Here is a 144179-nt window from a genome sequence, read left to right on the forward strand (position 1 = left end):
GTTCAAAATGCTTTGTTTTTTTTTCTTTCCAAACAATAAAGGGATGGGTGAAATAATAATAATAATAATAATAATAATAATAATAATATAATAAAAATAATAATTGATAATAATTGATCAGCTCCCCACACATATAACAAAAATCAATGCGTCTTCAATTTTCAGTTGGCACGTCGTCATGCATTACAATAAATGCCTTTTAAGTCTATTGTCAAAACGCAAGCAATTTGATCATTCAATGCAAAAAGAAGATAAACACACGTTATCAAGAAGTTAAATATCAAATATATATACAGAAAATTGGATTCATTATAAAAGCGTAAGCAAAGATTATAAAATTGATTGCTAGTACAGCTTATTCTTTGGCTTGATAAACCTAGTGCCTTTGAAAGTATTGGTGAAAAGAGGACGATGACTATATAGATGTCCATTGTGTTGATAATTATTGTTTTGAAAGGCGATGAGGAAGTTGATATGATGTATATAGATAATAATAATAATAAAGTGTATAGTAATAACGGCAAACAATACCTCATCGACAATAATTGTGATGACCCTTTTGTTAATGGTGATGATTGCCAAATAAATGCAAATAATACCATTGTTAACAAAACGATTAAAAAATTCATTTTAAAGAAGTTTCTTTTTTTGTATTAGCATAATACTTTTTTCTCTACAAATGCAATATGATTAAATTTAAAATGATTTTTCTTAATTTCTGAAGCATAACGACATCTGTATGCGAGACTCTACTTTTCAAACTAACCAATCGTGTCAAGTGAAAAGTTATGGTTTTAATCGCAGGGTAAAAAAAAACAAATCATAAGGCACGAATATTTACCTTTCGTTCAAAGTGCTCGAATAAGAAAATCTTATACAATAAATGCTGCCCTTTTGTTCTTTGATTCAGTACAGACAAGGAAATACTGTGATTAATTGAAGACAATACCCTGGTGATTTACGGTACGCAGTATAAATACCAATAATATATACATTGTAAAACAGAAAGCTCTACATACGAGACAGCATTTAGATTTTTACATTGTAAGTATGCTAGATATGTCATGGGGATTACGAGAAACTTAACAGTCAGCGTAAAAAATGTAGACATATAAATTACGGAACATCGTATTGGGCTCTTTGGAAGCATGATTAAAAGATAGTTTTCTAATTATAAAAATGTAAAAAATAATTGAAGGAAGTAATGGGTACCGATTAAAATCAATGCTTAAACGCTGAAAATGTTATCCGCGGTAATGCTTGCACCATCCTATTAGTAACAGACTGGCTTGGCATCCATAGTGCTTATACTTAATTAACTTATGAAGTGTGTGTAACTTAATTCAAGATTTAAAAATGTTGCCGTTTTCAAATGCGAAGGTTGATAAGTCTTATAATTATAAAGAGTTCGTATCTTGTTATAATAGTAAGTTCCACATGCTATGTATTTCAAGACTTTGTCGTAAATGTCGTTATGTTTCCTAAGTTGTTGGTGAACTTAAACACTTTCAAAACTAAATTATAATTCAAGAACATGTTTGAATCACATACTATACTGCTGGTCATATAAACGGTTTAACACTACAGGAAAGAGTTTAAAGGAGAGAAATACATTAAATGCTGTTCATGTAGACTACGTGTTTTATTTGGCTTTTTTGTTTGTTTGTTGTTTTTTGTTGTTGTTGTTGTTTTTAAAATAATTAAGCGTTGTTGGCTATAAAAATATATAATTTAATCAAAATAGACTGAAAACGTATACGTCCTTTGTGGACCAATTCAGACGGTTGAAAGATAAGATGATACAAGCATGTCGTCAGATAAGATTATACAGGCATGTACATCTTTTACGTGGACCTGTTTTAAATTTATATTTTGGTGTAACTAGCTATCATGGTTAACAAAAAATAATATGATCATATTACTGTCCAGTATCTAGTACTAAGACATGCACTCATCACATAATAAAAACATAATTATGAATAATTTGTATATTTACAACAATAAATTGACATTAAAAAATCTGTCCGATTCGTTTTCTTTGAATTTGATGTGAACAAAGACAGTTGGTCAATCCTTTATCGGCATTATTTCTTAAATGCATTGTACATTACTCCCCCGTCACCGAAGAAAAACCAAACAACACGAAACGCCAAGAGCTATGCAGTAAATAAGTGTTCGTGAAACATACTTGCGATAATCACAAACATATACTAAACTAAATACATAAGATATTCACTGTTTTTAACACTTTGCTTTTAGAAGTAATGTCGTTATAGGAAACACGAAAAAAATCAACAACATGTCTCAAGAGATCACATTAAATGTATTAAATTACTTTTAAATGAGTTTCTACACGCAAATTTGCCGTGATAGGAAACCCTAGACTTATCGGTTACGCAATACATGTTCAAGAAATGAAATGAAAATAAATAACAAGGTCATGCTGATATTTTGCAAAGGCATTAATCATATGGCAACGGACTGCATACAGCGTTGACACGTTCGTGACGTTAAAATTCAACTTTACAACCTCTGACAAGAAGCCCTAATCAAGCAACTTCCATTTTATAACAGCAGTGTTGTGACTAGCCTAAATACAGCTTTTATAGTTCGTCATGTCAGTTTATTTCAACGTTATAATCTAAATTTTGCAATCTATTTCAAGCTAATTGTGATTCGCGGGGAAATTTGCTCCAAACTTGTTCAATGAATGCCGAATTGTTTCATATCTAAATAAAGTTTAATTTAGAAGTCTCATTTCTATTTTCATGAAATATTTTCAGTAAAAGTCAATCAATTTTGGATTAAGGATGCTGTTTGTTTTTCGCTTGTTTCTCTGTTTTTATCTCTTTAGACATTGATCTCGTGCGTATGTTTTATCTTAAATAATTTGCCACATTGATTTCACTCTTAGGATTAGACTGCACATGTACGTCTTTTCTAAAAACAATTTTAGAATCCTTTTAACATATTTGTTCATATACCAGTAAATATCCAAAAAGGAGAGATTATTGTATGTAATAACGTGTTTACATTTCACGTAAGGATAATGATTTTTTATGTATAAGTAAGTTCCCAATTATATGATTTTATTTAAAGTAAGATAAATCAAAGAATCCTATCAAATCGATAAGTAGTACTTTTTCATAATACACGAATGTTCGAAATTCAAAACATGTTCAATGTAAACTATTTCTAATAGTTTCATCTTTAAAAAATGAAATCTCATTTCGCTCTGTTTTCATATTAAATTATTCCAGTAAAAGTCAATTTTGGATTAAGAATTTAGTCTCTTATTTGCTTGTTGTACCGTTTTATCTCTTAAGACATTGTTCCCGTGCGTATATTTTATCTTAAGTAATTTGTAACATTAATTCCAACCTTATCAGCGTCTTATTTTCTTCTTTAAGACACCAATATTGTTTTATACAACAATAGAAACAGAAGCGGACACATCAATAATGATCAAGATACAAAACTATTCTAAGCCAGGATGGCAATTTTAAGTAGTTTCGTGATTTGTTTTATGACGTTTACCAATTCAGATAATCCGACGAAATTTGAATCTGAGAATTAGATATTCAATTCTCCTTTTCCGCAGACTTTTAAATGTTTCGCAGCAAAGTATTTTTTATTTCATTTTTACTGCTTTTTAAGTTATCGCAATGTTTACTGTAACCCATTTAAAAGTCCGTATTTGTATTTACAAACTAGTTTTGGTCATTACATGGGCCATAGTTGTCTTGTATTATGCTATCATCATGTCATCAAGGGTTTATAAGCCTTATATGATTGAAATAAAACTTATGTCTATGTCTAAAATAAATTTGAAATAAAATAAAACCTGATCCCTTTCGGAAAGCCAAAAGTAGTTGCATATGATGTGTTAGTCTGCATCCGTTACCTAATTAAAATCGGTGTCTGTTATTCTGTACCGCATGTCTATTATCTATATCTACGAAGTGAAACAAATAGCAGTCTAATGGGTCGCCGGCAGAAACAGCATCCTTCATTTGGTCTGAGAATTGGTAAAACGAGCAAACATTTTCGATGTTACAGAAATTTACACTACAATATGCATCGGGCGTTTCCAATGGATAGCTTTGCCATTTCACACCATTCCATATTATGTAAGCGCATCGTTTAGTTTTTCATATGTTTAAGATCTAAAATAATTTTAACCTGTTTTAAGACAATACCTCGGCTTTTATATCGGGGAAAAGTTTCAATATGAATGTTTATTTAAACATGAAGGCACTTTTCCCATACCAAAACATATTTAAACAGGCATATAGTATTCACTGTTTTCAATTTGAGAAATTTATGGACGATTTCAAGTTTTTTCTATAAATAATACAGATTTTTTTTTCATCGAGTGGTATGAAAATAATATTTCAGTTGGTGGTAAGCACAGGAATATGTTAAATTTTCTTGCAAAGATGAAAATAACTTATATATAAATTTATAAATAACGTGTTTTATGAAAAATTGAAAAAAAACTTGAATTTTCTGTTTATTATAATTATACATTTTTCTCTTTTATGACATTACAATTTGAAAGACTTTCCCCTAAATATTGTGTGGCAGATTTAAAAGAAAGAAGTCTTGCTAGACACCAATGAAAATACGGAAAATATGTTTCACTGCAGGGAAAAATAAATTTTTGCAGCGAAAATACGGAAAATGAAAATACGCATTTTATTTCATAAATATTTCTCAATATTTCATATATAATAAATGTCGTCATTGGAAACTTGACTGAAAAAATATAATAAAAAACAAGTCCCGAGAGATCACATTAAATGTATTAAATTACGTTCAAATGAGTTTCTACATGCAAGGTTGTCGTGATAGATAGCCCCAGACTTATTGGTTACGCAACATATATTCAAAATGATAATATCATAAGAAAACATTGGCACGGTGATCTTTTGTAAACGAAACATATCGTAAAGGACTACATATAGAGTTTACACGTTCATAACAATTTAAAGGTGCAACCTCTGTTGAACGACACCTCCATCAAACAACCTTTGCTTTACAGTTCCATTATAAGAATTAGATGTGTTTAAAATATGTAGAGCAAAACCTCTCAGCTGCAAAACTATTACAGTTTCTGTTTTTAAATGAAATAATTATTTTAGACTTTCGGTGCATCTTCAAATCGAATTATTTTCATTTGGGCTGGGGCGAGTATCGAGTATTCAGATAATCACGATTTGAAATACATAGGTTCGTCAGTCTATCATGGATCATTGATTTGTTTTTATACATGTACTTTTAAGCCGAATAAAACAAAACAATTTGAGTATGAATTATGCGACGTTTACCTAAATACAATTTGTCGATTACACAAAAGTACCATGATGCTGAGCTAGGAAGTCATTAGTTTCGAAAAAGTAATAACTTTATCTTTATTGAGCACCATGTTTTAGATATTTTCGACGCTATATATAAATTTATAATAACGTGACATGTATCGAAGATTAAAAATTTGCGAAACACAAGGTAATAAATTTGTCAGTGTGACGTCACATATCCTGTCTGCAACAATGGCTGGAAAGAAGTTGCGCCGATTTGAAATTCAATTAGCAAAATTTACTTTCAATTTTTGATAATACTTGTCTTTCTATGTGATAAGACAAGTTCGTTGTACCACCGGTTTAAGTCAGTTCGCTGGGGCATGTTTTACAGACTGCTTATTTTCTCATTTTTAATTGAAATACCTAGGTATTTCCAAACATTGGAAGTAAATTTTGCTGGTGGAATTTTTTATCGGCGCAATCCATTTGCAACCTTGAAACCTAGTTTATATGTGCCTATATGTTAAATGTTTAGTATTGTTTAAAAAAAACATGTTTTCAGAACTATTGTTCATGTTTTACGGGTGACTTGATTACAAAAGATGCGTTGTTCAATTTGTGTATCTCTTTATAACAGTTTTATAAATCAATATCAATGTTTCATTTCTAATAAGGTGGTATTTGACTTTTTTGCATTTATTGTTCTATTGAAGAGGTCATCGCTTTTAGGTTTTTTTCTATTGTTTTGTTATTTTTGGCATAAATGAATTTAAGTTAATCGTAAACTTTCATTAACTTACATCTTTCTATATGTCTGTCTTATTTCCTTTGCTAAATTAATAATGGCTTTCATATAGCTTAAGAATGCATGACACGATAGAACTACATCGATTGACTTCCCACACGCATGACAAATATCAAGTTATCTTTATTGTTCACTTTGTCGGCTCGTGTTTATGCAATATGGTAATATTTCTTCAGGGTCATTTTATGTCTTTTGACAGAAAATTAAATTGCGTTATGCATCAATACAATGTAATAGTAAGTCAAGAATATGGGGTAGGGGTGCGAGGAAGGTGTACATTTAAAGGATTACGAGCAATCATCATTTGAGAAAACTGAAGACATTTTCTTGGCGTCGAGGTCAATATATCGTTAGGCCGGAAAATTGTAGCGATATTGTTTTATTGACAGGGTTTGGTTATGTATGGTAAAAATACTTGTATGGAGTATATTTTATTTATGTGAATGAATAAAGAGCACTTTTCGGCCATTTCTTTTAAAATCAGATATTTACATGGACGTAAACAGAGATATAAGTTATATACGAATATGTTTGATACTGATGTTGTTGTTTTTGTTGTCTGTATGTCTACATTTTATCTCATTTGTTGTCAGGTATGGCTTCAATATTAGACTGAACTATTTGCCGCCTGCTAGACGTTATCATCCTTTTAGCGAAAAGCAAAACTCCTTAAAGACAGTTTTGTTAATTAATATATAGTAAATAAAGGAATAAATGAAGGCTACTTAAAGGTTCTCCGTTTTGTAGCAGTCAACCGATAAGTATTATTGTTCCAGTAAAAGTCAATCAATTTTGGATTAAGAATTTAGTCTCGTGTTCGCTTTTATCGCCTAAGACATTGTTCCCGTGCGTATGTTTTATCTTAAGTTATTTGTAACATTGATTGCAATCTCTTCAGCGTCATATATTTTTCTTTACTGACACCAATATTGTTTTGTACGACAAAAGAAAATTAAGCCGAACACATCAATAATGATCAAGATAGAAAACAATTCTGAAAAACGATGGAAATTTTAGGCAATTTTCGAAAACTGTTTTATGATTATTTTTTTTTCAATTCAAAGAATTCAACGAAACCTGAATATAAGAATAAAATATTTAATATTCTCCTTATTCACTATGTTGAAATGAAGACTTTTAAACTCAAAGGTGCATTTATTCTTCTTAGTGAATTCTTGCTTCTCGCCTAGCACGATAAAATAGAGAAAAACAGGATCCCTAAAGAAGCCCAACTTCAAAGTCTCGCAGGCTGCAAATATTTCTGACTAATACTGAAGCCATAACTTACCACAAATAAAAACCAAGGTAGACATACATACAACAATTATAACATCAGCTGTAGCAGGTATATTCACATATAACTTAGATCTCTTTTAACGCCCATGTATATATACGAGGGTGATTTTGATAAGAAGAAAAATAAATCAAATAATCAATCAAAAATTAACAGGAAGAAAGAAAGAAAAATAAAAAACCTCGCAAAGTTAAAGCGTCTTCGTCTTTAATTTAAAGCAATATCAGTAAACACTTAAATTACATACTAGATATTATAAAAAGATATTGAAAAACTAACATAATAATAAAATAACGTTCCCGAGTTATCATTATACTATAAGAAATAAATATATCAAACGTTTTCATTTTGTCAACCCATCTGGTTTTTTTTTAATTTCATGATTTGCTTACTTCTTATAATAAATACGATTTTGTTAAATTGTGCAAATATATCCAAGAGGCATTTGTTATTCAAATTTAATTTTTAAATAATATGACCTGATGCTGTAGTACTTATTACCTTTCCGCCTTTGTTATACATACATATATTATATTTACAATGTTAGAATGGATAAGATTACACTTTTGTAATATGTTCTAGATATGTGACATGTTTACCATGATTGATGTTTATGTATTGATATGATATACTTATGTAAAAGTCTGTAAATTGTCTGTTCTGTTCTTAATATAGCATACATCAAGCGATGCTTTTTTTCTGTCAAAAGAAATAAAATGACCCGGAAGAAATATTACCATAAATAACAAATGAAGAGTAAACACGAGCCGGCAGAGTTAAAAAGAAAATGCATTGATATTTGACATGTCTGGAGGAAGTTGATCAATGTAGTTTTATCGTGCCATGCATCTTCGTAAACTATGAGTAAGCACGACATTTTCTAATTCAACAATAAGAATAAGAAAGAAGAGAAAGCGGTCTATGCAATTCTATAATTAAATTACATTTAATAATATTTATGACAAAAAGTATAAAACAAAAGAAAAAGCCCAAAAGGCGAGTTTATTTTCGTCAAAATGAAAATGCAAAAATGTCAAACATAACCTTATAAGAAATTGACTATTTATTATCATTACAGAAAATGTAATAGGGTGTTTATTATTGTCACTATACAAGAAAATAAACCTCCATAATGCTGCTCTAATTTATTCAAACTAAACCAACCTAATCATAAAACTTTCTCACAAAATCTGTCCCGTATATAGAGCCTCACCTTGAATAAGATGAGTTTCGCGAAAATGTAAATTTACATGTTACATGTACAGCCTTAAATTAATTGAAGAATAGTCACAGAACAATCATATTTGAAGATGCATTGAACTGTTTTTAACATTAAATACACTAACTGTAATAGTATAATATCAATATTTTACACTATAAACGTTTCATGGCCAGACTTTTACCGTCATGATATGTTCTCCCAACATTATTTATTTGGCTGTTGCTGGGAGTTGTTTCTTTAAAGAGGTTAAATCAAATTTGCAGTCTGAGGGACTATATGAAACTGTTGTTATAAAGCGGAAGATGCTTGATTGATGACCACTTGACAGAGGTTGTACTGTTTAGTTACCTCAATAAATAAAAACTCCTCATGACTTTGTTTTCATATATCTATTTCTGTTTTGAACTTTATTGTTGCGTAACACATAAGTCCTAAATTGCATGTAGAATTTCACTTGAATGTAATTTAATTTATTTAATAAGATCTCTCGAGACTTGTTCTCCTTTTTGTCTTTTGTTTCAGCCAAGATTCTTATAACGACATAACTTCTCAAAGTATAAAACAGTGAAAACTAGTGTACACGTGTTATATGTTCGATATATGACTAGTATGTCTTTGGCAATTGTTTCATATATTTCATAGGTTTAAGAAACTGTTCCAATATTTGAAATTATACCAAATAAAAGCAACGAACTTTCGTCCTAAAATTGTTCTCACGATATCTAATGATCTTATCAATATCAAGATTATATGATACTCTTAGGTATATAAAGATATCCATTTTAAAATCCCACATATTATATATTTTTAAAAGTGTAAATTAAATTCTCATTTATATTGCCTCGAATCTGCTCTCTCTACTTAATAGAGTACAACCAAAACTATTATGACGGAATTGTGTACGTCTACGGCCGTTATATTAATATTATTAAACCGTTTGTCAGTTATTCTTCACCGCATGTCTATTATCTATATCTACGTTGTGAAACAAATAACAGTCTCAGGTGTCGCTTTTCATGTTTTCGGATAGTTTTTAGCATTTCCTTACCGCTATTGAAATTAAAATAGACATGCATTGTTTCACATTTCAGTATAACTGATACAAATTAAGTCAATCAATATAATTGTTGTTCTTGTTTATGAAGTTTCCACAGCTCAATATAACAATGGTTTGAGAATAAGTAAAAAGAGTGAGCAGATGCGAGGTTAAAGAAATAAGCATTTAATGTGCACTTTCTGCGATGTTTCCCATTAATACTTTTATCATTTCAGAACATTATAATATATCTTAGCGTATAATGTAGCGTATAATGTAATCTTAATATAGTTACGATCTTTTATTAGATAAATTGAGAACTATTTTGAGACGAGGGTTCCTTGCTTTTATTGGTTATAACTTCCAATGATGGAAAAGTTTCTTTAGTGTTACAAGAATAGTTTTTATTGGCATATGTGGCCTAACCGAACAGATATATCCTTTCATTTAAGCAATTAGCGTCGAGGAAGAGTTAGTCCCCTAATCGGATATGACGTTAAGGGGGCAGGGGACATATCCGAATGATGGCCCCGGTCAAATTTTTTAATAACTCAGACATGGTGTTTTGAAGGTACTGGAGACTTATGATATTTCTCTGTCATTGTAATTCTTTCTTGTTTGTGTGAAGGAAATGAGAAGTATTTTTGGGTTTTTACCCGAAACTAAGCATTTTGGTAGCTTTGTGACTCTCCGAATGAAGGTGAAAAAGCTAAATATCAGGCTTTGACAGTTGGCACCAAACAAGTAAGAAATTTCGGATAAATTTTGTGAAAAATCTAAACGTATGACAGACACTTTATCGGTCATTTTTAAAAAGCCATTGCTTGCACTGTGTGTTAGTGACCTTTTTAAAGGAATCGGGCGGATTCTGGAGTATGCTGCACCTTCATGAAGATTGCCCTAATGGTATATTTTAGGTGTGATTTTGGCTGGGTTGGGGTAAATATAAATTGCTGTCAGTCATTTTTTTAAGGAGCAATGCATGCAAACTATCATTTTCTTCAATATATGTCATATATCATTGAATAATGCTGTGCAACCGGTTATCTGCCTGTGAAACAGATTTTAAAATATTTGGAATTGTGTGTCTGGCCATACTAAATACCAAATTGTTCATTTTAAGGTCCCCTGTCCCCTTAATGGAGACTATTCTGAACAGACCATTTCGGATTGTAGCTAATCGAAAGTGAAATACGTAAATAGTGAGTGTTCAATTATGCATATAAAATACAAATTGACAAATGCATGCATAACTTTCATATCAAGACACTAAAAAAACACAAATATTTCCGAATAATTGGGGGTGGGGGTTACCAGTAATAAATATATTTAAATCAGCGAAATTTCAAAGTGAATACTTTACGATGTTTTATTATGCCAGCGCAAAAAGCTAGTAACTAAATCAAATGTGCATGTTTTATATAAAACACTCCTACACAAACTGAAATTACTGGATATAATTAAATGGTCTTTTCCAGTTTTCTGCGTGGTTTTCTGTCTCATCGTACGTTTATGTGGCAAACATGATAATAGGATTGTCAATGTCTTTTTGAATTATTTTTTAAAGCTTTAGAACAATAGCAGAATGTATTCCGAGAGGTCTGTGGTAAAGAGTAATTGATTCTTTTTCACTTTGCCATATGAAGATCTTACAAAGAACCAGATATCATATATTAACATTTCTGAATCACGTGGCAATGTCTTTTATAATTTTATAGATTCGCAACAGACGATTTTAAGATAACTTTGATATTGAACAAATAGAGGATATCGAATGACTGTAAGTTTAATACTGAATTTATTGGACGAGAAGAATTAAATTATATTATATGAGCCTCTGGCGAGCTTAATTTTATTTTATTCAACAAGTTCAATAAAGTCAGTAATGAACTTACACGAATTTAATATTCTATTTATCATATACCAAAAATATAGACCTTTTGAAGTGAAAAAGAACTATTTTTCATTGATGCGTCTATAGTGTAACGCTCACTTTTTACGAGTCATAACGCTATGTTTATATAACGCAAATGACGTCAAGTCAAAATATATGCACGGCCGTGCAATACACATATTTACGGAGTCGCATAAACGGCACGGGTGTGTGATAATTAGAGGAAATTGAATGAGTCTAAGTTTAACACTGAATTTATTGAACAAGTTGAATAAAATTATATTATTCGAGCCTCTGGCGAGCATAATATTATTTTATTGAACGAGTCGAATAAATTTAGTAATTATCTTACACGAATTTAATATTCAATTTATCACATACCAAAGATAAAGACCATTTGAAGTGATAAAGAAACATTTTTCATTGACGCGCCTATAGTATAAAACTTCAATTTAGCGCGTCTTAACGCTATGTTTAAGAAATAATATATCCCAAACAGTGATTTTATCGCTCATTGGAGTTCAGATGCGAGGAATTATATCACGAGGGCGTAGCCCGAGTGATATAATGATGCGCATCGGAACGACAAACAGTGATGTTATCAAGCGATAAAATCACCGATTTGGATATATTATTTCGATTCTAACACGACATCAACAAAAAATGCTGCCGTACCTAATATTAAGCAAAATTGCGCCTGATTTGTTTCCGTTCTTATTTTCAGCGCGTTGGATTTTTGGTGGTTACGTCACGTGTAGAATGATTACGTCACATGTCTAAATAAAGAACGTCAAACTGTGACTCTGTTGCACAATAACACTCCCTTTCGGTTCTTCTATGTTCAATACGGAAAAAAGCGGGTCGTGTTAGAATTATATTTAACGCAAATGAAGTCACGTCAAAACATATGCACGGCCGTGCAATACCATATTTACGGAGTCGAAAAGCGGCATGGGTGTGTATTTTCTTATAATTATAAAAGTAAAATAATTTTAACTTCCTAGTAAATACATTTTCATAATTTTAATGAAAATGCAATGTGGATAATCTATATGATTAATATATAATGTAATATATAATTGAAATGCAATATATAATATGATGCAATATATAAATTGCAAAATAATTATGATATATTAAATTGACTCAGAGAGATTTCGCAGAAGTACTTTAAAAAAAAAGGAAACTAATAATAATTAATTCTGTTACGGAACTTACCTTATACAAATAGATTTGTATCCTCGCCGCGGGGTCGTAACATAATTAATCAACAGGTTGCATAAATGTATTGTATAATATACAAGCGGCACTGGGCAATATCATCTATATACATGTACGTGCAAATTGGCAAGTAAAATATGATTCAATTGCGTGGATAAACACGGTGTAACGTTTTCATTATAATTTAAAATAAAACGAAAAATGGTTATCATGATCAGTTAACCAGTCTTTAACACGCGTACATATAAATACACTTCTTTACGCTTTGAAAAAGAATATGTTGTTATTGGAAACTCGACTGAAAAAAAAAATACAAATTGTATTAAATTACGTGCAAATGAGTTTTTTACACGCAATGTTGCGTGAGAGATCGCCACAGACTTACTGGTTACGCAACGTAGATTCAAAATGATAAGGAAAATAAGGAAACAATGGCACAGTGATCTATTGTAAACGAATCATATCGTTTATGACTGCGAATAGAGTTTACATGTTCATAACAATAAACTTAAAGGGGTAGGGCAACCTCAGTTGAGCGACACCTCCATCAAGCGACCTCTGAGTTATAACAACCGTTTAGTACACTCCCAAAATCAAACTTTGTTTTTTGTTGTTGTTGTTTTTTTTGTTTTTTTGTTGTTGTTTATAGTGCCGGTTTATACGAGTAGTAAAAAATTTAAGCTACTAAGCTCCTTAGAACATTTTTTGTAAACCAATATTCCGTTTCTAATAAGGTTATGTTTGACGTTTTTGCAATGTCCATTCTAATTAAGATAAACGGATAAAGATAAACACGCCTTCATGTTGTTTCCATTGTTTTATACTTTTTTTGCGATAACTGAATTTAAATTTATTCTTAAAATGTCATAAACATCTTTCTCTATTTCTTATATCCTTTGCTAAATGAACAAATGTCATTCTTATAGTTTACGAAGATGCTTGGCACGATAAAACTACATTGATCAAATTCCTACACACATGACAAATATCAAATCATTTTCTTTCTTTTTTTAACTCTGTCAGCTCGTGATTATGCATTATGGTAATATTTCTTTCGGATCTTTTTATGTTTTTTGACAGAAAATTACATCGCGTGATACATCACAAAAATGCAAAAATAAGTCAAGAATATAGAAATGCAAGACGATATTTAATGACAATGAAAATTGCTTACAAATATATTAAACAGAGCAAAACCAGGTAAATAATACCCCAAAGGTTAAAAAAATGATAATATATATATATAAAAAAATGTTCGGCACCCATAATAGTAAAATGTGAATTTGGTGTCGAACAGGTAATATAATGATAAAATGATATTTCTAAATCATCTTTTTTTTAAATCATTATTATTATAATATTTTAACATTTTTATTCCATTCTTTTTTATGTTATATTATAATTTATTTGTTTGTTTGTTTGTTTGTTTATTTATTTATTTATTTATTTATTTTATTTATTTATTTATTTATTTATTTATTTATTTATTTATTTATTTATTTATTTATTTATTTATTTATTCATTCATTCATTCATTCATTCATTCATTTATTTATTTATTTATTTATTTATTCATTCATTCATTCATTCATTCATTCATTCATTCATTCATTTATTTATTTATTTATTTATTTATTTATTTATTTATTTATTTATTTATTTATTCATTCATTCATTCATTCATTCATTCATTCATTCATTCATTCATTCATTCATTCATTCATTCATTCATTCATTCATTCATTCATTCATTCATTCATTCATTTATTCATTTATTCATTTATTTATTTATTTATTATTAAAACATATTTTGTCGGCGTCGACGTCAAAATATTGTTGAGCCGGAAATATAAGACATTGAATGAGTGTGGGTTCATTACTGAATTTATTGAATGAGTTGAATGAAATAATATTATGCAAGTAATATTATTCTTATCACATACCAAAAATAAAGACCGTTTGAAGTGAATAAGAATCATTTTTCATCGACACACCTATAGTGCATGTACATGTATCACGCTAACATTTGGCGGGTCATAAAGCTGTGTTTATATAACGGGAATGACGTCGCGTCAAAATAATATGAACGACCGTGCAATACAAAATTTACGGAGTCATAAAAGCGGCGCGGGTATGTGATAAAGTGTGTAATGATATTGCATTAAAGACGTTTTAGTGATGGGCTTTTAGCGGAATTTTTTTAAAATATTTGACGTATAAAATATATATTTTTGTAACAACATGTTTCTCAAAATTCTGAATGTTTTTAAGTATGTGTGAGATAATTTCTTTAACAACCCCTCGTGCATATACATGGCCGCTAACAGAGATGTTTAGTTAATATGTGAAGCTACTGCTGTTGTTGTTATTATTGTTTTAATCGTCTTTTGGCGAGAAGAACAAAATCTTTAAGACTATTTTTTGTAAATAAATCGATATTAATGAAAATGAACAGATGTTCGCTATTTTTGAGGCTTTGCATTTGTAGTAATATTTAAGGGAAATGGTAATGGGAAATAACTCTAAAGTACACGCGTGATATATAAGAAGAAATAAAACTGTAAAATATTGTAATTCATATTAATCTAAGTGTGAAATAAGCATTCCTAATATATTTTTATTTAAGCCATTTCAATTTAGTACATATTTATAATAAGTAGCAAATGAGAATCAAAAGATGTTAAAATAGTCACTGCAGAAACAGCATCAATTAATGAATGCATCCCCAATGCACGAGCCCAGTCAGTATTTTTAATTAAATATTGTCAATGAAATAATTAGGAAGCAATTAATCAATTTATTCATTCATTCATTCATTTTTTCATTCATTCATTTATTTATTCATTCATTCATTCATTCATTCATTCATTCATTCATTCATTCATTCATTCATTCGTTAATCAATTCACTTTTTCATTCGTTAATTCGTTTGTTCATTCGTTCATTTATTCTATCATTCGCTCTCTTGTTCGACTGTTCATTATTCAGTTCATACTTTCATTCATTATTTCTTTTATTTGTTCATTCGTTCGTTTCTCATTTTTTCATTCACTCACTCAAGCATTCGTTCGTTCATTCATTCATTCGTTCATTCATACGACTTAGACTTCCATTCTTATCCTTTTCTTTATTATAAAATGCTTTATATGTATTGTAAATGTGTATATTTATTATATACTTATAAATGAAATATTGAGAAATATTGATGAGATATTATGCTTATTTTCTGTACAAATTCCAATTTTTTTACACTACTGTCTTGCCGGACTACTTTTTTCTAAATTCAGCAAATAAACAGAATTTAAGGGGTAGTCTTTCATTTTTTTTCCTATAAGCACAGGATTTATTTTCATCTTGTGATATGAAAAGTTTTATATTTCATGCCACTCGATGAAATTGAATCATGTATTTATAGATACAAAACTTGAATATCCTTTATTGATATGTTTATACATCTATTCGGGAAAAAGACATATCCACATATGTTTTGTGGCGTTTTAATTTACTCTGTTTACTTTTGTGTTATCTATACCATATAGTCATACTGAATCGTTGTTATTCCGTCTAAGTTATTCGATCCTCGACAATATGCTAAATCAGCGAAACATCGCAACTCTATTATAATCTTTGCGAATTCATGAACATTTTTTTTTTTTTTGTATTTGTACGGCCGATATGCAGTTTTAAACAATTATAAAACGCACTCAATTATTAATGAAGTTTTACATTTTGGGAGTCATGCGACTAATTTTAGAATTATTTTACCGATAAAATTATCAAAACTGATAATTATATTGATTAGCCTTTATACGAGGCAATCAAATAATTACCGGCGATCGTATCGCCATCTGCGATCTTTGTTATAGAAACGCTTTCAAATTTGAAGCGATAATAGCTATAAGTCGATAATTGTACGGTTTCCGTTAGCCTCCATACATGGCACTCGATATGTATTGGAAATAGTTAGCTAGAAATAACAACGTCGGTTAATATCCATCACTTCGCATTATTCTTTGATCAATGAAGTTATTGAATTTTCACTTTTTACCTATCTATGGTATTTGTTTATTGATTGGTCCTTACACGCATGGTTTAGCTATAACGTATTGATCGAAGCTAGAAAGCCGGAGCGTACCGAATCTATTTCCGATCATTTGATACAGTGTGCCGGTGAAACTATAACGTTTCGGACAGTGTTAGACTATTGGAAATATTATGATTTAACATGAATGGATGTTGAATAAAAAATGATCAACGTTTGTAAAGGGAAATGAAACCGATTCCGTAACCAAGACAGCCGCAATTTTCTAACAACATTATTATAACGAAATGGAAAGTGAGACTCGTATTAAGAAATTGATGGAATAATACGTTTTATGATAACATGTTAAAGGCATGGATATTCGCTTGCAGACGAGTTTAAAATGAAATATAAGTGACGTTTGATATAAGAATTGAAAGTGTTTTTTTTATTATTATTATTTGATTTATTTATAAATAAAAGTTGTAATACTTTTTATATCATAATAGTAGTCGGAAATTTTTTTTTCTACGTATAATAAATAATATCATAAAGGATTATGAAAATATTATTTTCGGAAACAAAACAGAAAGTTAAGATTTTTAAGCTGAAAAATGAGGTTTTGAACTAAAATTTAAATGACTGAACTTTTCAGACAATGATGGTATTGCTTTAATTTCATTGTGTAAATTTGTAAAACTGATTAAAGACAATAACTGTTTAAAAAATGACATATAATTTTATTGTAATATATTCATGACTTTTGCTTCGCTATGTTAACTAAGCTAAATATGTAAAGCACTAAACCCACCTTTTATTAAACAGTGATAATTGTTGTGGAAAGTATCGTTTATGTAATGTGCGTGTTTAATTCAATATAAATAAACGTCTGAAGATTTTAAAATAATAAACCACCTGAGTGTGCTATGATAAAAAACAGGAAATACATAAAGCAGAAAGATATCATAAAAGAAGTTTATTCAAACTCACGGAATACGTCTCAATATCATGGAATTATTCAATAAAATACTTATGAGGAATTTACCGTACAGATTGGCTTGCATTTACATTATTATGTATACCGGATCTGTCCTAGCACCGAATCCTGAGAATGTCTACCCACTAATGCGAACGTAAGTCATCTTTTTTTTTACTTTTTTTACTTTACTTTTTTTCCTTATTTTTTCTTCTTCTTTTCGCAGACAAGAAAAAATGAAACTAAAATAAGTAAAGATTTTTATCACATGTTAAACATTCATTTGCTATCTAAGAATAAGTATTTACCCTTAATCATGCAAATTGAATCATTATACATATAAAAAATCATTTACTAATATACGTTACACTACCATATTAAGGGCTTCAGTACTTTATACTGTTGAAACTATATAATGTTTAAAATTAGTCACCAGGGCAGGCGTAAGCGTAGCTTTTCAAGCCTGCAAATGGTATTGTTTTACTTTTTTGTTCAGCGATTTTGAAAAAAAAGGTGTTTAAAGGTTTCACTATTCGTTTCTTAATATGATTGCTTATACATGTAATTGTATACATTGCTCTTGCAAATAATTTAATGTGACAGTGTAAAGCAGATATCCATATATGTATATCTTATATCAAAGTTATGATTTCCTCTATCAATCGCTTACCAACACTTACACATTCTTCATCAAACAACATGAACAAGCTTATAAATGTAAGGGCTCCAAACGTACGACAATTCCAATAGAATAAAGGCACTTATTCCATGAATAATTTATCACTCCGTGTAGCTAATTTCTATTGTGAAGAAAGCCAGTCGTCCCCAGAGAGAGCTCGAACCCGTTAAATAATTCAAGCGAACTGTAGAAACTCTAGATAAGAACAATAAAAAAAAGTTTTAAAAAAGAAGAAAAAGAAAGAAAAAAAGAAAGAAAAAGGAAACCGGCCGCAATCGTTTCTGTAAATTTTATCTATATTATCACATAGTTCGTCACCTTAGTGCAATAACATAATAAGTGCTTCTTTATTTAATAGTAGTTATTAAGTTTTTGCACTAAGGTGACGACTGATTACATCAAGAATTATACATGCATCTATATATCTTAAATCAGTCACCCGTGTAGACGTTTATTTATTGATATTTAAAATTGTGTTTGTTTTTAATATAATTATTTGTCCTAACATTTGTATATTCTCATATTTAAGCAATATCGTGCAGATTTAATCTTAAGTTTTAATAAGAAAAAGTCGCGCCAGCTTTTCAAGATCTTAAAACTGTAAACGTTAATAAACGCTTGTTATTCAAACATGATATATAGTTTTGTAACATAATGTCAAGTAAAATACATTTACTTATATGAATGTAGACAAGCAATTTAAATTTTGTCTACAACTGCAGAAATCAGTGACGCTGATATAAAACGCCGGGCAGGTAGCGCATGTTTATTTATGTAATTGCGTCTGCAAAACTCCCGCGAGAGTTGACGGCTCAATATCATGTGTAAAATTCATTTTATTATAAAGACTTACAAGGAAATATTTGAAAAGAATGTACTATCGTCTCACAAAGAAGCAGATCGGTATATGCCGCGTATAATGCGACATTCAACAACGTCGTTGTAACATTTATAACAGAGAGTTGGGTATCCAATGTGTTAAGACGAGTTGCTTTTCAAAACCGATTGCATTCCGGTTTCTACACTTATGCCGATGAAAACATTTATTAATATTATGATACAATTCATGCTTCAATATAAATCGCCTATACACATGTATATGCTTTTATATATTTTAAATGATTCTTACCCTTATAGAGAATATCCAATGAGATATATTTCGTATATCACCATAGGCGCATGAATATCACCTTTAGAGAAAATATCAATGTGGAGATATTACTTTCTATCACAATCCATATGTATTTTTACGTATAGTAGGATAAATTACACACGTCTGTCAGGATGATAGTGAATACTGCATGCCTTCCCTCATTCTGGTATACTATAGGCAGGCGTAGCCTCGCAATTATATTCCAGTTCTCGGCTTAACGATATCTTTATCACACCGACACCGACATGCCATTTATATACTTATACATGGGGGTTTGCTCACCCATATGGTATTTTCCGGTGGCGAGGATAAATAAATAAAACACACACAACAAAAAGGTAAAGGCTTGTTGTTGGCTGTTTACACGATTTACAGGAAAAATAAACAAAAAAAGTCTTACATCTTCTATCAAGTGCGTTTTTATTTTTCATCTTGTTGCTCATTTCTTTTCGAATGTCATTATTTATTATCAATAATCGTTATTGACGAGTTTGCAAATGCACAATTATGTATCTGTTGGATAAAAATATTTTCAGAAGTACATTTTTGATAAATACGAGTATTATGTTATATCTTTGAAAGATATACAAATATAGCATTGTCACAGTATTGGAACAGAGTCTTATTGTCGTTAGGTATTCTAATCACGTGCAATTGAATCCCGGGTAAAGCATCTGTTCTTTCGGATAATTTTGTTGGCTGTAGTTGACTGAATTGTATTATGCCGTGATATGACGAATATACATCCACTTATTCTAAATATAGTATCAATCATTTCGAAAAAGACTGTTACAAAACTTAAAGAATATATCTTGTTTTAATGATACACCAGTATATCTTTCATTTTAGATCTCCCAAATTGCTGTCTTAACACTGGGAATTACGTGTAACAAAATCAATCAGACAAAACAAACACAAATTGAAAAAGTTTCTTTCTTAAACATCTTTAAGTTGATAATTTCTCTGTTTGGAAAACAGAAAGAGGAATAATTTATTGTTTTCTCGTTCTTGATTAACTAAGTGCCTGTTTAACAGGACGGAGTTCTTTCGACAATCGCTTTAAGCCATTAACCCTTTCGAAATTTACAATTTCCCTTGATCGGTATGAATTTATTCTGTCTGTAACATTCGTCGTAACATCAATATTTTAAGCATGATTGAGGTGAAATGCGAGATTACCGTGATTTCTTGACAGGGGAATCAATGTCGTGAAGTGTTACCGATACAATGTGCTCTGCCATGAGAGAACAGAAATAGAAAAAAGTGATGGAAAAAACAAACAAACAAACACAAAATCTGTACGTGTACCGTACGCTATATATAAGTTATCTACAAATAAGACTGATGCAAAAGTTTTAATTAATTTTCATTCACTTACGTGATGAAAAGAACTGTACTAGTTATAATTTTGTAAAAACAAATGTAATAATAAAATAATAATAATAATAATAATTATTATTATTATTTTTATTTTTATTATGAAATTAGGCAAAGCCTATGAAAGGGTAAGTCGTTATAAAATTCCTTCCATTCTTTCCGTTTTAAGGGTGTCATTCGGTATTACACTCGGTATATATACATTCGGTATTCCGTTTTTACTCGGAACACTCGACAATAATTACTAATCCGAAAAGTTGAGATTTGTGCCGTTATCGGAAAACCCCGCCTATTATCATTGAGTTACATTGTAAATGGCGGCGCACGACTAGAACTGACACTGAAAATTTCATTGATAGGTATAGAATTCTATGTATTCTTTAATTGTTTTTTTTTATTTGATTTTCTTTTAAATATACACGTGAAGTCTATAGCCGGGCAAGCCAAAGTTGTCTGGTATATAACCATTGTCTAACGGCACACTCTGGAATCCGTTCCTTGAACCAACCAATTTTCAGCAATGCGTTTTAAGTTTAATGTCGAAGAAATCAACGACGTGTCTTGGACGTCATATAACGCACAAACTTACCCGCGTAAGTTAAAACGGTCGCTTTATTGATTTTGAAATACAAAACATGACTCAGATTAAAATAGCGGAGACATTTTACATTTTAATGTGAGATAATATGCATTCTGTTATTTAAGTATCATTTCATTTGCAATTTTAATGCACTTACATCGATTTTGTAATATTTCCGACAGATCTAATAATGAATAAACACGGAGTATTCCCTCGAGGTTCTGTAGATTTTTTAAACTTGGAATTTGGTTCGTCGAAGGATACAAAGAATTGAAAAGCACATTGAGGTAGTTTTGAGTTACAAGTCAAACAGCATCAATTCGAACTTAGATGTTAAATGTTAGATTTGGGCGTCTATCGAAATTAGCGGATTTTCGCATTTCTTCAAAAAAATGACTTTTTGTTCAAAATTAGATATAAGCATAAAGCAGTATTATTTTGATTTAACATTATATGCGTTGTTCAAATGCATTGTAAAGTAATGTGCTACAAAATGACCCCATTATAGAAAAACTGGTGCAATTGTTACTGTCACTGTTCATATTAACTTGATATATCACGTTTGTATGCTATTAGATTGATAATTAGTAAATCTATTGATTTCTTTGAGTGAAACATTATAATGCCAGCTACTAATGATCACCAAAATTGTTGATCAACTCGTTAATTAAACTCAGCAGATCTTTTCAACCCTCATGTAAACTTGTTTCATTATCCTCTACTTTTTCAACTATGGTTTTCATTCGTTAGCTATTGAAAAACAGAAGTGAGATAAATTTTATATCTATTTATTTTTAACTGAGTGCGATGTAGAATTTTTGTTTTCGTTCAGTACATTCACAAATATAGCAAACAAAACCCCTCTCGTAGATTAAATTGGCAAACATACATTTCCAAATCATTGCTCTCACATTATATATGGCACATACTTTGGTTTTGTTGTGTTTTTTTACTGTAGGCTTTAGAATATAGCAAAACAAGTTAAGGGTAAATGCATTATAAATAAATAATTGCAATCGCTTACAGTAATGCTGTATTTTCCGAAGGGACTATTGAATCGATCAACAAAATTAGCATACATTGCAAATTACTCTCAGTATCTGTCTAACAGACCTGATATATTCAAATTACTGCCAACTCCATATCAGTTATACAAACTGATCATATTGATACGACGCACTCATTTATTCATCTAATGGCCAATGTCGACATTAATCCATGCATAATGAAGTGCGCATTTTTCAGAACAGAAAACTCAATAATTCATCATCATTTCGCATTCGTCAATATTCGTTTATACGCATGGAGGCACTAAATAGTGTGGGCTTGCTACTCGTAAACATGATTGTGACCCGAGTAGGGCTAGAACCCACGGTCCCTGGAATGATAGGCAGACACCTTAACCACGAGACCTACGTACGTTCCCCTTATTTAGGCTCTTTGCAAGCACTGGATTGCTTTTCTGAATCAAGTGCATCAAACGTCTTGTTTCAATTAATGACATTGTTAATTCGATCAATATGTATGAAGTAGCTCTGATTCGCAGCATCTATTTTCTAATCTTCATTGCCACTATGGCAGGAATTAATTTTCTTTTGTACGTGACAACAATTAAGAAAATGGTAAATTACAATGGATGCTAGAATCTTGATTAGGTTGTTTCATTTAAATTGCGGTTTATTGAAAAGACGATAAACAAGAAGGCAGAATACAATATCGGAAATTAGTTATGCAATATCAGCAGTTTTCTTGAATTGATCGTTAATGTATTGCTAAACAAATGGCGTCCTGGCTTTTGAGTAGCTTTTAGTTGTTTTGTTTGTATTGTTAATGTGGTATATTGTATTACAGCGCCTGGTTTATGACATTTTATAGCAAATTATTGATTAGTGTATAGAATTGTCTGTCTATATAAGGCTGCAGTTAAATATTGTGTCCTCTAAGAATTTCAACATTAAGTATCTATGGCCACCATAGTTAATTTACATTTGAAATGATCTAGAGCTATATCTAATGCAATATCATTCTTTTTTATTAATAAAAGGTATAATTATGTTGTCTGTTGTTTTATAATCGCTCGATCGATTGTCGGTAGAATTGTGATATACAATGTTTCTGTTATATAATTCACAAAATAAGTTTAATTAATCGTCAGATACCCACTCCCGAAATATTAACATAGGTTACATGCTAATCTAGCCGTTAGTATCCGACGATGCACTATCAGTAATTTTTGTTATTTATTTTTTTTGTTCATTTTATTAAATATATTTTATTTACATGTATTTATTTTTATTTTGCAAAATTCCAGCATTTTTTAAGCTGTATAACTCAAAACGCTGCCATTTTCATTTATCTTACTAACATATACAACTTGGTGTGCGTTAACTGTGATCAAGTGGATTAAATTGACGACTTTAAGTCATTACCTCTTCACCATCACGTCAAGGCTTTGGGGTTCTTTCATGTGACTTACGGAAGATCGGTCGTTTTACCCACGTTCCTGTTTATGCTTAAGTAAATGAAGAATCGTGTACCCGAGACCTTCGCCATATGACACTTTCAATGTATGTTTGACTTAAATTCCAATAGAAGCAAAATAAGTTATACAAACCAGATTATAGAACAAGATGTTTGCATCTTAGCAACGTTATTTATTGTTAAATTCCCCTCTCATTACTTCTTAAATATACAAAGCTAAAACATGTTACCTCGTAGAATTATGAGCATTATAAAACATATTAATCAGAATTATAAGTATAGATATAATTTTCATTCGATTTATTTATATAAGCAAAATATGATAATATTGTCAAAGCCTATGGTCATTTTTATGAAAAAAATAAACTAACAACGTTTAAATCATAATATTAGTCTGTTCAAAATGGTACTTCTATAATAAGCCTAATTGGCGAAAACGATAATAGAAAATATGGTAATCCAAATAATGTTGTTTATTGCTTGTTAATGTTGGTGACCTTTACAAGAAATTTGCTTAATTGAATTGACGTGATGAACAGAAATATTTGTATATCACTTTAGCTCTTAATTAGGTATATGAAATCAATATTATAGTGTTTTGCGTGAAAACGTCGCGGTTGAAAAAAGAACTGTACAATAACAAATTACTACGAAGATCTGGAAAAGGGGCGATCCCTCGAAAGCATTAATCACAACAAAATTAAATGAAAATTGCAGACTTGGTGTGATTGATTCTGTACATGAGAGATAATGAATAAGTGCAACACCCAAACGCCCAAAGTACCGAATTGAGTGGTACTCAATTTTCAACACTTAAAAGTGCTGGAATCAATGATATCGAAAGACCAGAAAAATGTGTAATAATACGACCACGGAAATACAGTGCTTTACCTTGCTAGTAAACAATTCGACAAGCCTGCAACTTATTTTCCTGATGTGGGTTGAAATCACTCCATACTAGGCACACAAGGGTATCATAGTACTCAATATACCAAACAATTTCATTTATATTTGATGAACTTGCATATCAACCACGCATGATCATTGCCAACCGCGCATTTACCCTCATACAATATTAAATTATTGTAGAATGTCCTCACAGCACTGTCAATTGATTTATTCTAATCAATATATTAAATGTCCACATTGAATCCTTGAATATGTACATTATACGCTTTATTATATTCGAATTAAGAGTCGTAATTTTAAAAGATAACCCAATCATAAAGCCATTATTAACTGGCTCCCTTTTGAAGAAGTTAACACACCGATGCAAAATGGAACTTACGAGAGGATTAACTTCTTATGTCAACATTGATTTAGGTTCCAAAAGCATGATTTATTACCATGTCTATGAATACGATTTTCTCAATTGAGTCTGGCACTTTACTTTCTCTGTGTTGACTGCAAATTTTTATAAACGTCTATACTTTTGTAAGCTTTGTGAACAGTATGATATATCAGATATCGAAAAATATAAAATGTATGCCCGATGGTATTGAATAATAAATACTTAAGTTGAAAAGCAATTTCAATTTATATATTATTATAGTTTACAGACACTATTACGTGCTTTGTAAATGTATACCACACCTTTGCGGAGCTCTTTTGCAAAATCATTTACTGTGCTAAGAAATGTTTTTTATCAAGACATGTCTTATTGATTGAGTTTGCTTTTCCTTACGATAGTATATATTAGTTTATACAAGCCTCTTTATACCTCAAAGTAAATTAAGTAATCACAAATATAGCGTTTTCCTAACAATTAAATTCATCAATGTCCTTTAAAGCGAGGATACAAATGAAGATGAAGTATGGTTCGATTGACAATTATTGACCAAGGAGAATAATAAGACAAAATAAGTCATAAACGTGTCATACTCTCAATTATTCATCTTCTGAGAAGGAAACAACCCGTTTGTGAAATAACCCGGTAATAATAACAGGAAAAATCGATGCTCGTAATATTGTTGTACTTCAATTATACTATTATACTCAACATCTGAACATCTAAATGCCATTGATTTCCCTGTTGTTTATGGTATAGTTACGTTCATATTATAACTGCGTTCGGTTTAAAATGCATAATGATATAGTCTATAAATGGTTGATTACCATTTTATATACAGATAATTGTTAACGGTCAATATTATTACCACATATATATCTTTTTCGTGTACATGTAAATTTATTAACAGTTGTGTCATTGAATAACTACCGCCCACTTTGTATTCACCAATTTACCACGTGTTGATTACAAGCTTAAAGTGGCGGCATGGCCGAGTGGTTAACGCGTCGGACTAGTAATCTAATGATCGCTAGCCGCATGGGTTCAAACCCCGTCAGGGGCAAGTCGTTGTTTCCTTGAGCAAGAAACTTTACACTCATTGCTCAGTACTGGTTGGTTCCAGGAACGGATTCGAAACTGTGTCTATAAGCTTATAGCTTCCTACACAATCGAACTAAAATAAATTCTGTATAAACCAAGCTTATTGATAAGCCACTTCCGACCCCTGTATATTGCATGTGCAAAGACTAGTCATCTCTTATGTACATTGATTAACAACATTTGACTGTATGTGTAAGCAACGGTAACTATATATATCCATTTACCACGGATGACTCTATATGCATTGTTTAATCATTGTTGATTATTTATGTATTGATTAATCACTGATAACTTTATGGTTATTGATTTATCAATTGTAACCATCTTGTTTATTAATTTAATATGTATAACTGTATGCGCTTTAAAAAGCCATTGCCGAATGTATGTTCATTGATTAACCACTGATAACTGTTTGTACGATGCATTTGGATTAACCATTGCCGACTGTATATTCACTGATTAAGGAATGTAAACGGTTTGTTCATTTATCAACCACTTCCGCCTGCATTTCCATTCATTAACCGACGATATGTGCATTGAACTATCACTTTAGACTGTATGTGCTTCGATTTACCACTTCTAAATGTATATACATTGATAACTTGAGTAATTGCTAATTATTCTGTAGCATTACTTAACCACTTTAAAATGCCAGTCCACTGATAAACAATGTAAATTGTGTCCGTGTAACCTGTCAAATACCATATTCAAACCATGGCTGGACCGAAATAAAAAGATAAGTTTTGAATGATGATACACACAATGTATTGAACAAATATTTGCCTTCATAATGATCAAATGTTTGTCCCGATTTGAACCAGGAACACGAAACGTTTCTTGTCTGTTCAATATTGTCGCAAGCAGTGTTTAAACTGTGAACTCGTTTGGGAAATTCTGATTCACAGATGTGTCTCTCGTTTTATTGAATTGTGAAATATAGTAGCTATTTTGTATGTGCCTATGGAATAAATGGAGGAGAGAAATGTCACTTCAACTTTAAATAAAACAGTCTGAAGGTATTGTAATGTGTCTAGAACATGAACTATTTGATTGTGTTTTATCGTGTATTTTTAACTTACCCTGATATTAAAAATTTAGCGAAATAAATAAAATGAAATAAAGAAAACTAACAATTTTGAGTCTTGAAAATGAGGAAAGTTGACAAACTTGTTCATGTTGTACATTTTATCAAATACTATCTAATGATCGAAAATACACGGTTAAAAAGTGTGCACTTGGTTACAAGGACATTTTGTTAATGTATTGACTACAATATGGTTTACATTTAAAGAAGATTTGATAGTTATCAGGACATTGAATATGTGTAAACATCTGAGGGGTGCAAACATATGGCAGAATTGTGCGTTTCGTAAATGCCCTTTTCTGCCTTTGGATACTTGAATTTTTGTATGGAACATTAGTCAATTCCATATGACGCTACGTCAGTGTTTTATACAGTCTCAAACACTTGCGAGATGGACGCCACAGAATGATAGTGATTAACCGCCACACAATAAGACAAAAAGGCGTCAGAAAAGTCATGATTCTGCAACTTTTCGCCCGTCCGTTATTCACACGAATTCGCTATTTTGACAATCATCGAATATCAATACAAAGTACACCATTTTGTTTTCAGTTCATTTCTGCGGATTTTCATACTAGTTTTGAAGAACAATAAGCGTTGTTCATAACATGCAATTAATTACAACATGAGCGATTCAATAGTGGTTAAGATGAAACGTCAATCTTTTATCGCAAATTAGATTCTTACAAGTTGTTACTTTTTGTAATAAATCATATCAAAAATAAAATATAATTTCTGTGTGTAGTAATATCGCATACCGTGGTATTTAATGAATTTCTAGACGTGTATAGTCTAAGCAATATATGCAAGGGTTTATCACGGCCAGTTCCGTGGAGACTTCCAAGTGAATTGGCCATAATTAACGGGATTAATTGCGTTCACGACAGAACTGCAACCTTTATCACCGTCCTGATAATTGTATTATTGGGGTTCGTAATCCTTTTACGTGGAGACTTAAGTTTGTACTGAAAAATTTACATATATGTGTTGCTAGCTGTACTTGATGTTAACGAGGTATAACTTTAAACACATTTTTAATGTTTTTATCAGTGTGAAAATATCTTTTTTTTTTACACTTGAACACGACTTGTATTGCTTTAACATAAACTCTCAGCATTTCCAGCTTGTTTTGATAGAAAATTATGTCCCCCAAATTAAGGAGAGAGGTGTGATAACCGAACCTTTTTCCAGTTCGTCCCGCTGTCAAGCTGTCTTGCTTTTGCACTGACCTGCCTTCATACTATATGACCGTAGACTGACGAAACAATGCATTGTGAGGGACAACTGTGTCCCTTTGCAAATTTCTAGTTTAATATACTGCTTCCAAAATATATTTAGTTAAAACACTATATACCGCTAATGCATGCAGTCAAAGGCCTTTAGAGTTTTTTGTTTGTTTGCTTGCTGGCATACTCTGTCCAAAGAATGTTGGAACAAAAATATAAAAATACAACAATGGCACATTGTATGTAGCAAATCACAATACATTTCTTTGTTTGCTGTTTCTATGGCAATAGTCTACAAAGAGGTCTTTTTGTAGTATCCATTAATAATTCTAAGTAATTTGCCTTTAAAAGATAGTTATCAATGTTGTTTGAATCTATTTATAGTATTATATGGACATTTCTTGCCTCTTAGCTTACATTGTGGTTTATTTATAACGAAGACATGTTCTGTTGAACGTATATAATTATAAAGCTTGCATGCTTACAGAGATTAGAAATTAAAAAAAAATGTTTATATTGGGGATTGTGCTCATGTCGATGCCCTTTATTCTATTCAATTAATGAGTTGACATATATCAATCTTTACATGCAAACCTAGTTTAAGCATGCATTTATTACTCAAATTATTACTCATATACTAACGTACCTACAACAACGTTTGCAAAAGCCACCAAGTCATATTTGTGAAAAAAATACATTGCCTTTCCGCCTAAAATATGCTACTTGGTCTTCTCCATTTTCAATCGGCCAATCGCATTTATGAATTTTGGAAAATGTTTGAAAATTTACTAACTAAATGTTTAAAAATATAAACGACACAAACTAAGAAGCGAACAATGCAGGCTATGAACAGAAAACAAGGCTTTGCTATGAACAGATCGCATAGGAAGAACTTATTGCCGCCAACAGACTAAATACTTATTCATAAAAGCAGACATTCAAACGAAAACAAATGACACTGACGGAAACCGCAGCATCAATAATTGTTTCTTTAATCATAGAATCTGATACAAAATGCAAATATTCAGATGATTGTAGCCACTCCTAATAATTTCCCCTATGAAGTTTGTCAAATGTTATCAAGATGAAATGCATGGCGGGAAGAAGTTCTTTTGTCGCTATCGATTTACGTTCCTCGCACATGATTAATAATCATGTCTATACACTCGTACACTTTGTTATCTTTATTCAATCTGGCTCTAGACATTTTTTTTCATAGAAATATTCAGTTGTGGGAAACGTTTAGTGTCATTAGGCACAAAATCTTGCTGTGAGTCAACTTAATTAAATACTAAAACGTTGTGAGCATTGGTTAATAATATGGATAAGCCATTACACGTGCTATATGTTTTATTTTTAAATTTCAAAAATGGAGCTCAAATTCTAAAGCATGATACTTTCCACTTGATGTAATCTTATTAAATAATAGTGGATACCAAAAGTTAAAGTACAAACAGAAAGACAAACACCCCGAGAAGCGCCCAACAAATTGTTGAGGGTTCTGTTTTATTCAGTCAGTTCATATACGGTGGTGGTTATTTCAGGGTTTCTTCCACATCCCCTAGCATTGGCATAAGCAAAATTAAATATTAAAAACATGACATGTGACATATTTCATATGTGTTCAAACTTCAATTTGACACATTTGTGTTATTCCATGAAAAGGGGCGTACAGTACCCCGCCCCTCAATCACCCCAAGACCCTTAAAAAGGAGGTTTGTACTTTAAAAAGAACACAAATGGCAAACTTAAATAACCTATTGGTTAATAATATGGACACTTTTGAAAAGAGGTCAGGGGTTAAAGGGTCTGCATATTACTGAAAGATAAGGAATGGTAATGCTTCAAGCTTTGATTAAGGTTAAGAAACAAAATGCTTGTAAAAATATAAATGATTGGTGAAACAAATTAAACAAATGACGAGAGAACAAATATAGAGAACAAATATAATGAAGAACAATACGATAGACAATTATCGATTGACTGCAGGGAAAAAACAAAGAAAGTCATGGACATGTTTTACTCTCAATTATTCATCACAATCAATGAAAACGACCCGTTTGTGGAATAACCGGATAATATATCTCGGAAATCGATACCCATTATAGAGTTATTCTTGAAACATACTCGATATCAGACCATCTATCTAAATTACATCGATTCCTGTATGTGAACAGTGTAGATCTATATTTCACATTTTGGGAAAGGGGAAAGTAGACCCTCGAGAGAAGTACACATTGCAACATATCACCGCCTTGATACCCTTCTATATGCATATCATATACCATAACTGGTAATGTCAATTGTTAATGCATGTAGAACTGTACACTCCTTAAACCTATTTTACTCTATCTATTTATCCATTTTATTTTATCACTCTGTGTATGTATTTGTTTTTTTTTTCGTGTCCGCAAACTTGCAAAAGAGTAAGTGTCGCTGCTTTGTCGCTGATTACGTTTCTCAATGTCTCCGTGACAATTTATCTTAGAAATTGAGACTAATGGTCATTTGTCTTTTGTCACTGAATCATAAATCATATGGGATAAGTAAGAAACGGTCACTTGAGATGAAACTGCTAACATATTTGTATATAATATAACATATAACAGGACCGACCAAAATGTGTCAAATTGACCAAATTCCAAGAAAACAAAATTCTTTTCATTTTCAATATTATCTGTGAAAATGAATCCATCACTTAATTTTGTTGAATATTTGCGTAACTTACTAAAAGCAATGTGTGATATTGTTTTAATTGTCAAAAATGTACTATAATCACAGATAATTGATTACAATAACATAAAAGATTAGAATTGCCCGCGATACTCTTTCATTTAAAAGCTGGTAAATCAACAGAAACAATCATTCATTGTTAAGGAGATAATTGAAATGTCAAAAACTTAAATTAAGTCCGTTCGGTCTGGCTGGATATTGACATTAAGGGCCAAGAACATCGTTCATCGTATAAACAATATAATGCATATTTTTAATTTAAATAATGTGAAAAATCTTTGCATTATTTTTCGAGAAGTCACCTTTCTGAGTACATTCTTTGAACTATACGATGAGACACTCTGCTGATACAAATGTAGTAACAAGATTTATGAGTATATGCTAATTTCTTAAGATACAACTGTCTTTTGTTGTGTTTAGAAAAAAGACCTGGATATTATGTTTTTCCAATCACAAACAGGAAGAAGTTAATATTGCAATTTCTTGAATTCAATAGTTTCTATCAAAACTGTGAAGCGCCTTTTTTGGTCACTTCCTTAGAGACTTTGGAGTAAATTGACAATTACTGATTCGATTGAATGCTTTCATGACAGGATACTAGCCTTTATCACAGCTTTCCTAAATCAAATTGTTGATGACATAGATTAATTATGTACAAAATCATCAGATACATCGGCTCACGTCACATCCAAGGGATGTATGAGAATGTTTCAGTGACAGATCTAATAATGAAGTGATATCATGTTTTGTCACACGTATTGACCTAAAATTCTTTCACATGTTCACAAAGCGTATATAATGAGTGTATGACCTTTGCATTATGGCCTTCATGGGATACTTATGGATTTTAGTAAAACTATGCAAATAGAGCAAAACGGAATCCGTAAAGAACGCAAAAACCGACAAAATTGAAACTGTTTCAAACTTTTTTAATGCATCTTTACAGTACTTGAAAGTGCAAGCAACTATCAACGCCCCCCAACACTAGCTTAAGCAGAATTCAAATTGTAAACATAGAAATGGTAAACATTTGGAGTTAGAATATTTGCAGATATGTTAATTCGGCGGTTTTCATAGAACCTTCAATGTGACACGTTCCTGCACTTCCATCTAATTGTTACATTAGTGTTATGATATATAACTTTACCAAGTCAAGCGTCCATCTTTTGTTATTTTATCCGTTTTTACCTCATTATCAGATGTTACAAGATTTAGGTAACTGTGTGAACAACACTAATCACAGAGTCATATTAGCAATCTAATAAGATTTCTGTTTACAATGGCTTTTCCGCATTAATAATTGCTTTGTATTGATTCGTTTTAGATAGTCTCCATTTATAATTTCAAGCAAATGCTTAGAAAGCGTCATGTTAATATTGTTTTTTTATTTGATATTTATAGCCTTTTGTGAGATGTAATGTCATAAACTAATTTATAGGATATTGCTCAATAAAAGCGGAGTTTTATTTGTTTATTATTTGGTTTATCTAAGTGTCTTAATCTTTATGTGTACTAAAGTTGCGCTTTTGTCGAAACAGTTAATTTATTATGAACAAGAATTTTTTTTTCGTTTTGAAACAGTTAATTTTCCATTACAAATTTTGATGTTTAACAAATTTGTAGACATTATGAAGAAAATTTGGTGAGATAGATTTAGTTTGATACTATCAAAAAGAATCGTAGATATATTGAATCTTTAAAATAACTTATAAAAAAAGTTCAATGGGGAGTTTTAGAGCTTACGTCTTATCCATCTGGAGACTGATGCATTAGACATTGTTGTTTAATACCAAATATATAACACATAATTAATTTTCTATATTCCGTTCTTTTTTCTTTTCGAATATCATATTAATTTTACGTCATATGAATCTTTTGTTACCATTCTATATTTTCTATGATTTATATATACATTTCACACAATCAACCTTATCAATGTTTCACAATATATATTACAAATATTTTATATAAAAACTGTGGCTTTTTTTCAGTTTTTATTGCAAACAAGTATTGATTATCTGTCAGAGTAACATAAAATTTAATAATAAGAGTCTGTTAAAAGTAATTAACCATCCTGAATTATAATGAAATTGTATGTAAAGCGTAAAAAGGAGCTCAACTATAAAATATATTAAAGACCATGCTGCTTAAATGTTGAATAAGTAAATGACATTGCGTGCACAATCGTTCTTATCTGCACGTACTATCACGTGATCTTAAAACGACGGTTGTTATACTTCGTACCATGCCTTGTCGACGTCATTATAATGTGTTAGCGCTCAGCGTGCTGCCCGTACTTATTCATTTATAATTTCTTTTCTATTAGTTTTCCTTGTGTTGTTGTTGTTCTTCTTCTTCTTATTCTTTTTCTCTTCTTCTTCTTCTTTTTATTATTATTATTATTATTATTATTATTATTATTATTATTATTATTTATTGTTAATTCTTTTTTTTGTAACCGAGAACAACAAGTGCATTAACGCCATTATAAAATACATTGCCTTTTGCGCTGTCCTGTTTTTGTTTGGATGTCCTGCTGGGCTTTTGTTGGTGTTCCTATGTTGCTAGATCGTGTAGGGGTCGCTTTTATTGAACGCCACCTTTCCTTTGATAATCGTCTTTTTAAATTTCAAAATGATAATTAACTTCGTTCACTTAAAAACTTAAAGGAAGAAACTAAACAATACTTTTCTGTCTTAAGAGGGCTGTTCATGGTCAGCTTTGGCCAAGGCATGATTCAGCTCCCCCACCCCTGCACGGCCGGCAGAAAATAGTAAAATGCATTATGTTGAATAAAATTTATCAAGTATGTTTCTTATTCCAAACTGTGGTACTTGTGTCAAATTTTTTAACTTTTTGATATATGCGGGCACAAATTTCCTGTGTCAATATCGATTAACGTTACTTTCGTATGATAAAAATTCATCGCTGCATTTTGTAGACTTTATGTCAATCTGGTATTTGCCAATTTTCCTTGTTAAATCTAATCGATGAAGCATTGGTCATATACCTACATCATATTACTTCTAATTAGATAAAGCAGTGTCAAGTACGTGGGTTTAGGAGATTGATTAGACTGATAGACTAAGTAAACGTTGAGGAGATCCTGATATTGGATGAAAGAATGAGTGTCGAATGTTTTCTTTACTGCGACAAAGTTACACTATGCACAGACTGATTGATAAATGATATTGATTGGAAATTACGTAATATATTGTAGACACATTTTTTGTTTAATGCACTTTTAAGTGTATCACAATTATATATAATGGCTGATAATGAAATACGTATTAATGGCAGTATAAAATGTGGTGTTTCAATATATTTCAGTCATTGGAATTAATTTCATAAATATATATTTGTATATATATAAAACAAATCGAAAAGAAACCACTTTTACAGATACCTAAAGCTGTTTCCTCATTCCCGTATCTTTGTCGTACCCTTCAGCGTACTATTCCGTCGTTCATGCAGTCTAAATGGATACTAGGGGAAACTTTCCTCGACGATTGATTTCCCTTGATGATCGTTATTATCATATATGCCGCATACCATCTTATAAGGTATATACATTCATAAACTTGTTCTTCTGTCAGTTCTTATTATATAGCTAATTTGCTAAGAAACAACATGTTAAGTAATCATTGCATAACATATGAAAAGTCTTATTTTTAAAATAATAAACAACATGCAATATACTCTTACACAAAAGTCGTATGTTGGAGACACGGCAAATGTTAAACTCAGAATATTTAAAGCATATGGTATAATGGCCCAGGGCATCACACTAGAACCTTGCATAAATTGACTGTGTAAATAATATATGTTTGTGTGTGTATTTGTTTGTTTGTTTGTTTGTTTTGGGTGCGTTTTTTTTGTTTGTTCCGTGGCTATGTGAGTAAGTATCGGTATTGTATAATATGTTACTAAATAGTGATAAGAGGCAAATTATAAGTGTTCAAACTAATCTAATACACATGAGTGCTTTGTCTTTTTCTACAAGATAATCTTTCTTTTCACTCATATTATACGCATATATATATCATAGATAAACGATACCTCTTTCTATGCTCAGAAAGAAAAACCTCATCAATAAAACAGTGCTGTAAGACATTATATCTCTCTTTTCTTAGATATTCTACATGATCGTTTAGTCTTATGGGATGAAATGATTGATCGGCTAGCACGGGCAAACTGAATTTAGTGAAATAAAGAAAGATGAAAGATTTCCATATTGTATACTAGGCATCTGTTAACTCACGATATGCTACTTCATTTCAGTAAACAATTTCACAAATGTCCTTTCTTTCCTTTACAAAAAGCAGTCAGGTTGACAAAAGTAACGCATCTGATGTTACTATTGCATTGTATTACAAAATTAAATAAACGGCATTCCTGCATATGTTTTCTTACTTTTTTCATTGTGTTAAAACTGAGGGGAATACGGTTTTTCAATCATAGTAAATGTTTCGTCTCAAGCTGCGTTCCAAAATTGTGATTTAAATGTGATGCAATTGTGCTAGAGGAAAACGAGTACCAAAAGACGTCGTTACTCGATCAAATAAAAATTTACATCAATATTACAACATAAATTTTGATAAATGTATTTTTTTTAATTATTTGGCAGTAGACCAATATAGATTAATTTGTTGTTTTGTCACAATGACATATCTTTTGTCTTTTAACAATCGAGTATACAAAACTAATTTGTAAAAAGAGATTAAAAACTAATTTGTAAAAAGGACAACATAAAACTTCTGTTGTCAAACTTATGACTGTATGATTTTAGAAAAAAATATATATGTGCTTTAGGGGAATAAGCAATATTCTGTGTAACTTAATATGCTATAACGTTATATTCTCTTATGCTATAATGAATTGACTATGGATTTCTTATAATTATATACCTATTTAAAGAGAATCATTTCATCGGGGTGTCAATCGTTTTTATCAAATCTTATTTCCAGAGATTTTCCCCGTTCGAATTACTGCTTTTAACTGGTTCGTTTTAGAGACATTCTATTTATGATTCCAGGGAAATGGGCCGTAAACCATGCTCAAATGCCAACATATATTTTCCAAACCCTATTCTTAAGTCTATGAGAAGAAATGTTATTTGGTTACATTTTGCAAATGTGAAGCTAATTATGTGCATTGGAAGATAAGGATTAAGGACTTCTATTTACGTACTTGACAAATTTGTACTTTTTTTTTCTTTGCATGGACCTGTCTGTGGTTTATAATTCTTATAGACATTTGTTTATCCACTTTTTAGTTTTTCCAAATTTCAAAATGTCACCATTTTATGATTTAACATCGACTTTCTGTTGAAGTCAGCTCTTGGAGATATAGACAGTAGCTTGCATTTACCAATCAATCCATGAACATGCTTAATCAAACCAAGTCTCCAACATATATTTACAATTGATAATTTCGAGCAATCCTTTAGGATTCTTTTATTTTCCCATACATACGTTAAGTTAATTTATAGAACGTAGTTAGAGATTAACTATTATACGTATTCGCATATGACTGATTTAAAGAAAAAGAAATGGGGAAACAGAGTTTTATGTCGTTAGTTTTATATCTGTACAAATGTAAGACATGAACATATATTCAGATAAGTGCTTCTAAAATGTGATATTATAATCTAATGACATGGAAATATCAATTCGATCACACGGCATCATAGTCACGGTTACCAGTTATTTTTATTTAAGCAAGGTACTAAACCACACTTTTTTGTAAATAAAAGATTAAGCATTTAGCATACAAAAGCACTGCATTTGAGATTTCGATTACATTTCTCACCCAAAGAGTTTTGACAAAAAACATTAAAAACAACGTTGGCACCGATTTGTTTCAATTACACCCATTTCCCTAAAGTATCAACACAAATGGATTCAGTCATTAACCACTGTGATAACGATTGGTGTTCTGTCATGAAAGCATTTAATCTACTTTGAAACTGTCAATAACTTGAAATCCAATTATCCTGAAATGACCATAGTGTCTTCCATATATCTTATTTAAATGACGAAAATCCCAAAAGCATTGACATTGTAGCTGTGAACGGCTATGTCTTGTAGAGTTGAATACATAAACTATCAATTTTGAGGTATTTCCTATCAAGATTTCGAAATAACCATCATGTATAAAACAATCTCAAGCTTAAGTTACATTATCATTGCATAAAATTAAATGAACATGCAATCATATTATTATATAAAAAACGTTAGCAAAGTGCAAAATATTTTAACAAACGTAATTAATTGAAATTTTCTATATTGATTTATGTTAACAATCAATCAGCTTTTGTTTTCAATATCGATTTTTGATAGGTGATTTATTTCTAATGAATGCATTATGCCCCATTTACGTATTGTTTGTTCTTTTACATCATAGACATGTAAAACACACTACTTAGCGCTTTAATTTTATACATTTATTCAAACTTGTGAATTATTCCAAGATGCAGACCCGTTCTTGTCATACGATGCTGATATAACACAATTAAAAATGTAAATCTTCTGACTGTTTGAGAAATACCCAATAACAGTTGTTACTTAGGAGGTCTTAGCATGAATAATCGTACACGTTTTAATAAAGTTACAAATATGTGTTTACTATGTCGTTATCAAACGCAATATATGTGAAAATAAAACAAACACTATTTAAAAACGCTCCAAGAAATGACACTTCTGATGCAAGTGCTTGTAAATGGTTCTGATAAAAATGTGATGCATCATCATAAAAAAGTTTATATTGTGGTCACTTGTTTGTTTGGGTTTCACGTCACACCGAAACAGTATAGGTCATATCGCGACGTTCCAGCTTTACTGGTGGAGGAAGACCTCAGATGCCCTTCCGTCCAATATTCAGGCACGAACGGGCACCTGCGTTAACCACCGACGTTCCGTAAGCTAGCTGGATAGCTTCCTCACATGAAAGAATCCAAAGTCCCTGTCGGGATTCGAACCCACAGCGGTGGGGGGCAAGTGGTTTGAAGTCAACGACGTTATTCACGTTATTCACTCGGCCACGGACGCTCCACTGTGGTCACTTGAAACATGCATTCATGCAGTATTACGAAAGTAGCTTCCTCACATGAAATAATCCAAAGTCGGGATTCGAACCCACAGCGGTGAGGGGCAAGTGGTTTGAAGTCAACGACGTTAATCACGGTTTCGTTTTATAAAAGTTTATGATTCAAACGGCATTTATTTATATGATGGCATTGAACCCTATACCTATCCTCAACCGTCAATATTAGGACCTAGGAACCTGCTGAATGGCTGCATATTCTTTTTCATCTTCAAAGTTGATAACCCCAAAATTGGTAACGAACTGTTTGAAAAATAGAAGCTGGACAAGTCCATTAACGATATCCCATAGGTCAAGGGTAAGAACATTTTAAATACGCTGTAAGTTACGATTTCTACTGTACGTACCAGTTTTATAACGACTTGTTCTGTTCTGATTCTATTTCGTCGCTGCTCCGGAGATATCGACCTTATAACTAGACTTTCTTAATAAATTTGCTGTTCTAAGTATAGTTTTAATGATAGGTATTAAATATCTGAATACAGTCCATACATTAATGAGAATATTAAGATGTTAACTTTCAGTCTTCCAGTCTCTATTAAGATGAACTATAATAATGTATACCCTTAAGAATGTTTTTATAGTTTCCAGTTAATGAATATGTACTTTCATATAAAAGTCTTCCGAACAGTTTGTGTGTGTGAGCTTCTGATTCAATAAATAGAAGAAGACCAAGAAAGAAAATACGCGTTTATTGTGCAATGTTAAGCAAGCAAATCTTTATTGGCCAATACAACCTTTCACAGAAATTTCACATCAAGTGTTTTATCAATAAAATCATAATTACAGTTGCTAGTTGTCAACAACCCCTTTAAATATTCACACGGAATTGCTTGTATCAAATACAATGCGATAAAAAGCAAAATGTTTTACGAGCCATTAACTTCGAATTGTAAATGGAAAACATCTAAACCGAATCAATAAGATAAAACGGTAATGGGAAAATGTCATTGTCAATAGTGACCTAAAAGGATTGATTCTCACACGTCAAAGTGTCATTTCTATTAACTAATCCCGTTCGTACAAGTTGCAATTGAACAAAGAAGTTATGTATCAAGTGACCTTACACATCTTTTTAAAGAATAATAAATGATTACTTTTTATGTCAAAAACTTATGCTCTTAAAATGTTTGACACTATAACTGAGAGAGGTGGTACTTATATTTAACATCAAAACCTTTTTCCTATATATTGCAATACAGCATATTTTTAAAGTATTACCGTGTTGATTGATTAGATGTACCATTTATTGACAACTTGTATGCACAACCCTTTAACGATTTTACGTTTATTGGAAGGACCAACTCTCTAAAACATGTTGGTAAAACCTTCACAACTACTTCTGCATCTACGAACAAAATGTAAACTAATTCAATACTTTGTGTCCAATGCATGCATGTGAAATTGTAACTGTTTTGTGTAGAAAGTAAACCAATTGTTTTTAAATATTTTCTTTTATAAAATAAGCTTTTTTAATTCATTCAATTGACACCCGTACTCGCACATTAATTATAAAACATACATTTTTAAATAAGTACTATTCATTTTACCGATAAAAGGAAAAAACACCAACAGTATGTTACCACTTACTTTAGAGAACAGGTGGGGGGGGACTTTCTAGAAATAGAAATTCAATGCGTTTGAACACAATGATAATGTAAATAAATGATATAATTGATGGCATAATATACATACATAATACTGTGTCATTACACGAGATTCTATGTTGTAAACGAGCAGAAACAATATTTATTGACACATACTGTTTATACTGGTAAGAAAATTTGAATAACATAAATTCCTCCAAGACTTGTTGATTGACAACTTTATGCACTCTCTTAGCGATTTTACTTTTTTGAGGACCAAACTCTTTAAACATGTTGTCAAAACCTACTACAACATCCATGAACATAATATATAAACTAATTCATTACTTTGTGTCCCATGCATGCATGTGGAATTGCATCTGTCTTGTACTTAAAGATACAACCTGTTGTACCTTCAAAGTTACTTTTTGGTCAAAGCATAATTTTGCCAACGTGGTAAGAATCAAATAACGGCAAAAGATTTAAAACAATTCTTATCATTTTAACTTAACAAAATAGTATATACTTCAAACTTAAGAAATCTTTCGCAATCCGTACCTGTTAGTTAGTTTATTAGTAACCAGAATTTTTATTATGCTCCCCGAAGGGAGAGCATATAGTCGCGACTTTGTCCATCCATCTGTCAGCTTCAATTTCGGCACACAATTCTGAAACTACAAGAGGTATTAATAAAAAAAGGTGTAGGTAGACAGTTCTTATTAAGTAGAAGTGCAGTGAATAAGAACTGCAACTCTGCCTAACGGCGTTTTTTCGAACTTTGTCCGGAATATAACTATGAAACTACAAAATATAACAACACAACACTTAGTAGGTAGATATATTTCATTGAGTTCACGTGCAGTGCATGAGACTCGTGGCTCTACCTTCCCTAATGTTAGTTTTATTGCCCTTCTTTTAATATTCCGGGACATAACTCTGAAACTTCAAACAGTATCATAAAGAAACTTAGTAGGAAGATAGTTCAATTTATGTAGAAGTGAAAATAAGAACCATAACTCTACATTGCCTTCTTTTTGAGTTATTGCCTTTTTTTCATTTTCACAAGAAATACTTCTTTGTGTCCAAAACCTATTCAGTTCGGTCGACTCTTGTAATAGAAGTTCCAATGTGACACTATAAGATACTAATTGATCATATTTTTCAAGTTTATTTCGAAATGATTTTATGTTGAGATTTTATACTCGTAAATTATTTCCGCTTGTAGTTTTTTATTAATCCGGTTCATGACAGTCAATTTATTGGTAACTTCCGGGAGATAATTTAGATGAGACTGACAAATCTTTATTAAATTTAATCATATAATGGCGTAGCTTTCCGCGTCTTTTTATGATTAATGGCTGAAATAGAGCTTTACTGAAATTGAGAAAGTACTGATTTCTTCACTGAACAAAATCCTTAAATTACACCTTAATCAAATTTGGACATTGTACGTGTGTGTGACAAAAACAAAACTGTCAAACTAAGAACAAGCGACATGAAAACATTAATAGCATGAGTGTATCACAATAAAGTGTGCTTAAACGAAGCATTTGGATGACAATGTAAAACGGCAGAGATATTCTTATGTTCCTTGCATATGAAAGAATATGCTGGAATCCACTTTTCGGGATAAGCAACAAGCAAACGTCTTTGTTATACACTATTCTTAATTTATTGAATTATCTATTAAAAACATATTTTGCCTGAAATACTATTATAAAATCAGAACATTATCAAGTAAAACATAACAAAATGGTATTAAATTAGTATTTGCTTGGATATATACTATTTGTTTTCGAAAGTACCCTTTTATTCAATTCATTTGAAGTCAGTCAAAATTTGTGAAAGTAAAATCCCATATGTGAAACAAACAAAATTATAAAACAAAATTTGATAAAAAAAATAAAAGCTTTTAAGTTCAAGAAAGATCTTAACAAATTCTTTGTTTGTTTTTCAATTTAGAAACAAACTCAAATTGTTGTAGTCTTTTCAAGATTTGGCTATTTTTGATGATATTTAAAAATGACGTTATTTTGTGCCAGTTACTTGTCTATCGTTTGGTTTTCATTAATTTTGGCGATATTAACATCTTAAGGACGGGTTTTTTGTCTTTCAATATCTAGGTTACTACGTTCGGAATGATATTGGAAATTGAAACATATACAATTATTTTTTATGATGCATGTTGTGTTCTTTTACTCAACATTATAATATATTTACACCACTTATATCAAGTGTGTTAAGTTTATACAAATTACTTATTGTTCGCTTGTGTTGGAAGCTATTTTCTTAATAAAACAATCTTCACTCCGTTCCTGAAACCAACCATTACTAAGTAATGAATGCAAAACTTCTTCCGCAAGGAAACAACAGCTTGTTCCTGCGATATATGTATACACACGGTCAGCAATTCTTAAATGGCTAGCCCGACGACTTAAAACTTGCTAATGTCGCCATTCAAGCAGGTGAATTTGACTTTAACATTTAAAGTACTGTACATCTCAAACAAACATGCCTTCAAATGAATAATATATATTCACATTATCATGAGTGTTGTGCACATCGGTTGTAACGTGTAACATTGTATTACAGACAACAATTTATCTTACAGGTTTACTCTGACTTAAATACTTAAATACGTGTGCAGTATGTTTCAAAATTACTTCCTGTCATGTTTACGTGAAATCTCTTAAACAAGCATGTACAATGAATTAATTTGATTCTCTATTAACATGGCATGCGCATATTGATCGTAAAAAGCAGTCGGCAACTTTCTTTTAAACAAGATCTAATTGTGCCAGCATAGCATGTAATAAACCAATTCATTCTATTCAAAGTAATTTAAACAAACGTACTCCCTATTTAAAAATATATAACATGATAGTAACAATTTAGTGTTTTAATGCTTTGTTTGATTAGTAAGTAAGCTATGTTTTGAATTTGTAAGTTAAATAATTAGTAACTGCATTTTGAACTAGATTGAAATTGTATTTTGATTTCTATACAACTTTCTTTTGCTTAGCCATAATTATTTAGTTGCACATAGCTGATACCAACGTTTGTTACTATTCCAATATGTTTACATAAATTATAGCAATGCACAAAATAATAGGGATTATATTTTAAAATAAAATGTTTGTAATAACAATTAATTGTAAAAGGCAATTGTATATGGAAGTTTTACTTAGATTGTTAAATGAACATGTTCAACAATGAATTAGTAATTAAGTAAGCTTTGTTTTGAATTGGTAAGTTAAATAATTAGTAACTGCATTTGAACCAGATTGAAATTGTATTATGATTTCTATACAACTGTCTTTTGATTAGCCATACTTATTTAATTGCAAATAGCTTATTCCCACGTTTGTTACTATTCCAGTATGTTTACCTAAATTGTAGCAATGCACAAAATAATAGGCATTATATTTTAAAATAAAATTTTGGTTATAACAATTAATGGTAAAAGGCAATTGTATATGGATGTTTTACTTAGATTGTTAAATGAACATGTTCAACAATGGATTCTAGTGGTCCTCAAGGGGTTATGTATGACTATGTAGTGGTCCGTCATAGCTATCAATTTTGAGTTCTAATAAATAGCTCAAAATGTTTATTAATATCCACTCTTATTTGACACTTGATTATACTTTAAATGTGTAGCTTTTGGGAACCTGTTGTATTTTACTACAAATTATATTTATCAGTTTTCAAGTAGGATAAAGTTTCAATTTGGATATATTTTTTTCTATCTTCAAAGGTTATTGATTCAATTTTGAAGGCTAAAGATTAATGATTTAGATCTTAGAATAGTATTCATAAGAACTATTGTAATGCATTTTGTTCTGTTGAACGTGCAGGGATATTTCCTGCTCGTAAAATATGATTGTAACAGCATTTACTCTTCTCGTCCGCCGTTAATTATTTAAACTAGAATGTGTTAATAATAACTTCCAGGGAAAGATTCTAATATGTATCGACAATAAGTGACGATGGGATTGAACGATTTCAAAGCAGACGACTAATCTTAATCATTGTTGTGTTAATTTGAATTGATAATGCATGTAATCAATTTTGTACAGTTTAAATAGACGCATGTGTGTTCCTGTATGCGTTTTTAGATTTCTCAGCAAGCGTTCCAAACAGAGGTGGAAAAAGGTTGACACATCCAAAGACGATCATTTTATTGTTCTAAAAATAAACATTAACTTTATTAGCGTGTCCTTTTCGTGACATCGTGATCCGATATTCTCTAGATTTTATTGTAGCATATAAGGCTTCCTTTATCATGAGAAAATAGTTAACTATACTCATCGCTTCACTTTCGTCATTGCCTTGTCCTTTGATTCTTGAAATGCTGTCATTGAACTCACAAGTAGACTCTAGAGGTATTGCATTTTAAATATTAAGGAGAAATAATAGAACAAGCATTCTTTCCTATATTATACATATACCTATATGATGACAACACTAAAGATCTTTTTAAAAAAAAAAATAAAAAAAAAGATAAAAGAAAAATAATAAGGACATGAATTTGATATTATGATATAACGAGTCATTCAAAATTTATATTTTCTCACTTCAGCTTTCAAAATACAGTAGAATCCCTACTAAAGACCACCTCGGATTTAAGACCACCCCGCTTTTAAGACCAGTTTTTAAAAGAACGGAATTTTCTGTTCTTTATGTCAATGGTTACATGATCCAGAAATAAGACCACCTCACTTATCCACATTTAAGACCACCAAATTCAGTCCCAATTCCTTATTTTGTTCTTTATTTGACCTCACTATTGAGACCACTGATATTAAAATCAACACCTTCCTAGATCTTAAATGTGTTGTTATGTTGTTATTGTCTGCTTGATTGCTCTTAGGCATGACACTTGATTACACAAGGTGTCAAAAGCTGTTATTTATGGGATATTTAATGAAAAAAGGTGAGAATGTTAATTTCATAGTGGTTTAATGTTGCTTTATGCAAATTTGTTTTGTGAAGAAATAAAGTCTGATATGATATGTGAATTATGTACCTCATACAATAATTATTATTGAAATCAGAACAAAGAAAATTTGATATTAAATTTCTTCAGAAATATGTTTTCTTCCCATCAGATGTAACATTATAAAATATATACTTTTATATTGTATTTGCAGGTTATGATACATATTGTTTGTTCATACAAAATGACTAAAATAGGCCATATCATATCGTGTGTAAGCAATGATAAGAATATCCACAATTAAGACCACCCCACAATTAAGACCACTTTGGTCCAGTCCCGATGGTGGTCTTAATTGAGGGTTTTTACTGTATTGATAAAAGCTACTATACAAGGACAATCATTTCTTACATTACCTCTTAACTGGATGGATATTATTGCCTTAAGCGATATTCTTAGGTTTCTGTTTACAATAGCATTTTCCTTTTAATTTTGCTGTGTATTGATTCCATTAACATACCTTTCATGATCAACTAAACGTTGGTGTCTCAGAAAACATCCTATATATGCTGCGTGTGTGTCTGATATTTACAGAGTATCGTGTTTCAAAAGAGAAGCGTCAGTTCTTCTTTGTTTAGAATATTTGCTTTTATTGATCAACTATTCCTAAAACCTGCAATGAATATAAATTACAGTTGTCGAAACATGATACCAAAGAAATGACAGAAAATGCGATCTCTGGCGGAATAGTACGAGTTGACGTAATCGAAAACTGAATATGCGTAGAGATGAGCTTTACCAAAAATATTCAAATCGTGAAAAAACTATTATTAGACCAAAACAGAAAAATGTAATGTTGAACGAACGGGTTGATTAAGTCTTTCCATAGATAGCAATAACAACACATTTATCTTCACAGCAAAGAATATATATTTTCTAATTTTACAATAATTTCATTAAATATCTGTTGTTATTATGGAAATCATTCAAAAGTATGATTTTATATGATGACATGTCATTCATCCTTAATTATCTAAAACTAATTAGGCAATAGCAAAATAAGGTTCTAATACACCATACATTGTGTCTGAGTTAAGTTAACATGGGTTGGCCAATATACATAACAAACATAAATTTACTAAGATCCCGCATGTGTGTGTGAGAGAGGTTGCTTGTAAAGTTTATAATTTGGGAGAATATAAAAATGTCGTGGTAAAACGGTAAGTGCTCTCTGTAGCGTCCTTCAATCAAAACACTGATATATTAAAAGTCTCTTTCCGCACAGTTAAGAATAAAAATCGTATTTAGTTTAAGTTGTGGTCCACTGAATTGTATACATATACATGTTTGTGTTTCATGAAGAAAATGAATAAATGATAAATAAAATACTATAAAGACAGACCCCTCTAGAGCAATGATGACAGATCATCTTTGTTTAAAATCGCAAACTCAGCTTTTATAAGGTGCAAAACCACACACTCCACGTAGCAACGGATTGCTTCGGATTGCATCCTATTTGTTTTTGTTTAAACGGTGTTGTAATGTATTAACACTATTATACTTTTTTGCAAGTTTATTTCAAAACAATGCAAGTCTGTCAATTACCATACCGTTGTTCTAACCGTATTTCCTTAACGATTAACACCAAAACAACGAGATAAATGTTTGATGTTAAATATAGGTGTAGTATGGCAGCAATACCAACTGTCTGTTGAACATGCTTAAATGAAAAACATCAATAGTGAAGATCATAGTTCATGAGCACAACATTTACAAATGTACGTGTCACGAGATAATTAAGACAAATGAAAACTGCCATCTCACAGCTTTATTAATTCAATTTGGTTCATTGGTAATGTATCGAATATATTAAGGTCATAAAAGCTGACAATACAAAATGAGAATATAAAACAATTTGTCAATACACTATTAGAACCTCTACTATGTAACTTTAATGAGCAGAAGGCCGTCCTTTAAAAAAAAAGTAATGCGTTACTTCTTCAGAACGGAAATGATAGAACAAAATCATTCCGATGAAAAATGAATATTCACGTCCCGTGGATAATCACACCATGCATACATATCTAGTAAAGATAAAACATTTCCGAAGTTAAAAAGTTCCTCCGACCACATAGCATATATTTATCTTTTCTTGGCATTCTTTGAAATCGTCTGCTGCAATTTGACTTGCTTAATGGTAATGTCTTGCTAATTATAGTTATTTATGTGAGTAATTAGAAAGTACAGACAGTAATGGACACTTTAAGATACTAATGAAAGGGTAAGATTTACTGATGCTATTGATTATAGGAATGCCTTTTCATTTCCTCTTAAGTGCGTTTGAATGTGCAACCTCCCTGTTTCTTCACATGAAAAAGAAGTCAACACATTAGAGATTTGTTTTAATGCAATAGTATTCAATTTGTCTCGACCACTTCCGACGTCTAAAAGGTCTTAAAAGGATATGTGTAATCAGGTGTGTATAACTATAATTAGCACACACAACAAAAGCGGACACCAAATTGTTACGTTTGGTTTTTGCTTCTTTTAAGTTATTTTAGAGAAATATGGAGCAAATGCTTTATTGTCTAGCCTGTATCTAAAAGCGTTTGTTAACATTTGCCCAAAGGACTCCGTCAATAACATATTTTACAGCTAGCTTTCAGAGATATATTACTATATACACAAGCATATTGTTATGTCATATACAATGCTTAAAAAACAAAATATATTGTTGTCCATTAACTTTGAAGGTCCATTCTTTGAATTGTAAATGGAAAAATCTAAATAAAATTATTATACCTCATGGTAATTGGGCAACATCATTGTCAACAGTTTCTGAAAGGATTGATTGTATAACGCCAGAGTGGCATTTCCATTACATTATACCTCATTATCCTCGTTCATTCTAGTGACATCATAAAGCCAACAATTTGTCTCAATAATTCGTCTTCCCTTACTATATTACTCATTATATCAATTAACACATTCAATAAACACGTCTGAAAGGCATCTTTGTACTTTGTCACGTGTCAGCATTATCAGAATTCATGATATTCTGACTGAAGAAAGAAAACAGAGCTAAATAAAAGTTGATCTGTTTTCTCATGTCTGTAAAAATACATGGACTCTGGATCAAACATAAACAAAAACGTTCAGACAAAACAAACAGTTCATATATCATATTGCTGTACGATATATATTTAAAGATAATAGTTTTTGAACAATGTCAATTAAGCAATTCCCTGCTGAAGGGATAAGGCTTTGACGCCAGTGTCTCGGACTCAGATCCCAGACATTTGATTCTTCTGAAACAGGCACAGAATGTGCACTGGTCAATGAAAATCCTGAGACCCGAGACATGTCTCTGAAAAATATATCATCGAGACCTGAACAGGTAGAGGCTCTATACGGTTGAATAACAGACTTAATCTTCATCTTGATATCCCAAATATTGAAACATGTATTTGACAGTTACTGTTAGAAAGATTGATAATTGACAATTATATTTGTCAAATTCACCAGTGAAAGGCTTTGTCCTTTTTTTTCCTCATATGTATGTTCTGTAAATCATTCGCTCTCAATATGCATTTTACTGTATTAAAAGGAAGGACTATTAGATTAATTTTTGTCTGGAGGTTTAGATACATGTTACCCAAAATATATCTTCATTTAGTTATTGAACGTTGGTATAGAGTAATATTTGGATTGATTTCAAAAGAAAATGGCTTTCATTGTAAAATATTGTGCATCGAGAGAACGAAAACAGACACACAAATGTTATAATAATTTATTTCATAGATACTATTTTGATATCTAAGTGTAAATCTAGATGTAAATGCCAAAGCCAATCATTTGCTTCATTGCCATGTGGTACAAATCTAATTTGATTACTAACATAATGTATACTCAAGTATAAGGCAAACTTTAAAGTATAAATATTTTCTGCGATGGACATGCACGTCATTGCGTTATAATCGTTATAGGAGCGTCTAGAAAAAAAGTCAAAAATCTATTTTATCTCCGGTGTAATCTAATTCACAGCAATTAACATATCGTATCCATTAGTGGAGAATGGTTCCTTGCTACTTAAACTCCTTAAAGCCATATAGTAAAGTAGATGTATCATGAGATGGAATTATTAGGATCGCGGCATGTATCAGTTTAATAAGTATTCAGAGACTAGCTGCCCTATCATCAAAATGTACAATGTCTCTTGGCATAATTTTTCTAAAACACATTTATTTGAATAATTTGCTTGGTGAAAAAAATGTTCAAAGATTTGTACCAAGGGCGTTTTACTAAAAAACCATAAGTTTAGAAAAAAATGTTGACTTCTCAAAATTAAGCCGAAAAAATATTTCAATTTGATGGGATTTCCTTTATTTTAAGGCTAACATATAAGTCTAATTCGACACGAACTATATAACACTGTACCAACTTTACAAAAATATTAATGATCATGACGAATATATGGGTGCATAATAATTGACTGGTTTGTCTTAGCATATTCTCTGTTATACACAAGCCTTAACCTCTTTAGTTATAATTAAATATTAACTAATACATGATCGTGGTGTTATTCTTTTTGTTTGTTGTTTATCTAAGTTTAGGTGGGATATTGACAGGCCTGTCACGTAGCATTTACAACACATTTTAACTTATTTCGATTCTCTATCGTAACAATAATGGCGGTGATTTTATAAAAAACATCGGCAAACAGACACGAAATCAAACTCAACAAAGAGCAACCTAATAAACCTTTTTTCAAAGCCGCTAAAATGAGGCTATCGAATAGTAAGCGATCATAGTGTAATTTCTTAACAATAAAAAGTGCAGATAATAAGCTTATGACATTTGTTTTCTGTATTTTCAGAGTAAAGATGTGGTCTGATAGCCTGAGTAATCAGTTGACCTCATTTAGTGAAAGGGTGACGTCATACAGGTCAATTTCAGATGTAAGATATGTATTTTTTTATTATTTAAAAATGTATCTTTCGGTAAAAGTCTTTACAATTCAAAATGTGAGTAGAAATGTTCAATCATGGTTAAATGTTGATTACATGCTAATGAAATATAACGGTTTTGAAAGATTTTACAGGATATTTTAGAGGGTGGTATTTTTACTGAATCTAATTTTTTAATTTCCATTTAATCTCAATACAGCATAGATTTGTTTGGGAGCGGGAGTGGATAAAATGATTTTAACATAAATAATGGTACAAAAATATATAAAGTTGTATAAATTGTCAATGGCGTACGTGGAAAATGGAATAAGATGCCTCCGAGACACAGGCATTTAAATCAAATAGCCATACAATGTCAAACTATTAAAACATAATATAAGTTTATGTACTGCAAATTATGAAGTATTGTGTTAACGGACATAGGACGTGATTTTATTATTTTCTCTTTTCTAGCATAGCATTATCATTTATCATAGACCTAGAGATTTTCTTAATCTGTATTTTTCTTGTTTTTGTCAGTAACTGATATATATATATATAAGTGTTCTCACGGCATTTTTTGTGCTAATTGTGAGGAAATAAACCACTTTGTTTATGCCTGTACGAGTTTGTCGTCAATCATGATCTTATTTGAACTGGCAAGGGATACAATTAACTCGCAATAATTAGAAAGAAGATAGATTAAGTTCACTGACTATCCAATTAAGGTAAAACTAATTACAGTCCCGAATGAACACGTTAGAAATGTGAGTGACTTTTGTAAGCAATAATGTTAAAAGTGAAATGCTGATCAATACATACAAAAACAATGGGTTATTATGTACTGTTATTTACATTTCCTTAGTATATAACAAAAGTACAATAGCAAAGATGAATTTCTAAACTAAAAAGCAGTTACGTAAAGAATAAATATTATTTTTCACCTTCAATGTTTACATATCCTATCTTAAAAAGCATGCTGTTTTCCAAGTAGTTTACGAGAAAGAAATAGGAATTTCGTGGTTGATTTGAACCCGCAAAATATTTATTTCTTTCATTCAAATTTTAAAACTACTTTGCGGTATTAAGTTTATTTATTGCAGTTTGCTTTCCTACATTTTTATAACATTTAAATTTCAACAACATTTCTTTTTCACAACGAATAATGAAGTTAATAAATGAAGATCAAACTGGACGATGCACTAAAGTATCAGTTTAGAACGACGCTTGGAATGGAGTTTCCTTTAGCAAAAGCATTACCGTAATGGCAAATAATGAAAATTATTGTGACAGATGCCCGCAACGTCGCTCCCAATTTGTTTAAATTAAGGCAGAGGGACAACATGAGCACTTAAGTATTGAAAGTTCTGATAGTTAATCTAATTTAACGTTCATATCCCATTCTTTTTCTGTCATGTCTGTATATACAGCTACATTTTCAGAGCTACATGCAATCAGCAGACGGTAAGGATCAGAAAGATTTGATAAAGATGATAGCAAATGACATCAAAGACTTGCTCAAGGAGAAACTTGATGCCGTTGAGGTAAGTGCTACGTGGTAATGTCAGACTATGAAATATTATTGACCTAGTTATGAATAAAAGTACTTCTCCAATTGTCACGAGGTTTCAAAACTGGTGATTATACATTTGTATAAGGTTTTTACCTTTTTTCACAAAATCAAAAATGTCAAAATGCATTTGTTATTTTACTTTCTTGTTTTTATTTTGTTTCTTCACAAACTTTGCGGAAAATCTTTGGCGGTTGCCATTTTGTTTTGATTTTTAATTTTCGATAGCCCTTGATTGAAATTTTTTTCAAGACACAATTCTAAATGCTAAACATCTCAATAACTTATAGTAAAAGCATTCAGTTCTTAAATGATAAAAGTATTTTTTTACAAAATATGTTTAATCTTCTAGTTATAATTAAGTCGTTGTTTTAAGGGGGCATAAATTTCTTCCTAAAATGGCAATAAATCTGAGATACGTTTACTCTTATTGCAGGCACTCGCAAAGGAGGCCGAACGAATTTATCAAAACTACACCTACGATCCGGATTTAGATGTAAGTATTGCGCTTAGCTAATGTCAAATCAATTTTATTTGAAGTGTGAATATGGCAAGTAAAATATATCGATTCCTCTCTCAAAATTGTACAAAGAACGTCAACTCTAATTGAAATATCCTAGTACGAAAGTTTCATAATTGCAAACCGAGGTATTTTTTTCGTATGAAGTAATTTTGTTTTCTTACCGGATCAGCATTTTATTTTAAACTATTTAGAGTTTATTACTTGTTACCATTACATTCTTTTATAACGATATGATCTTACTATACTTATAATTATTTTGCTGTAAGCTCTCCAGCGATCTGTCTAGATGCTTTAATTCTTGATAGTGTTCGTTTTTAAAGGCATATTATTCTGTACTATAGGGTAAGCAAATATGTGTGAAATAATTCGTTTAGAATAACTGTTTTAGCTATATGGCAATTGGAAAATATTTTTAGATTTAATAACATGACACGTTTTTAGAAATGAAATCACACTTATTTAGGGGTAAATATGCCTAGGAAAAGGTTGAATTATTAAACTGTTTGTATAATATTGAAGACATAATTTTTCAGATTGATTACCTTAATAGCAAAAAACTATTTAGCTCAGAAGATGTAGGATATATTACACAAAATTCTAATACATATATGGCTGAATTGATGCAAACAGCAAGGTCATTGGAACTAACTCCTGATAAGAAATTCAACAACGAGCCTGTTAGTCACGACAACAGCACCGTTCACGTGCCTACTAATGTTTATGATAGATGTAAGTAAACACGTAAATGTTAACAGTGTTGACTTTATAATGGATCAGTCATTTCCATGTTACTATGTATAATTGCTGTACATGAACAAGTCAGTGTTGACATAATTAGAGCGAGCGTACATGTTGACATCTTAATAATGCAGTCAAATAAATTTGCCTGCATACATGTATGATAAATGTAAGAAAACACTTCAATGTTGACATTATTACAGCGTCAATTTTGACATTTTAATGGATCCGACATTTTCATGTTTCTGTCAATATACGAGTATAATAGCAGTATGTATATAAGTCAATATGTACTCCAATAGAGCATCAATGTTGACATTGCATTGATTCAGTCAAATAGATTTTCTACCAAATATGTATAATAGATGTTAGTGAACAAGTCAATTTTCACGTAACTATAAGTCAGTCAAAACCTTTTTTGCCAATGTGTATTAGATTCGTAAGTGGTACATCAGTGTATTGACTTAAGAATGAGTCAGGGAAATAAATTTGCTTACCAATATGTATGATTAGTGGAAGTGAATGCTTCATATGGACTTCATAATACTTCTGTCTAATGTATGATGAAAAACATTTATTGTTAAATTACGTACATGTATATTTTGTCCCATGCTGTTAAGTGTTTCATGTCTAAAAATGTATTTTCTTGTACAATTGAAAGGATAGCGTAAATTGTCTTAATTCGTCAGATATGTCCTATAATTTCAATGTTTTGTTATTTTGTTACCTAAGCAAAAATATAACACAGTTTTTTTAAGAATTATGTATTTATCCCAATTTAAATTAATACATAACAAAAAGTGGAAAAAGCGCAGATCTGACATAAATCATGTGAAAATCGACATAGAAACAGAACAAAGCCTCTTCGCATTATAAATGTTTTAACACAATTTTATTTAAGAATGTTTTAACCATTACATTTCAGTTCCAAAAATTTTAAATGGTGCATATTGGACACAGAAGTTAAATGAACAATTTAGAGAAAATGAGAGAAAAGATAAATCGTTAAGATGGCAATATTTCTGTAGTACTGATGGATTCTTCCGAGTTTTTCCAGGTAAATAGAATATAAGTCATCATGTTATATACTTTATTTTGCTATCGTAATTTTTATGTTTGGAAAGTTACAGTATACCCCGAATTTGTACTGTACAATTTGTTATATAAATCTAAAACCCTTTTTTCTTCTTTGTCGGGGCTTTTTGAACAACCGATAGTCTTCTCCGTCGTCCATTTGTTGTTCAGGTTGCCGAATAATCATCGATGTTCCTTCTTCAACTTCGGCACCTTGTGTCTATTTCCGCGATTTGATAATTTAGAAGAAAAGATTTTCACAGAGATTGCGTGGCTAAACAATACCTTTCAAATTTATGGATATGTATTTCATAATTTAATTGATGTTAATGCATAATTAGGTGAACTTGAATAATACAATGATTTTTTATTTCCTCTCTCCCTTTTTAAACTCAATACCACTTTTCTAAGTTCTTTTAACAAAATGAAATGACAACTCTATTTAGAAACTGAATCCTGATAAAATAATTATATGTTTACAATATTTCAAGCACTAATTCCATTAACTATAAAAGACATTCCGTATTAAATTGTCCTTATTATCAACACATACCAGTTGTTTATTCAATTATTACGTTGAACATGCTAAAACGGTCATTTTATGACCATGCATTTTTCTCCGCTTGTCGCTTTTAACGAGTGTAAATTCTCTTAATACTATTTAGTTCTGTTTATTTCCGTTCACACTGTGGCAAACGTGATAAAAGTTGGAACATGATTCAGTTTCAATTGATTTCTTCAAACGTATCCATGTTATTTATAACGTGTGTAATTCTATTTGTTCCTCAAAAAAGGCTAAAATAATAATAAGTATAGACGTTTATTTGTCACTCAGCGATGCAATACAACTTTTACTTGAGCATGTAGCAAGAAAACAACTCCCTCAAGTTAAAAATATACTTTTCCACGTGCCTGGACAAAGATAAGTCATTTATTAGTTCGTGAAATAAGACCCTGTCGGATAGTGGTATTAGTAATTACTGACATTGTTTCTGGTCTTTTCATACTAGTTCTAACTTCCTATTTCCAGTTGATATTGTTTATATGAAATAAGATATCTTTGATCTTCTTGTATGATAAGATAGTGTGTCATGTCTAAAGTCTGGTGACACATAATTGCGTATGCATCTTTTTATGTCTATTTATTTCATTTAACAGATGGGCACTTTGTTATTCATCTACGCTGATTTGCTAATGCTTAATAATTATAGAATTATATGTATCTTATCATATTTTATTTTATTCAGTTTGAATAAAAAAAAACATTTTTATATGTTTATTTGCTAATAGCTAACATGCGTGTCCTCGTTGTCTTGATCATAGTATATTAACTGTGAATGATATTAGTCTGTATCTATTTAGATTATCAATTGCACCTCCAGTTTATTGATAATGGCTTTTTATGCATTTTACTTGACAATATAAAACATTGTTGACATTATACTAGTTGCTTATTATAGTTATATTAACTTGCAGTAAATTTGCGTTTCTTACACCTTTGTTATCTTATTTAATTTATAGGACTCAAGTGGCCTAGAGACAATGAAAATGGAATAGATATATACGACTGTAGGGTGCGAGCCTGGTACTTGCATGCCGCAACACGTCCAAAAAATATTTTGATTTTACTAGACAGTAGTGGTAGCATGAAGGGTTCAAGAATGGTTATAGCTCGTAGCACTGTAAAAGCGATTCTCAATACATTAGATGACGACGACTATTTCAATATCATCAGGGTGTGTATTTGCAATGTTGTATTGTTTATATTTGTCCGCTGATTTGTTGTTGGTAGATAATTTAATGGATAAAAAATAAAATCTAAGAAGTAAGCTTGTTTTTACATCTTTATTTATCTAAAAATATGAGCTTAGTACATTAGTCAGTTCAGCTTATTTATTTTGTAATGTCAATAAATCTATATTATAATCATTTCAGCCGAATATATGATACTGTCATATTAAAGCCCATAGGTAATGAATTTGACCCACCTATGTTCTTATCATTACACAAAAATCTATGTATTTTCAATGTTTTATTTTATTTTGTTATTTATTTGATAGTTTTCGGATACGATCGAATATCTGGATAGCTGTTTTACTGAGACGATGATGCCTGCAACAACGCAGAATAAACGGCGCCTCCAAGAAACTGTCGATAGAGTTAGGGCAAATAATACTGCTAATTTTAAAGTGGCCTTTGACAAGGCGTATGATCTATTGAACAATCAGGTAGGTTAAGCATACATTTCTCAGCAGTTATTTCAAATAGTATCAGTTCATACTAAACTGGTGTATTTCCAATCTTCTTGTCGGATAAACATCTAAGGTGTTCTTCTATGTCTCTCTATATATTTTCAAATACGAGCATTCATCCGAGTAGAGGTATCAACCTAAAGCTAGGCTTGCATGCGGTAAATAGCAAATTGATTAAAATCGCTTTTACCACTCGAAATGACACTTTCTTAAAAATAGAAAAGCCCTATACTATAATATGTGTGTGACGTATTAATAGAAGAAACAAAACAATACAAATATCGGTCCTTTTCAGGAGAGGATGAAAAGAGGAGGTGGCGGGAAATTGTGTAACATGGCGATACTGCTGATAACAGACGGTGTACCAGAGCACTACGATAGAGTGTTTAATCACTGGACACACAATTTTACTGCTATCACGGTTAGTATATTATGAATTTTATTTTTAAGCACGATTTCTATCAATTTAATCATTATTTATTTTAGAGTAGTTTACCTAAAAAGTAAATTATAGTAAACGCTATTCACGAGGAAAGTCAGATATCGATGCAAGAATATATGCCCTATATAGGCATTTCGTTTATTATCAGGGAACACACGAATAAACGATTTTATGTGAAGGCAACTAATGGCATCGATATGCATTTCAATGATGTATTGCGCATTCTAAGCCTTACAACAGATTTCAATATTGTTTTCAGATATATATTATCGATCACTGTAATATGTATTTTATTAATTTGTCAACTTTCTTCTGCAAATGTAGCAAAACGAAAATCAAACTGACAACGATCTGGTTGTACAGTAAAATTGTTACGTGACTCTTATTCTGTCTCAAAGATGTGTTTCATTTTGGTTATATATAATTTCATTAAAAAGACGAGAGTGTTCACATTTCTAATTGGACGGGAGGTTGACGATGACCGAGAGGTTCGATGGATGGCTTGTGCTAATAAAGGTATATTTAAAAAGTTGATTTTTGACAGTATACATGTTCAAGTTCAAACTTATAATTAATTATACAACCGATCAGGTTTTGCAAGGCAAAGAAAATGTAGGCATAAACAGTTTATAAACGACATTTCTTGCGTTTTGTTAACGTGCGCAATATGATACTGGTGCCCAATTTATAACCTATTTATTACATTGAAAGAAAAGAAAATCAGTGTTGTTACTTATATGATTTACTTTATTTATATATAGTTCCTTAATATTTTTATTAGAAATTACATTTGTAATTACTGAGGCTCGTTTACTTAATTACTTCAGGTTACTATTCCCACATATCAACATTGGCAGATGTTCAAGAAAATGTGCAGGTAAATTTTTTCCATCTCTTTGGCTTCTTTCCTTAAATATCGAGTAATAATTTTAACATACAAATAACTATAAACCCCATCTTTGAAGTTTATTGTGTCTGCTTATTTAAAACAACATAAACCTCAGGTACGATCGTTTGTGAGGTAGCTTTTGGCTTTTAACTATCATTTAATGATGCTTTTTATAATTCTTAATTCTTAATTGAAATCCTCTGAGGTTCAAAAAGGATAAAAATTGAAACAAAAATGTAAATGTCTAACATGGACCAACCGGGACACTAAAAGTAGAAGATATTCAACAGACAAATAATAAATGAAGTCAGAAAAAAATGCTTCATTTGGTTCGATTTTAGGAAAAGTGTTGTACACTCGTGTCCTGGAATAAACGAGTGTACGAATGATCTAAAACTTTGCACTCACGTTACTGTACAAATCTCCATTAAATATAACATTTATTAACTCATTTCCAGTTCCGTCATGTCAAAAAGACGCCGTTGAGTCATTTAGTAGACTTATATTAAGCAATGAAATTTAGATCATAATATATTTGTTCTGGTGAAAAACTCTTTCTAACTTGTTTCATTATTATATGGTACAAAACGTCTGATATAATGTCCCATACCACATGTTGTGTTCTTTAACAACTTTTTCGTGTTAAGCAATATCAAATGACGTTATTAAATGATAAATCAAAATAATTAGAAACATGAATCTTCATCAAGCAGTTCTGTTTTCTCTTTCAGAATTATATTAAAGTAATGAGTAGACAAATGGTGATAGATAGGAACAGAAATAAAATATGGACACCAATTTATCTTGATCATATGTCATACCTAGATATCATGGATCTAGACAAGGTATGTTTGTTTGCAAAACAATCTCTCATGACGTCTTTGAGGAGTAATTACGTAATAATATTAATTTGAAAAATGTTGATTTATGCTTAAATTGAAATGAAGCACAACAGATTTATTTAAGCTTAAATGTACGTTTTAAGTAAATAGCATTTGATATGATGTAACAATGCTATCAAACCATGGTCATATACATAGTTCTCTTCCAGATAATATGTTTAAGCTTTTGGAATAGAAAAATTATAAATGGGTTTTCTGATGTAGACGTGCTAATCTTAGTTACAGTACAATTAATAATTTAGCTGTTCATTTTAGTAATATATTATTTAGCTGTATATTATTAAACTTTGTTAAATATTTGATAGGGACTGCAGTTCATGACATCAGTTGCTATTCCAGTGTTTGATAAGAAAAATGAAACAGTAAGTATGTTAAATCAATTGAGTATACATTGCGTGTTTTAATTGGTACAAAATCTTATATGGCGTTAGCGCGTAATAATCCGTAATGGCACAGGTTATGTGCCTGTACCTCGTGACATTTTATGATCTGCTTACTATGCTAAAACAACAACAAAACACTACGGTAGATGGTCACTTGAATGACGGTCACTTCACTGTATCCCATTACAAATTAAATATAAGTGACATAAAACATGACCCGTACAAGCTAAATAAATACATTTGTCTAAAAGTATCATATTTAACACATTTAAAAAGGCATGGTTTTCACAATCAATTATATATGCATTATTAAACTGTTGTTACATCTAGTTACGATTTTCTTTTATAATATTATTATATCGACCTAATTCAATATTCATCCTGTGATATGAAAGAGGAAACTTTGACATAGCAATTCTTTATTTTAACAGACAGAATATCCATAGTCAAATATATTTCAACAGTAAGTAGGTTTTTAAACTCATTTTAATGATCACATCTACTAGAGGATTCGAGAGCTACTTGCCAGTTTAGTGTACAATAGTTCACAACCTTTTGTTTAAACATTGTAATAAAAGCATTGACATCGCCAACATCTTGACTTATCTTTATAATACTGAATCCATACTGTACAAAAAATGTTCTAACCTTGGTTGCCCAGCAGTTTCTACATGCATCTTCTAGGGATTTTAAACATTTTATAACATTGTTTTGGATGTCTATGTGATGGCATGGTTAACATATTACACCAATATCGAATACAATTAATATATTATGTAGTACACAATTAAAAAAAGTCTACCACATTCACCAAGAGCCACACATGTATTAGTAGTTCCCGTACATATAACATACTTTGACAACATTTATTGTGAATGGATTGTTTCTACATATTCAAAGCCCAAAATTCGAGATGCATAACAAAGTATCGGTTTGGCCATGAAATCAAAATTCTTAAATGGATCAACAACAAAAAAATAACCAAAAGATCTCTGATAAGCATTTATGGCAAAGAGAGCTATTTTAGCCTAAGATACTAACTAAGAATGAGCGGATGACCATGAAACACTTAATGTTAGTAAGATACCCATGTACTTATATTCAGAGGTAATATTGATTTGCGTCCCACGATACGACCATTGCTCATATCGCCAAAGAGGACAACCATTTCAAAAAACCGTTATTTCAGTCTTATCATTATTTATTTCCATCCCCGTATCACAATGTCAAATGATAAAGGATGATAAATGCTTTATACCTTTATTTGTAATCAATTTAGATTAATTTAGATAATTATCTCTTTTTCAAGTTTTTTGAAGGCAATTTACTCGGGGTAATGGGAACAGATGTGCCTATAGAACTTATAAAACAGAGGATTCCTGTGCATAAGGTGAGATATCAATATTACATTGCAGTCAGACGATAATTTAAATGTAAATAATGTTTATGTAAATAAACCATATTAAAATTATCATTTAAATAGAATTTCGGAACATTGCTTATCTATATTATCCTAGAGATAAACAGTTTTTACGTCAATAACATGTTAAATATATCAATAATAAGCGAAATGTTATGATTGCTTTTCCTAGCACAGATCTGTGACAACATAACTGTAAAACTTGGTTGTAACCTGTGATAACATATATCGAAAAGTGGAGCACCTTTATATACACCTGCTTTGTTAGCGTTTTGCGTTTATTTTTCTGGTCCTTCGGGATCATTGATTCTAGCATTATTAAAATGTTGAAAATTGAGTACTGCTCAAGCTGGTCATTTGGAGCGTGATGAATGTTGCACTTTTTTCATTATGATCACTCATGATTTCGTTGTGAAAAATGCTTCCGAGGGGATCACCTTTTCTCAAGAAACTAGTTGTATGTCAACAATGTATTGTTTTAAGGTAGTGTTTAATAACGATTTATTTAAAGTTCAGTATATTCCATTCCGATTTTCAGCTTGGTGCTAATGGTTATGCCTTTATGATAAACCATAATGGATATGTCTTGATGCATCCAGACTATAGACCATATAAGAAAATTCCAAAAACGGTTCGTATAACACTTTTAATATTTCAAACCAAAAATCATTTTCGCATGCAATTTTATCAAGGCTGCTAGTGTCAAGTTCACATTAATGAACACTTTTTTTAAACGAGATAGACCGCTTGTAGCATAAGATTTTGGTGTCGATCGCAATTAATAAGAACCTGTTAGAATCAAACCTTATATTTGCAGTACAATTAAGTTAAAGTTTTCTTAGGTTCTGTTTATACTTTCATCCGATAATCTACAGTTTTATAACGTCATACAGTTATAATGATACGGAAGTGTCTTATCCTGACATTTAAGTTTCATCACGTAATATAATTATAATGATACGGGAGTGTCTTATCCTGACATTTAAGGGTTACAAAGAAATGCTTTGCCGGTTAGTTTATGACCTAATTTATGTTGCTGTAGGTAGCGTCTCCATGCCATATAGACCTACACTTAAGTGTATTATTTTTAATCAAAATATAATCAGCATGATAAAACTGATGTATGATATTATATATGCACTGCCGGTATGATTATTTTAAACATAACATTCTATACCATTATTTTAATATTTTCAGAAAGGACTTGTTTTACATCCATACTATGAAAATGTCAATTTGACGGATATTGCTTTACCTGTAAACAGAGATGAATTTGAAGAGGTAATTACAAATGGTAAAATGACTGTTGCTTTTGGATAAACAGTCTCATTATTATTTCGTGTCTGATATCATTGTTTATAAGACAAAAAGAAACTTCAGACCATTATGTTGGTCACTGTTATGTCATATTCAATAAGCTATGTACATTCCTAGATTTCCATAAAAGTACACATATCTTGTTTTAAATTTAAATCAAATGTTTTACAGAAAATATGTTTTTGTGTGCTTGTTTGTAGATAATTAAAGATCTTCAGAACCCTAACGAATGTGGCAGCAAGGAAATTCAACTTTTGAGTCACTATCAAAACATGGTGAGTTATCGAAGTCATATAATTACACAGTTCAGCGATTTTCTTTTATAATCGAAAGCATGAAATTTGGCCATAATAATAATATAACAATATAAATTTATTCCCGAGATAATAACACCAAGTTTTAACTCTGGGTGACAGTTATTGCGTGTTCACTTGTGTCTATTTTATAATTTACAAAGCTAGACTTATTGTGTCTATCAACGCAGGAGTCTTTGATCAATTTAACGAAAATGATTAATGAAAACTTATCACCACATGCAAAACTTGTCAGGTAACTTAACATTGAGGGTGTAAAGCTGTAAGTGTTTGAACAAAAGATCTTCTCACATTCTTTATATACATCGTGGTAATTTTAGAAAATATTTAGACAAATAGTGTCTCTGGTAAATAGCATTTATGCAATTTATCAATAAACAAAGTTTTTAGCTTTTTCCAGAAGTGTCATATTGCATTTAAAGTGGACATACAAGTTTATTGACATCTTTGAAAATAACCTATTTTTTATACTTTGATAATGTTTCGAATACATAACGTTTGTAATAGTTCGATGCTAAACCCATACATTCAGACTCAATATACACTAATCAAACTTTTGACTGTACATGTTATATTTTATAAACAGAAACGTATGGCCAATAGGAGCTACCAGTTCCATCATTGCAAAGTACATGGAACAGATTTTAGGTAATTCTTGAAAGGTTAAGTGATTAAATCGTTTTAACTTTACGTATTGATATTCAATAAATATATGAATAGGTTGTTAATGTTTATGTTCTGCATTCATGGTCTCTTACAGAAACGAGGTTAATAAACGAAATGCAAACACAAAAAAAGTTCAGAGCTTATTCGAATAGCATATTACTAGGCTATTAATTAATTGTAATTGTTATACCTATAATATATATATCAAATATTTCTATTCACATTTAATTACCATAAGCATTGTTTATTGGCGATATGTATATAAAAGGCAAGTATTTCAAAAACATATACATGGCATATGCCGATTGAACCATATGAAATGAAACATAATTTAATATATGTGTTGCTTGAATATAAATTTTGATGTATCTTATTTACGTTTCAGCATAGGTATCGCTTTGCCTCCAGCAAGTAGACGCGAGCTTTACAAACATTCTAAAAGTGTGCCAGGTAAGTATTATATATTTTATAATATATATACTTATAATTTCTGTGTTGCCTGTTCTGTTAAAAGTAAACATTAAAGAACATGCAATGCATGAAGCCAAAAAGAAGAAAATTCAAAATTAAATTGTAGAATAAATATATGGCCAATTTTACTCTCATTACCGCAACTGTCTAAGCGTTGTCAAGCAATGCCATCCGTCAAAGATGAGCACTAAGAAAATAACGCTTTGCGAAAACAATATTATACTCTGGATACATGTTTCAGTCAATATGAGATTAAAGTTGCCCAACTGGTATTATCCATTTGTTTTTTTAATTTTCTCATTTTAATATTATGTTTTGAGATTATTGGTACCTTAATTTTATATATCTACTTACAGATTTGATTGACAAATGTTTGAATAATGCCACGGATTTAGAGCTAGCTCCATGGTATGTAAATATATACTGACAATTATAATTAAATCATAATTCTTTTAAGCAAGGGAATACAAAATAAAAGACACAATTTTAAATACTCATGATCAGATAATAGAATTGTATTTAGAAATATATTGCATAGGACATATTTTAAAATGAATTATCTGAAGCAAAACTACTCCGCAATGAAAGTATGCACAATTGACCATTGATTCAGATGCCAACAAATTTTGATTACTTGTAATGTTGAAGTTTGTTTTATATAACAACGCAATGGTATCTGTTTCAGGTTTTATTGTGACGATCTTGACCCAACATTAACTGGTATTGATAGACAAAACGAGCTAAAGAGGCTATATAAACTGTACAAACTAAATAGAGGAAAATACAAGTGTAAGAATTGTTTTATTTTATACTTACTATACATGCTTACCGTAATATACTTGTTATTTAGAAGTACCTTTATCATAGCTAGCTAACAATGCTAGCCATATGTCCATGCCATGTGCTTTGTTTTGTTATCAGTTCGATGGTTATTTTGTTTCATTAGACATTTAATAACCATATTCATTCTATTCCGGTTAATTTTCACATGTGTACATTATGTTGTTTAATAGCGTATAGAGTTACAAGCCGATATTTGCTCAAACAGTTACTAAAACTCTTAAGTTTGTTTGTACAATGTAAGTAAGTTGAACATTATATAAAATGTTAGTTTTACATATAATTAGGGAAAGAAAGTGTTTATTGAAAGATAATTCGTAATTAAACAAAGAATTTGCAAACCGCAAACACGGCAGTATTGGACTTATTGATAATCAAGGCAGTTTTGACAGGATCAACATTTCATTACTATGATATTCATTTTCTTAATTGTCTGATGAAAAACCCTTTCTGAATATTATTCATTTCACAGCTTTAATGATTTGCAATTATTCTTTAATGTTTAAGGTGACGAAGACTTGATAACAAATTTATTGCATGACACCAATCGCCTAGAACATATTTGGGGAGGACGGAGTCCAAACAGGTAAAGTAGTATAAACCTTCCTTTTATAATTTAACACTAAAATGTAACAATATTCTGATTGTTTTTACGTTAAGCTAATGCATTATGTTTACGCAAAATCATTTGCTTACATCTTATGGTAGTATTATCTTTAAACATTACAGTTCACTGCCCTTTGGTTTAAAGTGCACCGCCTGTATCCATTAAACTGTCAACTTTGCTATGTTGATACAATGATACATGTAAATACTAACAGTTCAATAAAGTGTTCTAAATGTATTGTGTCGTCCTGGTACGTTATGGGACCCGTCTGATACATTAAGATACATTACTTTGTTAATCGTAAATTTGATTATCACAGCAGCTTTTATTATTATCACAACATTTATACACACGAAATAATCAACACTACGTTTTAAGATCTGTGGTTGTTGTTTCTTTCCAAATCATGACATCATTTCTATCATAGAAGAGGTGAAAATATAGTTTCGTCATTTGATCACCGTTTTTACGATATGTGTACGATATTAACATTTAAAACGATATTCGTTGGAAAGAAATCGTCTTGACTTTGCTTAAAATATCCTGAAATTTGAGAATTATAATATAAGTCATTTTTATCGATATGGAAAAGACTTTAATTTGTAATATTAATGGCTGCAGAAATTCATATGTTGTGTCAGTTTTTGTTTTCCATTGCCCATTTATTCTTTCTTTAAACAAATGACTAAGAAGTATGAAACATGTATTTTTACACTGCTTTATTCTGATCAATTTATGATGAAACAAACTAAAAAATTATGAAAAGATTGATTATAAAGTGTAATCTATGCTACGGATGAATTTATAGTTGTTATATTTTTTCTTCTTTTTTATCATATTGAAGTGAACTGAGAAGTCATTCTTGGTGTATTTCCCTGACAATTAATCAATACATTATTTTATTTTGTTTTTAGACCCTTTTTGATGGTGGAAAATACTGTTTCGTATTCATGTGAAAAAATCCTAAAACAAACTTTCTTACGTTCTTTCGGCAAAAATTAGTCAATGTTTAAGATGCGTACTGTTTTCAATGTTATACAGATATATGAGCTTATATTTCTTTTCAAATAGTTATTATACAGTTGTTTAGACATCTTTTGTATCTAGATACCCTTAATGACTTACATCTGTCTTTCATGTGCTTGCAATGATTTAATGCGACTTAAACTTATTGGTTTTCTGTTAGTTCGACTGAATGTCAAATGAATGAACTGCAAGCTATAAGCAATTACGTGTCAAGGTATGACGTTTGTCCCTGCTGTTTGCTGCCTAATCTTTAAACATTGTTTACCTTCCCCTTATATTACCTATAAAATATTGTGTGTGGTATTCCTTGCTTCATAGCTCCGTATGCTAACTTAAAGACAAGCAAGAACGAAAAGAGAAAAAAAAAACAAAACAAAATTAATAACTTAATGTAACCACGACAAAACTTTTTTAACTTTTCTCAAATTTGTGTGTATTTGGTTGTGAGTAGATAACAAGTTTGTTCTTAACAATAGATTGAACAGTTCCTTGTTTTCTTATTACAAAGGCTGATATAATATATGTTATAAACGCTATGATACATTGGTTAAACGCAAATATAAACTGATAATTTATAAAGTCTAAAATAACAACAGTTTTGCATGCTTCTAAGATAAAATGAGTTTTCAATAAGTTCGTATGATTGACATTTCTTTAACATTTCTTTGATGCACGAATGACCCTTAATACATTCAGTAGATGCACAATATTTGGTAATATGGATAGATTTAGCTCTTTATTCACCAATAAGACTACAGTCGGACATATATTTAGATATAAAATTAGATTGACGACTCATTAAATATTTAGAAAATGTAAGCTTATATTTCGAAATGATTACTTTTGCTTTGCAAACGCAAATACCCCTTTGCATATGTATATGTATGTTTATGTTTTGCAATAATTTACTTCCTTTAAAAATAGTACAGAAATCAGTTGTTTTTGTTAAGATGATATTTTAACACATTATCAATTGACTTAATAGTACGAACTACGATACAAACATTTTGTTGTCAATATATTTGTACAGAGATTATCTAATTACAATATATTCTTTGAGTGGAGTAAAAAGTACATGACTGTATTTTTTAAACGTACTTATGTTATATAACTTAATAACTATGTGATATGCTACATTTGGTTCTCTTTGTTTTCTGTTCATCACTTTATTTGTGTGTGTAATTAATTTCTTTTTAAATTTACTTCTACAGCAAGGATATTGAGCTTCGTTTTATTGGTACAAGCACTGGCCTGACAAAATATGTTTCATCTAATGAAACCGTTCCGTGAGTTTGTTTTAAATATTCAGTCATAACATGTTTTTTTTCATCAAATAGCCTTATTCATTCCAATAAATAGATATATACGTATTTTGATGCAACCAAGAAGAGGACACTTTCAATACACAATTACAAAAACAGTAGTCTTGCAATATGTTCTGTCGAAAATAAATACCTCTAAGACCACCATGATGATTCTAGGTCGAGGAATTTTATTCACAATTTTTTTATTCTCATTATTGCAGTGGTTTCATATTAAACAACACCAACACATTAGATGCTCTGTACTACAAGAGAGCTATAGAAGGAGTAGAGAGCAACCCAGAATACAGGTTCACATTTTCAGTTCCATTGGGAAAAGGTTAGTACAACTGTATATAACTTGAGATGTAAAACATAATATATGATAGTATTTGATATCGTGCAGATTTCTTTACGTGTTACTATTACACACAGTTATTATTGAATTATTATTTCTATTATACTTATATACTCATATAAAAATATTAGGTGGCAAACACTTGTGCGCACATACATTTGCGGAGGCAAAACTAACGTTCATCGAATAATTGTAGTTTTATATCATTGATAATGTTGCTTTTTGCTGATTGTAATTATTAATTTATCGTTTTATTTTAGAACTTTTCAAATGAAGTATTTATCGTCGCACTTTTCAAAAACATAAAATAAAATACCGTTCAGTATTTAAGAACGGGCTTTTTATTAACTATATGTATTAAATCATTATCAACTTATATGACATGTGTTATTTTCTAATTTAATAGTTTTCAATCCGAATACAACGCTGGTTACTGTCAGTGCACCCATTAGCAAGTATGTATATATTTCATAATAATGATTTTGACTAAAGCTGTCCTAATGTGCACCGATTTGATTTGTGTTATTTGTGACATTAGCCGGGGGTTGTTAACAGAAATTCTCGTAGAAGACGTTATCATTGAATTATGCTAAACAAATACAATTAATACGCTAGAAATATAATCTTTTGATTTAACTAATGACTAGTTTCCATAAAAATGTGCTCACAATCGACAAATTTGCGCATTTATTATCAATCAAACATTTCTCTCTTTTTAAACTCTTTCATTAAGCAAATATATGCTAAAAGGCAGTTGTAGACGTATCAAATAACAAATAAAAGGCAAAAGAATAATCTGTTTCTGTGAATTTTTATCGTTACAGAAGACGACGTGTGCCCACAATATTTGCAGTAGTCGGGTATCAAATGAAATACAAAATGTTGGAAAGTTATTTTAATTTGAGTACAAGCAGTGCACGATACAGAAATCAAAGTTGTGATGGCGAGGTATTATACAACATATAAATATATAACTAATGTTTGCTATATCATGTGATATACTGTACAACTTAAGTATACATTATATTATTTGTGGATTATCCGTTAAAATGAATATTAGTGCACATATGTACTTAACAATTAGAAGAACAAAATGTTGAATTAGAAATTTTATATAATATGTTACAACAGATATTAATGTTTTTCCTGTCCTTCACAGGGAAATCTTGTATAAGGCTTTAACTTTTGTGATCTTCTTAAAATCTGAGACTCTACATATAATAAAACAGTTATTGACTACCTAAAGCCTCGGTCAATATTTTATATGCTGGTGAATATCACATCATATTCAACGAACACTAGTCAATAATTGTATATTTTTTGTTCTTTTTCAGTCCGTTTTATGTTACCTTATCGACAACCATGGTTATGTTATGTCAAAGCTTGTTGATTCTGAATTAGCTGTTGGTAAATTTTTCGGGGACGTCGAAAATGCTGTAATGAAGGCATTACTTGATGACGGTGTATATACAGGGTTAGGACATTAATATAATTGTTATATATTTTTTTAAATGTTATCATTTCCAATATGATCATTGATGTATTTATGAATTTGTATAAAAAAATTATGAGAATGAAAGAAAATAAATAGAGTAGCCGTTAAATAAATGCTGGCATATTAAGAGTCATATACAAATTAGAATATAAATTGAAATGAAATGTACATAACTTAACACGTTATTTAACGATAATCATATTTATATTGATATGTCATAAAATACAAGCGATTCATTAATTTATATATTTGTAGGTATAACTTCACCGACTACCAGGCACTTTGTGATATAAAAGCCTCCGAGACAGAGTCTAATAGTGCTATCAAATTGCTCAATGTAAGTTGATATCGACGTTATTAGTGCAATATATTTACACAGACAAATTATAAATAAACCTAGCATATGAAATATAATCTCGGGGACCTGAACAGGGAGTTGGTATTGGACAGATGTAGATGAGCCGATTCTGAAGCAAACTGCAAACATAATATGCTATAAGATACATTAGAAACATCATTCAGCTTTCATATAAGATTTATTGAATTTATTGCATGTACATTAACGCATTGACAATATTAAATAAAAGCATAATTTGATCAATTGTGTAATGAACATTAAGGGGAAGTAGCACTTGTCATCGCCACTTTATGTTTTCCTTTCCCACCAAGCGCTCTAGAATTTAGGACTATTTTACGGGACAAAGCTATCTAGCGAGTTTAAATAAGGTTGATGTTTCCACTCCTCCGTACGCTTTCCCGGATACCATGCATACATGGCACCTGATTTCTTCAATAACCAGTATTTGACTTAAAACACATCCGTTTGATTTAGGACCATTAAAATGATAATAACGTATCTAATGTAAGTTAAAAGTTGCATGGATGAATTTGTAGTGTATGTACTAAGTTAAATGTGTCAAATATTGCATCATTATTGATATTGCCTTCTTTTTCAGCCAATTAAATCCATATTAAATGGTTTGCTTTGGACAATCACAGAAATATGTATGTAAGTAAACTTACTTCATTTTATTTTAAATCATGAGTTTTGTGAACATTTTAGTAAATAATACTTTCGCTTTACTGGATTCAGTACATGGCTCACTTTTTGTTTTACGCATATAATTTGTTCCTTTTTATTTAAGGTTCCTGTCAGAATTCAGTGTCAGATCAGCATTGACATCTTTGACGTATGTTGAATCAGGTAAGCCCTCGTAAAATTTTATAATCTTAATTTTTTGTTCAATCTTCTGAAAAAAGTTTTATGATTTTCCAACTATGATTATACCTTATATTTAAAAGAAATGAATCCCTTTTATTTCCTTTGGTCATACATTTATTACTTTAAATGCAACCAATATATACTATTATAGCGCTATAACATTCTTTTGCATAAGTCATATTTCTCTTACGTATTTAATGCAGATTAAGTTAATTTGTTAATTTTGAAAACATAGCATGATATTGTACAAACTACTTGTAATGAATTATTTATTACAGCTCAAAATGAACAGGAAGAATGTGATAAGGTCTTAGAAGATTATGATTATGAAGACCTTAAACCTCAGGAGCGTATGTCATATAACCAGGTAAATTATTATATACGTAATAGAAAGAGTATCGAAACACGAGACTATCTGATTATAAGAGTGCCATAGTTTTGGTGTTCTTTCTCTTTTGTATCATAGGCTAAAAAGAAAACACGTTCCCTCAAAATACTCCCAGAAAATAGTAACCAATATACGAGCATCTGAATATGACCTTTTTATCGTTATCTCTTTCCCTGTCGTCAAAATATGTAAACCTTAGAATAAAAATGAGTTTTAATCAACGAGCATGTTCTAGACAGTGAGAGCGGGTAGCTAATACCTGTACTCTAGGAAACACACTTTGCATGCATTGGTAAACGATTTAACTCTGAAACGTATTTAATAGTAAAAAGTAGCACAACTCTGATACAAAGAAAAATGTCGGCCAGCATTTGTAAATATGCACCTGTTGTTTGTTTTTTTTTTGTATATTTAATCATAATTTGTTGAGTAAGTGTCCGTGACAACAAAAATGTTTCAAAATATTTTGTAATGTGTATCTCAAAAAGTGGTTGTGCTAGAATCTAGAAACTTTACAGGAATGTTAATCAGCATGTGAAGCTGTGCACCTTTGTTTTAACATATATATCATTTCAGTTTTGAAAGAGTTTTGCACTCAACATAGTATAATGTTGATTTTTTCAAATTATGTGGCACATAGCTGAAGAAGTATTTGACTTTTAGTCATTAAAGTTTACAGGACTGTTGGTCGGCATGTGAAAATGTGCAAAAATCAGTACGCAACATTAGAAAAAAAGTGGACGTTGTTTTTCTTCCCCAACAACTTAGGGGTAGGGAGAGTCAAGTATGATAACATATTATCCTGCTGTATGTCAGTAGAAGGTAGTGTTTGGGGCACTTGAGTCCTATGGACAAATTTCTAATGTTAATTGTGTGTTATAAAATATTTGCTATCCACCCTAATGCTTTTACCAGAGTTCGGTGAGTTAAAAGGAACTGCATTATACTCAGTGTAATAAAAACAAAATATTGCTTCAGGTAAAATTGACATGTTCATCAGATAGTGCCGACAAGAAAATTGTGGGGCATCGCCCATGTCATAGACAATTTACATTGTACAAAGCAAATTTTGACAGGAAAGCCGCTGAAGGCACCGTTAAAGGTTGTGCGACAGATTATTCAAGGTAGGAGTTATAATAACTACTGAAACCTGGTATTTGTATTGTATCTTATTGTTAATATAGCTTTCTCCAAAAATCCGTTTGCATGTAATGTTTGATTGTGTCTTCTTATTGACGTAAATGGGACAAGGCATTACAATATTCCATAGCAATATCTAAAACAATATTCAACATTAAATTATGAAAGCCATGATAATTTGACTTAGTTCGTGTCTGTCATGAAACATTTGTTTTACTTTGAATATAGACGACCTGCAGTTAACAAAATGTACAACAAAAACAAAAACTACATATTATTGATTAGGCACATTTGTAAAATAAATGCCATAGTTGCATATGTTTTAAGCTCACCTGAGCTAGCTCAGGGTGAGCTTTTAGGATCGTTGAATGTCCGTCGTCCTTCGTCTGTCGTCCGTCTACACTTGTTCGTTAACACTCTAGCGGTCACATTTTTGCCTCAATCATCATCAAACTGTCAGGATGATTATCTAGTTGATAGCTCGGATGAGTTCGAACATGGGTCATCTCGGATGAAAACATAGGTCACAGGAGCTAAAAATAAAAAATCATGTTTACACTCTAGTGGCTACTGTTTTGATCCAAATACCCTGTAAATTGGTCTGAAAGTTTGTTTTGATGATTTCGAGGTCAAGTTTATATATGGATTACCTGGTTTTAAAAACTAGGTCACACTGCCCAAATATGAAAAAAAAACCTTGTTTACATTCTAGTGGTCACATTTTTGACTCATTTATCATCAAACTTGGTCAGGATGCTTGTCTGTGTCATTGAGTTTGAACATGGGTTATCACGGATTAATAACTAGGTCACCGGAGCTAAAGATAGAAAAATCTTTTAAACACTCTAGTGGCTACTGTTGTAATCCATATAACTTGTAAATTGGTCTGAAAGTTTGTTTTGATTTCTTCTAGGTCAAGTTCGAACATGAGTCATCTCGAATGAAAAGCAAGGTCACACCGCCCAAATATGGAAAAACCTTGTTAACACTCTATTGGTCACATTTTTGACTCAATTATCATCAAACTTAGTCAGGATGCTTGTCTAGGTAATTGCTCAAATGAGTTTGAACATAGATTATCTTGCATGAAACACAAGGTCACCGGCGCTAAAAATAGAAAAAGCTTGGTAACACTTTAGTGGCTACTGTTTTGATCCAAGTATCCTGGAAATTGGTCTGAAAGTTTGTTTTGGGGATTTCTAGGTCAAGTTCGAATATGGGTCACCGGGGTAAAAAACAACGTCACACTTCTTAAATATTGATGATCCTTGTTAACACTCTAGTGGTCACATTTTTTACTCCCCTATCATGAAACTTGGTCAAAATGCTTGTCTAGGTAATTGTTCGGATGAGTTCGATGGGTCAGGTGAGCGATCATCATGGCCCTCTTGTTTCCTTCTGTTGTCAACATGAAATTATCATGTTACTGTCATGTATTAATACAAATACTCTAGTTTGATTTATGTTCAAGGTAAAACTTTTTAAAACATTTTCGACCGTCTGCATCAACAATTTATACCTTTTAAAAAATACAGTAAAGTGTTTTATGGTTGTTTTGTAATGCGTTTCATTGTTCCTTTATTACAATTTTAGGTGTAGAATGACGGATTACACGTGCACTGGTATTTTAACAGATAAGTAGTTCTCTTATTTTTATTCTTTAAAGTTAAATTATTGTTTTAAGAATGAGCGTTGTATATATAAAAATGCTATTTATATTGACAAAATGTATCCTATACTTTGTATAAGTTTTAACTATCAACACTCAGCAGGGCAGGGGTATATTTTCTTCACCAAACTGTTCAGTCGAAACATAACCAGAAGTCCGAAATGACCTTTCAGGATATGCCCAAATTTAGCATTTCCTTTTAAATGCTAGGTTATTTTCAAAGTAAACATATTATGTTCCGCGCTTAGCCAGCTGGAATACAGGTCCTATTTAAGTTTTACTGATATTACATGTATTAATTTATGTTGTAAAATAAATCAATTTTTTATCAGATGAGGCCTTAACTAAATACAACGTGTTAAATTTTGGAAAAAGTAAGGCAACTATAGTATATATACATATCGTTTATACAGATACATGCTACTAGCATGTGACTTTTTCCTGACTCTAATCCAACACACGTGTGTTTTTCCCGCCGTTTTTTTATATTCTTATTTGCTATCAAGTTGTAAACGGTGTTATTTGTATCAGCTAATCATGAAGTCTTCTTATATTTAACCATGCAATTGATTATTTCATTACAGTGCAATATTTTCTACACTGTCTCGTTGGTAAATGATACTAACTTACTGCTGGTAGTCGTGTCAAAGGGAAAAGGAGGTTGTGACTATTGTGAGGATGCTCAACAATACGATTTTGGCCTGGCCCATACAGAAATTAATGATATCCTTAAAACTTTACCATACCTATATATATATCTGACCTGCTCAAACCAAATATGATTGGTCTTAGTCGTCCGCATTTATCTTCATGCAGTTTGATCTGACACGATACTGATGATTGATGGCTCATTTTATTTTGTTTTGTTTTTAATTTTGCTATTAAAATCGTTTTCATTTCAAATGATTTTTCTAGATTTAAATCTGGACAAATCCATGCATGCATTCAGAAATATCAGAGTTAAGCATAAGCAATTTAATATTTTATGATAAGGGACTAGATTATCATGTTATTCGATTAATATTATTTTTTTACTCTTTTAAATTGATGCATTTTAAATAATCAAAACAAGATTTACATTTAAGATACTGATAGTTTAGAATTGTGGATAACTTTAACTCACAAACAAGAATGTTCATGCAAACACAGCAAGTGTACATCGCATTACGTATATGCTTGAATGACGTGAATCTTAAAGTACGGATGTTATATAAAGTCTTCTGTCCTCAAGATGTGTAATTGATATTAAATGTTTGAAATATAAAACGATTCAACATGTAATAGGTGTGATATTAATTAAATCAATAAGAATATTTTGATGATTTCCTTAACACTACGCACAGTCTGCAGAAGAACAATGCGAGAATAGAAAACGGAGTGAGTATGCCGTGTTGAAGCCACCCAAGTGCTCTGATTTTTACAGAAATGTAAGTAGAGTTTTGGATTTTGATTTTAGTGAACATAACAAATCGTCAATAATAAGCATGTATATTAAATTAAAACAAAACATGTAAAACATTTGCTCGTAAAATCTATATTAACCTTTTGTTGAAATGTATTTTGAACTACAAATTAAACAAAGAAATACAACTGTATAATGATTTTTAATAAAAGCATAATCAGGTGCATGATATTGATTTTAAAATATGCGGACTTTAAACATGCCCACAGCAAAAAAAGGCATACCAACTTTTAAACAGATAAAATCCGATAGTAAAAGAAAACAGAAAATTGACAAGGTTTACTACGTGTTCTTTATGCACGTCGAAAACTTCAATGCTTAAGTATGCTAAATTTTACTTTTTTATAAATATTTTTACATTTAAAAATGTTTGTATTTCATTTTCAGGAGACACTTCCATGTGGAACAGCTCATGCAAGATTATCATTATCTTTACTTCTTTTGACAGTTACATTATCATTAGTCGGAGGCATAAAATTACTTTCCAATCATTAATGATAACAACCACGTAGATACCAAGGTTTGTTGTGACGTAACTTGAGTGGCAGGCATTACGTTAATTGACTTTATTTTAAACATAACGACTTACAGTAACATGTGATGGTAACATTGCATCAGAATGATTGTTTATCAATGAGTATTTCTCTTTTCCGTAACATATTTATTTACACTTTAAAGATATACTATGCTTAACTTTGATACAAGAAAATATTGATAATTGCTACACAGTCTTTTTGTTGATATGAATAGACATGTTTAGAGTTCGCACAAAGTTGATATGTTATTTTTTAACAATACATACTATAAATGGTCACTTTATGAATATATAGTGTCGTAAATAAAAACTGGCAGTTTTTTAAAGAAAGGAACAATTGTACTTCCGTAAGAAGGAACACAGCTTCCCATGAATAGTTTATTGATTATCTTACTATTCGGATTAGACATGTCACAGATTTCAATAAATTCCCGTTTAATTTTTTTTTACTCAATGATAATCTTAGTATATCGTTACTTTGTACTTTTGAAATAATGACGCACTTTAAAAGAACCATCGTACTAATATAGAACAAGCTGTGCATTTTTGCTCAGGCATGCGTCCGATTTGTAACACTTAATTGTTTTCTTTTTGTTTTTGTTAAAATGATTCTCAAGTTACGGTCACATCAAATCTTTCAAACTTGCCTTGTTCACAAAGTTAAAAGATATGCAAAGTGCTAAGCACATAAATCAAAAGGCCTTCGTAGTATCTAGAAAAATCTTGTTGTATCAGTTTTATTATTGTTCACAGTTCTTAGCAAACTTAGACATCATAAAAACACTGACATCTAATTCGGAAAATTACAATCTACAATAAATGGGTATACTGACTATGTTCAACCACTTACTGTGATTAATATTTTGTCATTGCTTTGGAGAGACATTTTGCCTCGATTTGGGATACCGCAGAAAACCTACTGATTAGTAACACCAACGCCAATTGTGACGCAAAAAATGTGTTTATTGTAAGCATACCTTAATTGATTTTATTTCTCGACCTGAAATACATTGTACATATGATGAAGTTTGGACTGACCCGTAATGACAATTGGATTTATGCTTCATAACATGACATCGTGAATGTAATATGTATAATGTATTTTTAACAGCATAATTGGTATGACATTGAATAACGAGTACCTATTATGATCAAAAATTGTATTGATGCATGATTGATATTGATTGATATGTGTACCGATGGAAGAAAAATGTTTGATAACACTTTCATGCCATAATGGAATGTATTATATTTTTTTGTTTCGGATGTCTTTTAAAATGTGATATACACTCGACTTGTGAATGCTTTGTCGTGTATACATAAATATAAATATGAGACTCGTATTGTTATGAAAACCATTATACCGTAAAGGTTATATACATAAACGCACATTTTGCAGGGAAAATGTTTAAAAATTCTTATTTTGTTACAGTAATTGTGACACAAATCTGCGGATATTATCATTCTCTAAATTTAACAATTTTTACACTTGTATTATATTGAATTCTGCAACAGCCGGTGCTATGGAGCTAGGATGGTAATTTGTATATCACTGCCGTCTATGAAACCTAGCCTACAAAATTTTCAATGATTTGAATATCTTTAACTTAAATTACTTTGGTCTTATCAACTTTCAGTTTTCTAAAATTTAGGTTTCTGTTGTTTCATAGATGATGAAATGTTACTGTATCAGGACTTTGATATTGTGTTTTCTTAAAGGTGGATTATTGTTCTTTGAGAATAATTGCTTTTATTCGGCTGATATTTTTAACAGATACTAAGTATCTCGTGTTGTATTTTGTATATTTGTGATTATTGTTTATGTTTCAGCCGTTCACCGTTAACTGTCCTTTGAAACAATCGCCTGTTTTGATAGGAACAAAGAATTGTATTTTAAACAGATATGACATTTATGTTGATATATTGTTTTATTTTTTGAAATTTAAATTGTTCAATTTATTAATATGAGTTTATACACATTAATAAGGAAATGCTGTACCATGATTGACACTATTTTATATTATATCATAAAGGTTGTTTGTGAATATGATAACTATATATGTTTTGATTGATATGTATATACTTGTAAATTATATTGTTATTGAACAATTGACTTGCTCAAGCAGTTATCATACATTTCTTCATAAATGTTACGTAATTTATTTATAGACACTTATTTATCTTTAAATTTCAGTTAAATATTTAGGTTCTTATACGATAAAACTCTTACATGCGGAATAAAATAGTTTAAACTTATTTAGTTATAAGAGGTTTCAATATACATTTCCTTAAAATTCTGCAAGTTTAGTTAACTGTAATGATAAGAAATGATTCATTGTAAAACTAATATGTTTAATAATTTACAATCCAACTACTTTCTGTGACCATATAGCAAGAAATGATTTTAAAAATAATAAGTTGGTAAATTTCCACGCACATTTTTTAATGTCAGCATTTTGCTTCATATTTTAAAATCAATTTATATTTGAAAGAATCAAAACAAAATATATTGTCTCATTACAATTGCCATTGTGTCACTACATGTTTATGTAAATAAACTATCATTTGGCTTTATTAATAATTTTCCAAAGGCATTTTTTCGACATGTTAAAAGAATTCGCTTCAGAATCGAGCTGGAATAGATGGTCACCTTAGTGCAGTAACGGGTTAACTCCTTTTTAAACGTATATAATTTAAATAAATATAACTTGTAACTGTACTCAGGTGATGAGATATGTTTTGTTTTTTATATTGTTTTTTTCATGCTGTTTATGCTAGTGATTTGTATATTTAATTTATTGTTGGTTCTTTTAATAAGTTGGTTGTATCATTCTGATGCCTTTTATTAATGGCAAATTGTTGCCGTGCTCACAAGCTGAATCAATTATATTATAATGCCTTATTTTGTTCAACTTTTCAATAAACTGTATTGTTTTGAATGTGTTGAACTTTCAGAGAAGTATCACTTGTCTCTATTTGTACTCGTAAAAAGATCGACGTGTTCAATATTGTTGTCTGCAAGTTGGGTTGGTCATTCTAAGGATGTATTTAATTTAAATATTTAGCAATGTTCAAAACGATAAAATCTATCGAGAGTCCAATATGTCTTCACTTTTGTTTGTTAAAACATAAATTGTAATATATATTAACGCTAAAATATTTTACTTCATATGACCATTTTACATATTGAAATGTAGCATTTTCAAACATTTGATTTGTCTATTTTATTCACGAAAGTATGTTATCCCTTTAAATTTATGAAGCATATTATGAAATAAAAATGTTGAATTTATAAAAGTTGTCAGAAATGTTGTTATTACGCAGTAAATCATGTGTCTTATTAAACATCATGTAAAACTAGGCTGCAACGCTGTCGAATAAAAATAATTGTATTTTGTCCGTAAACTGTGCAACTGTTAACAAAGCTTGATTCTTGGCAAAAATAGCGTCCTTTGCTAACTGTATGTGTACTGATAAAGCACTGATACCTTTATGTATATTGATTTACCAATGATAAATGCTGTATGTATATTGATAACCAACTGCCGACACTATATTATCCGGCGGTATGTTAATTTTTCAACCAGTGCCGCCTGTATTATATTCATTAACCACTACCGACTGTATGTGCATTGAATAAACAGTGTTGATCGTATGTGCTTTGATTCACCACTACTGTATTGTGTGTATTGATTAACCAGTGCTGACTATTCTGCCGATTTCAACGAGTGGAATATTTTTATTACCAGCAAGCTTCTAAAACAGGGCTACCGCTATCATAAATAACGAAAATATTTTACAAAATATTACAATCGTAATTTTGATTAAATTTCACAATTCAATAAAGATTTGAAAACTATTCTGTGACAATGGATAAGCCAGCCTTGTTTTTATGGCGACGTGATTTACAAACTTCGTAAGATTTTGGGACATTGTAATTTGTCTGCTGTTTTTACTAAAATCATTAAAATTATTAAATGGGGTTATGACCCTACTATTTTAAGACATATTGCATGCTTAGTGTTCAACCCTTTTACAGTTTGACAATAAGCTAACCTCTTTTGATTATGTCTGAAGAACGAAGTGGGATACTCTATGATGGACAGTTCTTAAAGTCCTTTGGGACTGAATTTTCTTAATATTCTCTTCTGTCCTTCTGTCTTGCTTTGTAGGGCCCTTGTAGGTGATTTTCTTGTTGCTCTGTCTTCCTTTAGGACATTGAGTACTTTTGTTATGATCATTAGGTTTACTTTTATCATGATCATTTTGGTGTTTTCCTTATTTAACTTTTTGTAACAACTGTTAAAATTTCACTTGGCGAGGATTCATACTTACCCTGTCTCGTTAATGGGAACATGGTGGGGCTAAGAATTAGGTTTGGTGCACCATTAACCGGTTTAAACTCCAATACTTGTGCTGCTGACCGTTCTAAGGCGGCGCCCCTCTGTGTTCCTCAGATGTTTGTCTTTGTTGTTTCATACCATTTTGTGACACTGTGCTTGTGTCCCTTGTTGTTTTCTTGTCTACGGTAAGTATCTTTCCCTTTGCCCCTAGTCTTTTTTCTCAATTTTTATTCAATTATTTATTTGTTTTCCTTGAATTCCTTGTCAGTTACAAATTTTAGTGATTAGACTGTCCGTGCTTTTCATTGTGCCTTGTCCTGTTTTTGTTTTAGGGTCCGTCTGGACTTCTTGCCACTTGTTCTTTTTGATGGGTCGTGTGGTGGTTCCGTTCATTGAACGCCGCCTTTCCTTGTTGATATTGTTAATCATATTCTATGTACATTGATTTGACACTTTTAAATATCAGTGCATTGATTAACAATGCAAATTATTTCCGTGTATGCTGTCAAATATCATGACTGAGCAGAAATAAAAAGCATATATAACCCATGACTGGGCCGAAATAAAAAAGATAAGTTTGGAGTGATGATAGTGATTAAGGTAAAAGTAGCGAGTACATATTTGTCTTCATAATGATCAAATATTTGTCCAATTTGAGCCAGAAACAAGAAAGGTTTCTTGTCTGTTCCATATTGTCACAAGCAGTGTTTACATTATACAATCCTGATTCCTGACTAAATTAAACCGAGCCTGCAACATATTGAAACATGATATGTAATATAGTTCAGATGTGTTCAAACGTCAATGCGACGACACATTTGTTTAATTCGTGAAAAGGGCAATACTCCGTCCCTCAATATGTCAAGTCCTAAAAAAGGATGCTTGCTATAAACAAGAACACAGTTAGCAAACCTAAATAAAAATTACATTTGATAGGAGGTCAGAGATTGATTAGCTTACTTAAATATCATAGACGCGACCTGACAAATTGGAAAGAATAATGCTTCAAACTTTGATTAAAGTTAAGAACAGAGTTGCTTCCTTAAATATTGTATGTGATTTAATTGAATATATAACGAGGCAACACATAGGATGAAAAACAATACGATAGACAACTATCGATTGAAAGCTAGGAAAAGACAAATAAGTCATGGATATGTTTCTCTCAATAATTCATCGCAATCTATGAAAAAGACCCGTTTGTGGAATAACCGGATAGTATATATTAGGATAGGAAATCGATACTTATTATAGAGTTATTATTGAAACATACTCGATATCAGACCATCTCTCTGAATAACATCGATTCTCGTCTGTGGACAATGTAGATACGTAACATTTTGGGAAAGGGTAAAGAAAGAAGTTCCTGGATAGAAGCACATATTGCAACATCTTGACGCTTTGATATCTTTAACATGTATATCATATACCAAAACTGGTAATGTTAATGGTTCATGCACGTAGAATTGTACACTCCTTAAACCTGTTTGTATTTAATCTACTATTTAGTTTCGTGTCCAATAGCGTAAGTGTCTGCTTTGTAATCCAATGCTCGCTGATTCAGTTTCTCAATTTCTCCGTGACAATTTATCTCAGACATTGAGACTAATGGTCATTTGTTGTTTGTCACTGAATCATAAATCATATGGGATAAGTAAGAAACGGTCACTTTTGATGAAACTGGTAACTAAAGAAGTTAAACAGGACCGACCAAAATGTGTTGAATTGGCGTAAATCGAAGAAAAAAAAAAAAGTTAGTGTAAGCGATGTTAATGCATCATTAAGACATTCTAATGGAAGATTACTTATATAATTATCTTAATGTTTATTGGAAGGCACTTTAATTAATAATTATAATTTTGTTTATTATTTAAATTATTGTAATTGATTGACTTGGTTAATTTAATCTTCATAATTAGCAGTTTATTATAAAAGTCATGAACAGTGTAAAATAGTTAATGTCATTTCTCTTATCTTATTGAATGTCAAATATTGAAAGGTCGTTTAAAATGTGACGATTTTTTAAGGACTGAAACATTTTGTTTTCGATATTAACTGTAAAAATGAATAGTGAATCCATCACTATTCTTTTTTAATTTGCGCCACTTACCCAAAGCAAACTGTGATATTGTTTTCATTGTAAAACATGCACTGCAAAGAAGACACAGACATTAATGCAATAATACAAAAGATAAGAAAATGCCCGCAATACTTTTTCACTAAAAAGCTTGTTATCAAAAGGAATAATACTATCTTTGTTCAAGGAGATAATTGAAATGCCAAAAACATAAATTAAATCCGTTTACTCTAACTGGATATTCACCTTAAGGGCCAAGAACAACGTTCATCGTATAATAATGACATGCAAATTTCCAATTTGAAATTATCCTCAAACAACTATGAAATATGTTTTGAGAAGTAACCTACGTGAGTACATAATAATTATACTTTTTGCAAGAAGAATTATAGGATTAGACATTCTGTTGGTCAAAATGGAGTAAACTTCAAGCAATTAAAACAAGATATATAATAATATGTTCATTTCTATACAAATATCTTTTTGTTGAATTCAGAAAAAGACTTAGGTAAATTGTTTCCAATCCGGACAAAAAAATCATCCAGCTAAGATTTTCTTGCAATTTCTTGAACTCTGTAGTTTCTAGTAAAAAAACATTTCAGCGTCCATTTTGGTCACTTCCGTAGAGACTTTGGAGTAAATTGACAATTACTGATTCAATTAAATGCTTTCATGACAGGATACAAGTCTTTATCACAGCTTTCCTAAATCAAATTGTTGATGACATAGAAAAATTATGTACAAAATCATCATTATCATCAGTTCACGACACATCTTATGAAAGAAAAGAAATGTTTCAGTAAAAGGTCTGATAATGAAATGATTTCGGTTTTTTTTGTCACATGTAATGACCTAAATTTCAAATAATCACAAAGCGTATATTGTGATGGTACTTTTTTAAGGTATATTAGGAAGGAAATCTTAATGAACACCAAATAAGACAAAATTGAAACTGTTGCAAAGTTACTTGAGCCTATTCATGGAAGGTCGTGCAACGTTAAAGCTACCGTCCTCATCCCGTAACACTAGTTTAAGCAGAAAACATGAAAATGGTAAAAATTTGACTTGAGAACATTTGCGGATGTGTTCATATGGCGGTCTATATGGAACTTTAAATGTGGCACATTCCGGCTATTCGTTATAGTGTTGCATTATTGTTATAATATTTAATACGTCTTTACCTCGTTATCAATATTTACTAGATATATGTAGCAGTGTGATTAACACTAATCACGGAATCATATAGGCAATCTAAATATGTTTCTGTTTGCAATGACTTTTCCTCATTTATAATTTCTTTGTATTAATTCGTTTAAGATAGTCTCCATTAATAATTCCAAGCAAATGGCTCAGGAGCGTCCTGTAATTGCTGTTTTTAATTAATATATATAGTTTGTTGTGAGATGTGATGCTACAAACTAATTATCGTTTAAATTGCTCAATACAAGGCATAGCAGAGTTTTATTTTTTTTTCATTACTCGGTTTATCTAAGTGTCTTAATCTTTATTAAAGCTCTTCCGTCGAATCAGTTGATTTGCTATGAAGAAGCATATTCCTTTGGTCGTTTTGAAATAGTTTATTTTTCACTAACAGCCTCCGTTGTAAGTTTGCAAAACCGGAATTAGCGCAAACTTAACTACTCGTTTAGATGAAATAATATATAAAAAAGTTAAATGAAACAGTAATTTGGACGGAAATAAACCATAATTGGCCGTTAATACAAAGATAGCACAAACATTAGGCGTTGGACAAGCATTCAAAGTGTGGCATCCCATGGATTTTTTTCCATTCTCCCATTGGGTTTCATGTATTCCATAGGAGCAGCAGTTGGATTAAAACCCCATTTTCATAAAATGGGATTAAAAATCCGTGGGAGAAAAAAATCCTAAACATTTTCACATGTATTGATTATAATATACTTTTAATAATGAACTTATAAATATACCAATTATAACTTATAACTTACCAATTAAGGAAATGTGAGAAATCTCCCCATAATAGAATGGGATAAAACCCCCATTACAGCGTAACTGGAAAAATACCCCATTATATCTATATATTCGGTCTCGGACGTTTTTAAAGAAAAAAAATGTCCGATTATTTATTTATTTAATTAAAAATTTATTTATTTATTTATTTATTGCGTCACTGTGATACGTTTTGGTTAATTTAACTGCACAAACAGGTTAACATAAACAGAGAAAGTCACGCAAGCACCATCGTTGTGTCAAATTGCTTTACAATGGCAAACTTCATTAGATCAAAGACATGTTACATCAAATGGAAATTCAAATCTTGACATTTTATTATTTTGACTGAACGAAAATTTAATCATAAAAATCCTGTTGTATAAAAAATTAGGATAAAATATCCTGTTAGAAAATTCCTGCAGAAGATATTTGCTCGGTCGACCGAACAAATAAGAGATAAAATTTCTGTCTAAGAGTTCCCGTATAATACATTTTTGTCACTTGATAAAAAATTCTTTATAAAAGCACATTTCATAAGATCATACAAACATATTACATCCAATGAAAATATAAAAAGTAACATTTTACTCTTTTGTCAGAAGAAAATCATTTAAAATCATGTTCAAGAATTTGTGTGTAAGATATTTGGTCGGTCGACAGAACAAAAAGAAAATACGATAAAAAAATTGTTCAAGAATTCCGGTGTAAGATATGTGTCAGTTTACAAAACAAGAAAATTAGGATGAAGGTCCTGTTAAAAAATTCCCGTGTAAGATATTTGTTCGGTCGACGAACCAAAAAAAAACAAATATTACAAACAATTACGATTTAAAAAGTCCTGTTTTAAAGTTCCTGTATAAGACAATTTTGTCAGTCAGCACATTTCATATGATGAAAAAGACATACACATCCAAAAAATATTAAAATTAACATTTTATTCTTTTGACTGAACAAAATAAAAATCACACAATCCTGTTCAAAATTCCTGTGGAAGATATTTATGTGATTACAAACATGTTTAACAGAATGGTAGACAATTTGAAGAAAATTTTGTCAGAGGGATTTAAGTTGATACTTTTTTTTAAAAAAAATCCTAGATATATTGAATCTTTGAAATAACTTATAAACAACTTGATAAGTGCAAGGGGAATTCAAGATGATTCAGCACCCCTTCCCATGCACGCCGGCAGTAAAAAGAAAAATGGATTATGTCGAATACAATTTATCCAGTATCTTACTGATTCCAAACCATGCTAATTGCGTCATATTTTATCACTTTAGGATATATTCTTGGTAAACTTTCCTGTGTCAATTTCGATTTACGTTGCTTTCCAATGATAAACATTCATGTCTCTGCACTTTGTAGTCTTTATATAAATCTGTTTTTGCCAATTTTCCTTGTTATATCTGATCCTTTGAAGCATTGATCCTATACCTACAACATATTACTTCTAATTAGATAAAGCAGTGTCAAGTACGTGGGTATGGGAGATTGATTAGACTGATAGACTAAGTAAACGTTGAGGAGATTCTGATGTTTGATGTAAGAATCGAATGTCAACTTTGTTCCTTACTGCGACAAAGTAACAATGTTCATTGGCTTATTGACGTATGTCATTAATTGGGACTTACATGTTATATTACATAAGCATTATTTTGTTGAATGCGCTATAAAGAGTAGAACAACTGTGGTTAATTTGACTGATAATGAACTACATTTTAATGGCAATATATATTTTGGTGTTTCAAGATGCATCAGACATTGGACATAACTTTCTAAATATATTTGTGAGATAGATAACACATCGAAATGAAACCACTCTTATTCACGATAGCTGTTTTCTTATTCCCGTTTCTTTGCTAAACCTTTTAGCTTAACATTCCTTCTTGCATGCAGTGGTGATGTTTATCAAGGGGGAAACGTTCCCCGAAGGTTGATTTTCAATGTGGGTTGTTCGTATCATATTTTATTACGTACCATCTAATAAGATAAATATATTCATTGACTTGTTCATCTGCAAGTACTTATTCTTTAGCTAATTTGTTAAGAAACGGCCTGTTAAAGAATCATTGCATGATATTCAAAACAGTCATTTTCTAATGATAAACAACATGTAATATACTCTTACACAAACGTCATATTTTGGATACACGGCAAATATTAAACGCAGAATATTTAAAGCACATGGTAACATGGCCAAGGACATTACGCTAGAAACTTGCTCAATGTGTTTTTAACATGGCTATTTGAGTTATCATCGATATAGTATAATATGTCATCAAATAGTGATATGAGATAAGTTATAAGTGTTCAAACTTATTTAATATAATACATAATGGCTATGTCTTTTTTCTACAGAATGATATTTCCTTTCAGTCCCATAACAAGTATAAGTATCAAAGATTAATGATATCCCTTTCTATGCTAAGAAAGAGAGCTCATCAATAAAACCGTGCTGTAAGACATTATATCTCTATTTTCTTAGATGTTCTACATGATCGTATAGTCTTATGGGATGAAATGATTGATCGGCTAGCACGGCGAACTGAATTTAGTGAATTATAGAAAGATGAAAGATTTCCATATCGTATACTAGACATCTAGTAACTCACGATATGCTACTTCATTCCACCAAAAGACTTCACAAATGTCATTTCTGTTGGGTTTTTTTTTCAAATAGCAGACACGTCAACCAAAGTCAGGCATCATATATTACTTAAACATTGTATTACACAATTAAAAACCGGCATTCTTGCATCTGTTTTATTTACTGTTTTGTGATTTTCTTCAAACTGTGGAGAAAACTATTTTTTTTACCATCAATGTTTCGTCTCGAGCTGCATTCTCACACTGTAATTTAAATTAGTCGAAATATTGCTAGAGGAAATCGAGTATCAAAACACTTTGGACTTTGTTGCTCGATCCAATAAAAAATTGTATCATTAACACAAGAATCGAACAACATAAATTATCCGATATTTATATATGTTCTTTTATTATTTGCTAGTACACTGATATACATAAAATCATCACAGCAATGATATATCTTTTGTGGTTTAACGATCATGTATAGAAAATTTATTTGTTAAAAAGGAACACATAACATTACTGAGTCCAAATTATGAATGTGATTCAAAATGAAAACGATTTCAGATGAAAAGAAAATATGAATTTACTTTAGGGAAATATGCAACATTCAGTAAAACTTAATATGCTTTACCGTTATGTTTTTCTTATACCTCAATCAATTGATTATAATATTCTTAATATATACCTCTTAATAGTATCATTTCATTAGAGCGCCAATCTTTGTTATCAAATCTCATTACAGAGACATTTTTCCGTTCATATGACTGCTCTTAACGGATTTGTTTTAAAGGAATTCCATTTGCGTTTCCAAGGAAATGGGCCGGAAACTATTTCCCTTGTAATGACTTTATGTTTTGATGTTTATTAAGTTTGTTATACGTCATCACCACAATATTTCCGGTTTTTTTTAAATAATGTGTGTCATGACATAACATTTGTTTAAACGTTATTTGAGTTTGGAGAATTATTGTAAGGAGAATGTATATAAAATAATATTACTTTTTTATATTTTTTTGTCTAAATAGTTTAGGGAATTGATGTATGTTTCTGAATTAACGTTTACTAAATTGACGATCTTCGTGTTTTATGCACAGAAAATCTTGGCTCAAATGCCAACATATATTTTTCAACCACTATACTTAAGTCTACGAGAAGAAGTGTTATTTTGTTATATTTTGCAAATTGAAGCTAATTATGTGCATCGGAAGATTAGGATTAAGGAATTGTATTTACGTACTCGACAAAATCAGACTCAATTGTCTCAAAACTCTGCATGGATTTTGAGACATATTGGACAAAGATAACAATTAAACCAGTCCGTGGTTAATAATTCTTATAGTTATATGTTTTTTCCACTCTTAAGTTTTTCTAAGGTTCAAAATGTCACCATTTCATGATTGAATATCGATTTTCTGTTTAAGTAATATCTAAGGGATTTAGACAGTAGCTTGCATTTATCAATCCGTCCATGAACATGCTTAATCAAACTGAGTCTTCAACTGTAAATTTACATACATTCACATTTGACCATTTCGAGTATTTTTTAGGATTCTGTTTGTTTCTATTTTTCCATTTATTCCGTTGGTAAATTTATATTAAGAAGTAAGTGACTAATATACATATTCGCATATGGATGATTTAAAGAAAAAAATTGGGGAAACAGAAATTCATGTCGTTAGTTTTATATCTGTACAAAGGCAAGACATGAGTACAGATCTACGCATATATCCATTAGTGCTTCTAAAATGCGATATTATAATCTAATGTCAAAGAAATATAAATTCAATCACATGACATCATAATCAAGGTTGCTAGTTGTTGGCATTTAAGCATACAACACATTTTTGTAAATTAAAAAAATAAGCATAAAGCATAAATAGAGCACTGCATTTTAGATTTCGATTACATTTCTCACGCAAACAGTTTCGACAAAACAATAAAAACAACGTTGGCACCGATTTGTTTCAATTACACCCATTTCCCTAAAGTATTAACACAAATGGATTCAGTCATTAACCACTGTGATAACGATTGGTGTTCTGTCATGAAAGCATTTAATCTACTTTGAAACTGTCAATTACTTAAAATCCAATTATCCTGAAATGACCATAGTGTCTTCCATATTAGGTTATTTAAATGACAAAACTCGTAAAAGCATTTACGTTCTATCTATGAATTATTGTGTTGTAGGTCTTAGTGCTAAACTAACCCCTAATAAAATATTGGTTTAGTTGCCCTTCCCAAATTTTGGAATAACCATATATAAACTATCTTAAGCTTAAGCTGTAAAGTTAAATTAATAAACACTCGCAATAAGAAACATTAACGATGTGCAAAGTATTGCAACGGTATTGCAACGAACACAATAAATTGAAGTGTCTGTGTGGATTATACGAAAATGTTAAATCGGCAAACTCAATCCAAGAAAGCAACATTGAAGTTAAAATACAAACAAAATGCAATTGTATTGTGTCCGTAAACAAACTGTTTAACTCAGATCAACAAGGCTGGATGTTTGGCAACGAATATATGGCAGCCTTGATCCATATACATGTTGGAACAATTAATCCTTTGCCATCAGTATAGAACCTTGGCAGTCTGAACAGCCAGTCAATATGACCAACCTCTTAAAGTTTGGCTGAATTACTTCATATTCACTCGATAACCCAAAAATTGATAATAAGTGTTTTAAACCAAATAAATGGATGCTGAACAAGTTCACTTACGTTTTGCAACAGGTCGTGGGTTAGGACATTTTTAATACGTTGTAAGTTACAATTTGTACTGTGCATACCAGTTTTATAATGATTAGTTCTACTCTAATTCTGATTCCGTTTCGTCGCTGCCATGGAGCTATCGACCTTATTATTAGACTTTCGTAATGGATTTGCTATTGTGAGTATAGTTTTAATTAAAGTTATTAAATATCTGAATACAGACAAGACATTAAAGAAAATAATAAGATCTTAACTCTCAGACTGGTAAAACAATCCAAAATTGTTTACTCTATGACATCCTCAAGTCTCTATTAAGATGAACTAAAAAGTGTGTGTGTACCCTTGAGAGATGTTAATCGTTTTCAGTTAAAGAATTTGCAGTAATGATTAACATACACGAGTTTACTGAACAGTTCTCTCCTTATGTGTATATGTATGTGTGAACTACTGGTTCAAACAAACAGAAGAAGAAAAAGAAAGAAAATACATGCTTATGGTGGAATGTTAAGAAAGCAAATCATGCAATCCTTCACAGTAATTCTATCTCAAGTGTTCTATCAATAAAATCACAATTACATTTGATAGTTGACAATGACCCCTTTAAATATTCACACGGAATTGCTTGTATAAAAAACAATGCGATAAAAAGCAAAATGTTTTACGTGCCATTAACTTCGAATTATAAATGGAAAACATCTAAACCGAATCAATACGATAAAACGGTAATGGGAAAATGTAAATGCCAAAAGTGACCTAAAACGATTGATTCTCACACGTCAAAGAGCTATTTCTTTTAAATAATCGCATCGTGCAAGAGTTGCAATTGAACAAAGAAGTTATTATCACGTGACCTTACACGTTTTTATCTCATCGTTGATCACATTTTATATCAAAAACGCTTGTTTTTTGTAAATGTTTGACAATATAACTGAAAGAGGTGTTACTTATATTTAATTCCAAAACCATTTCCTATGTATTACATTAAAGTATATTTTTCAAGAATTATTATGTTGATTCATGTGCTATGTGCTATTAAAAAAAATACAACTTTTATGACATCTTTTAAGTGATTTGTGATTTATTTTATTGACATAAATAGGAATGACCACCTCTCTCAAACTCGTTGTCAAATTCACCACAACTAGAGCATCCATGAACGGGATGTAAACTCATTATTATGTGTCCCATGTATGCATGATGTGGATTTGTATCTGTTTTGTATAAAAAGAGAAAAAACTATTATTAAAACATTCTGGAAACACATTGATCACTCGGAAGCAGTTAGCACAACAAAATTATATGAAAATTGCAGACTCGGTTTAATTGAGTATGTACACGAACGATAATGAATTAGTGCAATATCCGTCACGCCCCCTAGCACCGGCTTCAGCGGTACTCAATTCTCAACACTTGTTAGTGCTGACCGATTGTTTTAAACATACTTTCCTGTAATAATTTAGCATTTTATAAAAAATTTACACTTTAGTACTAATTATAGTACTGATACAGTGAAAACACTTACAATATATGTGCACTTAATTCAAGACAATGGGAATAAAACTCATTTCGTATCCTGTAGCCTAGAAATAGAAATTCAAAAAATTAGAACACCATGTTAATGTAACAAAATAATATAAATGATTTCTTTATAAACAGACATAATACGATGTTCCTGCAGCGTAATTATAATAACTTTTATATTGAAAAAGAAAGACAGAAACAATATTTATAGACAAATAACATTGATATTTATACTGATAAGAAGATTTAAATAATATAAAATCCTTCACGAATCTGTGTTTGACAAACTTGATGGTCTTCTGTGGAAACTATTGCTTTTTATGACAAAAGCACCATTAACCGGTTTAAACTCCCCATCAGTATTTATGCTGCTGACCGTTCCAAGGCGACGCCCCTCTGTGTTCCTCAGATGTATGTCTATGTTTTTTTCATACTGTTTTGGTGACACTTTTGTGTCCCTTGTTGTTTTCTCGTATACGGTTAGTATCTTCTCCATTGCCCCTTGTTATTATTAGTTTTATTTATTCCCCCCATTCCCCGGGTCTCATGTCCCCTTTCCCTGTGCCCTTTGACGTTATGGTCCTCTTATTCAATTATTTGTTTGTTTTCATTTGGTTCCTTGTCGGTTGCCGATTGTTTATTCTTATATATGATTTAAGTGGTTAGCTTGCCCATGCTCCTCTGCATTGTGTCATGCCCTGTTTTTGTTGGGCGTCCTACTGGGCTCCTTGCCACTGCCTCTTGTTTCTGGGTCGGGTGGGGGTTGCGTTCCTTGAACGCCGTCTTTCCTTGTTGATCTTGTTTATCATATTTTGTGCTGTGTTACATGTAAGTTTATCATTAAATACATATCTATATTTGTCTTGTAAAGAACTAAACAAGCGGATGTACTTTCAAGGTACGTTTTCGGTCAATATTCTGCAAATGTGGTTAAATTCAAATAACGGCAAACATTGAAATGGTTTTATTCACTGCAATTATTCACTTCTTTTCAGTTTAACCTATTATAACAAAACCTTATAGATTGCGAACTTTTCTGAAATCCGAACCTGTAAGTTCTTTTTATGCTCCCAGAAGGGACAGCAGATAGTTGCCACTTTGTCCGCCCATCCGTTCGTCCGCTTCTATTCCAGCACATAACTCTGAAACTACATAGGTAGATAGTTCTCATTGTGGAAACGTGCAATGAATAAAAACCATAACTCTTGCTTTTCTGTGGTATTGCCTTTTTTTCATTTTACACTTTAGACTTTCTCCGAAATATAACTTTAAAACTACAAAAGATATCAACAAAACACTTAGTTGGTAGATATATCACATTGAGTAAAGTGCAGTGCATAAGAGCTTTAGTGCTTTTACCTTTTGAGTTATATTTTTTTATTTTTCGGGGACATAAGTCTGAAACTATAAGAAATATCAAAAAAGAACTTAGTAGGTATATACATCTCTTTTACTAGAAGTGCAGTGTATAAGAACCGTAATTATACATTGCCTAATTTTGGATTATTGCCTTTTTTATTTTTCAAAAGAAACTTCTTCTTTGTCTCCAAAACATATCCGAGGAGCATCACAAGCTTCGGCCGACTCTTGTGATAGAAGTTCTAATGTGTCACTATAAGTTATAAGATATTAATTGATCTTGATTTTTAAAATTATTCCGGAATTATATTATGTTGAAATTTTATACACGTAGAATGTTTCCGCTTTTAGTTTTTTTATTATACCGGTTCATGACAGTAAATTTTATGGTAACTACCGGGAGATGACTTATGTGAGACTGACAAATCGTTATTTTTAATGATAAAATGGCGTAGCTTTCCGAGTATTTTATGATAAACTGCTGTAATACCATACTCTTAACAGCTTTACTAAAGTTAAGAACGCACTGGTTTCTAAAGTGATCACAATCCCTAAATTTCATTTTAATCACATTTGCATCTTGGAAGTGTATGTGATACGGACAACAATAGTGTTTTATTAATTATTTACTTATGTCTATATTATCGTGTATACTACACATAGTATAAACAATTCGGAGATGAAATCAATTTGAAAAAAAAATGCCGACCAATTAGAGCAGGCGACAAAATTCTCATTTTGTAGTGTATTAACAGGTATTGGGCATATATTATACGAAACAAAAATATGACGGCATAATTACGTTTATCTTCTTGGTTTCGCTAGGGAAGCGTTAATGGCTTTTCGGGAAAAGCTAAAAGCAAATAAAAGATTTTGTTGTACATTATCCTTTATTTATTGAATTAGCTAAAACAAAAATATATTATGCCTGTTACATCATTATGAAGCTAAAACATTATCACGGAAAGCATAAAAAATCATATTAGATTAGTATTTGTCTGGAAATGTAAAATGTGGTTAAAACTTTCATTTAATTTGAAGTCAGTCAAATTTTGTAAAAGTAAAATCCCATATGTTAAACAAATAAAATTTGTAAAGGAAAATTTGATTACGCTTTTATGTTCAAGAATGCTATACACTTATCCGTAATTCAATTTTACAAACAAACTAAAACGGCCTTAGTTTTCAGAATGTAGTCATTTCAAGAGTTTGTTTTATTTAATAATATTTTAGGACGGGTCTTTTTTCTTTCAATATCTATACGGTTATAGCTGATAACTAGGTCATGGAATTCGGGATGATATTGACAGTTGAAACATATAAAATTATTAACTCATTTTTACAAAATGTATGTTGTTTACTGCAGTGAATTTCATTATGCCGGCCCAACAATATATTTTCACCAATTATGCTGCTAATCAGGTTTGTTTAGTTTATTTGACTTTGTTATGTAAGCTAGAACATTAATGAAACACTCTTCAATCCGTTTCCAGAACAAGCCAGACTGAGTACTAAGCAATGGATGTTAACTTTCTTGCTCAAAGAAACAACAGCTTGCTTGCCCCTGTGTAGTTTGAAAATAGATAAAAACAGAATCCCTAAAGAAAGCCCAACACGGCAAAATTGAAAATGTTGCAGGCTCGGTTTGATTGAGCCTGTTCATGGACGGTATTGGAAAGTGCAAGTTACCGTCCACGCCCCCTAGCACCGGCTTAAGCAGAATTCAACATTTAAACGTGAAATAGTAAAATTTTGTATTTAGAAACATCCGCAGATGTGTTCATACGGCGATTATCATGGAACCTTCAAGTTCACACAGCTAGCAATTCTTAGATTACTAGTTCGACGCGTTAACCACTCAGCCACACCACCACTCAAGCAAGAGTGTTTCCCTTAAACAATTGTAGTACATGAATTTTCATATTACAATGTTTTATAATTGTTGTGCACATAATCATAACTTACAGACTACAATTATATATCTTTCACGTTTACTCTTAATGACTTAAACACTTGACAATGTGCAGTATAATTCAATCAATTTTCCTGTGCTGTTGTAAGTAAAAACCTTTTTATTAAACAAACATGTACAATAAATTAATATGATTTTATTAACATGATAAAAGCATATTAATCGTAAAAAGCAGCCGGCAACTTTAAATTAAATTAATCTAATTGTTCCACAGCGTAACATGTAATAATCCAATTGATTTTTAGAGTATCGTGTTTCAACACACTAGCGTCAATTTTTCTTTGTTTACAATATTTTCTTTTATTGACAAAATGCTGCTTAAACATGCCATGAATATAAATAACAGTTGGCAATACTTTAGACATATGAAACATAAGAAATGACAAACAATGCGATGTACCAATTGACCTAATCGAGAACTGAACAAAAAATATTTTATGTAACCTGCCAACAGATGTGCTTTACCAAAAAGAAAATGTAATGTTGAAGGAACGGGTTGATTTAGTCTGTTTATAGATAGCAATAATAACAACACATGTATCTTCACAGCATAGATTTTTTTTAAAAATAATACCATAAAAGATCTGTAGTAATTATGGAAATCATTCAAATGTATGCTTTGATATTGTAACATGAAGTTCATCTTTTTAATTAACTATCTAAACTGATTACGGCAAAGCAAATACTGTACTGATACACCATACATGGTATCTGAATTAAGAAAACATGGGATGGCCAATACACATAACAAACATAAATTTATTAAGATACTGCATGTGTGTGTTGGGTTGCTTGTCAAGTTTTTAATTGGGAGAATATACAAATGTTGTTGTAAAACGGTAAGTGCTCTCTGTAGCGCCCTTCAATCAAAACACCAATATATTATTATGTTTCTCATTTCGCACAATTAAGAATAAACATCTTATTTAGTTTAAGATGTGAACCACTGAATTGTATACATATGCATGAGTGTGTTTAAAAAAGAAAATGAATTAATGATAAGTAAAAAATGTTTAAGGACAGACCACTCTAGAGCAATTACGACAGACATATTTGATTAAAATCGCAAACTCGGCTTCAATGAGCAATACTATAAGGGATGCAAGACCACAAACTCTCCCTAGCACAGGATTGCCTCAGCGTGCATGACATGAATGATAATCTGATAGTTTTAATCAATGATGACATTTAATCAATGATGTTATATTTTCGATCCTTGAAGATCGTTCAGCACGACATTATTGTTGTGCTTGTGGTATTTTAAGTTTCAACTTTTCGGCATTTTCTAGTTGGGTGGTTCCAATATTCCTACTTGAATAATGTTGAATCACCCTTAGGATATGTTGCCTGCTTTTTAAATTTGTCTTTTGACGTCTTATCTGTGATACGCAGGCTTCATAACTTCTGATCCCCTTTCAAAATTCCATTTTATTTAGTTCCGCCCATTGTTTTTCGTTTAGGGCACACGCTTTTTATTACTTGGGGACCATACGCCGCTTTTCATGGAATGGCACGGGAGTGTCACATTGAAGGTTCCATGATAACCGCCGTATGAACACATCTGCGGATGTTTCTAAATTCAAAATTTTACTATTTCATGTTCAAATGTTGAATTCTGCTTAAGCCGGTGCTAGGGGGCGTGGACGGTAACTTGCACTGTCCAGTACCGTCCATGAACCGGCTCAATCAAACCGAGCCTGCAACATTTTCAATTTTGCCGTGTTGGACTTTCTTTAGGGATTCTGTATTTATCTATTTCATTAGTACTTAAAGTCACGTGTACTGCAGCAATGATATTTTTTTATTGTTAAGCCTTTGTTCGTAATGTGTTAATACAATTATACTTCTTTGCCAAGCTTATTACAAAAAGGCGAGTCTGTCATTCCGTTGTTCTAACCATATTTCGTCAAAATTAACATCAAAACAGCGAGATTAATGTTTGATATTTAATGCTATAGTACGGCAGCAAGAACAAATGGAAGTTGTGCGTGCTAAAATGAAAAACACCAGTAGTGAAGATCATAGATCATGAGCACAACGTTTACAAATGTACGTGTCACGTGATAATTAAGACAAATGAAAACTGCCATCCCACAGCTTTATTAATTCAATTTGGTTCAGTGGTAATGTATCAAATATATTTAGATCATAAAAGCTGACAATACAAAACGAGGATATAAAACAATTTGGCCATACAATATTAGAATCTGGACAATGTAAGTTTAATGAGCCGAAGGCTGACCTTTTAAAAAACTAATGGGGAACTTCTTCAAAACGGAAATAATAGAACAACATCATTCCAATGAAAAATGAATATTCACGTTCCTAGAAAAATCTCACCATGAGTCCTTATCGGGTAAATATAGAAATTTCCGATGTTAAAAGTTCTCCACATATATGGAGGGCGTTCGTTGCCAAAATTCCAGACATGTAAAGTGTTCCTTTCGATAACTACTTTTGAAAATGTGAATGTGTATGTCTAGCAATTTGGACTGTATCCGCGTAAAAGATATAATATACCTCTTAATCTTTAAATTTGAAGGATACAGCTTTTAAATAAAAAGTTTATAAACAGATCTTATTAGAAAGACTGACCTGACATGGAAAAATAACAAATTTACAAGTCCGTATCTTCCATTGCATATAATACATAAGCAAGTTTGCACATGCAGATATCTGTCTGTACCTGAGGCAAGACAAAAATATGTAAAACTGAAATGTAAAACTCAAATATAGAGTGAAAGAAAACGTGTGTCCTGTTGCAGAACTACAGGTGTACGTTTACACAGTAAGATGTTTAAAAACACAAAGTCAAATGATTTAATTTCATGCATGGTGCCCCTGTCTATATGACCGAGTATTTACGAACTTCTGTTACGGAAATATACGAACCCGACGCCTCTCCACTTTTTCTCAAAACAACTGAAGGAAAATACCAGTAAAGTATCATTCCAAATATATTTCTTGTTGCATTTGTTCACTACATACATCACTTAAAAATTACTGAGTTAACCATTTATTCAATACGAAATGATTAAAATGATAAGGGTAACTTGCGCAGTAACTTTATGTTCAACCTGATGTTTACATGAGAAAATAGGCGATCTGGAAAATGTTAGGGGAAATTGACTAACTTCAAGTTAGTAATTTCATTCATAATAATAGTTGATGTTAAGGGTATCATTGAAACTTTTAAAGTATTTAAACAAGGCACCGGGTTTTTTTCTTACCGAAGTTAAGAGTGAATTTAAGAGAGGGAAAAACGCGATAACATTGAAACATAAAAAACAAACCCTTCAACTTAATTTATTTTTATTTTTTAAGGCATATCCATATGCTTATAAAGAAATCCTTGATTTAATAACAAGACTATAGCAAAATGGTTGAGAAATTAAAAAGAAATTATAAGGGGACGCCGTGCTTTTCTTGCCGAATTTAACAGTGTGATTTTCAGAATGTACAAATGATAAACTTTGAAACAAATACATGTATATAGCTTGACAAAGTCATGGCATTTTGTAATTGTGAAAAAATGGGTCAAAGACAGAAAAGACCTTGTTGCATTTGTATACCAAATATCATGAGGCTGTGATGTTACAAAAAATGTTTACCATTGACCATTAATGTCAAAAAATTTAACTAAGTCGGTAAACAGGAAGTGGATGAGCGACAGACCTGAAATCGAATCCCACAGTATGGGACCATGAGGCAATGCTGTATGCTAAATATCATGAAGCTGTGATAAGTAGTTGCTGCGAAAACTGTTACAAAAATTTCCTCCTACCATTGTCCATTAATGTCGGAAATTGAAAAATAAAAAACTAGTGTACAGTAACTCAAAAGAACGAATTGCAAGTGTGTTGAGAAGTTCAAAACATTTATAATTACGACACAGATGAGCTATTATGTACACTTCTTGAAATGTTGTGGTTTGTGTTAATATCTAGCACCTTACAAGTAGCTTTTGTTAATCCGTGACACGTGTCATCTTTGAAAATAAATGACACAAGATTGTCTGGCCGTTTCACCTGGCTGACCGCTTAGGATGACCGAGTTTAAGATTTGGGAAGCATTTTAGGTGACCGTTGACCGCGGACAGCAGGTGACCGTTGAACAGATGAATAAAATAGAGTGGTTTTCGTCGGGAGCGTCACAAAATGGCCGTTTAGGTCAGGTGACCGCCGATAAGAGGTGACCGTCAGAACAGTTTCGACTGTACTTCTACTTAATTCATTTTAAGGCATCTCTATCAAGCTTATAAATCAATCTTTCATTTGATAACAACATTATAAAATATAAATTAAGAAGAAAGAAAGAATAAGCGCCGTGTTTTCTTCCGTTTTTGGCTAATACTAATGAAAGAGTAAAATTTACTGATGCTAATTGATAATGGAAATGTAAAGTTAAGTACATTTTGAATAAGAAACCTCCCTGTTCAATCACATGAACAAGTCAACGCATTAACAGTTTGTTTTAATGCAATAGTATTCGATACTATAATTAATTAACTATAATTAACACACACAAATAAATCGGGCATATACTCGTTACGTTTGTTGTTTTTGGAAATAGGAAGCGAATGTGTTTTAAGACTACCCTGTATATAAAAGCATTCGGAAAACGTTTGTTTTAAGGATTCCTTTAATAACATCATATATTACAGCATGCTTTCGGAGTTATCTAAATATATTCACAGGCATATTGTTATATCAGGAACAATGCGTTAAAATCAAAATGTATATTGTGGTCCATTAACTTTGGATTGTAAATGGAAAATATCGTAGTATAATTAATTTACCACATGATAATGGGACAACGTCATTGTCAACAGTGACCGTAAATGATTGATTTCATCACGTCAGAGTGATATTTCTATCACACGATATCTCGTTATCGTCGTTCATTCAATGTATGCATCAGAAGACATGATATGATATGAAATAATAAGTGAACAACAATATTGTAATGTACCATGAATATAGTTCATGCACAGAACTGTATTTTTGACTTTAGAAAAATAAAATAATATATATTCTAATATGTTTGCATGTGTTCTCTTTGATACCACAAAAATATCGTTCTACATTTTTCATTTCCGTTCATTTGTTGCGTAACAAACACATACATTTATAAAGATCTTCAAAAAATGAAAACGTGCAGTCTGACAATATAGAATTTTGAATATACTGATTTAAATTAACAGCAGTGTAAGTCATTTAGAAAACCTCAGCAATGTTAATTAAACCATTTAAAAGATGCTGTAAATTGCAAGTTATATTTTTCTAGAAGTTTGAAAACGCCATACTTTAATAACTTCCTAATATGTGTGCGGTGCTGTTTTAGAAATTTCTATTAAACTCTAAGCAGCATAAAATCCTCATATTTCTTGAAATATTGTGTCATGCTGAACAGTATAAATATCTATATCATAAGCATGATTTTTTCTTGCTCAACAGCACTTTTGCTATCGCATACTAACACAGCATATATATGTTTATTCTTATATATGTTAAACATCATAAATTTTACTATCAAATGCTCAGACGGAAATTACATATATTTCGCTCAGCATCATCACAAAAATATCACACCCAGCGTAATACCATTAATGATATTTATATGCTAAACCTCATAAAGTCAACAATTTATCTCAATAATTCGTCTTCCCTTTCGATATTATTGATAACCTCAAGTAACACATTCAATAAAACACGGCTGAAACGTATCTTGGTACTTTGCCATGTCGCCATTTAATTCAATCATGAATTGTCAGTTTTATTGTGACGATCATTCGGAAATGGTCGTTCCTCTTCCTGTCACGTATCAGAATTCATGGTATATCCTGACAGAAGAAAGAAAACAGAGGTAATTTCAACGTTAATCTTTTTTCTCATGTCTGTAAAAATACACATACTATGGATCAAACATAAAAAAAACGTATAGACATATACAAACGGTTAATATATCATATTGTTGTACGATATATGTTCTATAAAACATTTGCTCTCAATATGCATTTTACTGTATTGAAATAATAGATTATAATTTGCCTGGAGCTTTAGATAAATTTTATCCAAATGTTCTCTTCATTTAATTACGTCGATATATAAATATATTTGTATTGATTTCATAAGAAAATGTCTTTCGTTGTAAAATATTATTGTGCATCGACAGGACGCAAACAGACACAGTTTCAGAGATAGGCAACAGTAAGAAAATGGGTAAATAAGCTTTCAAAATATTCTCTAGACTTAATAATGTATTGTACATTCATTGGAATATAAAAGCGTTTACAAGCTTTATGTTTCAGTCACATTTTGCACCACACAAATTATTATTTTGTAAAAACGGAATTGGTACATAAAATGACCTAAAGTGCAAACATAATTCTAGTTCCGTTATTTCACAAAAAAAACTGGTTTGAAGTAAAACAAAGTATATATACTGGTTTCATACATTTCTTGACATCGTACATCGTTCTGGCGTTGTGAAGCTTGCAATGCTTCAAAGTATGAAACAAAAATTGCTTTCATTTTTATTAACACACACTGAGGGCATTTTGAAGAGAAGACTGTCTACATTTTGACATTAAAGATTCGTTGAAATTAATTGTGTTATAATAGATGTAAATGCCAAAACCAATCATGTACTTATTACCATGTAAAAGAAATCTAATTTGATTACTAAAATAGTGTATACTCCCGTATAAGAGGTAAGCCTAGGGACAAACTTAAACGTATAAATATTTTATACGATGGACATGCATGTCATTGCGTTATAATCGTAATATGAGCGTCTAGAAAAAAAATCAAAAATCCATTTAATCTCCGGTGTACCTTAAAACTTACGTAAATCACAGCAATTAATATAGCTTATCCATTAGTGGAGACTGGTTCCAACTATTTATACTCCATAAAGCCATAATTATGGTAAAGTAGATGTTTCATGAGAGGGAACTATTAAGATCGCGGCATATATATATCAGTTTGACTAGCTGCTCTATCATCAAAATGTACAGGGCCTCTAGGCATAATACTCTAAAACGCATTTATTTGATTAATTTGTGTGGTGAAAAACAAATGTTCAAAATTTTGTACCAAGGGCGTTTTAGTTTAGGAAAGACGTTGACTTCTCAAAATTAAGCCGAAAAATATTTCATTTTGATGGGGTTTATTTTATTTTAAAGCTTAAATATAAGTCTTATTCGACACGAACTATATAACATTGTACCTACTTATTTAAATATCAATGATTCTGACGATTTTATGGGTTCATTTATAAATAAAATAAATATTTTGTCTTGGCATATTCTATGTTCTACACAAGCCTTAACCTCTGCAGTTATTATTAAATATTACCTGTTAGTAATCTTAGTGTAAGTAAAATATTGACAGGCCTGTCAAGTAGCATTGGTAACAAATTTCGTTAAGATAATTGCAATGATGTTATAAAAACATCGGCAAACAAACACGAAATCAAACAAAAAAAGCAACATAATAAGATTTTTAAGCCGTTTATTTGTGGCCTTTGAATAGTATGCGATCATAGTTTGATTTCTTAACAATGAATAGTGCAGATAATTAGTTTATGGCATTTGTTTTCTGTATTCCAGATGTGGTCTGATAGCCTGAGTAATGAGTTGACTTCATTTAGTGAAAGTGTGACGTCACACAGGTCAATTTCCGATGTAAGACATGCATTCTTTTTTGTGATTTTATTAATTAAAATGTATTTTTTCCATCGATTCAAGTCTTTACAATTCAAAATGTGCGTAGAAATGTTCCATCATTGATAAATGTTTCATTCTAAATAACTATAACGGTGTTGTAAGATTTCCGGTAAGACAGGATATTAAAGAGAGTGGTATTTTTCATTTTTTACTGAATCTAAATTCTCCATTTCCATAATATCTCAAAACGTCATAGAATTCTTTTTGTGTGTGGGGGTATAAATAAAATGATTTTCAACATAATAAATGGGACATAAAATAGTATAAATTGTCAATGGCGTACGTGGAAAATGGAATTAAATGCTTGCTTTGAATTGATTAAGCTTTCATTTTTAAAGCTATTTATTTTTATGTTCTCTAACAGTTTTCACATTCCTAAATTTGTTTTATCATTTGACAACTGCCTGAACTTTTATTTGCTTCTGTTGCATACGTTGTCACATAATAAGAATCTCAGATGCCTATGAACCACTATCTTATATTTGCCCTTTCTGAAGAATAAAAATGAAATATATTTCTCAGACACGGGCATGTCAATTAAATCGCCACAAAAGGTAAAATAATTAAAACATTTAAGCATAAGTTTATGTACTGTAAATATAAAATATTGTTTTCACGGACTAAGACTTTTATTATCAGTTTCGCTTGTCTATCATTGAATAATTATTTGTCATACACCTAGTGACTTTCTTGTTTTATTTGTTGTTTGTTTTGTCTTTTTCTGTTACTGGTATATATGTGTACTCATGGCGATTGTTTTGCTATTGTTGCCAGATAAAATATACCACTTTGTCTTTGCCTGTGTGAGTGTGTCGTCAAACTTGATCTAGTTAACCAGCATTAATTAGAAAGAAGATATATATAATAAGTTCACTGATTATCCAATGAAAGTAAAGCAATTTGACTCCCAAGCGTACACGTTAGATATGAGAGTGACTTTTGAAAGCAGTAATGTTGAAAAGTATAAGACCATACAAAACAATCAAAATTGGATGCTATGTTTTGCTCTTTTTTCTTATGCTTATTATATAACAAAAGTTAAATAGTATTTAATGTTGAATGTCGAAATTAATAAAAGTAATAAAATAAAGATTCACATTCAAGGTTAATATAAACTCTCTTAATAACACAGTCATGCTGTTGTTGTTGTTTTTTTTCAAATCGTTGGAAAAAAACAGAAACAAAGACAATAACTATTCTGTGGTTGGTCTGAACCCCGCAAATATTTGTTTGATTTTTTCACGAAAATTGTGTATAACCACTATTCTGTTATAATTTTTACTATTTTTACTACATATTTTGATACGCTTCCTATATTTTTTTTATTAAACTTTGATATTTCTAATATTCAACGACATATCTTTTTCACAACGAATAATAAAAAAATGAAGATCAGGCAGAACGATGCACTAAAATGTCAATTTAAACAAGCGCTTTCTATGGAGGAAGGGTGTTTCCTTTAGCAAAAGCATTAACAGAATGGCAAATAATGAACATTATTGTGACAGATGTCGAGAACGTCGCTCCCAATTTGTTTAAATTAAGGCAGAAAGAGAACATGAGCACTTAAGTATTGAAAGGTTCATATGGTTAATCTAATTTAACGATCATGTCGCATTCTTTTCCTGTCATGTCTGTATATTAAGCTACATTTTCAGAGCTACATGCAATCAGCAGACGGTAGGCTAAATGAAGCTCTAATAAAGGTGATAGCAAATGACATCTTTTAATAAGTTGGTTGTATCTTTCTGATGTCTTTTAAATATGGCAAACTGATGCCGTCCTAACAAGCTGAATCAATTAAATTACAATGTCTTACTTTGTCGACTAATCAATAAACTGTATTGCTATTCAGGTACACTTTTGAATGTATTGGAATGCCAGAGAAGTCTCCCTTTTTTCTCTTTTTACTCGTAAAAAATCATATTTGATAGTGGTATCAGCATGTCATTCTGAAGATGTATTTTAATATATGTATCTTTAAATGTTCAACACGATAACCATGGTGGCCATGGTGTTAACTATATCTAAGATTCATTGTTGCAGTGAAACAAAGACTAATTGACATCAATATACCCGAGCAAATTTAAAACAGTCATGTACATTTCTAGCATTATATTATAATGTGTTCAAAATAAAAAGATATGATGCGAAATTTCAAATGTTGCCAGTCTGGACATGTTAAATAATTTCGACAAACTTTTGATTTGACTGAAGAAAATAACATCATTAACATACATTGGTTCTGTCGTACCTCCTCAGGCGAAAAGACGCATCTGAAATTATTTTTTATATTTAAATAAATTCAAAAAAAAAAATCATTTTCAAAAAGAATGATCTTAGAAGGTAGCATGTTTAAAGAAGTCTTTAGTAGTTTGCATACAAAGAAGATTTATTTGGACAATGATGAAACACTTCACTTAAGAATCGCAATATTCCGACATTATTCACGTAGATTTATTAAATGAATTGCTACTTATGTGAAGTGTGAATTACAAAACACAGCATTGCGAGTATGTAAAGCCACTGTTGAAACGTTTAACCATCCCAGAAAGAACAGTCCAACATTTTTTTTTGTTATTACAGTGATTGTAATTATCTGTTTTCGCGAAAATATTTCACTTGATTTGACCGTTCCACATATTGAAATGTAGCAGTTTTAAACATTTAGTATGTCAAATTTATTCACACAAGTATGTTATCCCACTTATTATATTAAAATAAAAATGTTGAATGTATAACAGTTGTATAAACTTTGTTGTTTTTATTTTCAGTATTCAACGAACTGAAACAATGCCATTGTAAAATCAAACCAAGTTGTTTATTTATTATACACATTCATCATTTATCCACTGTATTGAAGGATCAAGGTTGTAAATATATTCAGTGTTTTAACTGACCATAGCTAAATGCTTTTTTAACGCTTGACTAAAACAAATATACATAGATGCTGATTTCCAAAATGTCCAATCGAAAAAAATTATTTTATTTTCATTTTCATTTATCTTACCGTTTTAATTATTTATTTAACATAATGAACCGTAAGACATTATTCCTATACACATTCTGACAGGCCCTTACCTTTGCAAATCTACACCTCATTTGATATTGACAGATAACTTCAACTTATGTTGCACGGCAATCACTTTTTGTAAAAAGGACACACCTTTATAATATGGGTAAAGTGAAAATCCTGTTCAGCTTTAGAATTACGGAATAGTTTGGAAAATAGTGCGCAAACTCACGTTGTCCAGGATTAGGCGCAATCAAACCGAGTCTGATTCAGTTTAATATTGCAGCATTTCACGTTTTTAGGGACCTAATTGTATCTTAAAGAATTTGTTGGAGCATTAACAAAAGTAAACAACAAAGCGACATTGGGGTAGACGAGAGAGAAAAAACAATCATTTGCAGGGACTGATAACTCACAGATAAAAAGTGTAACCCCTCTGCCCATCCCGATTGTTTTTACATCTTAGAACTTTTCTGCTCTAGTTTAAAAAAGGAAAGTTAAGTTTTAAATAAGTATGTTCCTTTTGTTTATAACTATACGAATGCGAGAGATGAAATAGATAGCGAATGCCATTTTGTATTTCCGATTTCTTTAATGCATTGCCATGTGTTTTAATGACATGCTAGTTTAAATTTGATTACATGGCGAACTTATAAAAAGGTTGCTATCTGTTTGCTTTTAAGCAAGGTACTAAAGTACATGTACATACACTTTTGAAATGAAAGACGTGAGCATTGTGTATTAATAAAGTACGGTATTTGAGATCTCGAATTTCGATTTCATTTCTCACATAGACAATTTGGACAAAAATGTTGGCACCGATTTGTTTCAATTACAAACATTTCCTTAAAGTATTAAATACAGTTCAGTCAATATCCAATGTAACAACGATTCGATTTCTATCATGAAAGCATTTAAGCTACTTCGGCACGGTATGACCATTAATGTGTGCCAATGTGGCAGTTAAGCAAATCCTTGAAACAACTGTCAATTGCTCGAAATTCAGTTATCCTGAAATGACCAAAGAGTCTTCTATATATCTTTTTTAAATGACAAAACTCCCAAAAGCATTGACCTTCTTATAAGGAACAATAGTGTGTTGTAAGGCTTGGTGCCGTTTCAACAGATACGTGTTAGTATATTATGAACGTATTTCCACGTTATCTTGCAATGGGTTACAGTTGATTTATGCAATAATTCTAAACAGTACTTTGGCTTTTCTGTGTAGCTCCATAACATCAAACCCACCAAAGTGAAATGTTAAATAAACTATTTCATAAAATATCTATATTGCAAGCATTGTAGAGAGTAAATATAATTATGTCTATTTCTACACATTGTTTGGTAATTTGAATAACAAAATTTCTCCAAAACGCATCTTTTTTTTATTTATTTATTATTTATCTTATCTATTTATTTATTTTTGGTTGTTGTTTATCAGAATGTTTCTTTGTCTTGGTCAAATTTATCTATTTATTTTTTATCTATTTAATTATTATATTATTATTTATTTTTGCTGTTTTAAATAACTATAGAACACCTGTTTCACATAAACAGAAGGAAGAAAAGAAATACAAAATGCATTTATTGAGCAGTGGTTAGAAATCATTTTTTTATTGGGAAATACTCTTTCACAGAAATTTCACTTAAAGTGTTCTATCAATATAACTGTTTTATGTAAACGACATCTATACTTATTCAAAAGAAATTGCTTGTTTCAAATACAATGCGATTAAAAACAAACTGTTTTTCGAGCCATTGCGTTTAATTGTTAGAGGAAAACATCTTTATAGAATCAATACGATAAAACGTAAATCATGTAAATGGGAACTGTCATTGTAAATGGTGACCTAAAAGGATTGATTCTCAAACATCAAAGTGTTATTTCAATTAAATAATCCTCAATCAAACAAGCTAGCTTTGCAATTAAACAAGTCATGTGACCTTTATGTTTCAATGGGATAGTGACTAATCACATTTTATGTTTTTATATAATTGTTTGGATAGACCCGAGTTTCAGTTTTTGTAAAACGCATGCCGTATAAAGAAAGCCATCGCTTAAAGATCATCTCGCCAAAAAAAATGAAAAAATGATTATAAAACGACAAATAAGCAAATTTCTTTTAGAGGTTGTTTGTCCGGAAGTAGAGGAAATCTTCACAACAGACGTTTCGTAAAGTGAAAACATATAAGTTATGATTTCTTAGAGAAGCCCTTTGGTACATTTCATGAATAATAAGACATGTTTTGTCTAGTCAGATATATTGATATGATTGTCCTATAATGGTCGACTTCAAATACTGAATAAAATAATAAATTGAGGAAGTCAACTTAATATCTTTGCCTTTTTTGGTGTTCAATTATAATTTCCAAACTATTACTAAATATACTCACCAGCCAATCATCTGAACCACGCTTTACTTCAGTTGCTTTTCGGCAGTTAGTACAGTTTAAGTGATTCGGTATAATGTATGGAAGTCAAAATACCATGTTGGTTATATTTTGGTAATTTAATGACAAATTTCGCATTCAATGCTACTTTCACGATAGTTTAGATAAATGGAAGTTCTCGCCTCCCCGTATAGATAACAACTGGTTCATTGGTAATGCATCGGAAATAAAAATGCCATGAACGCTCATCATACAAAACGATATCATTATCATTACACAGCCTTAAGCAATACTAGTATGTCCAAATCAGTATCATAGGGATTAAGACAATGTAAAGCTAAAGAGACGATAACTAGAAATTAGTGTGGAACCTCTTCAACAAAATTAAGATAATTTAATAGTTTTCCAAAAAAAAGATAATATCAATGTTCTTGTATATGGATCTACATAAAAATATTAAGTAAGGATAAAACATTAACGAAATTACTAGTTCAGCCACATATCATAAATGATTTTCATTTCTAGGCATTGGTTGAAAACGTCGAAAGCAATTTGATGTGCTTAATGGATATGTCTTGCTAAGTATATTTATCTACGTGACTTATTAGAAAGTACAGACAGTAATGGACACCCTACCGATGCCATTGATTATAGGCATGCCTTTTCATTTCCTCGAAAGTGAAAACTCCCTGTTTTTGTTTTTATTTTTGTTGTTGTTTTTTCCAAATGAACAAATCAGCACATTCGTTTTAATGCTATGGTATACTCTTGACTGCTTCCGATCTTTAAAAGCCTTTAAAAGGATATACGTAATCAGGTGTGTATAAATTTATTGTAGGGTAGGTTTGTTTCCTACATCAATAGAGAGCGAATGCACTTTTGGACTAGACTTTATCTCAATACGTTTGAGTAACTTTTGCCCTGAAGATTGTGTCAATATTTTACAGCCAACATTTAGAAATATCAAATCACATTCACAAATAAGTTGTTATATCTAATGGAATGTTTAAACACGCACAAAGTATTTTTGGCCATTAGCTTTGAATTGTAAATGATAGCATCTAAAGATAATCAATATGATAACATGATAATGAGAACAGTGACTATTAATGATTCATTTCATTACGTCAGAGTAGTATTTCCATCACATTATATCGCAATATCCTCGTCCATTTAACGATTTAAGTGTTTTATTGAATGTTGTGTATTTATTTTTATTCCGAAAATATTAATACAGAAAAGTGCTAATTTTCGCATGATAACAGATTGTTACGAAAAAATAGAACATATACATCCATTTGTGTAGTGTTCGTATGTGTACAGTAAACCCTGAATGTATTACGTGTTTAATCTGAAATTGGATTTGTACTTGAAAGGTATTAACAAATTTATTTTTTGAATCAAAAGACATGTGCTTTTCTTTTAAATTAGGTCTTGAGGGTAAGTGCAGCTTTACCATAAAGGTTCTGATATTTTATTTTGAAGTTTCCCTGTGAGTTTGTTATCTTTAATTACAACTGAAAAACAATTTCTTTGACATAAGCCAAAATGGAGTAGAAATTTGAAACTTTTGTACAATTTCCTATCGGACTTTACGAAATTTTGCCGTCCACGCAAATATTGTAGCATACGATGGGAACATAATTTAAATACATCCAATGCAATGTATTCAAATAGTGTAACATAAGAAGGACACATGATTTAAATCAATTGAATACAATGTATTATTATTTTTCTTTGTTCTCAATCAATTATTTATATGAGAATAAATATGAGCATAACCCTTTTTTAAGGAATTGTCAAATTTACTTATTTGCTAATGTCAAATATCATAAGTTTAGTACAGATACATTTTTGATCCCTAATCTGGGAAACATAATTACAAATAACAAGGTTATATTTCCACAAAATTAATGTGAATATAAAAAACGTACCTCCAAGAAACACACATACGTTTAATGAACTTCACTGAAAAGCCTCTAAGTCTGCAATATGCTTAATTATCATGCAAATTAAAATAAATTTAAACTGGAATCCAAATACACTCTGCCTTCTGATGCAGTTACAAATTATAATCAAGAAGAGGATTAGTACATTATGAGTTACAAAAAAAATGTTGAAGGGAAAAAAGATGCTTTATCAAAAGAGGAATAATTGATAACTAAGCAGCGATGTGAAGAAGATAAATACTTTTTCATAATCAATTGTAATGCAATTGTGGTACATCAAAGTGTTCAGTTGGCAATATAGGTTGACAATTAAAGACAATCGATGACATTGTAAGTTCTAGACAAGCCAATGTAATTAGTATTTTATAAAAACAGTCCTTGATATTTACTTCGTAAAAGCTGTAATTCATTTTAAATATAAAATATGAGAGTATTATATAGAGACAAATCCTCTTTGACAAGGAAATCCATGTTTAACTGTTTTCAATATAATATTTATTACAAATATGCAATTATTTCAGAATATATATTTCACTAAGATGATTGTTACAACATGTTTGATTGCATATGGTAAAGATAAAAATTCTCATTTTCTGTTATGAGAAAGGCAATCGTATCATATGTCCAATAAATATTTTAATAATAGCCTTCTTATAGAGAACAAAAATAATGAAAAAATTGCGATTTACCGAATGTAGCGGGGCTTTTTCAGTGCAAAGAAAGTAAGCCGTAAAATTACATCTGAAGAAGTCATCGGATTTTTCAAAAGTCTTTTAATTCCTCATGATTGTGGATCAGCAGATGTTAATGCAAGAATTAATTTTCAAAATATTTCTACAGACGGATTATATATGGATGTTACTGCCAAATTTAAAATACATTATTTTTATTATATACTTATAAATGAAATATTGAGAAATATGGATGAAATAAAATGCATATTTTCATTTTCCGTATTTTCACTGTAAAAATTTATTTTTCACTGCAGTGAAACATATTTTCCGTATTTTCACTGGTGTCTTGCCGGACTACTTTCTTTTAAATTCTGCCAGTACACAAAATTTAAGGGAAAGTCTTTCAAATTTTAATGTCAAAAAAGAGAAAAATGTATATAATAAACAGAAAATTCAAGTTTTTTCTATAAATACACGATTTATTTTCATCTTGTGGCATGAAAATTACCATATTTCACTCGTGGCTACCGCCACTCATGAAATATTTATTTTCATACCACTCGATGAAAATAAATCATGTATTTATAGAAAAAACTTGAATATCCTCTATCTATTTGATATTAAATATAATTATAAAGCAGAAAATAGAATGCCCTATTATAATAGTAATCATATTAATAAATTTAGAACTTTATCAACAATAATTCAATTATTTTTAAATGAATACCCAAAAGATACATCAGCTATGTTAATGGTAAAAACATATAGAGGTTATTTGTTTAGTCCAGTGTAAGATCGGAATATTTTTCACCGAGTGAGCACCGAAAGGTATATTTCACGAGTGGCGCAGCCACGAGTGAAATATGAACTTTTGTTGTTCACAAGGTGAAATGTATTTCGATCTTACACTAAACTAAACAAATTTTCGTTTTAATATATGCAAAGAAACGTTTTTTTTTAAGATATTAAACCTAATACTGAATGAAAAGCGCGCCAAATAATAATACAACTTGACGTCATTTACAACGTCACGTCATTAAGTTGGTACCCAGTACTGGTGCACGTTGGTATTTCAGTGAAACAACGTAAGGGGCTTAAATTCAAAACAGTGAAATTATCAAAGTGGTAATTTCACTGTTTCTTTTGTTTGTTTGTTTTTTTTTTTTTTTGTTTTTTTTTTTTTTTTTTTTTTTTTTTTTTTTTTTTTTTAGGACTAATGAATAATATGATATAACGACAAGATAATTGCTTGCTTTTCTCTATTTCTTGTGTCATATCTTTACTAATTGACGTAGATGGACGTAGATGCTGTGTATAATTAAGCAATGTGAAAGCATATATCTTTCACTGTGCTGAGTGTGATAAAAAATTATGATTTGTATAAATAATGACATTTCTTTGCCTTAAGCCATTTGATTCGTTTTTCTGAAGAACATTTACATAAGGCTTGATTTTGTTTTGGTTAGATATTAAGTCACACAAACAGTGATAATGTTATATGTTGACTCTCAAGCTTTCTTGATGGAGGTCAACCTGAGCCATCGTTCGTGTTCTGTTAGGGTCAACAGAGGACCTGGGTAGTACGATCGACCTTCCGTAAGCTTAACGAATCCAAGGTCCTTGCCGGTGAGTGTCAAGTGAATTATAGAACAGATCAGAACAGAACATATACTTTATTTCTGACTTGGGCTCAACACCCATCATCATAACATACATATACATGTATAATTATTACAATGCATACATCAAGAAATCATGTCATAATAAATTCAATCAGTTAAATTCAAATATTTATGACATAGTTAAACAAGTTGATTGAGAATGCCAAAAATAAATTACTACATTAATAATATCATATTGATATGCTAATCTATCAAATTGTCTCGTCTTTCAAATGCTTAATACAAAATATTGCTAACTTTCTATTAACCAATTTTCCATCTGCTTTTAACAATTGTATGAATTTATAAACACTAGGATTAACATTAAAGTATCTTGAAATGTACATACTTCTAAAATCACTATAAATTGCACATATGAATATAAAATGAAATGCATCCTCTATATCTCCGGACGTACATAATGTGCATTTTCTCTGACTTCTTTCAATACCCCTGTGTCTTCCAGATTCAATATGTAGTTTATGGGAACTTAATCTAATTTTTGCATGAACTGATCTGTATTTTGCATTTTCTAATAATTTAAGATAAATAGACCTTTCATATTTAACTTTAACATTTGAATACAATTGCAAGGAAGAGCATAACGCCATGTCTGCTCGCCATTGGGTTACATATATATCCCTGAGACGTGATCTGAATACTGGTATAAAAATTTTAATATTAACCGATTCTGGATATAACCATACTTCGGCAAATCCAGCGTTTTGTAACATGTCTCGAGCTTTTGATGACAAGTTGACAACATTTGAGTAATTTGATATATCATTTCTTTGAGAACTTAGAATAGTTGTTAACATACAGTTTTGACTCTTATCGCCGTGTAACTTTCACCAATATTTTGCTATCCTATCATATCTTTCAATATACAGAGGAAATCTACCTAGTTCAGAATACAATGATAGAGTATTTGTTGACATCTTAACATTTAATAACCATTTACAAAATTTTCTTTGCACACGTTCAATATTTTCTGCTTTATTAAAGCCCCATACTTCACAATTATAATTCAAAATAGATATAACATACGCATCGAACAAATCGAACATTATTTCTATAGATATATCTAACTCTTTTGTAATGTTAAGTAAAGAGTTCATTGCCCTTAAGCCTTTTCCACTAAGGGTATTTGTTGCTGGTACAAATGAATTATATCAGCGCAAGAAAAAGTGCACGATACGATAAATAAAAATATTTTAAGTTTCGCAAATCTGACTAATTAAACATATTTGAGCAGTTTAAAACCTGGATCATTTTAATTGCTTAAAATCGCATTTCTTTCGTGAACATCATCAAATCTTACACACTGAATTCAAAATATGAGCAATTTAACATAGCAATCAAATTAGAGGCTGCAAGTTGAATATTGAGATCATATTTGAGAATTTGTTCCCCATCATTGGAATAAAAGTAAATTTTTATTTGCCAATGTTAATATGATGCGCACATAAATTGATATTAAACGGTTTTAAATTCATAACAAACAATTCTTTGGAACTGAAAGACACATTTATATACATCGGCTTGGTAACATAATTATTATGATTTTTACAAAACGTCCTTTAGACTGAAATGGTCAGGCGGATTTTGCTTGCATTTCCGTTTGAAGTTTTTAACAATTACTTACAGATATTATCTGTATCCAAAAAATATGCTTTTGAAATTACAATAGTCTACGTTTATATTTTTAACTTCAATAGGTGCAGTTTGTATAGCAAACACGCAAATGAAACATGAGGTTTTTTTTAAATTGAGGTGAATTACCAGCTTTAGTGGTGAAGGGACATGTTTGTTACCACTTCGAGCTTGTTTCTGAGAAGAACTACCATCTTCCTATAACTTATGATATCTAAGTTGTCCCTGACTGATATTAGAATTATCATTATTGCAACAATGGTACTAGTACGTATGTTTGTTAAGATTTGATATCACTGGTACATGCGTAAAACAAATGATTTCTAGATATGGGTTTTATTTATTTCAATTGCCTAATTTACCGAGTATTTTCACACTGCATTTTGCGCACATTTATAAGTTGTAACATAATATTATTGATTAGGTTCTTTCATTTCTACACATACAGAATTTTATAATATTTAACCAGTACATTTTGATAGTTGATACACTGTCCTAAAACCAAATACTTACGCTGTGCTTCGACAGCTCTCCATTAAACCTAATCTAATTTTGCCAGCATAACATGGAATAAATTAATTCATTCTATGCATAGTTAATTGGGGAAAGTAATCCCCATATCAAAAGTGATTTAGATTGTATCACAACTTAATAACTGTTGTTGCTCTGTGTGATAAACTTGCAATTGAATAAGGAAGAAAAATGAAAACCAACAGTAACTTTGTTTTTAAAATTTAAATGAATGTGTATATTGGCTCAAAAAATATCTTTTGCCTAGCCTTAACATTGGATAGCATATAGCATTATTCGCAAGCGCTGCTTTTCATGTATCATATTAAAATATAGTAAACTATACAAAATATTGCGCCTAATGATAAAAAAGGTAGTATTGTACGGATAGAATGATTTCAATAATAATAGTTTTTGAAACGTCATTGGTTATCGGGGTGATAACTATCAATAAATGGTGATCATGGCATAGCGGTTAGAAAATATCACTCCTTATGAATTATTTGTAAATTTCAATTGACAATGCAATTCTGTATACTTTAAAGAGACATGCACATAATTCGTATAATGTCCGCCTCGTATCTGAATGATTTAGGTTCCTTATCAATTGATTGTAAGATAGATAGAAGAAACGAAACCAAGAGAACCTAATTTTATAACTGTTCCAAAGTCTTTATTTTATTTATTGACACCAGCCTGTCCATTTCGGGACATCGATATCCTCTAGATTTTATTTAAATTCATACGACTGTTTTAATCATAAACACTAATTAAAATTAACTCTGATAATCGCTTCACACGGGTCTTTTCTTTGTCCTTTGACACAGGAAGAGCTGCGAAAATCACAAGAGCCCTTTGGTGCATTATTTTTTAAGTCCTTATTAGGAAAAAGATGTGTTTCCAAATTTTATATTCAAATGTGACTTCTGCATAAGTACGCTGACTTTAAGATGGAGAAAAGTTAATATGAATAACCAGAGATTTGCCACAATTTCTTTTTTTAAAAATTACCTGTGCCCTTGAAGATGCAACTGCAATTCCCAAAGTGCTATATCTTTTTAATATTTTAGCTAAGAAATTGATATACGAAATCATACATATTTTAAATGATAAACCATGAAACGATTTTAAAACTAGTCTTTTGTCAAGATGATACAAATTAAAGAACATACATTGATATATCTTTAATATTTGATCACAAAATGTATATATCAAAATATTGGAGGAAAATGTAATCGTGAAATGAACGAACTCAAATCATATTTTTCAATCAGCAGCCTTGGTAAAGTACGACAGATACTCTGATATTACATGCTTTATAATAAACAAATATGTTGTTATATTTGTATTTCATAACTTTATGTAAAAAGCATGTGCATTGTGATATTATTTTCACAAAATTGTAGGCTCAGTTTAACAGCTTGTCCCTTAGCTTTATTGGCAATACTAAAACCCGGATTTTGAATATCGTCGTGGTCTACATTGATTCCGTATTCTTTTCATTCATTTATATATTTTCAAAATGTTCCTACAAGAAGAACGTTCACCTGCAAATGAGTATTAGGACTGGTAATGAAACTGTTGTAAACGATTATCCTATTGATTTTATCCATATTACGTTTATCTATTGCACAGAATGATTGTTTTTACAAAGTGTACCAGTATCCGGATGTTGAAACCTATCCGATTTTCTGCAATTACTGCTGTCACATGGCCATCTATTTTTTTATGAATATTTTACCATTACTTTGCATGGCTTAATATAACTGAGCCTGCAACATTTCATAATTTTGCTGTTTAGGGTTTTCTTTTGGGTTTCAGGTTTTCTCTATTTTAAGGGGAAGTAACTCATGTTTACTAAATTATTTGTTCATTTCTGTCTATCTTGTGTATTACTTACTATTTCTGTTGTATAACATTTACCAGTTGTAAGGTCATCAAAAGCATAAGGCCCTGAGGAGTGAATATTGATATATTTTTTTACTGGCTTTATATACCTTAGACTGGATTTTTCTAGTTTGTTCAGTTAGTACATACCTACAGGTTTTTTGCTACAGGAATCTTCTAATCACTATATGGAACTAATTATTATTTTCTAATTGTTATGTATATAAATTGTTTATAAAATAATAAAATGAAAGGTAGAAAATTAAAGCTATAGTTTGAAAAGGACAGTTCTTTCTTATAAATGTGGAAAGGAGGGACACCGGTCTCAACCTCCAGGTCTCCAGAGTCAACTGGACAACAGACTTTTCATAGAGTGGATTGTTAATAAGTCTTGCACTTGAATAAATGTGTGCACTAAATTTTAAAGTGGGTGATTTGTGCCACATGAAAACCAACAAAGTACAAAAAGTGACTGGGCGCCAAATGAAAACATAATAATACAATCTACCACAAAGTTGTTCGTTTGTTGTATTTTCATGTTTTCGCCTGGTGCCCCCTGATGAAAAATACAAATCAGCCTTATAAAATTTCTTATCATAGAAAAAAGTAAGTTTTTGTTTCTGTAAAAAAATAGATATTGTACATGTACATGTATTAGTACAGTTGGTTCACTTTCAAATTGACCTGCTATAAATAATGGTACAACCAATAACTGTCTAAGCCCTTTTTTAGTAAAAATAATTATACAATTATATATAAATTGTTATTTTCATTAAGACTATGAGTATGTAAGTTTTTTTTCTTATTTGTTTTATTAAGAATTATTCTACCTGTTAATTTAAAATCTAAAAGTATCTGTCACGGTTTAGAACTGTTCACTATTTTAGGGAATATGTGTAAGCGGCCAGATAGCTCAACCGCTACCAGCCACGGTACATTATTCTGAGAGTCACAGGTTCGAGTCCTGGTCAAGCTGAAAGTTTTTCTCATCCTGTGACTGCATATAACCCTGAGTTTACTTCACTATCCTCTGTAAACATCAGAAATTCAAGGACACAAATCAATATAGTGGGGAAATATGTTGTGGTTTAGAACTGTTCATTATTAATGAGAAAATGTGTAGCCGGCCGGATAGCTCAATTGGTCTCCTGACAGTCATGGGTTCGAGTCATGGTCAGGCAGTTTCAGTCAGGGTTTAGAAGTGGTTTTTCAACTGATTCATGTTTGGTTCATTTAACAGATTGTATTAAATTAAAAATGGACAAAGGCAGTATTGTATGCATTATGCTTTAAGATCTACAAAAGGCATTTGATAAGTTGATCATACTATTCTGCACATGAAGAAGTTCTTGTGATTGGTTAATTGACTATAAATTGTCTTTGCATCTTGGCAAGACAGAGTCTATTCTTTTTGGTTTAATTAAGTTTCAACTTAAACTGGGCCTAGCCTCCAGGTCACATGTAATGGTACTGCTATAAAGTACACAGTTTTTGTTAAGTATAATTTAGGTGCAAAACTTGATCATTTTTTTGGCGTCGCCTTTTATGCTTTGCATCAATGCTTTTCTTGTCAATGAACATGTAGCGTGTAGGACAGCTTGATCTCTGTAGAACTTACTATATAAATGTCAAAACTTTTGTGATAAATGTTCTTCTTTTTTGCATATTTTCATAGACATTAAATTAAATGCGTTCATTTAATATGTTTTTTAAGTATATGTACAAAAATGTTTTTTAATGATTAACAATTTAACAATTTATAAACGGCGAATCTCTTCATATTTTAAGTGGCAAAAACACAAAATAACATCAACTAGAGCACATGCGCATTCGATGTATCTAGCTAGAAGCAGTGCGCAATATGTTACTGGTGAACACGAATATTTATAATAGCAGGCAACTTCCGTTTCAGTGCAAAAATAAATCATATCTAGACAAACAAAATCAGTAAATAAACATATTAAAAGTGCATTCGACGTAATTGTGATTGATTGCGGTGTTCGGCTGTCAATATAAAGTGACAAATAATAATTTAAGAACGATTGATGAATGTTGTATTCCAGAATACAATGTAAAACAATAGTTATTAAGCTTTCCTGTAAGCTGGATTTCTGAAATGCAATAACTGAAAACATTTTATATTGTCATTAATGATGACAAAGAATGACAGAATAGACACGCAATCTCATTCTACATTGAAATCCTTGCAACCTATAATCAAGTTGATAGTATAAGGCAAAAGTAGTACATACAAAATATATTAACGTCTGTTATATATTATGAATTTTCTACTCTATATGAGATATAAAATAAAGATATAAGAGATAAGGTTTAATTTGTTAATGAATAAATCAAAAATAATCATTGCACCAGTTGACTCACCCGAGATGGGAACATTAAATATGTATTACGTAACATGCTTAGATATATGCTTGACTAAAACCAGTCATAACATACAAATAAAAGCAATATAAAACATGTTGACGTGGCGGTTTTATAGATCATTTTCATGAAACATTTGTTTATAGAACTCTAGGATGATATATTTTCCATTTTTATATTTCTTAACAAACTGATTCCTAGTATAATATGTAATTACCAAATGTTTCATAACATGACAATTGGTAAGTGTTTATACAAAGAGCCAGCAAGAGGTGGTCGATACAAGTATGATGAATATAGTAAATTAATTTACTTAGATTTCCTAAATTGTAGAATAAAAGGCAAGGTTATACTAGAAAATCAGATACAGTACCATCTCTGCATAACCTTTGTTATTGAGAGGTATTGCTCTAGATAGGTCTAATTTTTCGTGCAGTTTACTTTCTGGAAATAATCGAAAGTGTCGTTCTAAAAAGATAGTTGCTCTACAGAGGGCCACTCTGCATAGGTTGTACATAAGTTGTTTCCCTTTCGTCATCAGTTTTTATCAATTTTCTTATAACGCATTTATTTTGTGATATGAGTGTGTAAGAAATGAAATGCATTCTCGGTGTATGTATTCATAATATTTATTTTTCTGTGGCTTTGTGGTGTAAATAAATGTACACTGTAATAAAAAATGGCTTCACAATATTGGGTTAATGCACCTTTATTCGTACATTATAACCTACAAAAGCACTAGGACGCGTTTTTAACCCTCGGCCCGCAGAGCGAGATATTTAGTACGTTCGAGGGTTATGACAAAATGTGCATTTGCGCTATTTTTGCAAAACAAAAACTCTTTATCATTTGATTTTGGTATATAGAAAAGTAAACTGGCTCGCGAAACCTAAAGTATATAAAACGGTAAAAAACTAGTTTATTTCATGGATATAGGCTTTAAGCAGAGGACAACCTTCACATAAAGCGAAAACATATAAGTTATGATTTTTAGGGAAGCCTTTGGTATATTCTATGAATAATTAGACATGTTTTGTCTGGCTAGATATGTTAATATGATTGATTGAACATTTAATAGAATAAAGGGAATGAGTCAAAACACTATTTCTTATTCTCTGTTTCCGCATACATTTAAGAATTAACATGTCTAATATGGCTTAAGTTGTGACAAGCTGAATTGTCTACCAGTGCGTACGTGTGTTTAATGAAGTCAATAATTCAATAGTAATAATTCATGATAAACAAAGTGTTGTAAAGGGAAGCCTAATATAGGTCAATGACGACAAAATACCTTCAATGGCAAAATCTCTTATTCTACCTAGCACCGGCTTCCTGTAGAATCGTCGCATGAAATTTATAATACATAGTTTCCCTAAGTACTCAAGGCACACTCTTGTACTGTAACATTGTTTATACTTCCTTGTCCAGCATGTTTCCTTATCATAATACTTTGACAGAGCTTAGTACAATAATGGCGATTCTGTAAATTACCATAACGTTTTTCTATCGATGTTTCCTTCAAATTATGCATACATAATTTTATATTAAAAAAATGCAATGACAGGCACATTAAAAGTCACTGTTAAGCCAATTACTTATACCTGAACCAGAATTTTTGTTTTATTATTACCTGTTGTTTTTTTTTTTTTTTTTTTTTTTTGTTTTTTTTTTTTTTTTTTTTTGTTGTTTTTTTTGCCAATAAGTACTGATTTAGTGATTAAAAATCTGGAAACAAAGTGATCCCTCGGAAGTATTTATCACACCAAAATTAAAAGAGAATTGCAGTCTCGGTTTGATTGAGTCTGTACATGAGGGATAATGAATACGTGCAACATCCCTCACGCCCCTACCATCGGCTTGAGCGGTACACAATTCTGAACACTTAATAGAGTTGGCATCAATGATCCCGAAAGACCAGAAAAATATAACAACACTGAAGTGAAGTACGGGACAACTTTTTACAGCTGTCACACAGCACTTGACACTGCTGTTGAGAAAACATAAGTAAGTCCTAGTTTGGTAACATTTTGGGAGATTAATGACCATTTTCATATTAAGCGATAAGCATCTTACGCCCTCTAAATATATTTGAACGTTACAAAACATAATGCTTGCCCATTTTAAAGATAGCACAAAACATTCATCTCTCTACAAAATCTATGATATCATGTCTTTATTATTTGATGCTAAGTGCTTTAATACAGTCGTAAGATAAGATATCGGTACTGTTTTCTTAAACAAAGCAACAACAACAACCACAGGAAAAACAGATGAATGGTAACTGCGAAGACCTGCATTATGTATCGATATCTGCTGGTTCATTGGTAATGTAAAGGAGATATAAACTTCAAAACTTTAGAAATTATTCATACAAAAAAATGCTAATTTTCACATGCATGCTATGAACGAGCCGTTTTTGCTGTATGTAGATTGTTACGAAGTTATTCAACTTATATATGTATTTGTACATTGCTCTGTTGCTCTTGGGTGTAGAGTTAGCTTTGTATGCATCACGTTTTTAATCTTAAAACAAAATATTTCGTAATTAAAAGGTATGTACAAGTTTATCTTTTTGAACAAAAGACATGCGTTTTTCTATTTCGATAGGACCTTTATGGTACGATTCTTTATAATATTATTCTCTTTTCTTAATTTACAAAACTCAAAGATTGTCGCATAAGATTGGCACATAATTTGCATAATCAATTTATTGCAATGTATTTTTGTCAACAATTGTCCTTTGTTCTTACATAATAATTTATTTGAGGATAAATTTGGCGACAATCCGAGCTTAGAAGAAGTTCTCCCATTTTCCTATTTTTATTGTCTATTTTCTGTATCAAATATTATAAATAATGATATTATCTAATGTTTATCTCAAATTTGAGCAATACAATTACCAACATATGGGTTACAATTTCTCATGTATAATACTTGCCTTCACAAAACAAGCATACCGTTTTATGATCTAAAAATAAGACTATTATATACTAGATCATCAAAGTCAAAATTAATTTAACTTTCTGGTATCAAAATACAGTTTGCCTTCAGATACAGAGAAATAAATGATAAAAGCGCATACAATGTGATTATTTAAAAATAATGTTGAGGGGATAAAGAGGCTTTTATCAATAAAGGAATCTTGAACACCTTAGCAATGTGAAGTAGATGTATCATTTAATATTATCTTTGTTCACAATCAATTGAATGGTGATGCATCAAAGTGTTCAGTTGTCAATATAGGTTGACAAGTGACAGTTTAAGTACAATTGATGATGTTGTAAGTTCCAGACAAAACAATGTAATTGCTATTTTTATGAAATCTTCCTTGATACTTGATTTACTGTAATGTAATAGATGTAATATTTCACATTAAAGACGAAATATGAGAATATTATAGAGACAAATCACCTTTGTAACAATATATCCTTAAAGTGACATTATGCCCATCGAAGGGTATTTAGTGAGTGAACGGGTGAAGATCAAAATATGTTTTCATTTTGCCAAACTCCCTTTTAATTTAATAATTAAGCTCACATAAACAATAGATTACACACAGATCAAATGAAATTTCTGTAAATATCCGTTAGAATTTACGTATAACGCTTAGTTTATAAAAAGAGTGGGACAGTCTTTTTAAATTTTAGGCAGATTTATAATTTCATCCTAAACATTTTCCAACATCAACTGTTGGTCAAACACCATTTGACAGTCAATCTTTAGGAATACTCGTATAAAGTCAATTCAGCTCAACTTGACTATGAAAATATGAGCATAATGTCACTTTAATATTTACTGTTTATTTTTAATATAACACACACACACACATTTCGAAATAAATGTTTAAACAATGCAAACATTTTGATTGCGTATGGTCATGATAAAAGAATCCCTTCATTTTGTTATGAGACGCACAATCTCGTCATATGTCAAATAGTGTCATAATAGCCTTTAGTATGCAAAAGAATGACATTCGGATCTACCGAATGTAACGCTTTATTGATGTTTGTGCCGAAACAGAGAGTCTTGCAAAATCATCTGGATAAGTCGTCGGACTTTCTAAGCGCTCAAAAGTCTTTGAATTTATCATTGTTGGTCAGCACATGTAAATGCACGATTTTTTTACAATCATATTGCCACGAAATAATTATAGATGGATGTTGTTCTCAAATTTATGATACAACCAGATGATAAAAGGATTATTAATCATCTTATATAATAATATAATTCAAACTTGATCACCATTCGTTTTCAAACACGTGATACATTCATACCCACATTATACATTTCTATTGTTGTTTTTATCAATATTTTAAATTCTTATGGAAGTTGTTCTCATTTTAAGCCAATTCACTTTCATATATGATCAATCTGCATTTAAAGCATTGCAAGCATGTCAACGATATGATCTTTAAGAAATCCGTTGAGAATCGAGGATGCATCAGCTTCACAGACAATCTTAATGGGGAAAACATAAATAACATGAATTATATGCCAACTAGGAAATTTTGAAAAGAAAATGTTCTAGGCACGATATAACTAACTCTCAAGAACTTGCTCACACAAGCTGACCCATCAACATTTTCAGTTATATGACGTTTCGGGGCGTTCTTTGAAAACAATGATTTCTTTTCCTTATGTACACTACATTGTCTATGTTATGGCACATTTTAATTTAACACAGTACATTAGATAAGGACAATGCCCGCGTATTTTCATAGTAATAAAATGAAATTCCTCAAAAGCTTAATCACCTTAATAAAAATATGAGCAACTCAAACGCCACAACCTAATAAAATACTGCAAGTAAAATATTAAGATCATATTTCCGATTTTGTTTCTTCCCATCCTTTGAACAAAACTATTTTTTTTTTATTTGCCAAAGTTGATATAATGCACAATTGAAGTGTCATTGAACAAATTTAAATTCTTAAGGAACAATTCCCTGGAACCAAAATACTTGTTATATGATTGGAGTTGGTTACATATTATGTTTTAAACACAACGTCATTTAGATTGAAATAGTCAGAAATGTATTATTCACATGGATACTTCACATGAGTCATTGTAGAAAGAAATATGTTCAATGTATGACCTTGTGCTACCATACATAAAACGAATACAACCCAGATGTTGGTAATTTTATTACCCAAGAATAACAATGTTTGTTAAATATATCAAAGCTGGCATAAAGGATTGTTGATGCTGATGCTTTATTGGGTACAAAATAAGCGTTTATATCCGAGCCGACACGTTTGATAAGTATTCATTGATGTATAATTGTATATTTGTACAAACAGGCTTTTAAGGTATGACAACCCTAGTGGGCACTAGGTTCGGATTAGATTCAGCACTATTTAGCAAATAAATACCTAAATTAATTAAATAATTAAAGTTAAACACTTTTTTCTTCGCAAAAGTGACATGAGTGTTACATAAATATTGTTAAAAGAAAAAAATGAAAGAAACAAAATTAGTTCACCCTTCTGGGCCGTAAGTTTCAATGTAATTGACAATAGTTCTAGCCTATTTGAATACTCTTCATAGCGGAGGAACTGCATTAGGATGGCCATACCTTCAATTATCAATTATTTTGAAATAAACGCCGAATGTTTTCATATCTTGCGTGGCAAAGACAAAATGTTAACAATAACTCGAACACGTGCGCATTTATTTTATGTAGCTAGACGCAGAACGCTACTTGTGAGAAAAGGATTTGTATGGTCGCAGAAAACGTCAATTCGAGTGCAACAACGTCATTTCGAGACAATCAAAATCAGTATATAAACATAAAAAACGGTCATAATAAAAGTGGATGCGACGTAATTGTGATGAATTGTGGTGTTCGGTTGTCACTATAGAGTGACAAATAATCTTTTAAGAACGATTGATGAATGCTGTATTCCAGAATACAAGGTAAAACAATAGTTATTAAGCTTTCCTTTAAGCTGATTTTCTGAAATGCAATAACTGAAAACATTTTGTCCTGTCGTTAACGATGACAAAGAATGAAGAAACAGACACGCAATCTCCTTTTTTCCATGGATTTCCTTGCAATATATGATTACTTTAATAGTAGAGACAAACATTTTACATTCTAAACATATTTGATCTGATGCAGTTTTATCCTAAATGAGATAAGATTAGATATATAAAATGTAAGGTTAAATATGTAAATAAACAAACTAATGGAAATAACTATGTTTGTTTAATTTATATTAAATTTGACTCTGATTCTAACTATTTAATTGATAATTGAAAAGATATTAAAATGATTCCATGTTCATTTTGGATCTCTCTTAACAAAAGGAGGTTCTTTAAGCAAGAATATTTATTATAATATGAAAATGGTGATATAAACTAAAAATATTCAACAGTTTTGCCAGTTATTATCAGCGAAATATTCATAACCTGCTTAGGCAACATGTACAGCATTTATGTAGTGGCTGTAAAAATGACGAATTTTGTTTGTATTTGCCTTGTAATTTTTTAACAAATTATTGGTTTTCACAAATTTCCTTTAGAAATAACAATATTCTACATGTTATATGACAAACATGCATACGACCTAGATAAATGATACATCATGTATATATAATTGTATAGCAAAATGAAGAAGATGTACCGTGTTTCCTCAGGTATAATCTAAACTGCCTCTTTAATAGAACAACAGCAGGTATTCCCGTTTTAGTAGTCAGGAATTTCAATAAGCAGATTGTAGATCATTGATAGATGTTGATATAAATCGTTATTTAAACGCACAACCTTTGAGCTTGAATGTGTTAAGGGGTTTAATGAGGCACCTTTGATTTGAAGAAATGTTTTTTTGTCAGAAATGTAGTTGCTTTGGTTACTAACATAGAAAATAAATTAATAAATGAATAGTGTCATTTTCATGTCAAATATAAACTTATACAAGTATACATTACATAATGATCATAATCAGAGGAATTTCACATGCCATCCACGGAGAGTTCATGATAAATCTAAGCATCTGCAGAAATGTATGTGGCTTAAATCACCTTCAATCTCATAACTGAACAATGAGTTTCTGCTCAACCTAATGCTATGGGATATATGTGGTATTATAATTTACCACTTCGGTCTACGATCATCATGCCTGTAAGTAAACTTTTTTTTTTGCTTTTTCTGTTTATTTTTTTTTTGGGGGGGGGGGTGGTGGCGTGGGGGGAGGGGTTGACATTGTTTTTTTTGGGGCGGGGGTGTTACTTGTGTGTGTGGGTTTTTTTGTGTTTTTTTTTTCAAAATTATGCAGACAATTTGTTTCTTTCGCATTGATACTGCTTGTTGTTTAAAAAAATAAATTAAGATAGATTAGATAGAACCGATTGAAATTTAACTTCAATAAAACACTGCATGTAGTTTCTCGCTTGAATTTCTCACAAACACAATGCCAACAAAATCATTGACACTGATTTGTTTCAATTATACACATATTAGTTCAAGAAATCCGTGCATAAAATAGGGTGAATTGTGCACCCATTGTGAAAAGCATGAAACTTGGCATGGTGGCAGGAAATCGTATTTCAATTCATTTCAGCCTGGGATCCACTTTTTAAAAATCCAATATGCCCGCCAAAATCCAAGATAGCCGCCATATATTATAATTTCAGAAAAATGGGTATTTCAGCTGTAGGCATAACTAGAACTGTATGAAATAGCACCAATTCATTAAATTTCACATCAATTCATATTCAATCATCGGATCCAGGTTGTGCAAATCCAAAGTGGCTACCAAATTCCAAGATGGCCGCCGTATATTATTTTTTCAGAGTATTAAAGTTTTACAGTCTTTTTTGGTCAGTATGAAATAGCAACACTTTAATATATTACATATTTATATATATTCAAGCCTCGGATACAGGTTGTGCAAATCCAAGATGGCTGCGAAAATCCAAGATGTCCGCCATATTAAAATTTTCAGAATGTTATAGTTTTCAGCTGTTGTCGTTATGACAGAACTGTGTGAAATAACACCAATTTATAATTATTGTATTACATTACTACATATTTATTAATATCATATCCAAGCCTCGGATCTAGGTTTTGCAAATCCAACATGGTTGCCAAAATCCAAGATGGCCACCATATATAAATTTTCAGATTATTTTAGTTTACCAGCTGTTGTCATTTTCAAATTAGTAAAAATAGCACAAATACATTATGTTTCATGCTTTTTAAACATATCAGCATGAAGATAATCTATTAAAGATATCAACATGGGTGACAAAGTTAAATATGGCCGCATAACCTAATATAATAATAAACTGTTTTAATACATCCGTTTCATATTAAAACATGCTCATAAATAAACTGTCTCAGATTTATTTTTTAGAAGCATTTTTACTTGGTTTAAGAACACAATAAAAGAAACAAAAGAATACTAAAAACAAAAAACGGGGGTCAAACCATCTCATAATTGCATTACCTGCCCTTGAATAAGAATATCTTTGCTAGTTTTAGGTAATTTCAAGGGCAAGTAACTTGCAATCAAACTAAGCTGAGCCTTATTCAGATGATTTAACCCATTACTTCATGAGCATTTTGTGAAAAATGGCTGTTTTCATTGAAAAGTCTTCCGTTACAAGTTCAAATTGCTATAATACTATAAAAACTGCTTCAACACTAATCAAACTTGGCACAAATGATGACTGGACCATTGCCCTTGCAACAACATGCTCAGACTTAAATTTTCTGTTACCATGGCAACGAGGGGACATCTCAAAATTGCCAAAAATCACTTTTTTGCGTTGATTTTTTCCATCAAATTTGATTTCAAAGTGCTGCAACTTCTCAATGGATTGAGATAGAGTCAAATGCTTTTCAGCGTTGGTTACACGTTACCTTATGATCAATCTGGGGTCATTTACAGCCTCTCACAAGTCCAAAATTTTCTTGGCGATGAGGGGTACTCCGCCCCCCTTCAACGCCCCCCCCCCCAAACAGAAGGGGGGGGGGTGAAAAAGGCGTTAAAAGGCGTGTATATGAAGTAATGGGTTAATAAGTAGCAGTTTGGTGATCATCTGTCAATTATTTCAGTAGGAAATGATGTTCAAAGGTTTTTCTTATTTTTAGCTTTAGTGGCCCCTAAAAGGGGCTAATCAAATTCATATGAGCAAACTTGATACAAGAATACCTAAGAATGCTACAGACAAAGATTGGTGATCATCCATTAATTACATGTAGTTCTAGTTCTGGGGCCGTATTCACAACTGATCTTAAGTTAATTTTTTGACTTAAATATAAGATTTTTCTTATATTTTGAGAAATTTTCTTAGATTTAAGATAAGAATCCGCAAAATACTTAAGTGGTATTCACAACTGTTTTTTATCTTAAGTTTTGTCTTAAGATGGACAATTTTTGTCTTAAATATAAGTCAGCTACTACCCTATCTTAAAGTTAAGAAATTTCTTAACTTGGCAGTAAATCATCTTAAAAATGGCGGACGGTAAATCGTCGATTCGATTGAAAACTTGCGTTTTTTACTAGTATTAGATATATCATTGAGGTAATCAACGCCAATAATTACAGCAATAATGATTTCGTTCAAAGTAATTTATACACACGATAAATGTGAGTAAAACAAGGGAGTTAAATCGGCAAAAATTGAAGACGCAAAGGAGACGCTCATTTCACAAACCGGAGTATGATCGTCAGTTTCTTGCTGGTAAGTACTTGTAAAGAAAATATTTGTGCACAGAAAAATGTAAAATGTCGGTTTGTGTGTTGTTCTTTGAGATAAACATAACCGCTAAACGCTTACGAGTGTTTATTTGGAATGTCACTGGTTTTCGCGAGAATCACTTATGGCTATCACAAGCTTGCAATGCTTAGCGGATAATTTTAATTGAATAATTTACATATGCAAATTGATAATGTTCCGTATTACCGATGTGTTTATTGAAAACCTGACACATGCTGAATTGATAATGATTTGCCCCACTGATGATTCGCCCAAGAACGTTTCGCCCCACTTTTTTGATGGTTCACTTCAGATTAGAGACGATTCGTCCTACCTTAGAATGATCCTTTTAAACATCCTTTAGGTTATTAAAATAAATAAATGAAAAGATGAAATGTTTTTTTTGGTAACCGTTTATTTGTGAAATAAAATGTTCTTTGTATTTAGCAAGTGTGCTACCATACGCGCCTGTACTGTGTGCCAGAAGTTCTAGCTGTATGTGAGTCACATATATCTAGCCAATACACACTGTTGTGGCTAGCCGTACAGTTGTTTTTCAATAATAGATAAATGCAATGATGAAGTCAGTAATTTGCAGGTCTTATTACATTTTCACACAGAATGAACATATGCCTTATTCTCATCGATTCGTGCTTTCTCATCGATACGTGACCTAAATAAATGGCTGGTATAAATACTTCTGCAAGGACATACACAATCCGAAAACTACACAAGTTTTATTAGACACTTGATTTGACAATTCTATCCAATCAAAATGCGTAATTGAACAGGTGTAAATGTGCTTACCCTACAATCAGCTGATGACCTAATTACTTTAAAATATTCGATATTAATGTTTTAATTTATCAAACACACTTACAATTAAGCCAAAAAAATATTCATTATGCTGTAAGAATTTACATTAGACTTTGAAACATATATTGATAAGATCGGACTGAAAATAACCATGCGAACAATTAGTGGTGTGAGCACCTATATTTTGATGACGTCACAGGGTGAATCGGATTTCACGAATCGATGGGTAAGCGTCCAGCTGAGCAAGACAGTCATGGTTGACATGTTCAAATGCTCTAATCTTTGAGAGGTTGTTTTTAGAAGTAATTTAAAGTTTTTGAACTTTAAGATAATGAATTTATTTAACAAATGCACTAATTGAACTGTATGTATGTCTAAAATTTGTTGTGCAAGTGCAATTTTTCCAAATAAGAGTCACGAATCGACGAGAGAAAAGCATACATATTTTTTTTAAATAATATTACCGATGATGTTCGGCCATTATATTATCATGATGACAAGATATCGGATAGATCCAGCAGGTTTTTTCTCTCTGCTTTGGTAATTGGTGCCGGTACCAGACTGTTATTTTGACTCAAATTTTATTAAGCATCTTTTCAGCTACAAATAAGATTAGCCATAATGAATAAAGACAGTTAACATCATCCAGTGTCCAGGTAGAACTATTGAGTAGTAATTAATATAAATATAATCATTTTAGAGAAATATCATGGCCTGCTGGAATTTTGAACAGTCATTTTGAGAATTTTCTCATTAGAATTTGGGAATTTTCATGTCTTTTTACCATTGGGAACAGTACCTTTTTCGAGTAGTAGTTATAACTTATATAAAGAAAAAAACACTGCAGGGTTTTTTCTCAGGATTTTGGGAACTTGACCCATACCCATGGAATTGGGAATTTCAACGATATTTTGTTAAAGATTGGAAAAAAATGCATGACTTAAGACTTGCAGTGATTAAATAATGCAAACAACCACTGTCTAGGATTAGCATCTTCAAACATTTAAGCAATATAACAGTGAAGAAGCCCTCATTTTCAAAGATTTTACATTTTTTATTCAATATTTTTATTTTGTAACTTTCAATTGGGAATTTTTTTCTTTGGATTGGGAAAATAATATACTATTTTCAATTTGGAATATGACCGAATATCGGCTATAAAACAAGCCAAAAAAAATCCCTGCACTGTGATCTATCAGAAATAATTTCACCTTTAATTGAAGTGTTTTCGTTAGCCAATGGAAATTCTGTACATGTTATTTACAAGTTTTAATTATTAAAAATACTTTGTCATGATCTACATGTAACTACTGCATGATATTGACCCACAGACTTTAAGGTCAATTATACAGTAGTGTTCTTGTGAATCATGAAAAACAGACCTGTGCGTTTCATCTTGTATTGGTGAGCAAACAACCAGCTTGTCATTTTCAATGCCCGCTAAAAGCGTTCGAGATAAAATTTTATTACAAATGTATTATAAATATGTTCCATACAAATGATATAATATTGTTTCAGTTTTTTTCTCTTCATTTTGTTAGTATGGTTTAGGTTTCCGCTCATTCTCTTGAAAGCAATTTATCACAAAGTCTTCATATTTCTAATTTTGATTGGTCATAACTATTAGATGAACCCCATTGATTTTGGGTCACTAGTTCAAAGGTTAAGGTCACAGAGGCCTTTTAAGTCAGAATGATGTCTGCTCATTATCTTGAAAACTATTTATCACAAAGTCTTCATTATTTTTTCTTTTTTCCAATTAACTGAACTCTTCCAAGTACCCATTTATGGCAAGTGTCTATAACAAAATAACCAATAATGTGTCAAGGGCTAGAAATGGGGGCATGTGTTGTTTGACATTTCTTGTTAAATTTATTAGTTTTAACTCTAAAAGTTTGATAAAATATACAAATGGTATTACCGTATTAGTAATTGTAAGTTCCATTAAACGGATATTTTTTTTATTCTATCTCTTAGTCTATATAAAATGTTATCTATGCCAAATAAATGCAGAAAACACCACAACCATAATCTTTTTTCCATCAAAATGAATTAAAAAATGTTTATTAAATATTTTAAAGTTAGGACAAATCGTCGCTAAAGTGGGGCAAATCGTTACCAAAAATACATAGGTACTCTCCGGGATTTAAACCTCAAACTTTTTGATAACAAGGAGCTAAAGGGTTAACCCAACAGCAAGGCTGTTGGAAGTGGCCTATGTATACAACTACATTCACAACATGTTGATTTTTTTATAAAATAAATTCCATGAATGTCCAGCATTTGCATTCATCAGCCAGTGAGTTTCAAATTTAGTCACTCATTATAGCCTAACATATTGTGCGCCAGGGTTTGCTTTATAAATGATGCTTTGTGACATCTATGTTATATATTTTTTTAAGTATTTTTTCTTCAAATAGTTATCTTTTCTTAGTATCTCTGAGATCAAACAACAATAAAATGAATAGTTTTCATGAATCTTCCAACAACCCCTTCAAATACTCCTGCCTCATATTTAGGCATTACTCTTAATTCTTATCACACACCCAATCCAATCTCAAAGATTCATTCATGAGCTGTTTATTTTTCACTAGAAGCGCCCTGGATTATATCAACTTGTGTGCACAAAAGACATGTAAGCTGTCTGTCAAATGAAAACAATGCATAGAAATGTTTTTGTTTTTTTTAACCCATCTTTTACTAAAAGGTTCTTGTTGCTTAAATACATAGAATAGGAAGCAGGTTGACAGTCATAAAAAGCAAAAAAAACAAAAGCAGCCCAATCTATCACAAGGAATTCAAAGAAAAACAAAAAAATAGATTTATGATGGAATGAAAAAGCTCAATGAGTATTATTATGTTGGTCAAATCTCAATAGTCTACCTAACGAAAGGTTTGAAAAAATTTAGACATTGTAAATTTACTGACACTAGGGTATCAGCCATCAGTTTGTTTAAAGCAGGGTGTTCACTAGCCATGAAATCCTGAGGGTCATTTGGAACAAGTTTTACAGACTACAGGGTCAAATCCCTATGATTTTAACAAAATTTGACCCTCCAGGTAAAATCCTGAGGGTCAAATCAGGCCTTTGGAAATTTGAAGGGTCTAACAGACACCCTGTTAAAGTTTTCCATGCACCATCAACATTAAATTATTCAATTTAAACTTAACACATATTTTTTGGATCATAATTGGTGATTATTATCCAAGGCTCATAACTCTAGCATGGCTTTTGTCAGAATTATAACCCTTTTTGAACTAGAAGTTCCTGATGCTACCTCAATCTTCAAAACTACTGAGGTAGTCACTTAAAACGATTAAAATTGATCACCATCCAAGGTCCATAACTTTACTCTAGCATGGATTATTGCAGAATTCAGATTTCAGGTTAAAGTTTTGGTTTAGTAAAATATTTTTCACTATAACTTTTTCATTTTCTTAAGGTATCAACTTCAAACTTCAAATATATGTTACTTTTCATCAACCTCGTCTTATGTGGCAAGGTTCATAACTCTAGCACAATATTTTCAGATGTATCTCCCCTTGAACTTAGAATTTCCCTTAAAAAAATACTAATTGTTACTGTTACTTATTTATTTCTTAAGGGATCAAGTTCATACTTCAAATATATGTTCCTTATCATTAACCACATGTTATATGACAAGGTTCATAACTCTATCACCAATATTGCAAGAATTATCTCCCCATAACTAAGATATTTTACTTGAAAAATGTAGTTTTTTCTATAACTTCTTCAGTTTTAAAGATATCTACCTCAAACTTCAAATACTTATTCATTATCATCAATTACATCTTATGTTACAAGGTTCATAACTATTGACGCAATATTGTCAGATTAATCTCTCTTTGAAATTAGGAATTACCTTAAGAAATACTTCTTTACTTTTAAGGTATCTACTTTAAACTTCATATATATATTTCTTATCATTACACACATGTTGTGTGACAAGTTTCATCACTCTAGCATGACTATTTCCAGAATTATTCTCCCTTGAACATGGAATTTATGTTAACAAATGTTATTTTTTTACTATAACTTAATACATAATAATAATTATACATACTTGATTTTTTTTTCATAGTTTTGTGTTCCGTACTGTGTCTAGTATTTTATTAGTCGAGCTTCGCTGTCGCCTTTGACAGCTTTTGTTGATTTATGTACCTATATTTTCTTAAAAATTTTTTTTTTATATTTTCAGATGATATCACACTATTCATGAACCTCGGATTTTGTAGTCATCCAGACTGACAGTAGTATGGAGAATAAAGATATCAACATAGTAGCAACATGTTACATAATTTATAATGCTGCTGAACATAGCATTACTTCATTGACCAAATACATGGAGAATGAATCAGGATTAATGTGTAGTGACTATATACTACCATAATGTATCAGATTTTCTATCTGACACCTCATGGCATATAACATCAAATATCACCTGTTGCAACTTTAAATCATGGACACTTAATACATGAAAAACACATAGAAACAATGAAGACTTAACTGTGTTCATAAACACTGGAACTCATCAGAGGAATCAAACTCTAGAAGACCACTAGTAATCCAAAAGATTTATACCTGGGTACATCATCAAGGAGCCTTATAGTCACTAACTTTTAAAATGTTATATCTATCACTGCCGATTGTGTTCATAATGTGCCAGAGGAATTGGTCCAATGTTTTCATCGAAAAACACATGAACATTCTAACTTGTGAGAAACTAGAAGACTATCAAAGGGATCACTATGAAAGAAAATTTCATTCATGGAAAAAGAACTGTGTGAATTAAGATCAGAATTAACATTTACTAGTAATTGTTTTCAGTAAGATTATCAGCTCCACTTTTTATAGAAGAAAAAATGAATGTTATATTCATTCGGTATGACTGACCTGTTGGTGTTGTTGATTTTCATTATACAATACTTACAAATCTATTACATCAAAACTTTATATGTGGATGAACCTTGATGAGTTCAACCTGGTACCCTCATTTTCAGGTCAAAAGGTCAAAGTCACTGGGACTTGTGGTAACCAAACATAAAACTAGCCATTTAATAGGCATTTACTGAGGAACATCAGACTTTGACAAATTGTATGTACCACATTTAACCATGATGAGACTTGTACCTGCCATGATACTCATTTTGGGTCAAAGGTCATGGTGATGGTTCACAATGACCTGTGTTGATATTTTTAATAAGATTTTTAAGGTCAAGAACACGGTTATGAAATGTGGGCACAGTCTGCTTAGTCAAAGTTGAGGTTGATGTGATTTTATTCAAATTAGCTATTTTTGTAGAAAATATGTAGTTTACTATCCAGATAAGCACTGCTCTTCTGACAGCTCAATCTTACTTGTTTTTTTTTTGCTATCCTTGAACTATTCATGAAAAATTGTTTGGAATTTGTGAGCATTTGAATGAAATTTTCTGTATAATTAGAACAGTCAAAACTGCAGAACTGGAGATATGAGCCGCGTCACGACAAAACCAACATAATGGCAGTCAGTGATTTTTCTCACTTAATTTGGAAGAGACCTTGGCCTCTTGATTTTGGGAAAAATTGTCGCTAAAATTACTGATTTGGGAAATAAAAAAAGCTGCTTTAAGTTGAGATTTTTGGGAAAACTGCATGATTTTAAAGAAAATTTTAATTGGGAAGAGGCCTTTTTTCGGAGTCTGTTATAGAAGTAGGAAAATCACTGAATGGGTTTGCATCCGCGCTGTCTGATCAGGATCCATGCTGTTCGCTTACAGACCCTATAACAAGTAAAGACACTGATAGCGAACAGCATGGATTCTGATCAGACTGCGCAGATGCGCAGGCTGGTCTGGATCCATGCTGGTCGCAAACCCATTATGTTGGTTTTGTCATGACACAGCTCATATAAGCTTGCATACCTCTTAATGTTCTAAACTACTATGCCGGCAGCTTTCAGTATGTCTAAAAACATTAATCTGCAGTGCAAGCACTATCATAATGTCAAAAATAGAAAGCATAGGCTATATACTTGGTTATAGCTTCTGAAATATGTATTTTCTTCTAACATGTATGTATGATGTCAAAAAAAACTGTTCATGTAAAGTTTTACATTTGATAATGCAATTAAAAGGGAATAAATAATAAAAAAAACAACCTGTGACTTGTTTACACACTAGATGATTTATCATTTAGAAGCAGAACAGCTGAAAAGCATGACATGTAATTTAAATGCCTTCTTTTTGTATTATTTTAAAAGAACTTTTATCGCAACATTTCAATGAAAAAAAAATGAAATTTAAGCCATCTGTCTGTACTAGGTTAAACTTTCCATGCATAAATAAGTTCTACCTTTACCATGGGCTTCATACACTTATTTATACAAATTTTAGCAAGTCACTTCACTGAGGCCTCTTCTGCCCACCCCCCGCCTCTATTATTTAATTTTTTTATCCTTTAAGATTCAAGTGATGTAATGGCTAGCCTACCCCATCAAGTTCAGTCATCTTATATGAGCCGCGTCACGACAAAACCAACGTTATGCGTTTGCAAACAGCATGGATCCAGACCAGCCTGCGCATCCGCACAGTCTAATCAGGATCCATGCTGTTCGCTACCAGTTTCTCTACTTGTTATAGGGTTTTTAAGTGAACAGCAGGGATCCAGATGAGACTGCGTGGATGCGCAGGCTGGTCTGGAGCCATAATGGTCGCAAACCCATTATGTTGGTTTTGTCGTGACGCGGCTCATATGTGCTATTGAGTTTTGCCAATACATAGGCCATGGCCTTGACAAGTAACATAAATGGAGTATCCATTTCCCCCAAATTGATTCCCATTTTAGGCTATAAAACTTAAAATAGTTTTAAACTTAGATATAGATTTTCATTTTATAATTCATGTTGCCATCCCTTCCACATAATCTACATCTTTTAGTTTTATATGGTACTTTGACATGTTTTCAGCTGGATTTGACAGCGTATAAACACCCGGTTCTAATTTTAGACATTGAAGAGCACTTCTGTTACTATTTTTAGTAACGGAAAACCCCTCTTTCATTAGCAACCAACTTAAGATTTTTTTTAAGTGAAATATTTACTGCTTAAGATATTTCTTAAACTTAAGAAAAATCTTGGCTAAGTTTTTCTTAAGTCATTTTCAGAATACGACTTAATCTTAAGATAAAAAATTTTCTTAGCTAAGATTTTTTTTTCAACTTATGTTTTAACTTAAGAAATAACTTAAGATCAGTTGTGAATACGGCCCCTGTAGTAGAAGATGTTTAAATGTTTTTCTATTTATAGCTTTAACGGCCCTAAAAAGGGCCATCAAATTAATATGAGCAAACTTTATAGAAGACTACCCGAGAATGCTACACGCAAAGTTTGGTAATCACCCGTCAATTAGTTCTGTAGAAGAAAATGTTTGAAGGTTTTTCTATTTTTGGCTCAGTTGACCCTTGAAAGGGGCCAATTGAAATGACATGAGCTCTACAGACCAAATTTGAAGTAAATCTGCCCAGCAGTTTCAAAGAAGAAGACGATTGTTGACGCTTGACGACGGATAACGGACGGTGGAGCATCCCACTTTGATACTAATAGCTCACCATGAACCTTCGGTTCTGGTGAGCTAAAAAAGAAAGCTGAACAAATGACAAGCTGAAATGATTTTCAGCAAACAGTAAAAATAACTCATGAATTAAGCTAAATGTGGCATGATTTCACTAGTTCATGTGTACAGTACTTTTATGACAGTTGTGGAGACATGTAAACAAACAAAAATCATTCAATCTATGTAAACAATAACTGTATTTAGATTTATAATTTCTAAATTTTCAACTGTTTTTGAAATCAAAAAACAAAAACAAAACTGAGATTAAAAGGCATCCATCTGTAATATCAAGAAAGACACATGATTATTAAAGGCTTTATCTGCATGGCATTTCAACTGCTAATAAGGAAGAAATAAACAAGAAATTTAAGTGCGTTGCCCCTGGAATGCAGCCCCGAAATATGCAGTAGTCAGACAGTTAGTAGTTCAATCTTACAAATGGAATCTCATATCAAAATTATCAAATATAAAGAGCTGTAAAGTCAAAACTTGATCTTGAATGACTAATGGTAGTTTGATTACCGAAAAAACAAAGAAATTGTTTTTGTTCAATGTTATTCTGATTTTCTAATTTATTCACAAAACCTTGCCAAAGTAATGCCGTAATAAGAGCCTGATTCCGTTATATATGACACCAAATATGCTGCTCAAATTACTTATGAAAAAAGACACGCACCTGCAGTAAGATACAAGGATGCTGCAAACTATATTTATTAAAATAAATTGACAGGAGAAGAAACCCATACGTCTTCCGACACTTACTAGTATAATTCACTACTGAATAAGCTAAGGAATTGTGTGCACTTTAATATACAATACAATACAGGATTATTTCACCCTTTTCAAGCATTAACATCTACAGAAGCGCGAGGACCCATTTAAAAAGCCATCATCTTATTGGCTCAGGATTTAACTTCCGCAGATGTGGATGCACAAAAACCTGTATTAGAGTTATTCTTGTACGACTGTTTCGGTGATTCCACGATATGCTGTTTTCCGCATAAAGAATCTGGTTTCGTACTGATTTTAAATAGCTTCTGTGTTATGTTTTGATAAGGTAACTGGGGCCATCATTAAAATTAGCGGTTAGCATTTTGTAAAAATCATACGCATTAACAAGAGCTATCAGTAGGACACCATAGAGTGTTCGACTGTTAAGCTAAACAAGAACCTTGATAATGAAAAATTCTCTATATTTAAAAGGGTCATAATTCTGTCAAAATCCATTATAGAGTTATTGGCCTTTAATAGTTACCTTATGTTAGGCTTATAAATAAATGAACTAGCTTTATACCTATTCCATTATGTAATTTTTACAAACCCAATTTGCATGTAAAATCTTAGCCCAACTGAAAAACTGACGTCTTGATTGTACAATATCGCTCCCTATTCTTCTATATATCAAGTTCAATAATGTGCTCTCATGGTTTAATCCATAAATGCATTTTTTTCTCTGTGTATGTACACCTGTGTGTGCAGTTTTTATGCAGGATGGCCAGTATATTAGTATTTTATATGTATGCACAGTGTTGATCACATGAAATATCCATATCATAGCAATTTGTCCAAAAATCATTATTTAATGGCGGCCATCTTGGATTTGGAAGCCATATTGAATATTCTATCGATGCTACAAAAGCATTTTTTCAAAGAAATTACTGTTTTTGACCTACAATGTCAATTTATATCATTTTCATGCCGTAAATTACTTCCTTTGGTCATGTCCCATTTACATTGTATATTTTGGCGGCCATCTTGGATTTTGGCGGCCATCTTTGATTTTTAAAAAGTGGATCCCAGGCTGAAATGAATTGAAATACGATTTCCTGCAACCATGCCGAGTTTCATGCTTTTCGCAGAAGGTGCACAATTATTTTACTGATTTCTTGGACTATATCCCTTAAGTTTTAATACAAATGGATTTGTCATTAACCACTGTAATAACGATTTGTATTATGCCACAGGAACGTTCAATCACACTCTTCCTTATTTTATTTGAGTGAATGTATTAACGTTATAGTTTTAGATTAAATTAACAATTATCTTGAGATTCTGAATATAATTTAATATAAAAGTTTAATTAGAAACCCCCTGCATGACCTTACAATAAACATAAACAATACATAAAGTTAATTAATTTAAAAATAATTTAAATTTCAGTTTAAGCTGCGGTCTCACTTACTCCCAGCAGAGCCCAGGACCATCCCGGTAAGTTACCGGGATGATCCTGGACGATCCGGGATGTAATTATTGTTGCGGTCACACTAACCCCGGCAGCACTACGGTTATTCCCAACTTACCACCCAGGATGCGCTCCGGATCATCCAGGCAGAGCCCAGATGAAGCTACGGTTTATGCCGGTGCTTCCCCGGTCGTTCCCGGATGACGCCGGAAGAGCCCCCGGTTGACCCAGGCAGAGCCCCGTTCGATCCAGGCATTTCGATTTGCCGGGGCTCTACCGGGATCAACCGTAGCTCCATTGACATCCTCAGGAGCTCTGCCGGCATCCTCCGGGGCTCTGCCGGCATTCACCGGGGCTCTGCCAGCATTCACCGGGGCTCTTCCGTAGCTCTACCGGCTATATCATACCCCGGATCATCTCCGGTTTGTGCCGGCAGAGCTACGGTGCTTCCCCGGTGTAACCCCGGTCGTTCCTGGCAGAGCTAAGGATGAAGCCGGCAAAGCTATACTTCCCGGATCATCCCGGACCACCCCGGTGATATTAAATATTTTATTCCATCCGGGGTCGAATTCCGGATGTTCCCGGATCATCCCGGATCATCCAGGACGTTGCCGGCAGAGTTACGGATGTACCCCGGTTGTTCCCGGTCGTACCCCAGTCGTTCCCGGATCACCCCGGACGTCTACCGGGGCTCTGCCGGGATGTAAGTGAGACTGTAGCTTTAGGTTTTATTTTAACAATCAACCTTTTTGGGTTTCAATATTTCTGTTTGTAAAGTTTTGTGATTTCTTTAAAGACGCACGACATTGCTTCTTGTCACAAAACTTTGATTCTTTGATTCCAATACAAACTTTTATAAATAATTTGTTCGACATGCTCGCATAAAATGTTTCAGCGTTATAAATAACAAATGTCCATATCGCGCGCGTTATCATTCAAGTGAATCTGAGTTCGTGTCTATTACACGTATTCGTGTCATGTGATTATTTGAATGAGTCTTAACTGCCAATTATTCGTTTAGCGCGTCGATAATGAAGAGGTAATATCTATGGAAGTTAGGCCATTATTTTTTGATATTTCGGTTTACTGACCCGCCGCATCCTTTTTTTGGGAAAATGAAAAAAATAATCTGCCCCTAAAAAAAGTACTCGAAATATGCGCTAATTTAATTTAGATCTAAATGTTCTATGGGAGATTTATAGAAGTCCAACTTATTACTTATTAGACTTGTCAAAGAAATGTCGAGATTATTTTTGACGGCGATGTATTTTGCATGAAGAAAAATGTCTGCAAAATGGGTTAAACCATTCTCGCCAAATTAATTAGGCTAATATCTATATATTTAAAATATATTTCATGTATGTATATACAAAATCATATGTTTTGAAGGTCCAATTGTGTAGAAATGTCAAAGAAAACAACTACAAAATAAAAAAAAGCCAAAATACGCATGTTATCACTTTGATGGATACAGCGAGAGAAATCTTATTCAATGAGAATCAGGTTAAATTAAATCTAAAAAGAAATAATTACAGTGACAATATCACTATTTACAGATTTAACAAAAACATAAGTCTTTAAAAAGAGATTAAAAAATGCACTTACGATTAATGATTTACATGTCGGTAATTGACCCGCTAATATTCCGATAGAAATATTTTTTCAACTTGGGCAATAATTTAACAAGTGTAATCTTTTCTTGACAGGTTTTTAAACTTCAGTTATATAAATAAATGAGTGCGAGTCAGTTCAGTTTCGGCACCTTTGATGATTCCGATTAAATAACTGGGACTACATGTGTGTGAACATCAAAGATTTACACCGACTCTTTTGAAGGGTCGGCGAGGTCATCTCGTGTGTAGATTAAATAATAGCAACATGATATTTTATCAATTTGTGGATGCTTTTTTGTTTTCACACCTGTATGTGAACGATGTTTTGTGTATTTATAAGCACTTAGGAATTTAGACAGTCGGTCATTTAATTTCTCTAGTAAGTACTATGTACGCATCACATTTATCAGAATCGGGATGGACTAATCATAAGAGAAGGGATTCTTACAAAGTATGTCACCTTCCAGACATGAAGATAATTAGGAAAACTTTTCTCTTTCCTTTTTTTTCCCTCCTCCGACCCTACCTATTTTTGGAAAAAATCAGTAAACCAAAATATAAAAAAAAATGGCCTTACTAATTAAATGTCGTGCAACATAACTGGATGGGGATAACACACCTATGCTCTCAAACCGATGCACACTTTAGACTTTTTTTACCAAACGCACGTTGCATGATTATGTACGCAAGGTATACACATAAACAGTACGGATGCTCACCTGAGGTCTTCCACCACCCACCAGTAAAGCTGGAAACGTCGCCATATGACCTATACGGTGCCGGTGTGACGTAAAACCCAATTAGTCAAACATACAAACAGTCCATACATTAACGAACACTTTAATATGCTTACTTTCTTCTTGTAATAACATCCTTCAACTATATACATTCTAAGCATGAACATTTCTATTCTCAGCTTAATTAGTTTAGTGTTAACATTCTTTGCAGACACTGACTTTCGGATAGTATGGGCTGCTAAATTTAGGAATCTTACCATATCAAAACCTAAATGTAGTCGTACTAGTGTTCGTCTATTATTAGTGATGCTTTGTCATTATACAATATTAAGTGACCGGACCTCCAAAGTGAATTTCAAAATATTATCTGATGGTAATTTTACTCTAGCAACCCATTTTTGTATTTAAATTTTATCATGCCGGTGCATGGCAGTAAATTTAAGGATTAAGACCTTAATATCCTATATTTAGATTCATTTGGTTTCCTTCAGACTTTCCTGATACTAATATTGGAAACCCGTGGTGCAGGGGTAACACGCTTGTTAAGGATTGTGACGGGACTGGGGTCACACAAAACGGTACATTCCATTTTAAAGCAAAATATTTACACATACGGAATGTTTAGATGACAAGTTAAAACGACAATGATACTGTCATCTTCTTCATATCGAGATGGAATAAAATTTTAATGTGTGAAATACAATTTTCCAGAACAGTAGGCAACATACATTTTGGTTTACACCATCCTTTATTTATTGAATTATTTGTCAATATCATGGTGAACATAAATATTGATATTAGAATTATATTTGTCTGGAAATCATATATATGTTTTCAAGATTGCACCTTCATTGAATTATCTCAGAGTCAAATTCATATCCCGACGGACTTCCTTAAAGTTAGTACCATAATTATGTGAAACAAATGTAATTTAATCAGCACAATTTGATTATTATTAATTCAATATTATGCTCAGGAAAGACGATGGCAATAAATAGCATTCAAATTTTAAAATTGGAACCAAATTGAAAGGATGTCGTTTCTCAGTTTATAGTCATATCAAGATATTGGTTATTGTTAATATGTAGACAAGTAAATTGTTCTTTTGTTCACTTACTTTTCTTTAGACAGAAAGTTTGTCTTTTTGTTGCTTTAGAGTTTTTGTTATTTATTTCTTCTTTAACTGCTTGTTTTTGTTGGATTCTAAGCCGCATCGACACGGGTGAATTATTACAGATAGAAGCTGATACCTGTGTGGAATTATCGACCATCTTTTGTAGGAAAGCTTACAGCTTACTTTCATAAGTGGAACCAAAGGCCCTGACGGTATTCAAACTCAAGACGCTGAGTTACAACTGATTGGGAATCGGCGCACAAAACCATTCTGGAATGGATATTTTTCCATATACTGAATAAACGTTTTAAGCTGAAACAATAACTTAAGTCACTGACATTGGATAGATATTGATGTTTGCTTTTAATAGCATAACACATGTATATTGATTGTATGCAGTCCACAACGTTTTATTAATACTGAACTAATTGCGCCAACATAATATGTATTAAACCGAGTGTTTCTAGTTTACGAAATTTAACATTCGTAATCTCTATATTAGAAGCTATACTCGAATTAGTTGATTTGTTTGTACACGCATTTTGAATTTATTTTTGAAACATTATACATAAAATATAAATTTGAATGTTAAAACTTTGCTTTGTCACGGAAATATGTATGACAGGACAGTGATCTTACATAGCAATCGATTTGCCCCCAAACACGATTTATAAAGTCGTCTATGCACTCATGTAGTATAATTTACTCTGGCACTTGTCGATTCAACTTTCTAGACTGTAGTTCCAGAGGAATCTATAGGGTCTTAAGTTACAAATTATATTATATAGTTTAATAAACCTTCAGTGTATACATAAATCATAAGATAAATATACCTACACATCTGAAATGTAAAATGCGTCACAATTGGAAGAATGAATAATATCATGTTGTCATATGAAAAAGAGAGAGTAAAAACAACAGAAAACAAACAACAAGAACAAAATGACAACAACTACAAATAATCATCAAAACACCTAACTTACATGCATTATTTTAATGATAAGCCAATTGGCAAAAATCTACTGTCAGAATGATACATGTACATAGAAAATGTATAGTATTATCACATCTTTCAGTGTTACGTTTAAGATGGAAACTTTCTTTTAATATTTTCCCGAGAGAATCGTTCATTGCAAGTTATATGATAAACAACACATTTCAAAATACATCCTGTATCATAAAGCATGACATATATGTTCTGATATAACAATTCATACTTGCATAATTAACTCTTAATATTGCCTCATGACTGGATAATATTGCCTTAAGCGATATATAAGGTTTCTGTCTACACTATAATTTCCCTGCCATGTTTGCAGTGTATTGATCAATTCAACATAGTTTCCATTATTAACTTCGCATAAATGTCTCAGAAAACATCTAATATTTGCTGATTTTATGTTTGATATTTACAGAGTGTCGTGTTTCTTTGCTTACTATATTTGCCCTTATTGACAGAAAGGCTGCTAAAGTCTGGAATGAATTTTAATAACAGTCGGACAAACTGTAGTCACATGATACCAAAGGAATGATGGGAATGCATCAGTTCATGCATTAGAGTAAACAATGTCAATTCGGTCATCAGAAGAGAACAGAACAAAACTTTTATTTTCCAGACTTATACAAAGTACATCGTCTTGTTGACTGACATGCAGTGAATACATATATAAAACATAATCACATAAAGCACCGCCTCCGTGGTCGAGGGGTTAGAGTCGATGACTTCTAATCCAGTTACCTCTCTGGCGTGGGTAGGATCCCCGGGAGATGTTTTGGTAGTTTAGCGCGGAGGAAGTTAGTCTAGTACTGGTGTAACTGTCCAGGATCGATGGTTAGGAAACTACCCGCCTATATGACTGAAATACTGTTGGGAAAAGGTGTAAAATGAAACAAACAAACAAGCAAATAATCACATAAATATATGTATGGTGAGTGATAATCACATAAATATATGTATTGCGAGTGATTATAATAGATACAAACATGATTAACTATAATTAAGAGAGTTCAAAATTGAATTTCTTAGTTTTAAAGCTTCTTTAATATATTAAAGCAATATTGAAAATGTTGTAGGCACAGTTCTGTTTAGACTTTTATAAATAACAATTATTATAGTTAATTATTTCTCACATAAAATATGTCTTCATATTTTCATGTTCTTTCTGTTTCGTTTTATTATATTTTTTTTATTTATGCGTTTTTTACTTGGTTTAAACAATATATTATTTCAGTCAAATATATATACACAATATATTACAATAAAATGCAAAAAGTTACACTTAAAATGCAAACAATTACAATAAAATGCAAATACTTAATAAACATACTGCATTTATGTATATGATTGTTCATGAACTGTATATAGACTGATCGAGAGCAGAACATTAGACGATTCATTAAGTGAAAACATAAAATGTATGACGCTATGTTAAGGAATCCCTTTGGCATATTTGTTTGAAGAGCAATTACCAATTAGGCATACGAATGTCCAATAAAGGTAGCCATTAAATATTAGTAGGAAACAGATCAAACGTTTCTTATTTATTCTCCTTTAGTTAAAATCAACATGTCTAAGTTAGTTTAATTAGTGAACATTTGGATAGTTTACTCATGCGCATATGTGTTTAATAGTTAAACATGTTTGGTTTAAACATATTTATTTTAAGCTCGATTGCGAAACAAGTTCTTGCAACTTATATTAATCACTTTCGAGTCTGTCCTGGAACCAACCAGTACTGGTGTCATATGAAGAACATGGTCGTGACCCGAGTAGGGCTCGAACCCACGATCTCTGGGTTGAGAGGCAGACACCTTAACCACTAGGCCACCGCTCCCCTTAAACATGTTTAAGTTAGTTAAATTTGTGAACCATTAAATAGTTTACTCATGCGCAAATGTGTTTAATACAGTAATAAAACATATATTCAAGAACATTCGATTATTGAGA

At 31.2% G+C, this 144179-nt stretch overlaps 1 protein-coding gene and 1 long non-coding RNA gene across 3 annotated transcripts; both read left to right on the plus strand.

Annotated features, from left to right (window-relative positions):
• The first annotated feature begins 17640 nt into the window (after positions 1-17640).
• LOC132718349 (voltage-dependent calcium channel subunit alpha-2/delta-3-like) lies at positions 17641-75038 on the plus strand. Of its 2 annotated transcripts, XM_060702045.1 has the most exons (37): positions 17641-17929; positions 49980-50061; positions 51492-51593; positions 52056-52115; positions 52676-52871; positions 53806-53937; positions 55476-55690; positions 56015-56182; positions 56502-56627; positions 57086-57164; positions 57476-57525; positions 58269-58382; positions 58745-58801; positions 60132-60212; positions 60781-60873; positions 61440-61523; positions 61760-61834; positions 62460-62521; positions 62925-62989; positions 63367-63418; positions 63696-63799; positions 64358-64436; positions 65644-65697; positions 66695-66769; positions 67009-67124; positions 67549-67597; positions 67967-68090; positions 68477-68616; positions 68893-68974; positions 69594-69646; positions 69783-69841; positions 70138-70226; positions 71226-71371; positions 72981-73021; positions 73639-73779; positions 74398-74483; positions 74906-75038. In XM_060702045.1, exons 1-37 carry the CDS (start codon positions 17805-17807, stop codon positions 75011-75013), a joined length of 3564 nt encoding a protein of 1187 aa, XP_060558028.1. In that variant the 5' UTR covers positions 17641-17804; the 3' UTR covers positions 75014-75038. The 2 variants fall into 2 exon arrangements, with proteins under 2 accessions (XP_060558028.1, XP_060558029.1); XM_060702046.1 differs by lacking the exon at positions 65644-65697 and having other exon boundaries at positions 17642-17929.
• A 51676-nt stretch (positions 75039-126714) lies between these two features.
• On the plus strand, positions 126715-134283 carry LOC132718350 (uncharacterized). Its single transcript, XR_009624080.1, has 2 exons — positions 126715-127141; positions 132193-134283. It is a non-coding gene; the product is annotated as an uncharacterized LOC132718350 (long non-coding RNA).
• The last annotated feature ends 9896 nt before the right edge of the window (positions 134284-144179 follow it).

The sequence above is a fragment of the Ruditapes philippinarum genome, unplaced genomic scaffold (genome assembly GCF_026571515.1).
Source record: "Ruditapes philippinarum isolate M1 unplaced genomic scaffold, ASM2657151v2 ctg2833_1_1_1_1, whole genome shotgun sequence".
Taxonomy (NCBI): Eukaryota; Metazoa; Mollusca; class Bivalvia; order Venerida; family Veneridae; genus Ruditapes; species Ruditapes philippinarum.

Bases quoted from the DNA above. Each gene is read 5' to 3' on its own strand.
- LOC132718349 (XM_060702045.1), top strand. From the start codon at position 17,805: ATGGAATTATTCAATAAAATACTTATGAGGAATTTACCGTACAGATTG. The intron at 55,691-56,014 runs GTGTGTATTTGC...TTTATTTGATAG, and splicing joins ACTATTTCAATATCATCAGG to TTTTCGGATACGATCGAATA. The intron at 62,990-63,366 runs GTAAGTATTATA...ATCTACTTACAG, and splicing joins ACATTCTAAAAGTGTGCCAG to ATTTGATTGACAAATGTTTG.